The 130,936-nt window shown below is 34.8% G+C and overlaps 6 protein-coding genes across 7 annotated transcripts; 3 read left to right on the top strand and 3 right to left on the bottom strand.

The window, feature by feature from the left end:
* Nucleotides 1-7,877: 7,877 nt before the first annotated feature.
* LOC138325715 (hexosaminidase D-like) lies at nucleotides 7,878-18,258 on the top strand. The gene is made up of 14 exons (XM_069271553.1): nucleotides 7,878-7,992; nucleotides 9,617-9,692; nucleotides 11,334-11,388; nucleotides 11,838-11,947; nucleotides 12,191-12,278; nucleotides 12,625-12,789; nucleotides 13,401-13,584; nucleotides 13,848-13,916; nucleotides 14,356-14,551; nucleotides 15,054-15,136; nucleotides 15,380-15,461; nucleotides 15,741-15,845; nucleotides 16,128-16,214; nucleotides 17,609-18,258. The coding sequence occupies exons 2-14, from the start codon at nucleotides 9,667-9,669 to the stop codon at nucleotides 17,787-17,789; spliced, it is 1,431 nt and encodes a 476-aa protein (XP_069127654.1). The 5' UTR covers nucleotides 7,878-7,992; nucleotides 9,617-9,666; the 3' UTR covers nucleotides 17,790-18,258.
* A 5,473-nt stretch (nucleotides 18,259-23,731) lies between these two features.
* Nucleotides 23,732-45,346, bottom strand: LOC138325714 (eukaryotic translation initiation factor 2D-like). Its single transcript, XM_069271552.1, has 14 exons — nucleotides 45,158-45,346; nucleotides 40,979-41,253; nucleotides 40,700-40,799; nucleotides 40,216-40,323; nucleotides 39,565-39,893; nucleotides 38,885-39,002; nucleotides 38,570-38,615; nucleotides 36,459-36,568; nucleotides 35,868-36,032; nucleotides 33,644-33,733; nucleotides 32,899-32,991; nucleotides 25,305-25,425; nucleotides 24,757-24,931; nucleotides 23,732-24,588 (listed from the first exon to the last, which is right to left on the bottom strand). The coding sequence occupies exons 1-14, from the start codon at nucleotides 45,211-45,213 to the stop codon at nucleotides 24,521-24,523; spliced, it is 1,854 nt and encodes a 617-aa protein (XP_069127653.1). The 5' UTR covers nucleotides 45,214-45,346; the 3' UTR covers nucleotides 23,732-24,520.
* A 19-nt stretch (nucleotides 45,347-45,365) lies between these two features.
* Nucleotides 45,366-67,535, top strand: LOC138325716 (TLC domain-containing protein 4-like). Of its 2 annotated transcripts, none has more exons than XM_069271554.1 (7): nucleotides 45,366-45,494; nucleotides 54,597-54,825; nucleotides 55,097-55,186; nucleotides 55,473-55,531; nucleotides 61,489-61,586; nucleotides 63,236-63,309; nucleotides 64,162-67,535. In XM_069271554.1, exons 2-7 carry the CDS (start codon nucleotides 54,653-54,655, stop codon nucleotides 64,484-64,486), a joined length of 819 nt encoding a protein of 272 aa, XP_069127655.1. In that variant the 5' UTR covers nucleotides 45,366-45,494; nucleotides 54,597-54,652; the 3' UTR covers nucleotides 64,487-67,535. The 2 variants fall into 2 exon arrangements, with proteins under 2 accessions (XP_069127655.1, XP_069127656.1); XM_069271555.1 differs by lacking the exon at nucleotides 45,366-45,494 and adding an exon at nucleotides 54,050-54,101.
* A 10,508-nt stretch (nucleotides 67,536-78,043) lies between these two features.
* Nucleotides 78,044-94,097, top strand: LOC138326348 (TLC domain-containing protein 4-like). The gene is made up of 7 exons (XM_069272467.1): nucleotides 78,044-78,128; nucleotides 81,131-81,359; nucleotides 86,761-86,850; nucleotides 88,425-88,483; nucleotides 89,580-89,677; nucleotides 91,991-92,064; nucleotides 92,687-94,097. The coding sequence occupies exons 2-7, from the start codon at nucleotides 81,187-81,189 to the stop codon at nucleotides 93,018-93,020; spliced, it is 828 nt and encodes a 275-aa protein (XP_069128568.1). The 5' UTR covers nucleotides 78,044-78,128; nucleotides 81,131-81,186; the 3' UTR covers nucleotides 93,021-94,097.
* Nucleotides 94,098-100,753: 6,656 nt separating this feature from the next.
* On the bottom strand, nucleotides 100,754-116,851 carry LOC138325717 (TLC domain-containing protein 4-B-like). The gene is made up of 6 exons (XM_069271556.1): nucleotides 115,703-116,851; nucleotides 114,847-114,936; nucleotides 114,220-114,278; nucleotides 108,210-108,307; nucleotides 105,217-105,290; nucleotides 100,754-104,448 (listed from the first exon to the last, which is right to left on the bottom strand). The coding sequence occupies exons 1-6, from the start codon at nucleotides 115,918-115,920 to the stop codon at nucleotides 104,124-104,126; spliced, it is 864 nt and encodes a 287-aa protein (XP_069127657.1). The 5' UTR covers nucleotides 115,921-116,851; the 3' UTR covers nucleotides 100,754-104,123.
* Nucleotides 116,852-126,509: 9,658 nt separating this feature from the next.
* LOC138325720 (protein rolling stone-like) lies at nucleotides 126,510-128,921 on the bottom strand. The gene is made up of 3 exons (XM_069271558.1): nucleotides 128,701-128,921; nucleotides 127,779-127,889; nucleotides 126,510-127,365 (listed from the first exon to the last, which is right to left on the bottom strand). The coding sequence occupies exons 1-3, from the start codon at nucleotides 128,810-128,812 to the stop codon at nucleotides 127,007-127,009; spliced, it is 582 nt and encodes a 193-aa protein (XP_069127659.1). The 5' UTR covers nucleotides 128,813-128,921; the 3' UTR covers nucleotides 126,510-127,006.
* Nucleotides 128,922-130,936: the final 2,015 nt, after the last annotated feature.

Here is a 130,936-nt window from a genome sequence, read left to right on the forward strand (position 1 = left end):
GTTTCGGGTATGGGCAATCGTTTTTGTAAGACATGGTACAAATGTATCATGGCCTTAAATTTTGCATGTAACTATAGTATTTATGAATATCAATCATAGGACATTTGGATTCAAATGTATTTCATAAGTTAAGTAATCGTTATGTTATTATGTTTTATTCGATTATTCGTTATATTTGTGTTTGAATAGTATAACTTACAAATCATTGAGATACATTGTATGCCGTCTATGATGATTCTATGCATATATCTTTTTATATAATCGTATTCCATATGTGTTCAATATAATATGTCTTTTCCAAATGTTACATTCCTAATCTGGTGGTGTTATCAGATATTTTATATGTTATACAGGGGTAGTAATCAATTAAAAAACTAAACTTTCATCAGTTTCATCAATTTATTATATTATAATGTGTCTTTTATTTAGTTATTGATGCAATCCCTATCTGTAGAGTTTTATTCGTCATATAGCATACTAAGAACATGTAGCCATACATCTCTGCTATATACTAAAGTATTCCAAATGACATACCTTTGTATGTTTTACTGTGAAAGACATCAATGAACACTATCATCATTTGATATACTAATAGTTTTCATGCTACATTGATATTACATTCCATTTGCATTTTGTGGATGTAAGTACATATCTATACCTTTGCACTATTAAATATTTACAATACATGCGACATTTTCTATTTAAGTTATTAATGTGTTCTTCTTATGAATCAATTGAGAATATCAGAAGTGATATCTCGATTGCGAAATCGATAATACTGAGACGTTGCCACGTTTGATCAAAATATAAAATGTCTAAGCCATACTGAATTTTGATAACTGTTATGCTTACTTCGCATATTCAGCAGGAAATTAACAAAAAAACGTTAATAATATATATACATATAAACTGCTGATATTTTCATGTTTTGTTGCAAGTTATCATAATCTTAAAATGTTATACCAGTTAATCGACTTGGATACCTTCCTTGCATATATTTCGTTATAACTACACATAAGTATAAAAAGCAACATTAATGTCTTAAACGTTTGTCATGTGCGACAAAATGATTATAGAAACATAAAAACATAAAACACAATTTTATAGTTATCATGGGACATATACAAAGTATCATTAATGTTATAACGACGAAAATTGTTTTGTCATACAGTGACCCCCACATGCACTCAGACATATTTTTCTTACGTGTTTACAGGTAAAAAACCCGAGCTGTGATAAAACCATTATACAACTGTAAACAAAAACGCAATGTACATTTTGTAACCTTAACTTTTGAAACCGTATAAGGGGAGTAGAACCATGTGATACACAAGAGTGAGTGTTCTGTGGTTAATCGAAGACCATAACGCTTTATGTTGAAATTTATGGCAAATCAAGATAAGGTCACATTGTACACGGGAAAATGTGTTGTAGCACCAATCATGGACTAAATACGAGAAATATCATCAATCAATGCGAATGGTCTATAATAGAGACGTCAAATTACAATAACCGATTCCAAGTAATGATAGTTACAATAAACATCATCTAATGGACCAGGGGAAGCAAATGTAAATATACATTAAGTGGTTCATATTGTCGACGGTAAATTAAATGTGTACATAACTACACTATTAAGCTCTAAAATAATCACGTCATTGATCGAATTTATACATAAACTACTCACGCTGTCTATTTTGAATTAGACACTGTTGATTCATATCACAATACCTCCAAAGTTATTTGTTCATGTTGTCCGAATCAAGTATTTACTTTTCGAATGGCTGCATTGGAGAAGTTTCATTAGTCTTGAAGATATCAAATAAATCATGTCAATGTTGTGTACGACACTAAAACGCTGTAATTATAGGTACTATAGCTAACAAAAGGGAGTTCTATTTGTTTTGTATATATCTAAATAGGATGAGGGTAAAAGAGGAAATCCACTTCACTAATTTGGAATTAAATCAAAATAATTGATGTTCTTCAATATGTTATTCCTGATTTCGATTAAAATGATGCTATTTCGAATTGGGGATTTTATTTAGGTTTTTGAAGCTGTAAAGTCATATGAGAAAGATGCTTATTGATATCAGCAAACAATTAAAAAGACACAGAAATAAGAAACGGTGAGAAGAAAGAAGATCTGAGGCTAACGTATAGAAACTAAAATGTTTGGTGATAAACATTGGACATTATAGGATTCTTTACCATTCCACGTGGAGGAAACGAAAGTTTAGAATCTTTTTACATTTTAATGTGACTTACATTTCAGTTGCAGAAAAGGTCTTTACAATTGGGACGGACCTCTGGTGATTGTAAAGCAAAGTAAACGTCTCTGTCTCTTCTATTTAACATAACTAGTCACCTCTTGTAACACATACAGTCAAACATTCCTAGATGGTTAAAATCAACGCTATTGACAAAGTATTTAGCTATACGTGTCATAATGTTTCGAAGTTGGTCTTTTGTGGGGTAATGAAAGTGATCTTATTCAGCAGGTAGTCTATATACAGACAGTCGCTAATGCATGTTTGTCTATTTCTTTGTTTGATTAAAGTAACGTCCCATTAAGAGCCAGGGTCATGTAGGGACGGCCTACCCTGGCCTGTATGCAGTATGTTGTGGGTATGAAGTGCGGGTGTATGTTTTGGGAGACTGCGATATATTCGTGTTGTGCCTTCTTTAGTGCTATATCACTGAACCATGCCGCCGAAGACACCAAGCAACACACTCCACCCGGTCGTCCCATTCCCTGTATGCTGATCGCTAAGCAGGAGCATAAACTACCACGCATAAAAAATAATAAACATACAATTTGCACGTTAAGGGTAGATATTATAATGATACATCAAGTAAATAATGCCAAAATAACTACTAGGCACATCATTACAGCTAACATAAGTTTTGAATGGGTCACACGCATAAATATCAACATAGCATATCCACAAATATAACTGGAATTTGTTTTCTAAATCAAACCTCCTTCAACCAGCGAGTACGTCCACATTCATGATGATGATGGGCTTATTATTGAATACATTTTCAATATTCTTCGCAGATGTCAAAGTGGAAAGTGACTACCTTCTTTTGACCTATTTTGATAACTTTCAACGTATTGGAACCAAACTTTAGCACATATCTGACTACGTTTTACTTTGATATAACTAACTACGTTTTACCTTGATCTCCAGATCAGATGGTTCTCAGGCCTGATGAATGCTGTTCTCGTCTCTATTATATGAAAGAGACATTGGTTCCTTGATATTTAAAGGGATTTACGTATTCTTTCCCTGAGTCATTCAATTTAATGTTTTGTACAACTTCCGGTACATGATCAAAGTTTGCAGCGTCCTATGATGGATTGTCTTGGATTTGATTTGGCATAAATGTATTAGATTAGGGCGATATCTAATACACGTACCAACAAATTAGTTCTTTTTCGAAATTGCTATATAGCTACTATTAAAAACCCACTTTGGCACAGTCACATATTCTGTTGTCATACAACTGGAACGAATATACGTACCCGGCCTACTATACCTTTCGGCCGAGTATGAATTGGTCCCTATGTGTCGTAGTGGAGCACTGCCTCTGAAAATCACTCGGGCACAGTTTTCTATACTTTTTTGTAGGTTTCCATTTATTCCATGCGTATGCATGCATTTACATATTGTTTTTGTCCAAAACAACCATAACTAGTATACAATTCTTAATACCTACCGTACCGCTCACACGACGTCATATTCACAATTTCTGGACTTGCCGTAAACATGTATGTATTACGTAAACAAATAATGTCTCGGTGAGAATTTGATAATTTATGTGGTTCAGTTTTACTGCCTAGTAGGTAAACGATATCGAAAAAGTACGATAAAATGTTAAGACACGTTTTACAATGGTTTGCATAATCATTACTTTGCTCCATTAGCAGTAATAGGCACCAGTTGTAGCTCTTAAGACGACACCATTTTCTGTCTACAAGTCTAGATATTTCGAGCTACAATATTGCAGCTATCATACAAGAAACACATAGAACAGTTATGTGGCATTTTAGACACAAATTAAATACACCAAAACAGTTCATATTGTCTCAATATTGATATCACAGTTCTGCCTTCTTAAGGAACATGAATTTTGTTATTTTCTTCTGTTCATAGTCCTTCAAAAGCTAATATATACTCTTTGCTGGGTCTTATGTGGCGTTTCCACCGAAGCCTCGGTTTTTTTTTTACAGTAACCGTGTGGAGTTGGACCGGTATTACTAGCACTTATTTATTTGGTACCGAAACACAGTTACTTCTCTCTAAATTTAAGTTACATGAGCGTTTATATTCAGAATCACACGGGCTCATGTTGTGCTATTGGAAAGAATCACGAGAATCATACAAGGAACAACAATTAGACGGACTGTAAAATCTTGTTGAAATAGACGTCTTTCTTCAAAAATTTCAGAAAGAATAGCTATATACATAAAATGAACTACTTAGTAAAGGAAACGTTAGTCGCGATTCAGATGCAAACAGGAAATCGTGGACAGAACATTATAAAAACCTGTCAAAACGAGGTAAAAGACCACAATTTGATGTTGAATTCAGACAGAAAGTAGAACGCAACACCAAGGGAATTTACACGAACAGCCACAATAACCAAAAAAGTATATGCAAAAGATATATCAGTCTTGACGAGGTTACGCAAGCTATCAACGGAATGAAAAATGTAACACAGCAGGTGGGCATAAAAAGTATTGTTGTGGAACATATTCGTTACGGTGGCATCGTGTTGAAGAAAGTGCTGGTCATGCTCTTTAACATCATAATTGACTACGAAGACTATCCTAAACACTTCCAAAAAGGAATCGTCATCACACTGTTCAGAGGTGGGAAGAAAGATCGACTTGATGTGAACAATTATCGTGATATAACATGACAACAGTATTGCAAAAACTGTTCGAAAAAATATTATACCAACAAATATTGAAGCAATGCACATGTATTGGATTGAATATGGCACGATCACGGCTGCTTTTACCGTAAAAGAATCAATTGCTCACTATCTTGAGCGTAATTGAAAAGTCTTCGCAGCGTTTCTTGGTAATACGAAAGCCTTTAATAATGTTTGGATACCGGGACTGTTATCAACTTAGGTATATCAATGGGGTTTCAATGCTAATGGAATGGCGGATTCAAAAACTCGTTTTTTGATGCAACTGCATGCGTTCTCTACGATGAAAACACAAATGGGAAGAACCCCATTGAGCAAGAAGTCGGTCAAGGAAGGGCTCTCTGAGCTCGACTATTTTTGGTCATGGTTGACGACATCGCCGTGGAATTGGATAAAGCAGTCCTCGGATTAGTCATTCCAGACCTCCACATACCTTCTGTGTTTCTCGCAGATGATACTTTACTCTAAACAGCATCGATATAATCTGCAGATACAGTTGCCTGGACATTGTCAACAACTATGCTAAGCTACGGAGACTTAACTATGACTCTGCAAAATCATCGTTATTGCAATTTACTTACCGGCAACAATCGTAGAACGAACTGAAGACCTAGGTTGTTCTCTTGGAAATACACAGATGGCTTGGACAAGGTATGTCACAATCTTAATTGGATATGCACATCATGAGTTCTTGTGGGAAAGGGCGTAAAGCCATAAACAGTTTTAGTGTTGGTATACACCAAAATGGAATGAACCCATTAAAAAGCGTGCGCATAATTAAATCAGCTGTCCTTCCTATTATACTCCCTACGGAAGTGAGTTATGGGCTAATAAAAAAATCATCTCAAACCGAGCTTGAGCGAACGCAAAGATATGCGGTTAGGCAATGTCAGAGTTTTGAAGAAAAAAAATCATCTTCGGCGATAACAGCAAGAGCGCATGGACTTGAAAAGCGAAGTTGAAAAGCGTAAGTTACTTTTTTGGAATAAATTGTGTAATGTTCGTGTAAGCTTCGTGTGGACAGCACTATTTTGAATTGACTCTTTGACTTTATATTTGGAGTCCGAGAGTGCAATGTCTGCTATACCAGCTTCATTCAGGATATAGCAGAGACAATGCTAATTTGAAATACATTCGCTTCTCCTCGAATCATTCCTATCATCAGTGAGATGTAGTGCTAGACAATGGAAGACTTTTAATAAAAACGTTGCAGAACATCTTCATTTCAATAAATGGTGCTGTGAATGTGAGCATAGTGTACTACTGAGGCATTGCAAATGCATTTATCAGAACATTGGTCAAAATCCTCTATGGGAAATACGTTTGAAGTATCCGAAACAGACATTGGCTATTGCGGAATTAGTAAAACTTTCATAGTGTCATATGTAAATTGTGTCGAAAAGAAACGGATAACATTGCTAAGCACTTTATACAATGCCCATCCTTATAAAAATCCAGGGATGCATGTTAGAACGTTAAAGGTTAGTGACTATGTGAAATATGACTTACTCGAAGATGATGATCAATATTTGTTCCTTCTGGGTAGTAGGCTTTCCATAGAAATAGAAGTTGATGAGTAGGAAAACAGCATTATCGGTGTTGATCGATGCGTAGAGCACAATAAATGATACTCTCTGAAGTAAACATTCTTCGTGCAAAGTGATACTTTATCTAAAATGTCAGCTAAACTATATGTACATAGACAGCATATTGTTTATTATTCATGTACTGACATGTATAATCTCAATATTGAGGAAATAAAGAATCTGTCTGTTTGTGGCTTCATTTGTAACCATTTCATACTTGTTTGACAGTTAACCAGGTGATGACAATAGACCTTGCGATTGATCCCCCATACACACTCAGGATACCAGATATGTATGAAGTTCGAACTAATATTCAGTATTAAAGTCGTTTAATATTTATGTAAGTCAATCTTGGATTCGAAAACTTGTGATAACACATCTTTTGTTTTTGCTTTGGTTAACTGTAAAATTTAAGATAAATTTGAAATATTTACATGTATTCCATTTTTTTTTTCATTTTGCATGTTCTATCGGAGGTCGGAACACATGTGAAATAAATGGAACGGTTTTTTTTTTTTTTTTTTTTTTAATATTCTTACAAGAACACTGGTTTATTTCTTTAAAATTAATAACACTGTGTTCATTAAAAAATAATATGGTCATGTCTCGGCCAGAAACATTTATACATATATAATTCAATTTGGCTTGTTACGAGCGTTTTCATTGGCTTGAAAATTTACTTTGTCAGCCCATAAAGGAAAAATGGCGTCGCCGTTTGTAGCGTTGCTTCTGATTGGCTGAGATGACGGCGTAATGATTTCATAGACAAAAGAGTCCCAGAATGAATATTGAATATTGAAGAGATTATATTTAGTAAATTGAATTATAAGGATTAATTTGAATAGATTTTTTTATGTTATGGAGATATAACACAAAAATCTGAGTGTACTCTCTTCATAAACCGCTTCGCGGTTTATTTATAGAGTACACTAAGATTTTTGTGTTATATCTCCATAACATAAAAAATCCATTCAAATTACAAAAATCTGAGTGTGATTTCATCATAATAGAGTACAATAAGATTTTTGTGTTATATCTCCATAACATAAAAAATCAATTTAAGTTAAATACATTGATCATTTTCTGTCTCAACTAACTAATTAACCAAATCTTGGCAATGTATTTATTTTTCTTCGTGAAGGGTGTCAAAATAGTATTTGGTTTATTCAGAAACATACATGTATATATATATATACATACTCTATGAATATGTTTCTGGTCTATTAATTAAATACAATAAATCACAAACAAAACATATGTGTCCTCTCTTGTTCAAATAGAACGCACCTTTCACTTTGAGTCTTAAAAACGTTTGAAGGTGTAGGTGAGTGCAAAGCTTCTGAGTGACCCAGATATCGAGAAAAATGTAAACAAGTTTGATGCTGTGTTGTAATAATTAAGACGAAATATCCATAATACAAAGCTGACAGTGCCGTGTTGTGTGCAAATTGGTTCGCACAAGGTATATAATATTCTCTTTTATCATATGCATGCACACTATAGTGGCGGCGGTTTGTTGAAACTATGCTATCGTCGATGTAATTTGCCTATGCAGCAAACGTACTCGTGCAGTAGCCAGGTAGCTTAATCCCGATTCCTGTTTGATTTTAGTTTCCCCCGCGCATCTCTGACATCTTTCATATTGGAGAGTTATTAAATGTGTGTTCATCCGCTTTTTCATATACATTATTTATGTATACAACATGCTTAACATATACGTGTACATAAGTTTCTCAAGCCCTACTGTATGCATTCTGATTTGATTATTACAATGTAGGTGTATGCACATGTGTGGGGCAGGGTTGGGGTCAATTACATTGCAATGTAATTAATTACAATTACAATTACTTGGTCTAAAGTCAATTACAATTACAATTACAATTACTCAGTTTTGTAAATGTAATTAATTACAATTACAATTACATTCAAAAAGTAATTAATTACAATTACACATTACATTTTCCTAATATGTTTATTTTTGATAACGTCATACAATTTAGCATTGATACAGATATATAAGTCAATATCAGTAAATTCTGACAGAACACATGTTCACTTCACATAAACCGCAAGTTACAATTGAGTACTGGTAGGGTGTATTAGTTTTACATGTACATTTTTATTGGACCTAGCAGTAACATTGGCAAATGTGTCAACTTTAGGTACCAGGTATTCATGTTTTTGAATTGCATTTTATCATCATCAGCTTGAAAATTATCATCAGACAGTCTGATTATGTGTGATCGGAATACTTTGGCAGCAGCACTAAACAATCTCTCTACTGGAGCAGAAGTGGCTGGTATAGCTATAAATGCTTGCTAGCTAAAATAGACGAATTTGGATATCAGCAAGGATTATCTTTCCAGAACTTTAATGGGTCACAACATCTCTCATTAAAGCATTGAATTTAAGACCTGAGTTGTGTCTCTTTCGTGGGGGTGTAATGGGAAGAAAACTGAAAAAGACTTCTGTTTTAATTTTCTTGGCAGGGGGCGGTGAAGACTAATATGAGCTATCATCTATACTTTTGCCTTCATTAGATATGCTAATTAGTGATCAACAGATGTTATATAAGCAAGACCTTTGTGAGTTGTAATCACAGGCTATGTGTTCACACCTCACACCTGTATAGTGCCTGAGGGGTAAACTACAGGTAAAACAGGTACAAGTGTAGTGTATACTATGGTCACTGCCTCACATGTGTTACTTACATGCAATTGTTTAAATTTCTATATAGCCAAATATATGTCATTAATTAATCTTGGTATTAGACATTAGTAAATATGTATTATGTAATTGAAAAGTAATTGAAATGTAATTGTTAATTACACATTTTTAGAATGTAATGAATTACAATTACATGTAATTGAAATATTTCTTAATTACAAATTACTTTCAATTACTTGAAAAAATGTAATTAATTGCAATTAATTACAATTACATTTTTAATTACCCCAACCCTTGTGTGGGGTTATTTCCAACATAAAATTAGATTCAATTGAAAATAAAAGATTATTACAAATGTATTACATAAGTATATTTGTGTGTACTATATATTTGTAAATATTGATCTTATTTTTTTGCAGATTTGTGCTTGATGAGTTCCAGCTTGTGATATTGTATATAAGGGCCAGGGATGGCACACCATCAGGATGAACATAGGTAAATCTTATATATTATACAAAAATGAAAGAAATAAGGTAGTGCTTTATAGAGCCATATCAGGACTATAAAATTAAATGTTTCATTTATATTTTTGGCACAAGTGAGTCATGAACATACATCAATTTGCAAAACAACAAAAAAATAAAGAAACTTTTTCATATATCAGTCTGTCTTTAATCTGAGGTCACTCAGCATATACATAATTGTGGCCACAATTAATGGGAAGGGACAATTATAGGGATGGGGCAGTTATTGTGTTGAATATGGTACAGATATACATGTATATATGTACCAATTAATTAAGTCTTCAACAAAGTATGGAGACCAATCTAGCTACATGCAATACATCTGATTGATCGTCTATTCTTCATCTCAACAAAAATATAATACATTTTCTTTCATACCTACATATGTATATTTATGTTCCTGATGTCAATTCATCTATTGTACATGTACATGTACATCAACACATACAATGACAGTAACTTAGCATGCTTACTTCAACTTCTAACAATACATCATATTATTACCAGCCACCATTTGTAACTTTCTCAACTTTATGTTGACGATATCATTGCGTTGATTATACAATGCAGTACTTACAAAGATATATTATTTAATCTTGTTTTCCAACAAATGTTGGGCTCCACAATATATGGTTCATTCATTTAATATTAATAATCCCCCACTTTCTCTGAAACAGGGGATATGAATTTGGGTTTGTCCTTCTGTCTGTCTGTAACACTTTGTTTCGGTGCAATAACTGTAACAAATATAAACCAATTTTCTTCAAACTTGGTGACAAGGTTAAATGCCTTAAGGGCTCGGCCAAGTTTGATCGCGACTGTTGATGGACTTTATTTGGCGGAGTAGTGGCCCTTTGAATTACTAAAACCGTCATTTTCTGCCATTTCGGTGCAATAAGTGTAACAAATGTAAACCAATTTTTTGTAACAAGGTTAAATGCCTTAAGAACTCGGGCAAGTTCGATCACAACTTTCAATGAACCTTATTTAGCAGAGTTATGGCCCTTTGCTTAAATAAAAAAGTCAGTTTCTATCACTTCCGTACAATAACTTAAATAAATATTAATCGACCTTCTTCAAACTTGGTAACAAGGTTGAATGCCTTAAGTTCCTGGCCAGGTTCAATCAAGTCTTGCAACGGATGTTATCTATGTTATTTATCAAATTATCAGAGTTATGGCCCTTTAATTTACTACAAACGTCATTTTTCTGCAGTTTCTAGTTTTTTGTACGTGTAATAACTAACACATGTTAAAACTAATATTGTTAAAACTTGGTAACAAAGTTAAATGCCTTAAGGGCTTAGCCAAGTTTGATCACCACTTTGGCAGATCTTAATTAGCAGAGTTATGGCCTTTTTCTTTAATAATAAAAAAAAAAATTCTGCCACTTCCGTACAATAATTGTAATTAATATTAACTGATTTTCTTCAAATTCGAAACAATGTTAAATGTCTTAAGGGCTTAGCCAAATCTGATTGCCACATCATGTTTCAACCCAGGTCAAACCTAACCTCAATAATGTTTACCTATACAATATGTCCTGAAAGCAAGGGATGGACATTCCACAAATTTGCTTGTTGGCTTTCATTTATGGTTTGTTCTTTTACCAGATTGGTCCATTTGGATCTCAAAGGTGCTCCCCCAAAAGTTGATTATCTGGAAAAGGTACTGATTGACCTAAGTTTCCTTTGTAATGTATATATGTCAACCCATATTATACACCATATGTTAGTTTATACAAATTAAGTACCACATGCATATGAATTAATATAATAAATAAAATAGGTCTATAACATTATTTTTATGTTCCATATACATTTTATATATTCATCATCAATGTACATGTATATGTTTGCTATGAATTAATTTCGGTTACAGAATATGAAATACATGTTTTATTTAACTAAATTGTCTTGATCAAATCAAAAGATAAACTTAAAAGTACATGTACATATATAATTATGCACTTGTAAAATGCACAATAACCTTAATTCTCTGTATAAAAATATTAATAATGTATCAAAGATACTGTACATGTTTGAAAAAAAATTGTTACTATAGCTGCCTAGTACTTATAACTATTTGACAAAATGAAGTAAATATTTGTGTGACAGGTCTTCCCCATGCTGAAGCAGTTTGGTGCTACAGGATTATTGATTGAGTATGAGGATATGTTCCCCTATTGGGGAGACCTGGAAGAGATAGCTTGTGAATATGCTTACAGGTAAACCTTATAGCTATTCAGCCCCATTGGATCATATCTAAAATTATATAAAGTTATAGATATATATATAATAACCTGCTCCTGTAAAAAGAATAATGATCATCATATGATGGTGTAATCATTTATAGATGGAAAATTTGATTATTTTTTGCTGTCATTGGATAAAAATTTTGAGAATCAGAAATCAAATTAGACTGTTTTACCTTTGATTTTTGTTTAACTTATATAACTTGATGTTTACAGTAAGGAAGCCATAGAGAGGATTTTACAGCTTGCTGCTGATAATGATCTCATAGTCATCCCATTGGTTCAGACATTTGGCCATTTTGAGGTTAGATCTTGATATTATGATGATTTTAAAGCATTTCAAGTTGATGTTAAAACTTTCTCACAATCCACAGATAGAGTTATCCGCATCTGTAGCTAAGGGTTTATGTATATTAATTACTCAACACTTCTTATTTATGAAATTCAATGTACCAAATTAGGTGTACTTATGGCGTTCTTCAATATTTTCAAAAACTTCTTATCTATGGTAAATAGTAAATAAACGTACACCTTACTTACCTGGTACAATTGCTGAATATTTATGTTCAAGATGTTCTAGTTTTTGTCACTTTTTTGAATAATAAATGAAAGAAACTATTTTGATTTCAACCAAATTTGTTTCTTTTCAGTTTGTATTAAAACATGAAAAGTTTGCATCGTTACGAGAAGTTCCAACTTTTCCCATGGCACTCTGTCCCTCCAATGCTGATTCTCTCACAGCTGTCACCATGATGATTGACCAAGTGATTCAACTTCACCCAGGGATACGGTGGTTCCATATAGGGGCTGATGAGGTAACCAAAATATATGTGGTTTTCAACTTTACCAGGAAGTAAGGTCATTGTTGTTTCATATCCATATATTGCATCAGCAAATATTTTCAGAGAATTAAATTTGTATTCAACTTTTTCCTGTGTTTATATATATATACATGTATAAGTAAAAACGAACCATGTGCATGTGATGGTTTCCATATACATAAAAAGAAAACATAACTATAAAACAGTTTTTTCTGCCCTGTATATATGTATAAGCCATCAACTTGGATGTGTTGGTGGCCGGATGGTACAATTGATCACTTTCTGTTTCATCAAGATGATATAGGTTTGATTCCCTGATCAGGTACGACTACATTGGTGTGGAGTCACCCAGATCTGATGTTATGAGTTTTCCTCTGGAACTCTGGTTTAGCACTTAAAATATTTTGACATACCTGCAGTGTGTACTTAAATCTTGGCCAAAAAGCTCAATCAGTATAAGTTTAAACAGTTTGTTTCACAATTGAAATATATTTAACCCGAGACAATGGCTTTCCTGTTTTTTGTCCTGGGAATTACATGACTAATATTGTTTGTCAGTGAGTAGTTTACTTCCAAATAGTAAAATTGATATTTTCTTGTTCTAGGTGTACCACATCGGCGTCTGTGACAAGTGTAAGAAGAGGATGAGTCTGGAGAACTTGTCTACGCAGCAGATTTTCTTTGCCCATACACAGACTGTTTTACTCTACCTCAAGGCCAAATATCCGGACGTCAAGGCAATCATGTGGGACGACATGATGCGCTTTACTGAACTCCCTGTTCTCCAAGGTATAACAAAAGTTTGATGTACTCAGTGAAATTTAATGTAATTCAATGTAAGAAGATCTGAACCAATCTTTTTGGTTTTTGCTGAAGTGACATCTACATGTATTGGTGACTTGAATATAAGATATTTAAATCAGCTCTTCCTAGCTGTAAGAACTCCAGGAAATCCAATAAACAACCTCTGGTTGTGATTTGTTCTGTATTTCTGTATTACATTAGTTTGATATGCATATGTAGGTCAATGAAGGCGATATGATGTTTTGTAGGGTCTGGACTTGGAGGTCTGGTAGATGTGATGGTGTGGCACTACCTCAGTAACTTCCTACTCCCGGCTGGTAAGTCACACAAACACTGTCCACAGCTATATATCATAAATAAAAGTTACTAAATCATCTTAGTTCCCGATTGTATGTACAAGTCTCTGCTGATAACAGTATATTTAACAAATCATGGTCAGATGGTCAAATAGCATAAACAGTACATGCTACCTGGCATAGTGGTAGCATGTGTCATTAACAAAAACTGTCAGGATTAAATACCCTGATCTTATGTGAAAGTGTTTAGTGTTTAATTACCTGCAGTCCAACCACACACGTCTTGCTAAATCATATTCAGTTTCCTTCCATGTTGTAGTACCCCATACATGTTTTACTCCCCACAAGATATTTTGACATGTATTGAAATAAGTCATAGCAGTAAATTAATACTTTGTCATGTTGTAACTTGGTTTTCTAATATTATTGTTACAATCCATTAAATATGTTCTATTTCTAGATATATGGGACAAGTTTTCTAAAGTGTTTCCAAACATCTGGTTCGCCAGTGCGTTTAAAGGTGCTACAGGTTCCAGTGTGTATGTAACAAACATCAAATATCACGTGGAGAACCACATCAGCTGGCTACAGGTACTGGAGAAGGAGAAACCCAAATTCCATAACTTCCGTGGCTTCGCTATCACAGGCTGGCAGAGGTAAGATAGTTTTCTTCAGAAACAGATCATAATGACATACTATCTGTTGTCTGCTTAACACTCATTTAGGCAAACTGAATTTATTTTAACACTCTTTCCATAGTAAACATTTGGAAGTTGTATGAAACAGGAATAAAAATATGCAATGTCAAGGTCCTTAATTGGACCTAATGGTTTCTATAATCTCTCTAGACAGATGTTTTATCAATTTAACCTGCCATAAATGGCAATTGACATTCTACTAACATTAATTGTTACAGTACATTTTTTAGGGTGGATATTTTCAGTTTTGCAGGACATTGCTACATATAGTCGGAAAAATTGTATTCCTGAAATTTGAGAAATGTATTGACCTCTTATAGCCAAATCACAAAACATTGTTTTTTTTTGTAATAGTGTTGGCCCAAATAGCAACAATTTTGACCCCGGCCTGAAAATAACCAGCTTTATAGGCAATGTTGACTACGTCACATATCACAATATATGACATATATTATCGTAGGTATGACCACTATGCTATCCTCTGTGAACTATTACCACAGGCACTGCCATCTCTCGCTATTTGCCTCGCAATTGTCAATAAAGGTAAGTCTAATGATGCTTGTGAAATAAATAATTTAAAATTTATTTGTTAAAGTGAAGTGATAATACCTATAAAAGTTACAAATATATTTTTAGGATCATTAAAATATAACGATTCTCAACCAGTCCTATTATCTATCAAGAAGGCCTAGATATTATATAATGGACATCATAATATCCATGAATTGTTCTTTTAGCAGAATATGTTTTCATTGACAAATATGTTTCTGTTTGATCTTTATGTAGGCACATTTACTTATGATATCCACAACGAGGTTTCTAAGCAACTGAAATCTACAAGTCTCATTCCTATCAACGCACCACACTTGTAAGTATGGAACTATCATTATTTGTTCTGAAAAAGATTAATAAACTACATGATGTTTTTCATCTTCCAATCCAAAGTCTGAGTAATAAGTTATTTGCATTTAGTTGTTTTCATTTTTCTTATCAATCAAGAATTATGTACATTGTATTTACAATTAAGTAAGAATTAGGATATCCTAGTTGATGTTTTTTGTTTAAAAAATAAATTATTATTTCGTTTGTTTTTCTTCCTTTGTAGAAGTGTAGACTTGAATTATTATCTTGGTTGTATGTTTTTAAGGAGCGAGATGCCCCATGTGGAGTTTCCGGGGTCAGACATATACAAGGCAATGCTGGAGTTTATCCGAGTTGACCTGGCTTTTGATGACTTCATGAACAATGAGGCGTAAGCTTATATCTAAAACACACTGCAGACAAATTGTTTAAAAGAGAGTTAATGAATGTATTTATTATCGTTAAAGTTTAATGTAATAATTATCTTGTAAGTTAAAGATAAATTGAATTTAAGTATAGAGATATGGTATATAACTTTCCAGTTTGTCTCCCAAATGTAAATTGACGCCTTCCTTATTTATACCACTACTTAATGAGCTAGCTAAATGAAACTAATTAAATTAAAGATTTCTTTATCTGTTAATTGATATTTTTTTAATTGAAATGGTTTTAGTCGATTGACCTGGATGAATGAATACCACTTAAAGCGGAACTTTGCCAACCCTGTCCATGTGGAACCTCTTCTAGCTCAAGCTGTAGAGTGAGTGTCAAAATGTGGCTAATTATGAAAGGAAAATTGTGTATTAAGGTAGCTCCATACTTTTGGGAAAACCCATGTCATTTTTTTCTAACAGGTCTTATTTTCTTGCATTTTTCATGTAGATTTCAAATCTGTAAAGATAAATGGGTGTTCTCGAATTACTTTTTGAGGTATTTGAGCTTGAAATATACCATCCATGCAAATTTGCTGACCGAAAATAGAAAAATTCGTAAAATTATGTTTTCTGTAATATTAGGGTGAATATAGTCTCGATCCTGTTGATTTTTTGTCCTAAATTTCTTACGGTAGAACAATATACAAGACTATTTTATTTTTACCAATGCGAACTAATTTTTGTTATTTCCCAGGACCGTTTCTATACGTAATTATCATGTTTTGCCATATTTTCGCCGGTAAAAAATCAATGAATAGGCCAAAAAGGAAATGAAAACCCATGTCAATTTCACAATATTTGTATATGATATGCCCAAGGTAATATGTTTTTCAAATATCATATAAAAACACGGGGTCCTCGATCAAAATTTCACAATTTTGTAAGCTTGAAGTTTGTAACTGGCAACCCTACCCCTATTTCATCCAGTGCTAAGATGGGTTATATTTGACTATTTTTTGAAAATCATGCCGCAAAAAAACATTCCACATCAGTTCATACGTTTTTGTGATATGATATCTGGTTTATGTCTGTTTGTTTTTTTTATGATTTTCTCCAAATTGTGTGTTTAAAGGAAATTCGTATGCGATTTTTTTAGAATTCCGGAATTTCGGTCCGGCCGGGTCCCCTCTTATGATTTATAGCGACGAACGGCACTTCCGGTGTTTAAAAATCCATTCCCATTTACGACAGCGACCGCAAAAACCACAGAGATAGCATATAATTTTCACTTCATTGCTTTTATTTGATTTATTTAATGATTTTAAACATTCAATATTATATGTAGACAATTTTCACCCATTGAAAAAAATATCCAAGTGTGATGTCGTGGCGTATCGGAAACCATTCTGGAATTCAAAACAACCTCCGCAACTTCCGGTATATCGTCATGTAAATTGGCGCGATTTTCAAGAAAAATTGTGTATTAATGAATTATTAAATTGAGTCATATTATTCATAGTTTAGTTTATTGACAATGGGCTATAGTTAAAAACCCATATTGTTAATTATCTTTAAATTAATGCAATAAGATTTTTCAAGATACTATGACACATACAGATCACACATAAAATATTAAAGACGACAGTATCTCTTGTCAAATGTGTAGAATTTGAAAGTATGGTATAATAATGTATACATTGTATATTAAATCAGGGTGCCAAATAATACTGTTTCTAAATAAAATGATTGTTTTTAACTTTTATTATTTGTACCTTTATAGGATCCTGGACAGCCTACAGATGTTGTACCGTAGACTCCAAACAGCCCTATCTCAGATATTCTACCCAAACACTGTCGATGAGTGGCTATCAGTCTTTCCAGGATATCGCATAGCTAAGCTTTCTGAGGTAGTGGACACTGTCCGAAATAATCTGGGTCAAAATAAGGACATGCAGACTTGAAGATAAATTTAGTGTTCAAACGAATTCATTGTTAGATAAATATTACACTTGTCCAGAAATATCGTTGATTGTGATAGTCATTGTGATAGAAATATATCTCCCAAGGAGTAGACAAGAGTGTTCATTGTGAATTATTAGAACTAGAATGCATGCATTGTTTCCTGATACAAATGTGCAGAGTGTTTTTTAGGCATTTATTTCATTGCATTTTGTAAATGCAACATTTTATTTTCATTTACCTTAAAGATGAAAATTGACCAATGTACATATATGTTTTCTTTGGACATTCACATCAAGGTTTGGAATAATTAGTTTGGACAATGCATGTTTAAAACTGATCCTAATAATAATCAGATAATTCCCTCATGGTAATTATGACTTCCATTAGATAAAGTAATCAATTCTTGAACATTCTGTACTTAAGCTTGTCAAGGAATGACTGCTTAATTAATAAATTGTTTCCATTATATTCAATACAGTGCATGGTCATTTTCAAAACAGATAGCATTGTATCACGTAACCAAGAACAGCTATTATGCTTGCAATTCAATTCAGTTTGTTTTTCACTAATTTTTAAAGAATGAGTTACATGTCAGTTAGAAGGAGATTTACTTTTTACTTTAAAAAATTATCATACTAATTAAATTTTGAAACTTTTTCGAATCATTCTTAAATATTTACACGTATGAAGTCATGCAACATCTTATTTTCTATAAATATAAATGTCAATCATTTAGTAATCAATTTCCAAATTCCTTATTATAGACAAATGGTATATGCATGTCTGCTTTGGACATTTACATCAAGATTTGAAATAATTATTATGGACATAATATAATGTACCATATAAGTTTTGAACTTGTAAGTATCAGATGAATCCCTTATAGTGGTTTGACTTCCATTACATTATATATTATACGTAATGCGATCAATTTTGAAATTTCTGTATTTATGCTTGTCAAGGAATGACTGTTTATTAATTATGTTTCAATTTATGGTCAATTTCAAAACAGCTAGCTGGTGTAACCAAGAACAATTATGCTGCTAGCTTTGAATTAAAATCAGGCGTTGTTATTCACTACTTTTTAGAATGAGTTACATTTTAGAGATTTCCTGTTTACTTTCAAATATCAGACTCATTTAATCTTGGAAACTTTTTTGAAATGTTGTTTATACATGTAGATATATCAGCATCAAAGTTCATTGATCATCTCCATTTTCTTAAAATCTATCTACCAATATGAAATTATTCTACTTCTATTGTGCAATATTTGCATATGATAATAATTTATTTTTTTTATGTTGCACCCATTTCTATTGGTTAGATCTTTGAGGTTGTTTTTAGCTCACCTGGCCCAAAGGGCCGATGAGCTTATGTCATGGCGCGGCGTCCGATGTCCGTCCGTCTGTCCGTCGTCCGTCTGTCAACATTTCCTTTAAATCGCTCCTAGTCATAGAGTTCTGAATGGATTGTAACCAAATTTGGCCACAAACATCCTTGGGGGAAGGGGAACAGAACTTGTATAAATTTTGGCTCTGACCCCCCGGGGGCAGGAGGGGCGGGGCCCAATAGGGGAAATAGAGGTAAATCCTATAAATCGCTACTTGTCCTAGAGTTCTGCATGGATTGTAACCAAATTTGGCCAGAAACATCCTTTGGGGAAGGGGCACAGAACTTGTATAAATTTTGCCTCTGACCCGCTGGGGGTAGGAGTGGCAGGGCCCAATAGGGGAATTAGAGGTTAATATTAAAATTCCTTCAGAAAAGAAACAATGAACCTGTATTCAGAACATTACTTGGCATTACATACCAGGTGAGCGATACAGGCCCTCTGGGCCTCTTGTTCCATAGACCAAAAGAATTGTATGTTGCATATTATGACGTCATAAATAACAGTGGCACAGTTACTGGCCAAACTGAATTATTGCATAAGATATCAATGCACCACAACTCAATTTGTTTTATTGTAAAAGTAAGAAAAGATTTAAAGAAATTTATGCCTAATTAGTACCTAATTGAGTTATATGAATTAAATTAAATTATAAGCATTATTCTCAATATCTTTTGGGGTTATGAAGTCATTGACAACAAGCAAATTTGTGGAATTTCCATCCCCCGCTTTCAGGACATATTGTAGTTAAACATTATTGAGGTTAGGTTTAACCTTGGTTGAAACATGAAAAAATAAATTGAAGTCTTATTTGGAAGTTAGAGACATTTAACTTTGTTACCAAGTGTGAAGAAAATCAGTTAATGTTTATTACAGTTATTGTACGGAAGTGGAAGAAAATGACTTTTTTTCCCCATTAAATCAAAAGCCATAACTATGCTAATTAAGATCTGCCAAAAGTGGCGATCAAACTTGGCTAAGCCCTTAAGGTATTTAACTTTGTTACCAAGTTTTAACAATATAAGTTTTAACATTTGTTAGTTATTACACAGAAGCTGCAAAAAATGACATTTGTAGTAAACTAAAGGGCCATAACTCTGATAAATAACGTCCACTGAAAGAGTTGATCGAACCTGGCAAGGCACTTAAGGCATTCAACCTTGTTACCAAGTTTGAAGAAAATTAGTTAATATTTATCACAGTTATTGTACGGAAGTGGCAGAAGTTGACTTTTTTTATTTAAGCAAAGGGCCATAAATAAGGTCCGTTGAAAGTCGCAATCGAACTTGGCGGAGTTCTTAAAGTAAACTTGTTACTAAGTTTGAAGAAAATCGGTTTACATTTGTTACATTTATTGTACGGAAATGGCAAAAAATGATGTTTTTAGTAATTCAAAGGGCCATAACTCCAAAAATCAATGGTCCATTGACAGTCGCTATCAAACTTGGCAGAGCCCTTAAGGCATTTAACCTTTTCACCAAGTTTGAAGAAAATCGGTTTACATTTGTTACAGTTATTGCACGGAAACAAAGTGTTATATAGACAGAGACAGACGGACAAACCCAAATTAATATCCACTGTTTTGGAGAAAGCGGATGATAAAAAAAACGGATAGATGCACAATGAAAAAGAATGTCTGTCCGTTTTTGTCTATGACTTCATAACCTCAAAAGATATTGAGAATAATGCTTAAATATTCAGTAGCATTGTGATATGAAAAGTTTATGAAAAGAATCATATGTTGACAATTAATTGCAAATTGCCTGGCGCCATTTCACTTTAACATCAGATCATGAGGACAATTCATGTTAATGCATCACCTTGGTATGTGTTCTCAATAAGGCTAAGCTACTGATGCATGGTGCTATTATATATGAAGTTATCAATTAAGCTATGGTTCAAATATTAATATGAAAATGATTATTTAAATTAGTGAACTAGAAATAAAATAACAGTTGTTTAGCAATATCTCTCAAAAATTGACATTCGACATTCTGTAAAATTATTCATAAATTAACAGGCACATAATTAAGGTCTTAAGTAGGCATAGCACATGAAAGTGGCTGTATTAGTTTGGGAAGACAATCTTTTATAATTGTTGCGAGACTTGGTAGCATTGTAATTCATTTTGTTACTGAAAAAAATAATGTTTCTTGACTAGTTACTGACTGCATAGTCCTCATTATATTTAATTTGATGATCAATCAGATGTTCTCAATGTTCATTGGTATATGGTAGTTTGTGTATATGATTTGTGCTAAAAAGGAGAAATGAATATAACTACTACACTGTAACAAGAGATCCCAGAGGGATCTTGGCGCCCACCAAAGAATGATCTATGTCTGACAATGGAAAGAGGGATCTTTTCTCTGCTTTTCAAACTTTTGCAAACATACTATATATAAAATTTGAGACAGATCGCTTCAGTACTTCCTGAGAAACAGCAGTAACAAACTTCAACTATCAAAATCCAAGATGGCTCCTTGGCGGCCATCTTGATGATTGATCGGTCCCAAATCGAAATATGCACAACTAGGGCCCTAGGGGAACCTATATATGAAATTTGAGACAGATTCATTCAATACTTTCTGAGAAATAGCGATAACAATCTTAACTATCAAAATCCAAGATGGCAGCCTGGCGGCCATTTTGTTGACCGATCGATCCAAAAACGCATTATGTACAACTAGAGCCCTAGGGGCACCTACATATGAAATTTGAGAAAGATCCCTTCAGTACTTTGTGAGATATAGCGATAACAATCTTTAACTATCAAAATCCAAGATGGCTGCCTGGCGGCCATCCTGTTGACCGATCGGTCCCAAAACGCAACATGCACAACTAGGACCCTAGGGGAACCTATATATAAAAATTTGAGACAGATCCCTTCAGTACTTTCTGAGAAATAGCGATAACAAACTTTAACTATCAAAATCCAAGATGGCTGCCTGGCGGCCATCTTGTTGACCGATTGGTCCCAAAATGCAATATGCACAACTAGGGCCCTAGGGGAACCTACATATGAAATTTGAGACAGATCCCTTCAGTACTTTCTGAGAAATAGCGATAACAAACTTTAAGTATCAAAATCCAAGATGGCTGCCTGGCGGCCATCTTGTTGACCGATTGGTCCCAAAATTCAATATGCACAACTAGGGCCCTAGGGGAACCTACATATGAAATACGAGACAGATCCCTTCAGTACTTTCTGAGAAATAGCGATAACAAGAATTGTTAACGGACGGACGGACGGACGGACGGACGGAAGGACGGACGGACGGACGGACGGACGGAAGGACGGACGGAAGGACGGACGACGGACCACGGACAAAAAGCGATTTGAATAGCCCACCATCTGATGATGGTGGGCTAAAAATGGAAGTTCTGATATAACTGATGCAGTTAATATTGGAGTAGAATCATGCTATATTATGGAATCATACTTTCTTGTTAACTTAATTGGATTGTCTCTCTCAAACATATCTCTTGATAGTATTCCTTCCAAGTTGGCTTATTCTGTGGAACCAGAGCCATTTATACTATTTCATAATTATCTACTATTTCACGCAGTAATGATGAAATATTTTTCGGATCCAGTGACTTTTGATTAACTATAAATATATTCAGAAATTCTTTGTTTCCATTGTTTATGAAGTTTTTGTTTTCTTTCATTATTTAAGATTTTTCCTACATACTAGCAATATATGTAGGTACATGTATCATGTATAAAAATCAAGTTTGGAGTTTTTACAGTAGAGAAGGCATAAAAGATAATTATCTTCATTAAAGGGACAATTCAGTCTAAGAGAACTTTAAAATTTGTACATATATTGAAAAAAAAAACAGTTCTAAAGGAAATTTGATCAGTCGGATTTACTTTGATATGCCAGAAAAGCCCATGGTGGTGAAATGCGTGTGAAATGTTCAAACTCGCTCGCTGTCCGCCATTACACATTGTGTGCGAACATCTTGTATGCCGAACCCTGTCCCTTGCTCGTAAAGTAATGCTACTTTTGTCTAGAACTGCTCAAATCACTCTGACAGTAGTGTGTTTACCTTATTAGGTGAATTGTCATGCCTGAAAATCATTTTATCACCTCCACAGTGGTTATGTAGTTCATTTGTTTAACGTGCATGACTTTGGCTCGGATATTGGTACAGCCTACATATTGTACCTGCTTCATCGTATTGATCAACGATTTGTAATTACAACGTTATCAATTAAAATACTTACACAATGATGTGGAATTTGTCAATATTTTATATTATATGTTTCATAGGAAATGTAAAACAATACATTTATGCCATATTTTGCTTCTTGGTTATGTAAAAGAATTAGCCTGAGTGAATTGTCCCTTTAATGATGATATTTTGAAATGTGTCTCGCATTTGCAGTTCTGAACTATTATATAAATTGTACATGTAGATAAATATTTATGTGTGACTTATTTATGCTTGCTGCCTCTTTTGTTAATTTTAATAAGACTTAAGATCAAATTTTCATTAATGAATAATGAACAAATACTAAAAGTAATCAATTTGCAATCGTATAACAATGACATAACATTTAATTTGTGCTGTAATATTTAGTAATATAGCATCAGAAGGATGCTTTTCTGGATGTTGACAATGTAATGTGTATTTATATCAACACAGTGATCCCTCTATGTACATGTCAGTATTGGATGGTGAGTAGATGTTGAAGTATAATGTTAGTACCTTTTAGGTGGTAGTTCTGATGTCAGCCTCTAATGTGTTTTTATAGATCTAGTCTTTATTTGCTGCTTTATAATCATGTGTAGATTTCATCCCAGGAGAGAAAACATTAAATCATTCAGCAACTTGTTTGAGTTTTTATTTATTTATTTATTTTGTTTCTGAAATTATTATTTTCTTATTCAATACAACATATTTTCAAAACATGAAATAATTCAGTCCAATCTTTTTACCTACTGTAGAATATTATGTCCTGGTACATATCATATCAGATGTATTTTTAATTAATAATAGAGTTACTTCCCCTTCTAATATTTCTTTTCTACTGATACCAGATACACCCTTACTATATGGTCATTTTCATGGTTGGACATAGTGAATAATAAATTCACAACCATTTCCTCTATGCAAAGTTCTTTTTAGCAGTTCTGAATGAAGATATCAGATTCTCGATAAATAATATCAAGAGTTATTTCCTCTTGGCATAGCACCTATTGCTTGGCGTTAAATCCATTCCATCCATCTGGGAATATCTGTCTGATACAACCCACAGCAGAATAAAGCTGGCAGTGATGGAGTGTTTGAAGATATGGAAGCGCAGCAATTTCTACAACCAGTCCTTCATCATCTTTTCTTACTTTTGGGCATTTTCTCCAGTCCAGTTACATATTTTCTGGGTACTTTGAATTTTTCTGAAGAAAAAGTAGAAAGGAGATCATGTACATTTTGATTTATACAATACCTTGGTAAATTCTTGGTATATTTTTATGTTTTTCTTTATCAAATACTTTATGATGCTGTTAGGATTGCAAGGGGGGGGGGGGTAAATAAAACTTTGTCCTTTACTTGTGTGAAATTACCTAGGAGAAGGTCGGCCACAAACTTCACTTGGTTGCCCTGTATGAGGACCTGCATGCCCTTGCCTTTCTGAGGACTCGGGTTCACACTTGTACTACACGCCACTCCTACCTGGACTCGGTGAGCTATATCTGCTGCTTCAATACCAAACGTCTCTAAATTATCGATTAAAGTCGCCTACAATTCAAACAATGACAAATAAATAACATGTTTTAAAGGGAAAACAGGTTACTGTGGTAAGTGGTAAGTGTTTTTACAAGTAATGTATGATTTCAACACGTTCTGTATCATCAGATTTATGCATGGATATAAAAACATGCATAATTATGTACTTTATCTATATAAAATCCTGGTATAAATGGTTACTAACATTATTTAATCTTTATCTACATTGAAAAATTACATTATTCAAAATAATTAAATGATATATCTTAATATTGTGGTGAAAATATATATATACTAGTATGTACATTTAGTTGATCTTATTTTAACTCCTCACAAATATATATACTAGTAAGTACATTTAGTTGACCTTATTCTAACTCCTCACCTTTTTGTTGCCAGAGCGCTGTTCCACAGTGATTTTGATTGGTTCTATCTTTCCCTTAGTGATGGCAGCCGGCTTCCCTGGGTAGGCCACACTGAAGGCTGGCTGGGTTTTATTAAACACTCTGGCAGATAAAGATGTTTAAAATCATATTTAATACAATCATATTAAAAAGCAAACAGGCAGTACAAACAAAAACCCACATTTTTCTTTTACTTTTGTCCAATGAGTTAAATATATAGCTAAAGTTAATGTATGTACTTTGCTTGATTTTTGTTTTTACAAATGGCTTACTACTGACACTATCATAAATTAAATACACTTTCATTTTTTTAAATTAAAAAGTGCTAAGAAAACATCATTAAAGTGTTTTAAAACTCTGTACTAACATGGCCAATCACAAATAATAGTCGTTTTAATAAACCCATATCCTTGCATCTTCAATTTCTTTAATAGGGTTTAATAATTCCAATAATGGTCAGGAAGTCCTAATCTATCTGACAGCTAGCCGAAATGTTTCAAGAACCATGAAATATATCATTAAGAACTGATCCATGTAAACTGTATTTATATAACCTTTTTCTGACCTTGACATTTGACATATCATCCTTGACAAAGTCCTGATTTTTGACATTCTTCACAGTACAAAGTTCTTGCAATGTTTGTCTTCTCTATAAAAAGACCTGACAATGACCTTTGAAATCTTCCTTGGACAATATAATAACATTTGATCAAGAACAAAAACCTTACACCCACCATCTTATGCAGGTTATTCAGTCTTGGCTTTGACCTAACTTTGTCACCTTTTCCTGGACAAAGTGTTTTATGTTGACATCTAACCAAACTATACAAGTATCTTGACCAGCGAAACTAGAGGGACTGTTGTCAACGAGTGTTTAAGATGTCCTCCACCTCAGGGTCACAAGTTTGAATCCCATGTGGGACAGCTGCCAGGTACTGACCATAGGTCGTTTCACCAATTACTCCGGCTTTCCTCCACCTCCTTATCCTGGCATGTTGTTATGTATGACACTAAATACATGTAGTTATGAGATAAGGGAGATAACTCCTATAGCTTTTTTTTATCAATACATCCTATGAAGGTCATATCATTGATTTAGGTTATAGAACTTTCTAGAATATAATCATGTATAAACAAATATGTTTGTAAACAAGTTGATTTTAAGTAGATATCTAGAATGATCTATTTCCAGAAAGTTATGTGTGTTTACTTGTTTACTGTTTTTAGTTAGATATTTCTAGAAGTAGGAGGTTCTCCAATATTCTTGAATTACGGTTTAGCTATATATACTCCAGCTGCCCAAGGCTAATGAGAACTGTAATGAGACCTGTAATAAGACATATCAAGAATTGTACAGCGCCATATAAGATTCTATTGGGAGAGCTATTGTGACTTTATCTGTGGATTATTACAACACTTTGTGTGGATTTATTCATATTGCCTGGAACTTTACAAATCATCGGTGGACATTCAATTTCCTTGTGGATTTGTGATTATTGTTAATTTGAAACCTGGAAGGATCAAGGATTATACCAGGACATTCGCATACAGATAAGTAACACTTTAAATCATCGTACTAGTCTTGTACCACCACCAATTACTTTAGATATTGTAAACCATCTCTGTATAATATTGTATATATAATTAAATTGTGTTTTGAATTTAGCTGCTGGTTTCTCCTTTCTGTTATTCGTTAATGTAACAGAATTGGGGGCTCGTCCGGGATCGATATTTAATTTGTGAAATCTAACTTTGAAAAATTAATTTAGAAATTTTCAAAATTTGTGTACAAACTTTGAGTTTACATTTGAAACCAACAGCTAGATAAATATGACTACTATGCAGGTAGAACAGTTTGTTAAAGCGCCATCCCTGGAAGTTCTTTTGCAAGTTAGTAAGAAGGATTTACTGTTATTGGGTAAACATTTAGGCCTTACTATCAAAACTAATTTGAGGAAAGCTGAAATTAGGAATGTAATTATAAGATATTTTGTTGACAATGGCAAATTTGACTCTAGTGCATTAGATAGTATAGAGGAAACAGTCACTTCAGAAATCCAAATTAGACAAATGGAACTTGAACATGAAATGAAAATGAAACAAATTGAGAAAGAAATGAGAGAAAGAGAAATAGAAAAGGAGTTAAGAGAAAAAGAAATTGAAAGAAAATTAAAAGAAAAAGAGATCGAGAGAGATCAGATGTTAGAACTAGAGAAGCAGAAAATTCAAGCTGAAACAGAACTTAGAATTAAAGAATTAGAGCTAGCTTCTCAAGACGGTTCAAGTAATCCAACTTTTAGGGGTTTCCAAGGAAACAGAGGTTTTGATGTCAGTAGAAATATTAGGTTAGTTCCTCCTTTTCAAGAGAAAGAAGTTGACAAGTATTTTCTGCATTTTGAGAAAATAGCTGACAGTATGAAATGGCCTGAAGATAAGCTTACAATGCTTCTTCAAAGTGTCTTGATGGGTAAAGCTAGAGACATTTATTCTTCTTTATCTGTAGATGAGATTTCAAATTACCAAGTAGTCAAGAAAGCTATTTTGAAAGCTTATGAGTTAGTTCCTGAGGCTTACCGCCACAAATTTCGAAACTCAAGAAAGAGAGATGAACAAACTCATGTAGAATTTGCCAGAGAAAAAGAACAATTATTTAATAGGTGGTGTGATTCTAAAGAAATTGATGAGGATTTCGGTAAATTGAGGCAATTATTGTTGATAGAGGAGTTTAAACGTTAAGTCCACACAAACATAAAAACTCATTTAGATGAGAGAAAAGTTGAAACACTTAGTGAAGCAGCTACAATGGCTGATGATTACGCTCTCACCCACAAAGGCTCATTTGTTAAAAACAGTTCTCAAGACAAAAACAGTACCACAGGTACTAGTAAATTTGGTCAGCCTAGGAACCCAACCTTTAGTGGCCCTTCCAACGACAAACCTAAATTAGGTGATAAAACTAAGTCTGCTTCTAAAACAGATGATAGGGTAGGTGTGGGGTCTCCTTCTGGTCCTGTTTGTAATTACTGCAAGAAAGTAGGGCATACTATGTCTGAATGTTATTCTCTCCAGCGTAAGGAGCAAAGGCGTAAACAGTCAGTTCCTTCTGTGTTAGCTATGTCAAAGCCTAGTCAGAAACTTAGTGATATTGTGGAAGATTCTAAAGTGTCTGTTGAGATTAAGAGCTCAGAGTCTGATAGTGTCTTGGAGAAGTACTCTCCCTTCATTTCTGAAGGTTTTGTTTCACTTACTAGTGATATCACCAACTTGAAACCTGTGAAGATTTTGAGAGATACTGGGGCTTCTCATTCTTTAATATTAGATGGCGTAGTGCCTTTGTCTGAGGAGACCTCATGTGGTAGTAGTGTTTTGCTTCAAGGTGTAGAGTTAGGTTTTGTTAATGTGCCTCTCCATTGTGTTTATTTAAAGTCAGACTTAGTAAGTGGGCCTGTCACCATTGGTGTTAGACCGGAACTTCCCATAGAGGGCGTGTCGCTCATTTTAGGCAATGACTTGGCTGGAGAGAAAGTTAGGGTAGATCCCTTAGTGTCCAGTATCCCTGATAAAACAGATGATGCTGAGACTATTCAACAGGAATTTCCTGGTATTTTCCCTTCTTGTGCTGTAACTCGTTCAATGAGTAAGAAGGTTTCTGATGTTGCAGTAGTTGAGGATCATTATAGTCCAGGGTTAGGTGACACTTTCTTGGCTCATGATATAGAGGATATCGGGGGCAAGTGTGATCTTTTGAGAAATCCTGTAGACTTTGATAGTGATGGAGTTGTTCCTAACAAGGGTACTTCTTTGTCTGACATGATGAGCAAATCATCTTTGTCTAGAGAGGAGCTTATAGTAGAACAGGAAAAAGATCCTGAAATCTCCTTACTGTGTAATCGGGCTTTGAGTGAGGAAGAGGCGGAGAAAGTCCCGGTTTGTTACTTCCGTAGGTCAGGTGTGTTGATGCGCAAGTGGCGCCCCCCTGATGTGTCTCCCGAGGAAGACTGGAAAGTTGTCAATCAAATAGTTGTCCCACCGAGGTATAGGCAAGATATTCTGAGTTTGTCTCATGACGTACCTATGGCAGGGCATTTAGGTGTGACCAAGACTTATAACAGGATCTTAGATCACTTCTTTTGGCCCAAGTTGAAACGGGATGTGGCTGATTTTTGTAGGTCTTGTCATACTTGTCAGGTGGTAGGGAAACCTAATCAGAAAATCCCTGTTGCACCTTTGCACCCCATTCCAGCATTTGAGGAACCATTTAGTAGAGTCATTATAGACTGTGTAGGTCCTCTACCCAAAACTAAGTCTGGGAATGAGTATCTTTTAACTATTATGTGTGCTTCCACACGCTTTCCTGAAGCCATTCCACTCAGAAATATTAAGGCCCCTAACATAGTCAAGGCTTTGGTTAAATTCTTTACATTGGTTGGTCTTCCAAAAGCTGTCCAATCGGACCAAGGTTCGAATTTCATGTCTGGTATTTTTCAACAAGTCATGTACCAGCTCCAGATCAAGTAGTATAAGTCTAGTGCTTATCATCCAGAGTCTCAGGGTGCGTTAGAGCGTTTTCATCAGACATTGAAGAATATGATGAGATCTTATTGTTTTGAAAACAAAAGAGATTGGGACGAAGGCATACACATGTTGTTGTTTGGCGTTAGAGAATCTGTACAAGAATCCCTTGGTTTCAGTCCATTTGAACTTGTGTTTGGACATACTGTACGTGGTCCTTTGAAAATTTTGAAAGACAAAATTTTGGACGAAGATTCTAAAGTGAATCTCTTAGAGTATGTGTCTAACTTTAAGCAAAGGTTGACAAGGGCATGTGAACTGGCAAAAGAAAATTTGGCCGTTACTCAAACCAAAATGAAAACATGGTATGATAAAGATGCCCGTGCAAGAAGTTTTGATCCAGGTGACAAAATTTTGGCTCTATTACCAATACCGGGTCAGCCTTTGCAAGCTAGATATTTTGGACCTTATATTGTTGAGAAAAAGGTTGATGATGTTAACTACATTGTACAAACTCCAGGGAGGCGCAAGAAAACTCAATTATGTCATGTTAATATGCTTAAGAAATATGTAGATAGAGAAGAGAGCAAGACCTCTCAACCTATTGCTACTTTGGCCTCTGTACCATCACAAAGTGAAAGTACAGCTGATATTTGTAAATTAGACTTAGATGGTGGTGTACAAGATGTAGGTTTAGACTGTGGTGTTAAGTTACGGAATTCAGATGTGCTCGCGAACTTGGACAAGAAACTGTGTCATCTATCAGAAAAGGAACGCAATGAACTGAAAGATTTGATACTTGAGTTTAAACATTTGTTTCCGGATACACCAGGCAAAACAGATGCTATCTATCATGACGTGGATGTAGGCGATGCGCCACCTGTCAAGCAACATCCTTACCGTGTCAATCCTTTGAAAGAAGAACACTTAAAGAAAGAAATTCAATACATGTTAGACAATGATATTATTGAACCAAGCAAAAGTGAATGGAGCTCTCCATGTGTTCTGGTACCAAAGCCAGACAAGACATACCGGTCCTGTACTGACTTCAGAAAAGTAAACTCTGTCAGTAAAACAGACTCTTATCCAATTCCAAGGATTGACTCTTGCATTGACAAAGTTGGCAAAGCCAAGTATGTTAGCAAGTTTTGACCTGTTGAAAGGATATTGGCAGGTGCCATTAACAGAAAGAGCTAAAGAAGTGTCGGCATTTGTAACCTCACAAGGTTTGTACCAGTACAAAGTTATGCCGTTTGGTATGAAGAATGCCCCGGCAACATTTCAACGTCTTCTTAACAGCGTGATATCAGACCTGGAAGGCTGTGATGGATACATTGATGACGTCATCAACTACCACGACACGTGGGAAGACCATCTACGCGGGATTCGTGAATTCTTCGAAAGACTCACTACCATGAAATTGACTGTAAACTTATTGAAATGCGAATTTTGTCATGCAACTGTTGAATTTTTAGGCCATGTTGTAGGACAGGGGCAGGTTAAACCTGTTCAGGCCAAAGTAGAATCAATTATAGATTTTCCAGCTCCTGGAGGCAAGAGAGAGCTGATGAGGTTTCTTGGTATGGCTGGATACTACAGAAAAATTTGTCAAAATTTCTCTGTTATAGCAGCTCCACTTACTGCTTTGTTAAAGAAAAATGTCAAATTTGTTTGGTCAGACGAATGTAAGTCTGCATTTGAGAAATTGAAAGCCATACTATCAAACTCACCAGTTCTGACTGCTCCAGATTTTAATAAACAGTTTAAAATGTTTGTTGACGCCAGCAATGTAGGTGTTGGTGCTGTTTTGATGCAAGAAGGTACTGAACAAATTGACCATCCAATTTGTTATTTCTCGAAAAAGTTTGACAAACACCAGAGAAATTATTCCACCATTGAGAAAGAATGTTTAGCGTTGATTTTGGCCTTGAACCAATTTGATGTGTATCTCTGCACTACAGTTGTGCCTGTGTTGGTCTTTACCGACCACAACCCTTTGACATTCATTGGGAAAATGAAAAACAAAAACCAAAGAATTCTCAGGTGGAGTTTGACTTTGCAAGAATACAATCTTGACATCAAACATATCAAAGGGAAAGACAATATTCTAGCAGATGCTTTATCAAGGATTTAAATATGACATAATATTTGAAGAAAGTTTCCTTTTCAAGAAAACTTTCTTTTCTTTAAGGAGGGGTGTGTTATATGTATGACACTAAATACATGTAGTTATGAGATAAGGGAGATAACTCCTATAGCTTTTTTTATCAATACATCCTATGAAGGTCATATCATTGATTTAGGTTATAGAACTTTCTAGAATATAATCATGTATAAACAAATATGTTTGTAAACAAGTTGATTTTAAGTAGATATCTAGAATGATCTATTTCCAGAAAGTTATGTGTGTTTTACTTGTTTACTGTTTTTAGTTAGATATTTCTAGAAGTAGGAGGTTCTCCAATATTCTTGAATTACGGTTTAGCTATATATACTCCAGCTGCCCAAGGCTAATGAGAACTGTAATGAGACCTGTAATAAGACATATCAAGAATTGTACAGCGCCATATAAGATTCTATTGGGAGAGCTATTGTGACTTTATCTGTGGATTATTACAACACTTTGTGTGGATTTATTCATATTGCCTGGAACTTTACAAATCATCGGTGGACATTCAATTTCCTTGTGGATTTGTGATTATTGTTAATTTGAAACCTGGAAGGATCAAGGATTATACCAGGACATTCGCATACAGATAAGTAACACTTTAAATCATCGTACTAGTCTTGTACCACCACCAATTACTTTAGATATTGTAAACCATCTCTGTATAATATTGTATATATAATTAAATTGTGTTTTGAATTTAGCTGCTGGTTTCTCCTTTCTCCACCTCCTTATCCTGGCGTGTCCTTAAATGACCCTGGTTGTTAATAAGACTTACAAACAAATTATACCAACCTAATCAAACCTTGACCCTCGACCCAAGACAAAATTCTGACCTTTAAATCTGGGTCATTTGAAATAGTCGTAAATATATTGCAGGACGTAAATTGACTTACTTGGACTTAACATCTTCCCAGGACATAGAGATTGTCTTTCCTTCTCCTTTGTTGAGGACAATGTCTGCTAGATGAGGATCCAGCTGGATTTGTCTAGAACAAATGAATTCACAGCAGTTAATAATTACGGCCTTGTATTTTAACCCTTTATTCATCTGATATTTGGTATAATTTGCTTTTTATAATAACTATATACTGAAGGTAATTGTCTCTCACATAGTCAGTAATTTCATTTTTATAATAACTGTATAGTTACAATACCTTTTATCATCCTAAAGGTTATTGTCCCTGATGTAGTTAGTGAATACATTTTTATAATAACTGTATAGTTACAATACCTTTTACCAGCCTATAAGTTATTGTCCCTGATGTAGTTAGTGAATACATTTTTATAATAACTGTATAGTTACAATACCTTTTATCAGCCTATAGGTTATTGTCCCTGATGTAGTTAGTGAATAATATTTTATAATACGTATAGTTATATAATACAATGTATAGTACAACCTTTTATCACCTAAAGTTATTGTCCCTGATGTAGTTAGTAAATACATTTTTATAATAACTGTATAGTTACAATACCTTTTATCAGCCTATAAGTTATTGTCCCTGATGTAGTTAGTAAATACATATTTTTAATAACTGTATAGTTACAATAATTATACCTTTTATCATCCTATAGGTTATTGTCCCCTGACGTAGTCAATAATTAACTTTTTATGATAACTGTGTATTAATACAATACCTTTTATCATTTTGATCCTGAAGGTTGTTGTCTCTGACATAGTTAGTAATTACTTGTGTCATTTCCTGTCTGGTCAGTGCACTGCCCTTACTGCAACAGAAAGTTTGTCTTCTATAATTACAGCCTCTCATCAAATCAGACAGTGTGAGATGTATGGAGAATTATAATTATAATCAGGAATTGCACAGAAGTGCATGAGTCGTATGCATGCAACGTAAATTAGCATTTCAAACAAATTCTTCTTTTTTCTTGCTACAGTGACTCCAACTTTGGACCATCAAATCTAAAAAGCAATCTTAACTTTATCCCAGCATGCCACAGGCCTAATATCAGGTCTCTAGGCCTCTTAGTTATTCACAAGTATTTGTTTAAATGATTTTAGCCTATTTGACCCCTGTGACCTTGAATGAAGGTCAAGGTCATCTATTTGAACAAACTTGGTAGCCCTTCATCCCAGCATCCTACAGGCCCAATATCAGTACCCTGGGCCTTCTGGTTCTTGAGAAGAAGTCGTTTAAAGATTTTAGCCTATTTGACCCTCGTGACCTTGAATGAAGGTCAAGGTCATTTATTTGAACAAACTTGGTAGCTCTTCATCCCAGCATGCCACAGGCCTAATATCAGGTCTCTAGGCCTCTTAGTTATTCACAAGAAGTTGTTAAAAGGATTTTAGCCTATTCAACCCCTGTGACCTTGAATGAAGGTCAAGGTCATTTATTTGAACAAACTTGGTAGCCCTTCATCCCAGCATCCTACAGGCCCAATATCAGTACCCTGGGCCTTCTGGTTCTTGAGAAGAAGTCGTTTAAAGATTTTAGCATTTTTGACCCCTGTGACCTTGAATGAAGGTCAAGGTCATTCATTTGAACAAACTTGGTAGCCCTCCATCCCAGTAACCTACAGGCCAAATATGAGTACCCTGGGCCTTCCGGTTATTGAGAAGAAGTCGTTTGAATGAAAAGTTTACGCACGGCGCACGGCGCACGGCGCACGACGACGGACGGTGCATGATGACCTAATAAAGCAAGCATTTTTGGAAAAAGGAAACTAATAATTGATAAATCTTTTTTTTTAAATACCAATAATATCACTGATGGATACAGAGATTATAAATTCACTGAGATTCTCATCAGCATCCATTAGAAAGTTCAAATATCCAGTCATAATGTCATTTTGAAATGTGACATTATTTAAAAGCTGACAACATAATTTGTTGCCCTTTTTGTGTTGTTTTTATTGGGAGCAAAATCGCCTTTACCGGTAACAGTAGGGCTGGACTAGATTGGTATTTTTATGTGGTTTTAATTGGACACAAAATAGCCTTTACCTGTAACCGTAGGTTTGGACTAGATTGAGACTTTTGTGTGGTTTTAATTGGACACAAAATAGTCTTTACCGGTAACCGTAGGGCTGGACTAGATTGATGCTTTTGTGTGGTTTTAATTGGACACAAAATAGCCTTTACCGGTAACCGTAGGGCTGGACTAGATTGATACTTTTGTGTGGTTTTAATTGGACACAAAATAGCCTTTACCGGTAACTGTAGGGCTGGACTAGATTGATACTTTTGTGTGGTTTTAATTGGACACAAAATAGTCTTTACCGGTAACCGTAGGGCTGGACTAGATTGATGCTTTTGTGTGGTTTTAATTGGACACAAAATAGTCTTTACCGGTAACCGTAGGGCTGGACTAGATTGATGCTTTTGTGTGGTTTTAATTGGACACAAAATAGTATTTACCGGTAACTGTAGGGCTGGACTAGATTGATACTTTTGTGTGGTTTTAATTGGACACAAAATAGTCTTTACCGGTAACCGTAGGGCTGGACTAGATTGATGCTTTTGTGTGGTTTTAATTGGACACAAAATAGCCTTTACCGGTAACCGTAGGGCTGGACTAGATTGATACTTTTGTGTGGTTTTAATTGGACACAAAATAGCCTTTACCGGTAACTGTAGGGCTGGACTAGATTGATACTTTTGTGTGGTTTTAATTGGACACAAAATCGCCTTTACCGGTAACCGTAGGGCTGGACTAGATTGATACTTTTATGTGGTTTCAATTGGACACAAAACCGCCTTTAACGGTAACCGTAAGGCTGGACTAGATTGATACTTTTGTGTGGTTTTAATTGGACACAAAATCGCCTTTACCGGTAAATGTAGGACTGGACTAGATTGATACTTTTGTGTGGTTTTTATTGGATACAAAATCACCTTTACCTGTATCCATAGGGTTTGACTAGATTGACTAGAGCTGATGGAATAGAGAACATCTCGGTGATCGTCGGGGTTTGGAATGATTCGGCACCAGCCGGACAACTTGCAGCAGCTGTTGCTTCCTCCATTTGAGAACGTTCTTGGTCTGACAGAGTTATGTCTCTTAAGCTGTATAGACAAAGGTTTGAATACTGTTACATGTAGAGCAAATGAAAGCAAAATTTTTGTATTCAAATAAATTTCATCTACTGGTAACTGATAATTACTCTCTTTTCAATTTTTCAGAAATCACAGCTATAATCAATGATTTTATAATTTTTCAGAAATCACAGCTATAATCAATGATTTTATAATTTTTCAGAAATCACAGCTATAATCAATGATTTTATCTTGGTTAACAATCAGACATTCTTTGGGTGACAGAACTGAAGATAAAGAAATTTGATGTCAATGTCATATACTTTTAGGCAATCCTTAGACACAATGACAGTATTTTTGTAGACACATAATCTACACAGTCTTTACTAAAGATACTGACATCTGCAGACACATTCTCTACCTTTTCAGAAGATACAGATATTTGAAGACACCTACTCTAGATTATCCTTGTCAAATGCGACTATGATTTCCACGCCAAAATGACTTCGACTATTTTCCATAGTGATGAATTTCTCCTTCTGTTTTTGTGCTAGAAATTTTGATAGCTGAAAATACATCGTTATAAATTAAATGTCATTGGACACATAATGACTATGTATATACAAATAAACAAGCATTTAGACCTATCACGTAAGCATGTGATTCTTGGCGCCCACCAAAGAATGATCTATGTCTGACAACAGAAAGACGGATCTATTCTCTGCTTTTCAAACTTTGACTTCATTTGAAATTTGAGAAAAATTCTTTCAGTACTTTTTGAGATATATAGCAGGAAACTTCAATTTTCAAAATCCAAGATGGCTATCTGTTGGCCATCTCGTTGACCACGGTCCAAAAATGCAATATGCACATCAAAGATCCTAGGGGAACCTACAAATGAAATTTGAAACAGATCCCTTCAGTACATTCTGAGAAATACTGGTAAAAAAACTTCAATTATCAAAATCAAAGATGGCCGAAAGACTGCCATCTTGTTCACTGATCAGTCTCAAAATGTAATATGCACAACTTGACCTCTAGGGAAACCGGTATACATGTACAATTTGAGACTCATTGCTTCAGTACTTTATGAGAAATTGCGGTAACAAACTTCAAGTATCACAAGAGATCCTAGAGGGATATTAGCGCCCACAAAGAATGATCAGCATGTCTGACATATGAAAGAGGGATCTTTATTCTGCTTTTCAGACTTTAAGTATCAAAAAAATGGCGGCCTATTGGCCATCTTGTTGAGCTATCAGTCCCAAAATGTATTATGCACAACTAGGGGAACCTACATATATAATTTGAGACAGATCCCTTCAGAAATAGTGGTAACATCTTCAACTACCAAAATCCAAGATGGCGGCCAGTCCCCATCTTGTTGACCGATCAGTCATGAAATGCAATATGCACAACTAGGGCCCTAAGAGAACCTATATATTTTTTTGAATTTTGAGAAAGACCCCTTCAAAACTTTCTGAAAAATAGCAGTAGCAAACTTCACTATCAAAATCCAAGATGGCTGTTTGGCGGCCATCTTGTTGATGATCGGTCCTAAACTAGTTAAGTACAATATGCGCAACTGAGGCCCTAGTAGTGGAACCTACATGTGAAATTTAAAAACAATCTGGTATGTACTTTCTGAGAAATAGGGTAACAAACTTTAACTAGCATATCCCAAGATGACAGACTGGTGGCCGTCTTGTAGACCGATCCCTCCCAAAATGCAACATGCACAGCAAGGGCCCTAGGAGAACCTACAAGTGAAATTTGAGAAAGATCCCTTCTGAACTTTCTGAGAAATAGCAATAACAAACTTAAACTATCGAAATCCAAGATGGCTGTCTGGCAGCCATCCTTTGTATGGAATTGGAGACAGATCCCTTCAAGATGGCTGTCTGGCAGCCATCCTTTGTATGGAATTGGAGACAGATCCCTTCAGTACTTTCTGAGAAATAGGGGTAACAAACTTCACCTACCAAAATCTAAGTTGGCAGCCAGTTGGCCATCTTATCGACAGATCAGTCCTGAAATGCAATATGCACAACTAGGGCCCAAGGAGAGCCTACATGTGAAATTTGGGAACAATCCCTTTATCAGTACTTTCTGAGAAATAGCAGTAGCATGAAATGTTAACAGACAAAAGGACAGACCAAGGACCACAGACGAAAAGCGATTTGAATTGCCAACCATCTTATGATGGTGGGCTTAAAAGCAACAAGTCCACTTAAGAGAATCAAGGGGGTAAAATGGGATTTAAAGAGGACCTTTCATTACAGGGATAACATTATTGTACAAAATAAGCAATAAATCAATTTTTCAATGAAACACAATAAAGAAACTAAAATGTATATTCACATTTTCATTTTGCATTTGATATATTTAAGGTAAGTGAACTTGAAGTCTCCAAAAATGGGGGAATTATGTCAATACAGTAATACAATACTTTCTATAAATAATAAAACTGGTTGAAATAATCTATTAATTAACATAATTTTTTTACTGTTATATCAAACAATAGGTAAATCGGTGAATTGTCCAGGAAATGTGAATTGATCACCTACCTTCTTAAAACTGGACTTTTTTACATCTAAACTTTTCCCTGTTGGACTGAGAAAAAAAAAACATAAAAAATAAGGTTACAATATTATTTCATAACCTATCAAATAGAATTTCCACCAAACATTTGCCCCTTTTCTATCAAAACCTTATCTTATCTATCACATTTTATAAAATTGAATATCTTTCTGTTATTGTTATCTGCCAACCATAAGATAGATTCAGATCAACAGTCAGATCATTGATTACAAAAAAACTTTCTTAATTTGATGATCATTAACAAATTTCAATGTTAATAATAATCAGAGGTGAGGATGTACCAGAAGGGAATCATATGGACACGGTAGAAAGCACTTGTGAGGATGGGAAGGTGAGACTTCTTCAGGGAGAACTTAATGGCACACTTAAAACAACGGTCCAGTAAACTGTCCATGTCATCTGTACAAATACACAAAACCTTTAGATAACCAGTAGTCAATTCACAACCATTCCTATTTAACCTATAAGTTTACAACACATCTTGTACCCTTACCCAGTACACCGGAGTAATGAATGAAAACTAAACCAAAATCCTATAAATCTTGAATTTGGGACCAGTAGTAAATATAGAAATCTAAATGAGATGAGCAGATTTCAAGAATTCAGTGACCAATAATGTTTAATTCAATATTAAAACAATAGATCATGAGAAAGAGACATATATGGGGCGAATAACTAAATAATGTTATTTAGATTTTATCTCTTACTGTTGAAATAACCTATCATACACAAAAAAGTTTTCTTTATATTCTGAGTTATCTGCCCTTGCTGGTAGGTATTGATTATTTTGTTACGTCCTTTGTTTGAGAAAAAAAAATCACAGTATTCAGTGAAAACAACTTTTAACAATAATTTCCATTCACAACATAATGGCGTCACAATTTAAATCTACTCACAAGGGCAGATAACTCTTTAACATGAAAAGATGGAATAACTCCCACATTAGCTGGGTGTAACTTACCTACAGATAAAGGAACATCTGAGCCAGTCTCTGCTGACTCCTCAGCATCATAATTTTCAGCAGAAGCACCTTCAGCATCCTTGTCACTAGAGGGCAGAACTTTACCTGTATCACCCTGGCTGGTAGGTAAAGCATTGTCTTCTACACCCAAAGAACACATTCCTTCACTAATCTCTTTGACCTCATTAGAATCTCCCAATCTAGCCTCTCCACCTTCACCACCTCCTCCTTCAGTCCCTTTTGCATTGCCACCTTCTGCCTGGATATCTTCATCTTTTACAGTGTCTGCATCAGGGAGGAGTGGAGGCTGAGACTGGTCTCCATATGCCCTTTTATGTCATAAGTAAAAACATTTTTTTTTCTAAAATTCTATATCTAAACTAAAACATTTCATGTTGAATACTTTTTGTCATTGTTGATCTGACTTTACATCTACGTTGGATCAAAGTTAATTTCCACAAATCTTAATCAATCTAGCTGGCCTATAATTTAACCTGGTTTTGAAAAAACAATCACGAAAATAAGTAGCCACGAAAGAAAATTGATTTACAGCTATTTTGATATGAGCTGAACTATTTTCACAGAAAAAAACTGAATACAAGAAAGAATGATTATTCTTACAACAAATTTTAATCACTAATATACTCTTACCAGAGTTCATCTCCTAGAATATGTATGAACTGAACTCCCTTTCCTCGCATCCCTGAGTCAAACATGTCAGATCCTGACAAAGCCATCTTTCCTACAGCTATTGGTGCCCTAAGAGTAAAGGTGAAATTTTCTGTTACAGTCACTACATATGCTGCTAATTACATGTAATAAAGTGCCACAGATAAATGTACACTTCAACCACTTTTTTTTGCTCTGATCATGCTATAATAATTCACTGATGTCCTTATCATTTATCATTAAAAATGTTATTTTTTTTTCTATCTATAACCTGCCAGTGGATACAATTATTTCAGGTTAATTAACTTCTAACACCAATGCCTTGTATTTCTATCATCATATCAAAGTTATCTCCCCTGTGTTTGTTTTAATCATACAATGCAGTTGATATAAATGTGTAATATAATGTTAAGTATATTATAAATAGATACAAATTTGAAAGAATGATAATCTAGAAATAGCATACATATTTCCATTCAACCTAACCGCACAGATTTCACCCTTCATATGCTTGAAAGTTGATGGAGTTATTTCCCCTCGTACTATAACTCCTGGCAGCATGAGATCTGAAGTGAACATGAAACAAGAATTATACATGTATTGATAAAATAAAATGTTTCCATAGGCACTTTATATTATTAGTTTTCTTTTAATAAAATGTTTTTTTTTATCTTGATTATACAATGGAAATAAATGAATCAATTAAGATTTTGAAAGAAAATTGATCATCCTGTAAAAAACTTACCTGCTCCTCCAAGAAACTTTTTATGAAGCTGTGGCCATGTTGTTAAAGTAAAGAGCATATTTGGGAATTTCCACAGAGTATAAACAGTGGGATAAAGCTGTCGATCCAGTTCCAAGATTATTGGGTTCTTAGCAACACTATAGAAAACTCCTGTTTCACCCGAATGTGTGTATATCTTGGTTACTGTCATCTCTTCCTTAGTTGGGACAATTTGTGTAAGGTCATCTGCTGTTAATGCTGGGAAGTTTGATCCTACAGAAGCTCGCAGCTTTTTCCTGAAAATAATAGATAGGACTTTGAAGTCTCATGGACTATAACACAACGTTAACAGTGACCACCTCTGCATAATGATCACCTGATAACCGTTAAGATCAATTATGTTGTGTTAGCATACTGAGGGTATCAATGAATGGCCCATAGTAAACATTTCTTTAAGTTTTTTATATGTTTGTGAGCATACTTTGGTACATTTTTCTCTAAAAATGATCGCCACATAAATACAGGGATGTTTTTGAGTAAACTTAGGTAAAGATGAAATGTCACAGAGTGCGTGCTGTAATAAAGTTACATAACCACACCTTTTGTTTAGAATAAAAAAATGAAACCATTTTGTTTTTTGTAAAACGTCAAGTGACAAAGTTCATTGGCATGAGGCATGCAGCATTTATCATGTGATTGACCTTGATCTATAAATGGCGGGCTAAACAATCCTAAAACTGACTTATTGTAAAGTTCTGGTAGAAATATCTAATACCAAGTGTTCTATAAATGACTTGAACATAGTACATGTATTTAGGTTATGCATATAAATACCTCTTAAAACTGGAAAAAATCAGATTTGTTGAGGATATTTTGAAGATTTTGTATAGGTGGAGAAAAATACAAACAAGCGGCCCTATAGGGCCTTAAGAGTCATATGACAACCTAGGCAACAGTCAGATAGAAAATGCTTAGATATGGTGTCATGGTGGCCATCTTGGATTTGTGAACAACATCAAAAATAAAAACACTTATTAAGAACAGTCTGTGATGCTAATTTTTTTCCGCTGCTAGTCATTTGGACTAGTAAACCCCAAAGCTTTACTAGTCTGACTATTTAAATACTAGTCCAAATTAAATATACAGCCGTTTTGCTTTAGCAGTTCAAATTCAGTCATGTTCAGTTTACAATTTTTTACCCAAATTGCAGTCTGGATGCTTTCGTAAAAAAATTCTCACAAAATTGTGCATCCGAACTGAAATAATCAAATAAAGAATGCACTCAAAATATGTTGAACAAGAGGCCCATGGGCCTTAACAGGCATCTGACTATTGGCACAATACAACATAGTCGTTTAAAGATTTTAGCCTATTTGACCCCTGTGACCATGAATGAAGGTCAAGGTAATTCATTTGAACAAACTTGGTAGCCCTTCATTGCAGCATGTCACTGGCCAAATATCAGGTCTCTAGGTCTCTTAGTAATTCACAAGAAGTCGATTAAATTTTTATAGCCTATTTGACTCCTGTTACCTTGATTGAAGGTCAAGGTCATTCAATTGAACAAATTGGGTAGCCCTTCGTTCCAGCATGCCGCGTGCCCAATATGAGTACCCTTGGCCTTTTGGTTCTTGAGAAGAAGTCGTTTACAGATTTTTGCCTTTTTGACCCCTGTGACCTTGAATGAAGATCAAAGTCATTCATTTGAACAAACTTGGTAGCTGTTTATCCCAGCATGCCGCAGGCATAATATCAGGTCTCTAGGCCTCTTAGTTATTTACAAGAAGTCATTTAAAGATTTTAGCCTATTTGCCCCCGTGACCTTGATTAAAGGTCAAGGTCATTTATTTGAACAAATTGGGTAGCCCTTCATCACAGCATGCCGCAGGCCCAATATGAGTACCCTGGGCCTTTTGGTTCTTGAGAAGAAGTCGTTTAAAAGATTTTAGCCTTTTTGAGACCTGTGACCTTGAATGAAGGTCAAGGTCATTCATTTGAACAAGCTTGGTAGCCCTTCATCCCAGGATGTTACAGGCCAAACATCAGTGCTCTGGGCCTTTTGGTTATTGAGAAAAAGTCGTTTGAATGAATGGCGCATGACGACAGACAGTGCATGATGAGTTTGAGGGACTCCTAGGTTTGAAGTTTGCGAGTCCCTTATGAAAACATTAGAAAATTTATTTTAAAATTTATTGTAGATCTTATAACACTTTCTATGCTGTACCAGAAAATATGTCTTGTACTGTAATTACTGTTGGCTTTTGAAAAATATTGTTTCTACATCATCTGTTTGACCTGTAATTTTCATTTAAAATTCCTTCCATATATATGGAGTCCCAAGGACTCTCATCATTTTATTTTAGGAATTCCTAGGCATGATTGTGAGTGAAAGACGCCGGAAACCTGTGTCCGGAAAATCCCTGTGTCAGCATTATTTTATGCAAGTTTCAACTAAATCACATTGGTAGAACTGTAGAAGGAGTTTAAAATATATTTTCATGGTAGCAGCTCTTGCGACCATCTTGGATTTCAGGTCGACTCGAAAAATAACAACACTTGATCTAGCCATGTCAGGATCATTTCATCCAAGTTTCAGCTAAATCACATGGGCAAGAACTTCAGAAGAAGTTTAAAACGTGTTTTCAATATGGCGAATGTGGCGGCCATCTTGGATATCTGATCAACACAAAAAATAACTACACTTTGTCAGGACCATGTCAGGATAGTTTTAGACAAGTTTCACCTAAATCGCTCCTGTAAACTTGAGTTCAAAATGTGAAAAGTTTACAAACGGCGGATGGCGGACGAAACATGATGACTAAGTACAGGCATACGCTTATAATAACTGCTACATTTTGTAATTGCTACCATCCCGGGATGGTAGCTATTAGAATCAGTCGCTTTGCCTGCCATGTTGTTGGGATTTCACATGGTTATGAATAGTCTGTTCACTTTGATTGGCTGCCCAAAACGAATTACGTGTGTTGATTGGTTACTTGTTGTTGAAGATTTCATGTGTGTAAGGGGTACCAGTGGGGATATTGCATACAAATTATCATTTGATAAACCCAGAAAAGTCCGAATGTTTTTTTCTGGTTGTTGGACATTTATAATTCTCAGAAATCACACACGGCGGCGCTACACGTACTGAATTGAATATAAGTTCTCAATCGGATCCCCTCGGAGAAATTGACAGAAATTACTCCGAGATGTCGCGATTGTATAAGTTTGGTGATTTGCCGAGTTTTGTTTACATTGTCGGGAACGCGTGCAACATCTATATATAGCCTATCTAGTACTGTTGGCTAGATGATCATGACCTACTTGTAAAAACTGTCCGTACATATGAAAGATGCTGAAACAAAGTTAGGCTTTACTTAGGGGATATTTGTGCAACTGTATGCGCTTAAGTAAAGTACAGTTTTAACCGAAATATTATGCTTGTTTCTATACGTATGTATATGTATTACACCAACTTGTCCAAGTACATGTACATGTTAGATGGAAAACTTATTAGCATTAGGAAAGGGCCCACTGCACCTTCTGAACAACTTTATTAAAATAAACCAAACGTTTATTTTCATAAAGCAGGTCGTATTATGTTTCTCGACGTCGTCATAATTACAACATGTAAGTTGACTATTTCTGCGCCAGACAGCAAAACTTCAACATGTTTGGTGTTGTAACCTCATCTTTGGCCATATTATGTTATAATTGTTTTAAAGAAACTTTTATTTTTTTGTTTCGGAAAGGTAGCCTTGTAGCCCTTTCATGAATATCATGAAATTGTTTATCTTTTACAGTTACATTGAATGCGAAAGCATCTAAATTATCATTCTTCAAAAATGAATTGTCATCAGAACTATGGCAGCTATAACTGTGAACAGAACAATGCGTCAGGCTTTCCTATAATTGCTTCCTAATAAATAATGCTGTATGGTAGCCTTCTTTTTAATTAGCTTTTTGGGAAGCTAATACTTGTTAAATGTTATGTACTGTACATGGAGTTGAACTACAAAAATAAAAAAAAAATGTAAATCAATCATGACAACACAATTCTATACAAATATGCGATTTTTTTAAATAAGCTTTATACAACTTTCTGAAGAACTGTTTCAACAGAAGTAACATAATTCAACACACTATCCGTCAAAACTGGGTACATCCAACTGATTTATTAGTATTACTGTAACAATATACCTGTCTGATCCTTTGATTGCTGTTTGTGTTTTCACTCGGAATGGTTTCTGAAACATTTTCAAACGATGGTTAATTTAAACAGCTCTTGATAAAGCAGTCAATCTGGCAATGTGATGTCACCACTCCAAAATCCCTCACGTTTATATTCCTTCAGCTGTCCGGATCTAAAAACCGCGAGCTGTCAGGAGATTGTGCAACTTCCGGTTGTCTACAGCTGCGTTACAAGCGTTTACGTGAACAACTGTTGGCGCCATGATTGTTTAGTGTTGACGTAAATTTTGCCATTTATGATAGACTTACGGAAGAATATCTCATGGATATTTTACTTGCAAAACTGGTAAGTGTTCTTTATGGTTTGTTAACACATATTGTTCTATTAAAAATCATACACGAACGCTACACATGAGGTAGGCCTATATCAGAGCAGCACTCGCTGAACTGCAGTTTTGAGTTCGATCGATTTTGGACGTGTTAGCACCGAGATCCTTAGTCTTCGGGTCGTCCGGTAATTCGACATGGCGATTTTAAAATGTCCATCATTCAGTTAGGCCTATAGTTTGAACAACGAAGGCATATGAAATCGCCAGGTCAGATGTTGTTATAATTATTGGTCATAGCTGGAATAGTTTTAAATGACAAGAAGCTGACAATGCAAAATGTAAAAAGCTTTTTTGAGTTAGAATAAAAACAAATCCATCAACTTAATAAGAGTCGTCCCTGTCATAACTAGATCTACTTCTTCCGATCATCGATTGTTTCTAAGGAAGTTGTTAACATTTTAGTTATGTTAAATTGAGGCCTGGTTACAATACGTAACAGCGCTAGCGTGACGTTCCATTTAGCTGAACGTTCCAGTTTTTCCGGAACGTTCCTGACGTTCCGCTAAATGGTACGCGACAATCTGCTGGAACGAACCAGTTTGTCTGGCACATCTAGCCGTGTGTTCCATTTAGCGGAACGTTCCGAGTGTGCCAACTTGGAATGGGTTCGTTAAATGGTATACTCACGGTCCTTTCACGTTCATAGAACACGAAATCAAGCAATGGCGGACAACAGCCTGGTAATTTAAGAGTAGTAAATAAATGGTATTAGAAATTAATGCTATGCTTCATATTTAAAATACTAACAACGATCATTACACTTTTCTCTGTCATTTTCGTTGTGTTTGTTGATAATGAAGACATGCACACTTTTCTCGGTTGTAACATGGAAGTTCAGTGGCAGGGCTTTTTCTAGATAAATTGGTTAAAGGCCCCTGTGTGAATTTGGGAAAATTCATCGGCATATTAACATAAATGTTCTTTTGTTAAAAGGCAATGAAATGACCAAATATGCATTTTATCTCATCTCTTTAATCTATTTTGTCTTCCAGGATTTTTGCCAGGCCTTTATAGGGTTCGGTAAACTGACCCAGTCCCAACTGAAAAATAACACTGTATTTTCCCAAATCAGTCACTATTTTCCCAATCATGGCATTAAGTTAAAACCGCAAATGATATCTCAATATACCTCCAGTATCAGTTATTAATATATAATGTCCTGTACGAGTCCGTTCCACATAGGAAACATCATTTTTTAATAGTTTACGTTTGCTGAAGCGTCCCGATTTCAGTGGCAAAGTTCCACAACTTTTTGGACTTTACAATCAAATGCATCCGAAAAATGGCGGCCATTACAGGTGAGTCGGCTGGCCGAGAGCGCAGGAAAACTAACCGGGGTACGGACGCAAAATATCAACCAGACATAAAAATATATAGGATTATAAATGGCAATCACCAATTAATTAACATTTCAAGCACAATATCTTGGGTCCTGTCAGTTGGTTTTTTTGGCACGTGGCCCACTTTCAGTGTGGTAAGTCTGCTATTCAATTTGTTAAGTATCGGTTGTAAATCAAAAATTTTGTTTGAATCCATACATTGTAGTTTGTGTATACATGTAGTATGTTTCATTTTCAAACGTCTTTGACAATTTAAATCTTTAACATGCAATATAAATCACATGTAACAGCAACAAAAATAATTAAAATCATAAATTTATCATTTTTTTATTACTGAACACTGACTCAATAGTTAATGAATATTGAGTCAGACTAAATTGAAATGATGATGATAATTTCCCATTTTTTAGAAAACACCGATATGAATTTGCCTTTAAAAAATCCTACATAAAATGGGATAATTCATGTATCACGTTATTCTCGATAATGTTTGTGCATGACTTTTGTTTCTTTTGGTGATGAAATGACATCAACAGATGATATCCCGTGCGAGCGAACATCATTTTAGAAGGAAGATTACAAATAGTTACATTCCATCTTACACCACCGGAGAATCCAAGATACTAATCCGGCACAAACATAATTACGCATCAGTATCACGTACGTGTAACATGTATCAGTTCCATTACTGGTTATAATACAAATTGTTCTGTCTGATGTCAATGCTAGCGATTTTGAAAGTTCATCAAGAAATTCTGACCATATGACACTTACAGTCTGTGACATTAATTTTGTTTGCTGCAAGTAATTTGAACTAGTAAACCCTGTGATTTCACTAGTGGAAATTAAATACACAATCGGGCGGGGAGCCACTTGTCAAATCGGACTAGTTCATTACAATTAGCACTACTATATACGGCCATGAAATTACTTGTCATGGGCATCAGACTAGTGCTTAAAGTCGCAGACTGCACTTACATAATTAAAATGTGCTGACATTACATGAAAGTCAGTACGTGTCACTCGATCAACAACTGATGTTAACAATAAATGTATCTATAACGATCATTTTTTATCATATCCTTATTAATTGGCATAAAAAATAAAGTCAGATTCAAACTTTCATATTCTTTTACTTCATAAAAATGAATAGTTTAAAAATGTAACTAATTATACTGGCTACCAAGGACACCCATGGCAGGGGTTATTCTGTGGCCCTGTCATTTACAGTTTTTATCCCCACCCAATAGGTCTTGGATCAATGCTACAACTAAATATGAGAAAATAAAACCATTCTCCTGAATGTGTTCTAAAAACACTAATTTCAACATCAATCTGTATGAACCTAAATCATTATGATGTTACAAAGTTGTGTGTATATTTATTGTTCAAACAAAGGTTACTAATTCTGTGATCATGACCGATAGGGCATAAGGATGGATGATGACCGTATAAAAGTCATTGTATGTGCAATCGCTATATGTAAACGTTTCATGAGCCGCAGTGAGCAAGTGGTTAAGAAGTCATAATTGACATATTACCAAAAATTCTCCACCTGTTCTCAGGATTGCAAGTTCGATTCCCATATGGGGCAGTTGCCATACAGGAACTGACTGCTGATCTGTGTTTTTTCCCCGGAGTGGTTTTTCCTACACCTGTCGGCAATGGAGCATCCTGAAATAACCATGGTGGTTGATCGGACATTCAATTGTTAAAACCAATAAATGTCAGTGATTTTTGCATATGATCATTTCAGAGGCCTGCACCTTTTAAGTTGGGAAAATTCTACATTTTTCCTTCCTTGAAATGCATATACAAAAATGTATTTAGCATAGGTTTTTTTTTTATTTGGGAAAATATTAACATGAAATTGGGAAAATACAGCTAAATTTCTGTAGGGGAAGGGGCCGAATTTTCGGCCCCAAAAAATTCGTCCCCAAATGCACCCAAAAATATCACTGTTGATAGTACTGAATTCGAACATCATCATTTGTTCAAGTCTTTTTAATGGGATCAAAATGAACATGTTTCTAACTTTGAAATTTGTCTTTAATTTATTGATAACATTCCGATCCATCATCTTCTATATTTCTTATAATTATTTTAATTTATATGAGCTAGAAATTGCAATTGGGACAGTTAACGATGTAGACTGAAAAATGTTATTAAGGCTTTTGGTCTATATATATCTTGACTATAGCACTCTTAAATAAATAGTGAAAACTAGTCCCACAGGAAAATCATAAGTCCAAAACTTGTCTAGACAATTTTAAGTTTTGTAAATTACTGTTGCTGTTATTTGGGATTTTCTAATTATTGCTGCTGTCTCATTCTGACATGTACATTAAACTTATATGATATACCACTAACAGATAAACCATGTTATAATAATGTGTCAATGTACATAAGATAACAAGTACAACATCAAAATAAATCAGAGGTCCATCTCAATATATCACTATCAAGTATTTATATCTAATTATTACAAATAGAGTAATCAACCAAGTAATATTTTACCGACATATATATATTAGCTAGGTATATAGTCGACGTCTTACTCAAGAATTTTTTTTCTGATTACGAACACGCCCACATGTCTATCTATCTATAAAGGCTTATCTGAAATATTGATGTCCATCGGCCTAATTATCAACATTTTAAAATATTGAGGCAGGCAATTCATTTTACTGAGGACAATATTAATATCACAGGTAACTTATGTACAATTATATGAACAAATAACTATAAATCGGATTCAGATCTCTGAAGGCCTTTTCACATCTTTCACCATTAGATGATCAATTAGTTGAAATGTTTAACAACAAAATCTGGACAAGCTGCTGGCCATGGTGGGCAGCTTAAGCTAGATTACGTCATATTTGTCAAATTTGAATTCCATCAAATCTTCTTCTAAATTATTGCTGAATTGTTTGAAGTTTTACAAAGATTTTGTTTGACAACATCTTTTTTATACAATACACAGTAAGTTTCAGGCCAAAAATATAACTTCAATGTATGTGTACTTAACTTTGATAATCGACTAAACAAGACATTCCAGAGACAATGATGGTATTATACAAATGTGTAGACCCTATATATACAAGTCCTGTTCCATTTGACTTGTCAAAACGTCATTTATAAGCAAATCCAGCAAACTTTTATTTTTATCTCACACCATTGTACCTGTGTATTTTATTTTTAAGCACCTTTATAGCTGATATTACAAGTTGTTAACTATGTTCAGTGTTGTGTGTACTTATCAGTAGTGGTTATCATAGCTGAGACAGTGTATTAGTCAATTATAATCATTCTCACATAATATGACCATGTATCTACTGGTGTATTTGCATCTATCTACATTAAGATTCAGGAAGTCATTAAAACAGTTAATAGAATATATACATATGTACATGACAATATCATCTGAGAATAAACACACACACACACACACACACACACACACACACATATATATGATAAAATTAAAACACACATAAACACACACACACACACACACACACACACACACACATATATATGATAAAATTAAAAGAAAAATCCTTACGGACGAAATCTATAAGAAATGAAAACAATAACGACTGACTAGTGAGCACTTTCGCCCCATTCAAGGGAGTTTTTTAAGAACTCCCTTGAATGGGGCGAAAGCGCTCACTATTCAGTCATTACTGTTTTTATTTCTTATAGATATATATATATATAGTAGCACTATATCTGCATGACCTTAAGTAAAGTTGCAGGTGATCGTGTTAATCTGATAACAAGTATATAGACTTGACTTAAAATTGAATTAAAGGTCACTATCTTACAGGATAATAAGTATTATATGTGCTACATATAGTGTGAGAAATTCTCTCATGATCATTCTGCATCTAATTGTTGCACATTACATGACACTACATATACTTAATTACTGCACCCTGGTAAGTATGTTTTATATTCTAGTACCTATATCTGATGGAAATTAAGTTATATGATTATGGAATTTATTGTTATATAGCTAACTGGCAGGCTACTAGCAAATATGATTGAATGTATATGAAGTCTAATAAATAAGAAGTTCTCTAATATTTTTTGTAAAAAAAAGAAGACAAGCCATAGCCACAAGCTTGGATTGTGATGATAGGGATTTTGCATGCCTCATACATGGAGATACTTTTCACTTTTTAACATAATATTACTATACAGAATTAATCAAAGGAATCTTTCTGAAATGTTTTGCTATACCTGATATACTTGATTCCTACTTTGGGTACTTATATTTATATACTTTGTCTTTTCTTGGGACCACTTAATACATGGCAAATTTGACCATGCATGCCAATACTTCTACAAAAGTTACACCACAGGCAGTCATAATAATATTCTAAAATTATTTATAGAATATAGTTTCAGTTTTGGGGTCCGTCTCATGATCATATAAAATGGAATCCCCTTATGTAATTACAGTAGACTTTGAAAAAAAGTGGGGTCCTTTAATTTTCATTTTCCATACATGGACATGTTTTTAAAACAAAAATAGTATGGGGATGGACGGCATTACATTGTAACGGCTACGCAAACCCTGAGTGTATCAGTATTTTCTAAATATGCCTTAAAATATATTCCCTACGTTGCAACTTTAAAGATGCTCCACCGCGGACAGAGCATAAATGATATTCATTATTTTATTGTTTTATCGTGTATATATTTGTCTAATAAGCACAAAAAATAATATAAAATAATTTATTTTGCCTTTGGTGCATGCACAATCAGTACTTCATTCCATATACGATATAGTGCCACAGATTTTTTTCGGGATGCAATTAATTATTTTTCATATTTTTAACTTGAAGTAAAATTAGAAGCTCAAACTTTTCAATGTTGGTAATGGTGTAAAGTACCTAACTTTTGTAACTGAAGAAAAATACTAAATCGTCTGCTCCTGTTTTTAATAGTGAAAAAATATCATATGTCGGCGGTGGAGCATCTTTAAATAATAATATTTAATTGAAGGGTATTTCTTCTTACTGGGATCTATAAGCTTTATATCATAGCATTAGATAGCAATATATCTAATGACCTTCATACAATGTGCATATGTTTAACCCGATTTTAGAAATCCACATGGCCAGCATATCACAACTATAGCTAAACTGTATATGTACGTGCCATGCATTAATGTCAAGGTATAGATTATACAGCTAACAAAGTTGGGTTACTTTCCCTTTAATATTTTATTGGCATTATTGTTTAATTCCCTACCTGACATTCACCCACAGAACCAGAGCCAATTGCTGGGGATGCTGTACATATGTAATAATGTTGTCTATTGATTTCATTAGTGGTCTGACAATACAATTATATAATTAAGCAAGTCTGTAGAGCTTCACATTATCACATGTGCTTCAAAATGAATTAAAGACTTAAGCTTTTGCCCAATAACATTGATAACATCCTTGTATTATAATGCCATTTTAGGGTCATTGGTTAGTATATATGCATGACCATTAAGACAAGGAAGTACCAGGTTTTTGGTGATTATAAACCCACCCCAGAAAACAGGTGTGTGGCTCATTTTTAAGAGTGAGATCAACAGATGGTGGGCTATTCAAATCGCTTTTTGTCCGTGGTCCGTCGTCCGTCCTTCCGTCCGTCCGTCCTTCCGTCCGTTAACAATTCTTGTTACCGCTATTTTTCAGAAAGTACTGAAGGGATGTTTCTCAAATTTCATATGCAGGTTCCCCTAGGGCTCTAGTTGTGCATATTGTATTTTGGGACCAATCGGTCAACAAAATGGCCGCCAGGCAGCCATCTTGGATTTTGATAGTTAAAGTTTGTTACCGCTATTTCTCAGAATGTACTGAAGGGATCTTTCTCAAATTTCACATGTAAGTTCCCCTAGGGGCCTAGTTGTGCATATTGCATTTTGGGACCAATCGGTTAACAAGATGGCCGACAGGCCGCCATCTTGGATTTTGACAATTGAAGTTTGTTACCGCTATTTCTCAGAAAGTACTGAAGGGATCTGTCTCAAATTGCATGTGCAGGTTCCCCTAGGGGTCTAGTTGTGCATATTGCATTTTGGGACCGATCGATGAACAAGATGGCCGACAGGCCGCCATCTTGGATTTTGACAATTGAACTTTGTTACAGCTATTTCTCAGAAAGTACTGAAGGGATCTGTCTCAAATTGCATGTGCAGATATCCCTAGGGGTCTAGTTGTGCATATTGCATTTTGGGACCGATTGATTAACAAGATGGCCGACAGGCCGCCATCTTGGATTTTGATAGTTAAAGCTTGTTACCACTATTTGTCAGAAAGTACTCAAGGGATCTGTATCAAATTGCATGTGCAGGTTCCCCTAGGGGTCTAGTTGTGCATATTGCATTTTCAGACCCATCGATGAACAAGATGGCCGACAGGACGCCATCTTGGATTTTGATAATTGAAGCTTGTTACCACTATTTCTTAGAAAGTACTGAAGGGATCTGTCTCAAATTTCATGTGCAGGTTCCCCTAGGTCCCTGGTTATGCAAATTGCATTTTGGTACCGATCAGTGAACAAGATGGCCGACAGAGCGCCATCTTGGATTTTGACAATTGAAGTTTTTTTCCGCTATGTCTAAGAATATACTGAAGGGATCTGTCTCAAATTGTATGTGCAGGTTCTTCTAGGGGTGTAGTTGTGCATATTGCATTTTAGGACCGATCGGTGAACAAGATGGCCGACAGGTAGCTATCAAGGATTTTGATAATTAAAGTTTGTTACCGTTATATATCTCAGAAAGCAGTCAAAGGATCTTTCTGAAATTTCATGTGTAGTAATATGTAGTAAAAGCTTGAAAAGCAGAGAAAAGATCCCTCTTTCCTTTGTCAGACAAAGATCGTTCTTAGGTGGGCGCCAAGATCCCTCTGGGATCTCTTGTTAAGAGTGAGATGTTGTAGTTCATAGTTTTAAAGACAAGCCAGGCACCTTTGATCCCTATAGACATCTGTCTCACTAGTAAGTAAAGAGATTTTGATGGGTGTGATCACTCATGATCATCACTGTATGATGTACGTATGATGTAAATTCTCAGTATATGTGTATCCTAGTCCTCGGACACGATTTAGCATATATATCTCCATGCAGATAAAAGTATATAGGTGCATTTTACCTCAAGGTTTGATATACCTAGGGTTCGTAAAATCAAGATTCATATGGTTTCAATATCTTACACAGGTAAAGATTTAGATTAAGAAAATGATGCAGCTTGTTAATATTATTTTTTATGTTCATAGAGAGATTTACAAGGAAAATATCATTCTCATTATCTTAAAGTTTGTATTGACAATGCATGCGCACATCTTTGCTTAATGAATTGAAACTTGGAGAAGGATTTCTTCCTGTTACCTTGATATTTCCCAATATCTGTAATCAAAAGGCCTAAAAAGTCTCTCTGACTGGTATCACTTCATTCTTATAAGGAAGTATAAATAGAAATATAACTGTAGTTCAGTAGTTAGTAGAATAAAAAAAAAGCTCATTACTTCATAGCATAATGCATGTATATATATATTCTTCCTGTATTTTTGTCCACAGGCCCAGGGCAGTCAGATGATTTAAATATGATTAACCATATACTCTGTCACATCTGTTACAGCTACCGCTACATTACGTTGGTTAATGCTGATTTAACAAATGTATATCTGAATCCAATGTTTGACTATTTTTCAGACTGTGACGAGGTAAACTGCTGTTTTATATCAAGCGTCCAAACATAGAACACAGCCATGAGTCGAATGCACAATGGATTGGTGTTTGAGTTGACCTACTACCCAGTGGTCATCTTGACGTTTTGTTTGACTATGTATCTGTACAAAAAACTTTTTCCTTGGATTTCTCCAAAGCTGTCAAAGTCCTACACAACTCTTTCTATAGTGGACCAGAATGAATGGAATGCTAGGTAATATTTTTGGGGTTTTTTTGTGAAAATACTAGTTGCAGTAAATAAGTATTTAGTCATGATCTAATAGAATTTTATTGCTTGCAAAAACAATTTTGGTTTACTATATATTACACTGTATATATATACTATAATAAACCACCTGCTTTTCGTGTACGATAAAATTTCACATATTTCATTGACAATGAGAAATTGTTTTAATACTGTATGTCATTGTTTATTATGTACAGTGCGATATGCGTTTATATATATACTGTACTGTCTATTCCAGGTTGTCATCATGTCTACACTCTACTGTGGTCAGTGCAATATGTGTTTATACTCTACTATATGATGAAGAAGTTGTCAAGGATCCTGCCTGGTAAATATACTACCACAGCATTACATATTGTATCAATAATATTAAAATGGTTAAATACTGTATAAGTCAAGGGATACTTAATCAAAATTTAGAAAATCAATGCATGATGTTTTCTGTAACTTTGTATATGATTTTGCTGTCATGTTTCCTTTCAACGCATGTTTATTTAAGTTCCATAATAATGTGTACCTGGTACTTAAGGTGCTTGATGTGCTACTGCGACATCTTCATTGATTAGTATAACCTCATCAGTTTGGTTTAAAATAACTTCTATATTCTATCACAGGAGTGACAGGCCTGTGATAAGAGTAAATTGTGCCATTCTGAGTGGATTTGTTATGGCAGGTAAGTAAAGCTACATTAGTAAGGCAATAATTTGATTCCAAAACTTATTCAAATAAGAAATAGAATATTATATGTGAAAAAAAACTTTAATGTAGACCATCCCTTCTGTGACGTCATACGTTTGTAACGTCGCTATCCGGATCCCGGCAAACATATTTTATTTCTCCGTACTCATCTATCAACTCGCTTCTGAAATCGGCATTCGAGCAAGTATTTTGTCTAAGAACCTTTTCGAGTGCTTGCTTGAAGTGTATCAATTTAAAGGTATGACAATCGATAAATTTAGCATAATTTTGAAGATTCATGCATGAAGTAAAATCCAAGAATCATAATAGTTGCTAAACCATCAGATGGAATACACATGGATTTATGGGGACCCAAAATGAAAAACTTCACGTCAGTAGTATCAAATGAATGACCGTTATCATTATAATTGTATACCTATCTTTTTGCAGAATACAAATAATTTTACACAGTATGTGTATACCGAAGTTAGTAGTGTTTTGAATGGAAACATTTGAGTTTCCAGCTTCAATAGACACTCAACATAGGTTACAAGTATACTAATTTTTGTCTGGAAAAGGGCAAACAAAATACGGATATAAAATTGATGGAAAATATTTTCATTTCACTTTTTGTTAAAATTTTTACTTATAATTTGAAAGATGCTATAACGGAAAATAATCCATGTTAATATAGTATATCACACAGAGCAAATTATTTGTCCCAGAAAAAGCTGATATATTTCCTGCTGAATTAGAATCTTTGAAAGTTTGAGGTCAGGCCTACATATAAATTTAACTTTGAAACTGGTTCGTTATATTTTATATAATAAATAAATGAAATCATCAAGATATGTTATTATTGTGTTATATGGTATGCTCCAATAATATAAAAGATATAGAAACTAACAAGGGTAAATGAATAACATAAAACGTTGAAAAGTGCTACGGATTCGCCTATATTTTTTTTAACATTTTCAGGCCAAAATTTAAAGGGTAAATCGGTCATATTTTGAAAATAATGTGGTGAGGTATACTTTTTATTGGCTTTTCTTATTGCAAATAAGCCTATCTTCATGGAAATTCTAAAAAATTCATTTTTCTTGAGATCATTTTTTCAGAAAAAAGAAAACATGACTATTTTGATGCAATTTTTCACTAATATTGGGTCCGGATTTAATTTTAAAATAATGATATTTCATTTTATTTTGGAAAACCCAGCTTATTGGATATAGTTATGAATTCTATATCACATAGCTACTGAAGGTATGAACATGTTACAGGCATATTATTTATATGTTAAGGGTTGTTACACGGAGGAAATATTCATTTTAAAATCCTTAAAGATGCTCCACCTCCGACAGAGCATAAATGATATTCATTGTTCGAACAATAATTGGTGTTTAATCGTGTATATATAAGTCTAATTAACACAAAAAAATAATATATTATATTATAATATATAATTTATTTCGCCATTGGTGCATGCGCAATTAGTACTTCATTCCATATAGGATATAGTGACACAGAATTTTTTCGGGATGCAATTAATCAATTTTCATATTTTTATGTCATCTGACCCAAAGGGTCAGGATGACCTATAGTCATCATGCACCGTCCGTCGTCGTCCGCCGTGCGCCGTGCGTAAACTTTTCATTCAAACAACTTCTTCTCAATAACCATAAGGCCCAAAGTACTCATATTTGGCCTGTAGCATACTGGGATGAAGGGCTATCAAAGTTGTGAAAATAAATGACCTTGACCTACTTTCAAGGTCACAGGGGTCAAATAGGCTAAAATCTTTGAACGACTTCTTCTAACTAACCAAAAGGTCCAGGGTACTCATATTTGGCCTGTAGCATGCTGGGATGAAGGGCTACAAAAGTTGTGAAATTTAATGACCTTGACCTACTGTCAAGGTCACCGTGGGTCAAATAGGCTAAAATCTTTGAACGACTTCTTCTAACTAACCAAAAGGTTCAGGGTACTCATATTTGGCCGGTAACATGCTGGGATGAAGGACTACAAAAATTGTGAAAATTAATGACCTTGACCTACTTTGAAGGTCACAGGGGTCAAATAGGCTAAAATCTTTGAACAACTTCTTGTAACTAACCAAAAGGTCCAGGGTACTCATATTTGGCCTGCAGCATGCTGGGATGAAGGGCTATCAAAGTTGTGAAAATAAATGACCTTGACCTACTTTCAAGGTCACAGGGGTCAAATTGGCTAAAATCTTTGAACAACATCTTCTTACTAACCAAGAAGGTCCAGGGTACTCATATTTGGCCTGTAGCATGCTGGGATAAAGGGCTACAAAAAGTTGTGAAAATAAATGACCTTGACCTGTCAAGGTAACTAGGGGTCAAATTGGCTAAAATCTTTGAACGGGTTCTTCTAACTAACCGAAAGATCCAGGGTACTCATATTTGGCCTGTTACATGCTGGGATGAAGGGCTACAAAAGTTGTGAAAGTTAATGACCTTGACCTACTTTGAAGGTCACAGGGGTCAAATAGGCTAAAATCTTTGAACAACTTCTTGTAACTAACCAAAAGGTCTAGGGTACTCATATTTGGCCTGTAGCATGCTGGGATGAAGGGCTACCAAAGTTGTGAAAATAAATGACCTTGACGTACTTTGAAGGTCACAGGGGTCAAAAAGGCTAAAATCTTTGAACGACTTCTTCTAACTAACCAAAAGGTCCAGGGTACTCATATTTGGCCTGCAGCATGCTGGGATGAAGGGCTATCAAAGTTGTGAAAATAAATTACCTTGATCTTCTTTCAAGGTCACAGGGGTCAATTAAGCTGAAATCTTTTAACTACACTTAATTTATACTCCATCTTTCTTTAGCGCAACTTCCTTTTCCTGTTTTTTTTTCATACACACCTACTTTCTCATGAATCAAACTTACTTCTTGCTCTGAATATCTCCATTGGCGGGGGATCTGAATGACTATGTCCTTGTTTACATAATAAATAAATGAAATCATCAAGATGATATGTTATTATTGTGTTATATGGTATGCTCCAATAATATAAAAGATATAGAAACTAACAAGGGTAAATGAATAACATAAAACGTTGAAAAGTGCTACGGATTCGCCTATATTTTTTTTAACATTTTCAGGCCAAAATTTAAAGGGTAAATCGGTCATATTTTGAAAATAATGTGGTGAGGTATACTTTTTATTGGCTTTTCTTATTGCAAATAAGCCTATCTTCATGGAAATTCTAAAAAATTCATTTTTCTTGAGATCATTTTTTCAGAAAAAAGAAAACATGACTATTTTGATGCAATTTTTCACTAATATTGGGTCCGGATTTAATTTTAAAATAATGATATTTCATTTTATTTTGGAAAACCCAGCTTATTGGATATAGTTATGAATTCTATATCACATATTAGCTACTGAAGGTATGAACATGTTACAGGCATATTATTTATATGTTAAGGGTTGTTACACGGAGGAAATATTCATTTTAAAATCCTTAAAGATGCTCCACCTCCAACAGTGCATAAATGATATTCATTGTTTGAACAATAGTTGGTGTTTAATTGTGTATATATAATTCTAATTAACACAAAAAAATAATATAAACTAATTTGTTTCGCCATTGGTGCATGCGCAATTAGTACTTCATTCCATATAGGATATAGTGACACAGAATTTTTTCGGGATGCAATGAATCATTTTTCATATTTTTTGATGTTGTGAAACAGCATTCTTAGGTACGCTCGGAGAGCCTGTGCACATCTAAGCAATAAAACCACTCCGTGATGAAAATTTAATGTTGTTTAGTTCATTTTACATATTACTTGATAGATAAATAAATCGAACATTGGTATTAAAAATCACAAACATTGAATTTGTACATACATATGCACCATAGACGGTATGTTTTAAGTGTTCAGTAGTGACTCTATGATTTATGTATACCTACGCGTCATGTATGGTCCCAAAAATCACGAACAGCGCATTCTTCGATGTCTTCCTCCGCGGCAGACTTTCGGTGGATTTTGGATTGTGTATGTTTTTTTCAATTTTACGTAATTCATGCTACTGAACGATTAATGTAATGAAATGTTAGGAAGATAATTGCAAAAGAAAGTTCTTATAACGATTATAGATGTTTTTGTTTCGGTTGCATTGACGAACTATATTTGATGATATTATTGCGCAGTAATAGTTAATAGTAATGAGGTTCCTCCCTTGTTCTGTCACTGGGAGCTAGTTGTGCCTTTTGTTTATCGACAACTGCGTTATATATTGAAAGGGAAAAAGAACAAAGTTTACCAACATAAACTAACAAAATATAATGATAATATAGATCTATATATATATATATATATATATATACGAGCTACTAAGAATGACAAAAGGACTTATATTGGCGTGTAATGTACGGTAGCCTTACGAAGACTTGCTAAAGTCCGATGCATTGCATGAAGTTTTCTTGACATTATCGTTCTTATAAATTCAAAAGAAATTTTAGTGTTTTAAGTAACCAAATAATGTACCTTTTATTTGGCAAAAATATCTGGCCATGATTTATTATTATTCAAAAGTCGGCAAAGCAAAAATCACGATAATGTGTTCTTCACGATAATATGTCGCCAACCAGTACTGGGTCGCGACCAGTTATCGTGATTTCTTCGTTGTGTTTTTGGATTTATTAAAAAAGTAGCGACCTTTGAAGACTTAAAATTCGCATAAACTATCTGTAGTCTGTGTTACCACACATCACAAACATCACACATGATCAGGGGCCGCTGGATATAGTACAGTTCAGTTCTTACGAAGACTTGCTAAAGTCCGATGCATTACATGAAGCTTTTTTGATGTTACCGACTAGTGTTCTTGTGAATTTAAAATAAACCTGAGTTTTATATGTAACGAAATAATGTAACTTTTATTTGGCAAAAGTATTTGGCCATGATTTATTAGTCAAAAGTCGTCAAAGTAACCTATGTTATTTTCTAAAAAGGAAACAAAAATATATCCAGAAATCGTAATATTTCTAATGTTATGTTTTTCCGATAAATATTCTTAAATGTTAAGTGGATATGAAGATACGGCTATGTTAACTTATGATTTTTTTGTCTTTGAAGAGATGATGAAAATTCAACACTGCACACTTAATTAGTATACTAAATTCAATGTTTAAATGAAAAACCAATTTCTTTATTCCTTTGTTTGAGTCCTTCATTCAAAGCGTCTATGAGTGGCCTTAGCACTTTGATTAACTTAAAGTAAAATTAGAAGCTCAAACTTTTCAATGGTGGTAATGGTGTTAAGTAAGTAACTTTTGCAACTGAAGGAAAACACAAAATCGTCTGCTCCTGTTTTTGATAGCGAAAAAATACCATTTGTCAGCGGTGGAGCATCTTAAAATCCGGAATATTAAGTCATTAGTACATATCTTTAAGCAACCCTGTAAGAAAAATTAACCTGGTGAGATATGATTATAAGGTGGTTTTTGTGATCAGGGTATTCCTAATATCAAAATATAAAAAAATGAACAAAATCCTTGAGAGGAAACCAGAAGGCCTTAAAGCAAAGGATCTCATACAGAGTTATCTTCCCTTGCCAGAAGGCATTGATTGTTGCGTTATAAGTTTGTGTGCGCAAATTACACCTGTTTCTTTGAAAATGTATACGTTACACTCACACCTGACCTCATGATCTTCCTGCAACAGGGTAATTAACTGTGTAATATGTAACTTCAGAGTGTATGCAAAGAATTTTTAAGAAATAAGAATGTAGTTTAATACCTTGTGTTGTAATCAATTGCTGATAGTTATAAGAATGTTTTTGACTACAATTGTATAGATATCTATTTGTTACACAGTAACAAATACCTATTTTTTATACTGTATTTGCTATTTGTTATACAGTAAATCACAAATATATTACTGTATAGTATTATATTATATGCTTTAATTTGTACAGATTCCATTTTAATGATGATGGATGCACCCCAGAACATGGAGGCCATTATGTATTATATTCATCATGGGTCTGCAGCTTATGCCTACTATTTCGTGTTTGTAAGTGTATAATATATTCCCTTTGATATTGCCATAATATCCTTTAAGATTTTTCATGGACATTTTCTAATTATAAAGTTATGGCTTTGTAAAAGTGATTATGATATGGAATTTTAGTAAAATTGTATTTTTAAACTCAAGGAAACTTAACTGAGGATATTATTTATTTTTCCAATAAGATACTTTTTGGATCGCAAATGCTTATTTTTGTGATGCCTTAACACAAATGCAACACATAGGTATCCCTATGTCGGTATGGTCAGCGCGTCTGATGATTTTGATACTAGTTAAAATCTGTCAATATACGTGAGAGTTACAGACCTTCAAAATCATCAAGATAGATTAATCCAAGATTTCCGCTCGATAACATTAGTATTTATTGTTCAATTTCAACCAAATTTGATATATTGCTTAAAATTTACAAGAGTTAGGGACTTTAAAATCGTTAAATAGGCAATTTCTTGCTTTCCATGCAATAACATTTTAATACTTATTATCCGATTTAACCTAATGTTGTATATTACTTGATATCAATGAGATCTAGGATGGGTTTTATACTGGTCAAAATCCGTCAATAATATCCTTTAAATTTATCAAAACAGTCAATTTCTTGGCTAGTGCTCAATAAATTTTGTATTCATTATGTGATTTTAACCGAATTATTTGTATATTGCTAAATATCAATGAGATCTCAGATGGGTTTGATACTCATGGTCAAAATCCGTCAATATTTGAAAGTGTTATGGGACTTGATAACTTCACTTATATTAGTTATTAGCAATATTTTCAACTATAAATAACTTTTTTGTGATGTTTAAACTGCTATGCAGGTGACACATCCACTTCCGTGGAATTCTTGTTAGAACAATATGCTTGATGGATCGCCCACATACAGCAAATTACTTTGCGTTATGTATTGTATATGGTATAGTGTTTGCTCCAACATTGAATGGAAATGTGTGTTTGCCAGCAAGAAGGGTTAGATAGAGACTAGGAAGTTGAGCAACTTTACCTGTTCGTGTATGGGAATGTGTAGACTAGTCTACACGTAGACATACACGTTGACGTTATCTGCTAACATCAGGAAAACAACGTTTTGTGACATGTATGTGTATAGAGTTATGATTGCTAACTATGTTCAGCTATCAATTTCTGTTTTGAGCCTTATTCAAACGCAATTACACACTGTAATACAGCAGAAATCCTAAAAAAGAGAAATAATATCAAATACATTGAAATACAAAGGCATTCAAACCGAATTGTCTACACGTTTGTACATACGTTTAATCGCCGCGCTACAAGTTATGGCTATGTGTAAAAGATAGAGACAACATAAAATGATGATGTCATACACGCTAAATTAATGGAAATCCCCACCTACACATACCTGTACACATACGTAAGGCTGCTTAACCTCTCTACTGTCAGGCATTCAGTCAATATAGAGTACCTGATCAGAGATTAAAAATTATTTGACACTTTTGACAGCCATAGCATAACAATTAGCATTAATGTCTATTAACAAATAAGTTGGCTTGCACATTTTCTTTTTGAGAATTTGAAGTATAGGACCAATAAAAATATTAATTAACATGAGTTTAATATGTTAATAAGTATGTTCATTAACAAATTACTAATTTTTATTACAGAGCTATGGGGTCCTCACCTATTTTGCCAACTACAGAATTATGGCGGAGTTCTCCACTGTATTTGTAAATTTAAGGTAATGCTACAAAAGGATGACATTCTTCTTGTGTTTTATATATCTGGAGAATGAAATTTAAATACTGAAATAATTTATCAGTGTCTAAATCTAGTGTCTAGATTGGATTAGAAAAAATGCTAGTTATTAAATAGTTAATATCTTCAATATACTATCAATCATTTTGATATTTCTTTATAAGAATTACGGTGGTCAGGCCAGGTAATTATAAAAAAAATTATATTAAGTCATTGATTTATTAGGTTTCAAAATTAAAATCAATGTATTTTAATGTCCTGACTTTTTTTTCATCAGACTGAGAGTTCTCTTAACCCTTTGAATCAATACATGATCCTGAAATCAGAACTTTTTACCAGTAGATTAAATCAATCAATGAAATCTTTGCTATATTAAAACAGGTTTGATCCCAGTCTCATGATAATTCTAATTGGATACCTCATAATGTTTGTCAGTACTAGTATCTCCAGTGGTAATTGAATATAACTCTTTGTAATCTTCTGGCTAAAAATACTTTAGGGCTGCATGGATATTCTCTTTTAATGTCATTCAATCCCATGAACAAAATCAACCTTGTTTCTTCTCTTGGTGATCAGGGCCTTTGGGTGTCATCCTCGATATTCCCAGGGGTCATGGTCACATACGATCCCTACATGAATCTTATGTGACTGTAACATCTATTTTGATCTTTCAGAGTTACTTCCCTTCATTTCACTCTGTCAGTACTGATAGAGTTAAATGAAGGGAAGTAACTCAGACAGATCAGAATGATAACCTATATGTCAAAAATGTTTTGGTGTTTGTGTTATAGATGCCAGTGGGTAAATTAATGTTTGAACATTTATTATGTTTCAGATGGTATTTGGATAAAATTAACTGTGACAGGACTAGTACAATTTTCATTGTAAACGGCGTTGTCATGACATGTACTTTTGTTTCGGCCAGAGTACTTACTATGCCCAAGTTCTGGTACACTGTTTATACTTACCTTGGGTCAGAAGAATTCGCTCTTTTAGGAAAAGTTCCAACAGTGATGATAATCACCTGTTTGTTGTTGGACATTTTAAATATAAAGTGGAGTATACGCATGATAAAAGGTGCTCACAAAGTCGTACGGGCGAAGCTGGATAACAATAAAAATGAAGTAAGCCATGAGGAGAAGAGCGGAAAACTTGAATGAAGAGGATGCAGCATTTTGTCTTTCTTATAGTTTAAGATTAGTTAATTTTATTGCATTTTTCTCCATGTATGTGATGATGTTTTGTTTTCAGCAAAGGTGCTTGTTAATTGTTGTCACCTTTTAATGCTTACTTGATACACTTTGAAGTTTCATAATTGTGTCAGATTTGCTATAAATTACTGCATGGTATATGTGCACAAAATACATCATAGTCTTGGCTATATAAAATATACACAGGTCATGTATTATATGTGCTGTTATTAGGAATTCTCTTTCTGATCAATCAGAGTGTCTTCCCTTTGTTTAACTCAGTCAGTACTGACCAATCAAAACAAAGGGAAGGAACTCTGATAAATATGAATTGGAAATCTTAACTTATTTATCCCTAAAAATACATTTGAACTCTCCCAATTCAGAGGCTTACTCAGTCCATTATAAATTTTCAGTGCTGAATGGGTTATACTGGAAAATGACCTGTTCCTGTGATGAAATAAATAACCACATGAGCTGATCATTCAAATACTGCATGGGGAGTTAGATTGTCCTTAAATTATGCCAGCTGTTACACAGTAATAGGACGTTAAGCCTAATTAGCCATTAAAGATTATATGAGTATAAATTGTCTTTATATCTGAAAGATCACTGGTAAATGGCACAATGTCAGATACGATAATAGATAAATATTACCTGGTAAACTGTATTATGAGAGGTGCATGGGCAATTGACTTTGTGCTATGAAAAACAAAGGTAAAACTATTTAGGTATATCGGTTTCAGAAAAGAAAAAAAATGGGATTTATTTAATTTTGTTTTGTTTTCATAAATGTTTTACAAAATATTAAAAAAAAACTCAGTATGGTGTATTGATGTGTTTTAATGTCAAATTCCCTCAAGATTAGATTTTCAGTACACACTACATTGATTCAGTAATCACTATGAAACCCTGGTCCCTTTTATTCAAATTAATGATATAATACTAGTCTTGTCTACATTTAAATTAATATTGTCACAGCTGTCAATGTTGATTTTCGTCTTCTTCTTTTTTCAGACTAACATCACTGTAAAATAATATTACCACTACGTTTTGACATTTTTTTATATAGTTGTACATAGAGGTCAGCTAGTGTACTCCCAATATTCCCGTATTATTTGATAATGTCAGCCCAATTAACCTTTAACATAAATACAATCCCTGGATTGCAGCTCCACAGACGTCGTCAGCCTCTCCCTGAAAGTTTCGACTCCTAACCTGGACCGTCCTCAAGATGGCGAGTCGACAGTGATTGGCCAAATCACTGCCCGTCTGTGGATAGCTCACATCTTGTCATCTCCACCACAGCCAGCTGGGCGACTTCTCTACTGTTCTTGACAGTCGGTTCACTGCTGTTTTCCTGTCTCTGCCCTTCACACCCGATGCTGCAAACATTCTCCATGTTGAATGTGCAGGAAATCCTCTGCATCCGATCTCCACTAGGAAGACCCAAACACTCCATCCTAGGGCCCTGATGTCACCTGCCAATTCTTCATACTTCCCCTTCTTTCCCTCAAATGCCTCCTCACATCTTTCTTCCCATGGAACTGTCAATTCTACCATGACCATCTTTTTTCCCTGCGTTGACCATATGAGGAAATCTGGACTCAGATTGGTCGTGATGATATCAGGGAATACCAGTCTCCTGTCTAGAACGACCCTCATCTCCCAGTTCTGTGTGCCGTCAAGGATACCCCCCTGGTGAACAGTTGAAGAAGTGTGTCCTCCCTCTCCGCCTCATACAAAGTTGATGAATGTACAACTCTTAGCAGGCTTCCGCTTCTTAATTCTCTCCCTCTCCATGATGTCAGCCAGTTCCCTTAGCACCTTGTCATGGCCCCCATCTGTAGCGTCCTTGCGTAAGGGCGACATTGCATCCTGATAGTACATTTGCAAGGTTCCCTGGTCTGTTGCACAATGGACAGTATGGAGTCTCAGTCAAGCCCTATCTATGGAGGTTAGTAGGCGAGGGAAGTAGATCGTAAACTGACCTCAACAGGAACTGGATTCGGCAAGGTTCCATACGCCAGATGTCCAACCAAGACAGTCTTCTGTCTGTAGTTCCCCACCTCATCCATACTCCCTGGGCTCCCATCTCCACCACTTTGGCCTTCCTGATTTCCTCCTCTATTTTCGTGATGTGCAATGTGAGCGGCCAAGTCAGACGAGGTAGAAGTTCGTACTGGAAGAGCCACACCTTTAATTTCCCTGGAAGTCCTGTCTTGTCGATCGCTCTTAGTCCTTCTTTCACCTGTCCTTGCACCCTCCTGATATTGTTAGATTCATTAAGGCGAGCATCACACCACTTTACCAGACACTTGATTGGGTTGTTGACGATTGAGGGAATCTCTTCACCCTGAATAAGCATCGAGAACTTCTCCGTTACCTTGCTTCTCTTGATGATTAAGCTCTGGGACTTCCTGGGTTTGAACTTCATTCTTGCCCATTCCAGAGTGTCCTCCAGTGCAGTTAGTATCCACCGGGCCTGGACATGTGTTGTATTAGTCACTGTCAGATCATCCATGAAGCCTCTGTTGGGTGGTAGTCAAATCCCAGATGATGTGTTCGGGCCTCTACTTTCTCTGTCTGCTGCCTTGATAAATAGGTTCATCCCCATCACGAACATGGTACCAACGAAATGTATATAACTCCACTATTGATATACCCTCAACATGTCTTAATTTAATTGAACCCTGCTTGCCTCCACCATTTCTCAACTCGCATTTTAATTCCCCAGCACCCTGCCCCTCCCTCCTCTTGTCCCCATCCCCTCAAACAGTGGTACCAGCAAAGCTGCAATTTTTGTCATAAATAAATAAATAAATGTTACTTCAATCTTGTTCCTACCCTCATCCCCCCTCTCTTTACACATATACAATTACAATTCTGACATCCCCGTCCACCCACCACAGTAATAAAATTATTCTAATATAGAATTAACCATATATTGTTAAACCAGCTTAATTGTATAACCCCCCCCCCCCTCCTAATCCATTACAACTACCTCATAGATATATCCCTAGTCGCTAAACCTGCCTATATTATTAGGCTTTTTTAATTTTTTTTTTTTTTTTTTTGCCTAATATATAGACTATATATTAGGCAAAAAAAAAAAAAAAAATTAAAAAAGCCTAATAATATAGGCAGGTTTAGCGGACTAATATATCCCCACCCTACAATTCATACAATTGTAGTTTGTACTACTGATTCCTGTATATGTGTGTTACACTGTGTTAATCCTTCCTCATTATTATACACACACTCGGAGTACTGTCATTCTCTGACATTATAACTTGTATCTACAAATTACATACACGTTCCATTTCTAGTCTAATTTACCTTTTCACAATCCCATCTCCAACACACACTCTATAAAGTCATTTTAGAAGTTTTATTCTGGTGATCTAAATTTACCATAAAGAAATGAATTCTAACTGGTATTTTTTTCAATGCTCTCTCTTTCTTGTCTTTTTGACTTTCTTCATTTTATCAATAGGATAATATAGATATATCTAGTAGTATCTCCATTTGGTACATTATTTATGTGTATGTGTATATAATGTAAATGTCAAATCTACCAAAACTTGATGTATGTATAATTTTTATGTCAGACTCTGTAGCGTGTTTTAAATAAATTTGTTCTGCTGATTCCGCTAACACTGTTGAGGCATTCGATTAGTCTTAGAGTTACTTCCCTTCGTTTGAAATGTTTCATAGATCTGTTGGTACTGACAGAGTGAAATAAGAAGGACAGTAACTCTGATAGATCAAAATGCTGTTGAGGGAATTCTTAACCTTTTAACAAAATGCATGGTTTTTTTCATCATTTTGTTTAAAAATTTAAACTGGCATGAAAAGATCTGACTAAGTCTTGTTTTAGTTCTGGTACAGTATTTGGCTGAAACCTAAGTGTACAGACTGTCAACATTTCTTTGATATTTGAAACCACATATAATGCCATTAAATATATTAAGATTATTCTTTTTAATATCATTGTATTTGCTATGAAGTACCCTTTGCAGTTTTATCATTTTGACGTGCATTGTACATGTCTCTGTATGAAAAACCTTCCAATTTCCTAGATTTAGTTTGGTTTAGTTGAGCTGTCCTTAGGTAAAAATCCATTGTTTCCTGAAATATAAATCCTGTACTAATTTTCCTGAGTAAATGATATTAACCTGATCTTCTCAAAAGAGGGATGTTTCCTGAATTGTAAAACCTAATTTTCCTATGTAAATGATATTAACCTCTTCTCAAATGAGGGATGTTTCCTGAATTGTAAAACTTGTACTAATTTTCCTAAGTTAATGACATGAACTGATCTTCTCAGAAGGAGGGAATGATTAATTATCTCATGTCTAAAACCTGCTTCTGTTAAAACAACCATTACATGTAGAAATACTCTGTTGCTTCACAAATCTTCGGTTTAAGTATGTGTTTTTGTAAATCATACTTTTTTTTCTCTCACTGATTTTTAAAACTATGACCGGTGTTATGATTTAATTTGTAAGGATAGCCAGGTTTTAACTGTTTTTGTTTTGTTAAATGCATTTTAAAAGTACTTAATGATTTATGTTATTTTGATTTTTTTAAAATTATTTATCAACTCAGGATAATTGCATAAGGAGATTTTAACATTAGCTGAGTTTATGATGTTTTATTTGGAGTACAGTCAAATGTTGATTTATCCAACTTTGAAATTTCATCAATTTTGAAAAGTTCTATCCAACTATTTAACATTTGTAGGCATGATGAAGTTACAACATCATGAAGTTCTAGATAGAATATTTTAGATTGTCGCAGTGGAAGCTGTATAATACATCTTGTTGATAAATGATTAAATAAACATATAGGGATAATTGATTGGTTCGTGACTTGAAGAATTTAGATAATCCATGTAAAGACTAGTTCTCACTGTACACATGTACATTATTTGCAATGGATGTGCATATATGAGGCTAAAATGATGTAAATTAGGAAAGTTTTAATTGACATTTAAATGTTCCTATTAGTGGCTTACCTATATGTATACACCAGAATGATATTTTGTATATGTTTTGGTATATATTCCAGTAATCAAAAAGATCAATAGCAATTCAGTATTTCTTCTGGTAAAGAAAGTTATTCCCCTTTACGATTCAACTTGCCTGGAGTTAATTTACATTTTATTGTTATATATGATATATATCTAGATTGTGAAAATTTACCCGATTTGATATGATGGTTGTGCGAGTTCCTTTAATAATTTACATCATATTGTTGATAGATATATACAATGTACTCAAATTTTGTTCAGATGAAAATGCTAGTCCTCAATATTTCAATGATTTTGCAATCATTCGTAAAACACCATGAATTAAAGTAAAAACGTTTTTGATTTGTAGTGAGATTCCGGTTCATGACCTTTATTTCATTGTTAAAGTGTAGGTGTACTGGATGGCTTATTAACTTTATGGAGGTATCACAACGTTAAACACATGCTATACCGGTAAAAACTTCACCATAATATATATTCTATTGTTTTATTAAAACGATACAAAACAATATAATACAATACAATTTTAGATTTTGTTACTTAGAAGTCACAACTATACGTACATATCTTTTTTATCGACTGATGATGACTAGGTCTCATATAGGTTATTTATACATATTAAAGTGTTTGATATTATCCATGTGTTTCATATTATACATAATGTAGTTTATTGATACAATATTCCCCGAGTCTCATATTAGGTTATTGGTACAATTTTCCCCAAGTCTCATATTAGGTTATTGGTACAATCTTCCCCAAGTCTCATATTAGGTTATTGGTACAATATTCCCTGGGTCTCGTATTAGGTTATATGTTATTGATACAATATTCCCGAGTCTCATATTAGGTTATTGATACAATATTTCCTGGTCTCATATTAGGTTATTGATACAATATTCCCTGGGTCAATCATATTAGGTTATTGGTACAATATTCCCTGGGTCTCATATTAGGTTATTGGTACAATATTCCCTGGGTCTCATATTAGGTTATTGGTACAATATTCCCTGGGTCTCATATTAGGTTATTGGTACAATATTCCCTGGGTCTCATATTAGGTTATTGGTACAATATTCCCTGGGTCTCATATTAGGTTATTGGTACAATATTCCCTGGGTCTCATATTAGGTTATTGGTACAATATTCCCTGGGTCTCATATTAGGTTATTGGTACAATATTCCCTGGGTCTCATATTAGTTTATTGGTACAATATTCCCCGGGTCTCATATTAGGTTATTGGTACAATATTCCCTGGGTCTCATATTAGGTTATTGGTACAATATTCCCTGGGTCTCATATTAGTTTATTGGTACAATATTCCCCGGGTCTCATATTAGGTTATTGGTACAATATTCCCTGGGTCTCATATTAGGTTATTGGTACAATATTCCCCGGGTCTCATATTAGGTTATTGGTAATATATTCCGAGTCTCATATTAGTTATTGGTACAATATTCCCGGTCTCATATTAGGTTATTGGTACAATATTCCCTGTGTCTCCTATTAGGTTATTGGTACAATATTCCCGGGTCTCATATTAAGTTATTGATACAATATTTCCCAGGTCTCAATATTAAGTTATAGGTTATTATTACAATATTCCCCGGGTCTCATATTAGGTTATATGTTATTGATACAATATTCCCTGGGTCTCATATTAGGTTAATATATGTACAATATTTCTTGGGTCTCAAATTAAGTTGTTTGGATATGAAGTTGGTTTACTCTTCCTCGTGAGGAATATGTCTTTCTTTCATTAGGATTATTGTTTGGTTCTAGTCTGCGAATACATTCAGAATATCCGTTAACTTTTATTTATTACAAGAAAATTGTGGTTGCAGTCTTTCTATATCTGACTTTAACATTTTAAATTATTCTTTTTTTCTTGACAAAGTTTTTATTCCTGCCAGAAATGGACTTTGGTTACAAAATCATGATTCTTTTGAGTTGAAGTCTTTGTACGACAATTAAATTGTTGAGCATCTGAAATAGGTTAATTAATAATGCATGATTGTCATGACTGAACTTTCTATTAGTAAAAGTAAAGAACCCTGTATCTACAGAATCCACGTGACCTTTTAATAGTGTGTCATACATACCTGTGTTAAAAGATGACTCATTCATACTGTACATAGTACCTTTTCTAAATGTTGCTTAATTTTTTAGACAAGTTGTCAATTTTATACAAGTATCACAAAAAAGTTGAATGGTGTAACAAGACCGTGTTATAATATTTCTTTCGTCATTGTAAAGGAGGATATATGATTTAGGCCATTTTTGTGCACAAATGAAGCTGGTATGGTAAATATCACCAATATACATACATTGTTGTACACTTTTAACTAGATTTTGAATATTTCTCTTACCAGGTAGTTTGTAAGTTTTAGAATAACATTAGCTGCCAGATATGTTTCAAATTTTTACCTAAATTTTGAAGATTATTATCTTGTGAGATTTCTTTAGACCTGTATATTGTTTGATATGTTCACTTCTTAGTGAGATTATTTCAATTACCAATTAATTGATAAAGATGTTAATATGATGGAAATCAGGCATGGCCTATCTTTTCCCTTTCCTTATCAAACTTTTTTCTGGCTTTCTGGCATTTCTTACCCTTTTAATTAGCACTACTCATGTTTGAGATTCTTCATTATTGCTTCATATGTTCACCTATCATTGTTTTCTGTCACAATTTGTAATTCATTAAAACATTGACTAAGCTGTTGATTTGAATTAGCTGTTCAGGTGACTAATATTCTAAAACATTAGCTTGTTTTCCTTTACCACAAAAACTATCATTGCCATAACTGTTAATTAGATCAGTCAGCAGATAGACTTTTAATGCCCTCCTTAACAGATGGTAATACTAGCTAAATCATATCCTATTTGATTTCATGGCTATCACGGAAAAACTGTTCATATTCATTTATTTTACATATATTATTATGTAAGACCTTCATGGCCTGTGATAATTATTAACTTTCTTTAATTGATTCCTTAAAAGAATTATATACATAGTATGTACATGTATATTTGAAACAATCACTTGACCTTTTGTCGATGGCATTATGATCTAAAATGCTTAAAGAATAAGCAATTTGAAAATTTTGCCTTGCACTTGTATTAACATCAATAAAAGTGTTTTTTGTTGATAGTGTATTCATGCATACCGTAGATATGAGGATGTTATATGTACCATGATACCGTAGATGTGAGGATGTTACATGTACCATGATTGGTGATACCGTAGATGTGAGGATGTTACATGTACCATGATTGGTTATACCGTAGATGTGAGGATGTTACATGTACCATGATTGGTTATACAGTAGATGTGAGGATGTTACATGTACCATGATTGGTTATACCATAGATGTGAGGATGTTACATGTACCATGATTGGTTATACCATAGATGTGAGGATGTTACATGTACCATGATTGGTTATACCATAGGATGTTACATGTACCATGATTGGTTATACCGTAGATATGAGGATGTTACATGTACCATGATTGGTGATACCGTAGATGTGAGGATGTTACATGTACCATGATTGGTTATACCGTAGATATGAGGATGTTACATGTACCATGATTGGTTATACCGTAGATGTGAGGATGTTACATGTACCATGATTGGTTATACAGTAGATGTGAGGATGTTACATGTACCATGATTGGTTATACCGTAGATATGAGGATGTTACATGTACCATGATTGGTTATACAGTAGATGTGAGGATGTTACATGTACCATGATTGGTTATACGTAGATATGAGGATGTTACATGTACCATGATACCTAGATGTGAGGATGTTACATGTACCATGATTGGTTATACCATAGATGTGAGGATGTTACATGTACCATGATTGGTTATACAGTAGATGTGAGGATGTTACATGTACCATGATTGGTTATACCGTAGATGTGAGGATGTTACGTGTACCATGATTGGTTATACCGTAGATGTGAGGATGTTACATGTACCATGATTGGTTATACAGTAGATGTGAGGATGTTACATGTACCATGATTGGTTATACCGTAGATATGAGGATGTTACATGTACCATGATACCCTAGATGTGAGGATGTTACATGTATCATGATTGGTTATACCATAGATGTGAGGATGTTACATGTGAGGATGTTACATGTATCATGATTGGTTATACCATAGATGTGAGGATGTTACATGTACCATGATTGGTTATACAGTAGATGTGAGGATGTTACATGTACCATGATTGGTTATACCGTAGATGTGAGGATGTTACATGTACCATGATTGGTTATACAGTAGATGTGAGGATGTTACGTGTACCATGATTGGTTATGCCATAGATGTGAGGATGTTACATGTACCATGATTGGGTGATACCGTAGATGTGAGGATGTTACATGTACCATGATTGGTTATACTGCAGATGTGAGGATGTTACATGTACCATGATTGGTGATACCGGAGATGTGAGGATGTTACATGTACCATGATTGGTGATACCGTAGATGTGAGGATGTTACGTTTACCATGATTGGTTATACTGCAGATGTGAGGATGTTACATGTACCATGATTGGTTATACCGTAGATGTGAGGATGTTACATGTACCATGATTGGTTATACAGTTAATGTGAGGATGTTACATGTACCATGATTGGTTATACCGGAGATGTGAGGATGTTACGTGTACCATGATTGGTAATACTGCAGATGTGAGGATGTTACATGTACCATGATTGGTTGTACCGTAGATGTGAGGATGTTACATATACCATGATTGGTTATACCGGAGATGTGAGGATGTTACATGTACCATGATTGGTTATACAGTTAATGTGAGGATGTTACATGTACCATGATTGGTTATACAGTTAATGTGAGGATGTTACATGTACCATGATTGGTTATGCAGTAGATATGAGGATGTTACATGTACCATGATTGGTGATACCAGAGATGTGAGGATGTTACGTGTACCATGATTGGTTATACTGCAGATGTGAGGATGTTACATGTACCATGATTGGTTATACAGTTAATGTGAGGATGTTACATGTACCATGATTGGTTATGCAGTAGATGTGAGGATGTTACATGTACCATGATTGGTGATACCGGAGGTGTTAGGATGTTACGTGTACCATGATTGGTTATACTGCAGATGTGAGGATGTTACGTGTACCATGATTGGTTATACTGCAGATGTGAGGATGTTACATGTACCATGATTGGTTATGACGTAGATGTGAGAATGTTACATGTACCATGATTGGTGATACCGGAGGTGTGAGGATGTTACGTGTACCATGATTGGTTATACTGCAGATGTGAGGATGTTACGTGTACCATGATTGGTTATACTATAGATGTGAGGATGTTACGTGTACCATGATTGGTTATACCATAGATGTGAGGATGTTACATGTACCATGATTGGTTGTACCGTAGATGTGAGGATGTTACATGTACCATGATTGGTTATACCATAGATGTGAGGATGTTACGTGTACCATGATTGGTTGTACCGTAGATGTGAGGATGTTACATGTACCATGATTGGTTATACTGCAGATGTGAGGATGTTACGTGTACCATGATTGGTTATACTGCAGATGTGAGGATGTTACATGTACCCTGATTGGTTATACCGTAGATGTGAGGATGTTACATGTACCATGATTGGTTAAATCGTAGATGTATAATGTCTGGCTATCATAGATGTTTTCTTTGTGTTTAACCGTTTGTCTGAGTTATTTTGGTTTAACCATATTCGTTTTGCTGACTCAATCATTCTAATCTGTCTCCATTTTGTGATTTTATTTATGAAGTTGTGTCATTGTTTAACAAGTCAATTACATTCATTAATTGAAATATTTATTGATTGTTGAATTGTGAAACCATGTTAACCTACACTGGATAAATGTTAAACTTCAAGTTATACAGGTTATCGGTGGTGTTGCTTAATAAATGTACATGAATGTGTATGATTCAGAAAGTTTGACCAGGACCAACGGATGGTATTATTAATTGTGTAGGATCTTTATATGTTTTTTAATTGTTTAATTAACAATGTTCAATTACCTGTATACGAAGTATATATATGTGTATATGTCATTATCAAAATCACCTTTTTTTAATCACGCAACTTTGTAGTTAAACGAAACATATAAGCTATTTCTTCAAAATGAGTGTCAAGCTGGATATTATCTCAAATAAACTAATCTAAGGATCGTTTGCCAATTCCTCGAATTTATCTTACCATCCGAATGTCTACATTTTCAAGAAATATTTCCCTTATGTCGAAAAAAATGCATAAAATCTTTTACTTTCCATGGTCTATGACGTTTTATCCAAACCATTACTAATGTTTGAATATGCTGCAACCTAAATAATGAGACAAAAATAATCAGATTAACACAAAATGATCTTTCTGAATCCATGCTATGGTTAAAATTAACAGAAATATAATGTTGGGCTTGTTTCTTTCAATAAATCTTTTTTTTTCATTTTATCATCTTGGCTTTTATTTACCACTCTGGAGGAGATAGGCTTTACTAATAACTTTGTAAAGTAATTGCAAGCTAGAAGTTGATGAATACTTGATTAGATCTTGTTCACTATCTTAGACTTTATTCTTGGTGTCTGAACTCCATGGACCGATAAATGTGCTAAAAATTACCATTATGTCTGAAAAATATTTCGGAACGCCTATGGTTTGATGAAGAAAATAACAAGAGTATCAGTTGTTATGCTTTGGTGTTTGAGAGAGTGATTGATAATTTTATTTCAAACCAATTTTGACCAATCGGATTGCTTTCTGATCTTAGATAGATTCATCCATATCCATTTCTCTATGCAACATAATTTCATATTTAAATGTGTTGTTATTGTACCATATATCTTTTATCGTTTTACTTACCTTAGAAAAAGTCTTCACGATAAGAATAAAAGATATCTTCCAACCTGAGTGAAACACAATTTATTGGACTCTGTGTTATTGCTTCAGGTACAAAATTAATTACATATGCCATAACTCTTTTCAAAACAAAAGTAACTTGCTCTCACAAAAAGGGGAGGAGAAAGAAAAACTTACTTTGAATTATATCGTATCCTTGTACATCAGGCATATATCCCCACCTAGTGTTGAACATAGTAGAAGATTTTGTTCCGTTTCCACTATGCTGTAAAATGTATACATAGTCCACTTTCCAATGTTTCTGGAAAAGAGTCATTGTTAAGATAATATTTAATTTTTATTATATCTATAATAGCAATCATTTAAATCGACATATCAATACAAAATATATTGACAAAAATATCAATGATTTGAGTTTTACAAAAATGTAAACATGCTGTTACTTTGGAAAAGTAGTGCATGACTATGATTTGACGCGCTAAGAATTAATTTGAATGACATGATTTCCATATACTAGTTTCCAACATCTATTACATCTGCTAATTGAAAACATATCACGAATGTGAAAGATAGATATGTAACCAGGTATACTACATCATTTCATTGGTTTATGAAGCTCTACCAGACTCATTTATCTAAATCATGTCTAGTTGTATTAATGTATTGTTTTCTTTGGGTTTATAATCGGTGTTATCATTTTACATAATCTAGATAGGTCCTGGACCTTTTACCAAGTGTTTATTGTTTTATGTGTTGGTTACTGTTACTCAAAAGATTTTCAATAAAACACGATGAAATATCATTTTCAACACAATTGTTTTCTTGTTTTGATATTGCCATAAACAAAACAAAAACAAAAGAAAGGAACTGCAACGGCTTCCTTTCAATTCAAACAAATTGCTACGGAAATTGTTTTGATATCAATAATTCGTATTGGACAAAGACAAAGCTACAACAGCTATAGCTACCACAAGAAAGCAAATTGAATAATATTTACCTGTATGAGAAACTAATGTCAGATATGTTCTGAAACATTATAAAAAAGGCTGCTAGCATCGGTAACAGTTTTCGCCTTATTTGAAAGTAATTGTTAGACTAGTAAATTTCAAAACAAAAAAGTATGGTGAGACCACAGTTTGAGTGAATGGAAACTCCATCTTGCTTGGTTTCATATGTTATAGTCCTAATGAATGACGCTTTCAAATGCTGCAACGATAAATCGCGTACTTACACTCCCACCAAACAGTACATTTTGTAAATCTCGCAATTTTACACCCATGGAACTGTTGCTTAAAAATAAACAGTTCTTAAATAGACTAATGTACAAAGTAGTAGGACGTGATAAATTACCATACATTAACCCAAGAGCTTCCACTTCTCTTGTCAACAATAAGTGTAGGCACTATTGCAGACGATATTAATGTGTGTGTTATGTTAGGAAATGGAACAATTACGATCAAATATCAGATAGTGTATTTTAATCATATATCTAAATGACACACAATGACCATTTCTATCTCGTCTGAGGTCAAGTTCCGACATGTGGATAAGTGGATATGTGTAGATTCCATATTCCGTACTAATACATTTTTGTATATATCCATGACGGTCTGAACGACAGACGTTCTACTTGACAAGTCGTCTAAATCACGTAAGTATTATTTGGCCATTGTTAAAGTTATATGTGCCGTAACTGGCCGAAAATTTGGACATGTTATTTTTTCTTCAATTATCTATTTAAAACTATAAGTTTTAATGAATAAAGCTGTGAAAATCATTCAAATGGACAGACAAACATATATAATGCCTTATAAACGTTAGTTGGAACACATAAGTTATGCACTGTGAAATTCTTGTTTTTTACCCCTTATACACATTTAGATGGAGACATACGAGGGGTATTCCAAAATTATTGTTACTATGGTGATTTTTCTTAGATAGAAGTAATTCTGATCCTTTTACTTTGCCCTGTCCCTCGAAGTACTCCCCATCTGCATTTATGCATCGTTTCAACCGATCGATCCACTTTTGGAAACATTTTTCGTACTCTTGAATTGGTATACTCATTAGATACTTAAATGGTAGAGCCAAGGGCATTTCTTGATTGATATTTTGTTCCAGACAGGTGGAATTTTAGTTTGGGGAACAAGAAAAAGTCACAGGGGGCAAAGTCTGGTGAATATGCAGGGTGGGGGAGGACAGTGACCTTTTCTGCCTTCAAAAACTCCGTTACAATGCGCGCCTTGTGTGCTGGCGCATTATCATGTAAGAGCCTGAGGTACTTCAAACCTGTCTGTGGGCGGCGGCGTTTGTAGACTTTCTTAAGTTTTCGAAGTACAACGTCTCTATAATAATTCGCTGTGACAGTTTTGCCTTTTGGAACAGGGATTTGAATGATTGGACCCTTGTTACCAAAGAACATGACATACAAAACCTTCCTCACGGTGCGTATTCTTTTAGCAATGCTAGGGCGCCTGACGTTTTTGTTTGCCCAGATTCCATTAGAGCATTTTCTTTTAGGTTCGAAAAAATACACCCATGTTTCATCACCTGTGACCAAATTATCAAAAGCCTTTTTGCTGTATTTTGGGTATTTCTTCAATAAGGATTTGGCCTTGTCAACCTGGGACCTTTTTTGGTTGTCAGTTAGTAAATGGGGTATGCTTTGTTGTTGTTGCAGGGCGACCTGTGTGGGCAGCATCTTTAAGCTGCTGGTGTCCCGACTTAAATCGAGCAACCCACCTAAAAATAGTCATATATGACATTGACCCTTCCCATATATATCACACACCTCACGATGAATATCCACCGGCTTTAAGCCAATTAAGTAGAGACTTGCCTTTGATATAGGCCCTAATTTCAATTACGTTTTCAACTCTCTTGCCAACCATATTTGTATAGAGTGTAACGAGTGCGCTACAAAACAATGTACACAGCACCAAGGTCAGTGTAATTGTGAGCGAGATATTTACCTATATCACGCTTCAGATATCACGCTATCGCCACGAGGTAGTTTTAAGCCCATTTAGCACGATTTCCACGAGATATTGCGCAAGTCACATTAATTTCGGAACATCCCTCGTACCTTCAGAAATCACTTTACAATTACTAATAATACTGTAAAAATGTGCAATGAAATTGTGGACCACAATATGGCTTCATGGTCTGACCGTATGAACTCATTTCACTACACTGAAAATGTTGATATAATGATTTTTTGGCAGTACTATATAATGATTTTTTGGCAGTACTGCCAAAAATCATTTTCAGCTCTCTTTTGCACTTGTAAAACTAAAACCTATACATTGAAAGTATTGTAATTTTCAAAATGTTGGTAACTTTTGGAGTTGAATAACATATTAAAAGCTCTTCTTGATTCGTGACTATGAAAAATACTGCACATATAACTTTAAAGATGCTCCACCGCCTACAGAGCATAAATGATATTCATCACCAGAACAATAATTTGTGTTTAATTGTGTATATATATGCCTAATTAACACAAAAAAAAAATCGGAATGCAATTAATTATTTTTCATATTATTAACTTTAAGTAAAATTAGAAGCTCAAACGTTTCAATGGTGGTAATGGTGTAAAGTAAGTAAATTATGCAACGGAAGAAAAATGCTAATTGTCGTCGTGTTTCATCCGTCGTCGTGCGCCGTCCGCCTTGGGTCGTGCGTAAGACTTGGATACAAAAACCTACTCGTTAACCCTTGAGTGGATTACAACCATATTAGGTGTGAAACATCATTGGGGAAGGACAATAGTATTTTATATAAACGAGTTATTTGGTCCGTACCCTTGGGACAGAGGGGAGGAGTTCAGAAGGGGTAATCTTCCTTACCCTTGCGTGTGTATTACAACCATATTTGATGTACAACATCTTAAAAGAGATCCTTGTCCCATCCCAGGCAACAAAGGAGCAGGGCTCATTAGTGGGAACTTAGCAGAAATTCGGCTTTACAATCTGGCGCCTCCTTAATCATTGAACGGGTTATTACCATATTTGCCGTGGAACATCTGCAGAAATGAATTATTCAAATGAACGACATTGACCTTCATTCGAGGTCACAGGGGCTAAAAAAATTAAACAATTTTTTGTGAATATAACCATAGAGACCTGATATTAGGTCTGCAGCATACTCTGATAAAGGGCTACCAATTGCAAGTTTGTTCAAGTAAATGACCTTTACCTACTTATAAGGTCAAAGTCATCTAACATTTCTGAAACTTACAGCTTCAACTCAGGAGCTCCTTGTGTCGCCTTAATTGTCGTATATAACCACTACTATTGTTTTGTACTAATAGTCAGATGACCGTTAATGTCCATGTGCCTCATGATCGTTATTATCAATTCAATTCATATAGACTTTATAACAAAAGTGGGTCTAGAGATTTGCATTTAATTATTGATTTAATAGCATTATATTTTACAATCACTCGAGGAAATATATCAGACTTATAAAGCCTACTATGTATTTTTCAACTTTAATCCACATAACTTTTACATTGTATATGATAGTAAATAATTTAAATTTCATCTATCTAATATTTCATTAATTGCTACCAAGTACTGTCATTGAATCTGATTTGCAATCTAGATATTGTATGTCAGAGATTCAGCTAAAGTATTATTTTAATCGTTTTAGACTGAAAAGATTCGTGCGACTGTTATACATATTGCGTGTCACCAAAGTGCCAAACCATGGGAGAAGTCGACTCCAGAATGGTCTACCAATCCACCTACCACCCCGTGGCTATATTGTCGTTCTGCATTGCGATTTTCCTGTCCAAAAAAGTTTTCCCGAGAATATCTCCACATATATCAGGGTCCTACCAATCTCTCTCCGTATTTCAACAAAATGATTGGAATATGAGGTAAGTTATAGAAGACGTCTTTACTACAGTGTTGAGATTACAAAATTCAATCTGTTTGCAGATGACGCCTGGATATCGGCTATCGATTCTAAGTAAATTGACAATATATATAGTTACGGCATATGATATAGCTGGATATAAATAAGAGAGTCTTAATAAACCTCTAAATTTAGTTAATCCAATGTATCTGCTATTCGATTGCTCTTTAAAGTTTGTTAATTATCTGAAACACACTAATTAATTGTTGTCACAATTTTAAGTTATTAGATTATAATCTTTTCAAATATTTCTGATAACTATTCATGTGCACGGAGATGGAGTACGACGGACCGCCGATGATTAAATTTGGACATCTACAAGATGTTTTAACAGACAGTTTCAGGTTTCGATGGCCAGTAAAAGAAAACAAACACAATGCAATTTTAGTATGTTATTTCTTCTAAATACAACACTTGATTGTGCAAGTTGTCAATCATGTAATGGGAATGTTTTGCATTGAAATTGACACTTTTATACATTGATTTTGTGGCTTGCTGGACATCGTTTTTCCTGAAATTTTTTGGTGCGCAAAATAAACCGATAGTAGAGTTTTATTCAGCATTTTCAGCACCAAAAAGTACCTACGCAAAGTACACTGGTGTGCAAGTTACATTAGTTTTTACGGTTATATTATACGACCATATCTGATTAAATACAGCAATGTTTTATCAAATATCTACACTTATAGTAATATTCATCCTATTGTAAATCGACATCATCACTGTACCTAACCGGATGTGGGTAACTGTAGTTACGCTCTACAAAAATGGTGCCGGTGATTTAGGTCAGGTTTCGCATGTTTCAGTTTACGTTATTTGCGATAGTTTAAAGGTTTTTATTCGTGTCTCAGGAATCATTTTTGTATAAAAAATAAAATTTGAAGCGTAACGCATACGTAAATGACTATGAATAAGCGAAACTAGCTGCCACAAAATTGACATTTAGTGGGTAACTGAAATTTAAAAGTGCGCAACTGAGTTATGATTTTAGGTGAATGGTGGGTAACTGACAAACATGGAGCGTAACTGACGAATTAGGCGTGGATCTACCAACCTATCATACTTATTTTTTTCATTATTCATGCATATTTAAGGAATTGACAGATAAAATAGCAAATTTCATAGCCCTTCGGTCATCATTTCATAAGTCATTTCGAGATGTCAGATCCGTTCATAGTATACATTAACCTTTTGATAAATTAATGGTGATTATGAATATACATTATTTAAAATCGCTGTAACTTGAGAGTGTCATTTATTATCAGCACATATCTATTGAGGTCTGTGCATGTAAAACAAAAATATGTCAGCGAGATTAACACCCGGCCAGTCTGATGTGAATTAATTGAAATTAAGAAATCGTTATTATACATTCAAAAATGGTTATACCCGGTACCTATGATATTTGACAGAGAGGGTATCGTACTGAATACCCTAGCAAAGTTGAGTATAGCTGTACCAAGTAATTCAGAGAAAAGTTTTCTACGATTCGCGTATTTAAAGTGAATAGTTGGGCAAAGGAAGGCTAAAATCGGCAAAAATCGTCAAAATCGCTCTGCATGCGAAAAATTTAATTTATATTTTTTAAGAATCCTAAAACGTCCTCCCGGCTCGCTATATTTTTATATGTCCTGTTGATACGTAACATTGCTTTCAAAGATTTATGCGAATTTTCCATACTTTCTATAGTCAAAACTGGACAACGTAAGCAGAACTTGGATATCGTTTTGATATGTAAGGGCTTTTGGAAAGAAAATGAACGCATTTAGACTGGTTTTCTCTACCCAACTATTTACTGAATCATTTATATAATCTTAATTTGTTAGAGCAAACGATGTGGATTATTTTGTATTTTTTTTCCACCAGAGTTTCATTCATATTCGCTATCTCAGTGATATAATCTTACTATAAAATCAACTTGTAAAAAGGTCTGTCTATCTGCACTTAAATAGCCATGTCAGTAATGCTTGTGTGGTATTTACAAGACAGTTTACTATGCCTAATCAGTGATACATTCGGACAGAAAAATCGCAAGAAAAACACCTGTCAAATGGATGCAACTTCAGTATTGTAGGGGAGGTAACAAAATAAAGTCCAAATTGGTTAAAGTTGAAAAAATAGTTAAAAAATTAAAATATTCTACTTTGCTATAATAAATAACAAACTAATGTCAAACAGAATAGATATTATTATTTTGGAAAATAATAAAATTTTAAAATAAAGCAAGATTTTCATCATATTTTCTTTTTTAAATGTTAAATAATTCCTGACATTACTTTTACTAAATGTAATACAATGATTTTAAGACTTGCTATAAATGATAGTGAATAAAAGGTAAAACTGGTAAATAATGGTTTCTTAAAATGAAACGAAATGGGTGATTTGTTTAATTAAATTTCATATATATAAATCTCTCTCTTTTTCATTATGATTCATAAGAATTGATATTTCAAGTTATTTTTTTTCGTACCTGGTATTTTTCATATATTATCTGAGAAGTGCATATAATTGTTTTAACAGTCATTTTTAACATTTTTCATGAAAAAGAGAACGATATATAGATCTTAATTGAAGTTAAGAAATACAGTGATTATTTATTTCTATTGCATATATTTTTTTACCAATTATGCAATTCTGTGCTTACTTTAATTGGTTGTCGCATATAATCTCCATTTTGAAAATGAAGAAAACGGTTCATCGCTAATTTGCTAGAATTCAGACCTTGATAGTCATAGTTATACATTTCTGTAAATTGTAATCATTGTTTGAGTATACGTAACAATTAACATTATAGATAGACACTAAAAGGTATTACAAATAAATACAAGTTAATAACTTGATACATATTATATGGATCCCGGAGAATACAAGAATTTCTAAAACAATATAGCTGCCTTATATTGAATAGTTACAAGATAACCAGAAGGATGTTTTCCTAAAACAATTATATATTACGCAAAATCTATATGATTTGTTATCAATATATTGACAGCATGTAAGTAATGTTTCTTGATGTCTCTTCATTTCGAAGATGAAAACTGTTCAAAATGTGGACATTAATATTTTGGATTTTTTGTGGTACGGTATGTGTATTTCTAAAAAATTATCGAAAGTATAAAAAGGTCTCATCCTACCTGGTACTACCTGTCTTTTTATTGTGATCTGTATATGTCCATCCATAAACATTAATTATTTTACTTTTATAATTTTAGAAGTATATCATCAACTACTTTGAAGTTATATATATATATATGATAAATTTAAAGAAAAATCCTTACGGACGAAATCCATAAGAAATAAAAACAAAAATGAATGGGGCGAAAGCGCTCACTAGTCAGTCGTTATTGTTTTTATTTCTTATATATATATATATATATATATACACACACTGTATGTAAGCAGAGATTTAGATAGTACTACATGTAAATCTCTGATGTAGGTCAACTGTTTTGGCCATTTGGCTAAAATGTCTTTGTCATTGAAGAATTTCGATGATGAATCATAGATGAATATGTTTTAGGACATATTGAAGCAAAAGCAATCAAAATAAAACACAAAAACAAACAATAAACACAGGCCATAATTCAAGGCAACTTCAGATACATAGATACATAAACATGTCCCTTTACACATCTTCTCTAAATCTGAGTGGTCTAACTTTTGATTTAAACATATTTTATTGTGATGTTTTATATGCAACGGGATTGGGCACAGGTTTTCAAACTTATACATGTTTATATGATATTTGGCCTGTGGTATGTTAGGATGAAGGGCTACCATGTTTTTTCAAATGAAAATAGCTTGTCATTAATTTATTCAAGGACGTATAAGTCATATAGTCTAAGATATTTCAAGAAATTCTTGTTAATTAATAAGAGTTATAGAGACTTGTCTTTAGGGTTATCATGTTCGGATAAATGGCTACAAAAAGTGTTTAAATGAATAAACTTAATTAAAAATCCCAGGGATCAAATAGGCAAACATGTCTAACTGACTTCTTGTCATTAGCTAAGATGCCTACCGACTTTATAAAGCATTGGAACTGTAGAAAATTTAATATAAAGTACAGGGCTTATAACTATGTCCAAATAACCCCTTCATATCAATATTATAACTAACAAGCCAAAAGACCCGATATTTAACATGTGTTATATTTGTTTTTATTAAGTAAATCCATATTCGTTCTTATGAATAATGACCTTGTCTTAATTATAGAAAACTCTAGTCTAGTGACCAATGCGTTCCACTGCACCCATGTATTTTCTTTCAATCACAATGAATTTTCATGCATAAAAATAACCAAGGTAGCAAAAACACAAGGAATCACTTCAACTAACGACTTAAATGGTTATGAGGTTATTTGGTGGAGGACAGATAGCAGAAAAATATCAGTCTATGTTAAAGTTTAAGTTTTTTGAAGTATTTTTAGTATAAACCACCGGGAAAACATTAAAGGTCCTGTGTTCCTGATGAATATATTGTCATAATATTTATTTCAAATCGTAAATTCTAGAAAATATACAGCACGGCAGTAAAATTAAGAAACCTTATGTAATTATTACTATGATTGATATGCATTAAAACTTCCTTTGGGATAAGATATTTGAAGAATATATGAATGAATTTTGCAGAAGCTGTCGATGTTTTGTTTTGATTAACAAAAAATATCATTCAGGTTTGAAATTTAGACCATTAAATGTCTTTATCATGAATTTGAACAACGAACTACTTCAGTACTTACATTACTTTGATTTTTAATTCGAGACAGGTTTCCCACACCTATTGCTATTGACCTATCATCATAAATGACCGATTCATGAGTAATTATAGTATGGAAAACAATCTCTTCTTTTATTTTTGCACATTTTATAATGTTATTAGTCGACTAATGACTCGTGAGGACTTCATTCACCAAGACCTTATCTGGAGTATGTTACTTGAGAATTGGGTGTTAGGATGTAGCCACGCCCGTATAACCTTAAGTCAAAGGGAAAATATATTATACAATGGAACTCAGTGTACCAGGAATAAACAACCAAAATAAATCGTACTATCAACTTTATGTAATATTGCTCAGCAAATAAAAATTACAGTCAAGAATAATCATGAAAACATGTCTTTTCCTTATGTCTTAAATCATCTGTATTAACCTTAAAAGCAACTCGGACACCTTCAGATACACCATATGTAGCCCTAATGTCTGACAACAAATAGGTTTAAATTGTAAAAATGGCGACATGATATCGAATTCCATACAAGCTTATTAATTATATTCATTAATACTGAAAACAGTATGTAAAAATACCGAAAGATGCATGCTGACTTACACGAGATAATTATGCTTATTTCTGTTATGTTTTCAGAATGACGTCATTTGTTCACAGTGTCGTTATCGGTACCTTATATCTGTACACGTTCTTATTTGATGACGTCATCATTCAAGATCTCGTATGGTAATTAGAGTACAACAAAACGTATGATACTAACTCTTACTTCGGCACAATCATTTAGCGCAAAGCCGAGTACGAACTAGTATGCGCAATAGTACTTAAGGATCTGCTCTGGTGAAAAGTCAAAAGTTTCTGATGACTAACCTTTTTCCTTATATAAAATATTTTATATTATTTTGGAAATAGGAAATCATACCAAAAATAAAAATGGAATAAAAACAATATGGTGGTATGCTTGATTTTGAGCTATTATGAATCAATGATAGCTATAGAATTTAAATTGTAATTTTACTAGAATTTCACTGTTTTGAGCATACACAGGACAAACTAAAGCAATATTGTGTTATCAAATAATTATATTCGCAAAATTGACAAAACCAGTGTTTTCTTTAAGAAAATAATAATATCACACAGCCAACCCATTATTTTTAATTAGAACACCTGTATATTTTACTTCCTCTCCCTGAATATTGAAGAAAGAAAATATCCCGTTTTTTTTACAATTCTTGGCAGATTAAACGCTTTACAGAAAAAGTTTTTCTAAAACCATCATAATAATAGGGGGTCAGTATGCTTGAATTTTTATCCAAATACAAATTGGTTATTTTTTCAGCATTTCTTTCTAAAAAAATGTAAAAAAAATCATAAAAATAGGGGGTTAGTGTGCTTGAATATTATCACAATACAGATTGGTTATTTTCAGCATTTCTTTCTAAAAAATGTAAAAATTAAAAACCAAGGTTAGAATTCCAACCATTTACATCACTGTCAGTGACCCTAAAAGATTTATAACAAACCTTGACTTGATATAGCTAAACATGGTGTTGCACGGGTGAGTTAAGTAAAGATATTGAAGTAAAAAAGGGTGAAATTTCACCTCTGTTCAAAGTATAAGAAATCCACCATTCAAAATTGCCGCCAAATTCTTCATTTCTAAAAAAAAAAAAATGTGTATAAAAAATTCTACAAGCATTAGAAGTCTAATTTTTGACATATTTGCGATATGGCATCTTGCAACAAATTGCGACTTTTGAAAATCACACAAACTACTCTTGATTATGTCAGTACACGTTGTTGTCTGTACACGATACTTCAATGAGACTGAAACATCACCAGAGCAGAATTCTTATTTTAGCACAAATCGTTTAGTGAAAATCATCTGTAAAGCAATTATTTCTTTCTTTTGTTTTCATAGATATTAATTTCATGATTTGAACTTGTAGGCTTGTATATTGATTATGTTTCAAACATCTAGTTTTTATGAGTTATTTGACCCTGCGCAAAAATAACCCCACGCGAAAATACGTTGGTTGAAAATCTTCTAATTAAATGTTTGAAAAACCAAGATTTAACGTTTATTTCTTATTATGATATACAATTTGTGAAATTAGCAATACCGCTTCTTTCTTTTTCAAAATTAGATTAATGCATATGATACAAAATGAATATTCATATCATTTGTATTACACATTTCCATACTACATAGTATTAATTTGTTTGTAGCATTATTACATAGCATATAACATTATTATTACATATAAAAAATGTGCTTGATCAATTTCTTGTTTTTTCTTTAGGAGTGAACGTCCGTTGGTGAGAATATGTTGCGCGATTGCTACAGGGTTTTTTACAGCAGGTAAATCTATTTTTAGCCCACAATCATAAGATGTTGGGCTATTCAAATCGCCTTTCATCCGTGGTCCGTCCTCCCGTCCGCCCGTTAACAATTCTTGTTATCGCTATTTCTCATAAAGTACTGAAGGGATATGTCTCAAATTTCATATATAGGTTCCCCTAGGGCCCTTGTTGTGCATATTGTCTTTTGGGACTGATAGGTTAACAAGATGGCCGCCAGGCAACCATCTTGGATTTTGATAGTTAAAGTTTGTTATTGCTTTTTTCAGAAAGTATCTCAGAAAATACCGAATGGATCATTCTCAAATTTTATATATTGTCCCCTAGGGCCCTTGTTGTGTATATAGTCTTTTGGGACCGATCGGTTAACAAGATGGCCGCCAGGCAGCCATCATGGATTTTGATAGTTAAAGTTGATTATTGCTATTTCTCAGAAAGTACTGAAGGGATCTGTCTCAAATTTAATATGTAGGTTCCCCTAGGGCCCCAGTTTTGCATAATTCGTTTTGGGACCGATCGGTCAACAAGATGGCCGCCTTGCAGCCATCTTGGATTTTGATAATTTTATATGTAGTATACTGGAAAAAAAAGTTTGAAAAGCAGAGAAAAGATCCCTCTTTCTATTGTCAGACATAGATCATTTTTGGTGGGCGCCTCGGGGATCTCTTGTATGATAGAAATAATTGATTTCAGGACTACACACGAAATACAATATTCTGTTTTGTTTGACCAAACAGTCTGCTCAATCTTCATAAAGAGCAAAAATCAAAGTTCATCTATGAAAAATTTCCAATAACGCCTAATCAACTGTGCTCATGCCATATTGATATTACAATATGACAGACAAATCAACTCTAAGTGCCTTAAAACGAACTTAAAACGAGCATTCATTGCAAAGCGCTGTCATAGGTCTTTGGCCTGAAATGTGAATGAATATAACAAAACTTTGAATTTTATTACGCAGTTTCCTGGTAAACACGTCCGATTTACTTCGATTTGGAAATAATCGAAAACACATTTTCTTTTGATTATGCTGTCATAGGAAATTATATTGTAATCATAAATATATACACGTACATATATCTATGTTTTTACAGACACAGTTTTAATGTTGCTGTTCTATCAACAAAGCACAGAGACAGTATTGTATTACTTTCACCACGCTGCCACTATTTATGCTAACTATCATGGATATGTAAGTATTGCATTTCCTACAGGAACAAAAAAGTGAATTCATAAACACAGCCAAATGTCAAGTACGTATACATATACTGTTATCGTGTATATCAACAACCCCCTCCACAACTAACCCCCCTCCCCCCCCCCTTTTTTTGAACTCTTATGATCCACTGACAACGACATCAAACAGGCATCATTAGATAAAATTGGAATACATGTAACTAGTTCAAAGTTAGTTATAGAAGCTAACTTATATTGTGATTACATTCAGGTTGATCCTTTAATTCCATTCTAATTTAGTAAAAAACATTTCCAGAGCGACTCGTTTCTCTATGATGGTGCTACTCCAATGTATTAGCTAATTAGATATGACGTTTCAGACGCACATGTACGGTGATGTGATTTTAATACTTAAAGCTGACGATGCAAGTTAAAATATATACATTTGAGATTAAAAAAAAAGAATTATTGGGTTTTTTTTTCAAAATTCGTTTCTGAGACATTCCTTTGCGTTTCTAAGGACTGGCAGACGCCATTTTGTTTGAACTCTGCTTGGATACAATACGCCTACCGACCCCCATATAAAGCGCGTGAATCGACACATGTGCGTTCAGTCATGTACATATACACCTAGCAGTTGTCAACTGTGTATCACCTACTAATACATAAGCAAACCCCTTACCTGTAAATATGTGCAGAGCTTGTTTTAGAAAGCAAACATGTCAACTCCTCTAAGCTGTCATTTAGATGTTTCACAAATTACTCGATTGGCCACATGCACGTGACCATCTGTCCCGAACAAGAGACGATTTCTTAAATAAACTACCGAAGGCACACACGTTTACATGTGCGTGTAATATCTAATGTATATTGAAGTGTTTTAGCTCGTATTTGACAATTTTTGGGATCTAGCTGACAATATTACTTCATTGGAACCTTGTCAGGTGAGTGCAGTGTTTATTTGTAGTTTGACAATGTTATCTGCTCTTAGAATTCCCTAGTTTGTTACGTTATAATAAAAAGGTATCTCGCACGTAGAAAGAATGTATGGATTCATTCTATTCTTTTTATTCAACTGCATAGATCTTATTTTGTTCTTAGAAACTTTATTTGATAATTAATCAAATTAATTAATCATGGTATGGTCTCGGGTTACACGTTAATACGTCTTGGATATATAGTAAAGTAGATCTAGAGCCGGTCAGGTGTTACACCTTAAACAGCGAGCATTCGACTGAATGCACGTGTTTGTGGTTCACGCGCTTTATATAGGGGTCGGTACCCGGTGTTGTATCCAAGCAGAGTTAAAATAAAAATGGCGACTGCCTGTCCTTAGCAACCCAAGGGGTTGTCTCAGAAACGAATTGGAAAAAAAATATTTAAAAAAAAAATCTTTAGTATTTTTTTTTTAATATCAAATGTATACTTTTTAACTTGCATTGTTAGCTTTAATATGATATTTTACCACAATATCTATGTAAAGTTTTACTTAGCGGCTTTGTCACGCAGGTAGGGCGTTAGATTTATACCTGCTTCCCCTATTGAATCATTGAAAAAGGCGCCTAAATTTAGGATACGTATATTGTCTTTTGTCTTCTTCCTTACTTTTTTCTTCCTAACTTCTCCATTGACGTTGCCACACCTTTGGTCTGCTGATGAGCGCCCGCCTTTGTGAGTTAGGCTCTAGGTTCTGTCCCCTGGCAGATATCTACCAAAGTCTATAAAGTGGTAGTTTATGCTCCTGCATAGCGCTCAGCATCAAGGGAGTGATTCGCCCGTTGTACCGATTAGGGTGTGTTGCTTACGGCAGTATGATATAACATTATAAAAGAGCAAGAGTTCCACTATACACGGAGACACAACATGAACATACTGCAGTCTCCCAAAACACACAGCGTACACTTCATACACGCAACACACAACATACATGGGAGGCCGTCTCACATGCCCCTTGCTGTTAATATTACGTTTGATAAATGTGAGACAGGTTGATGGCCACGTACACTTAGAGATGTTTCACCGCCGACAGAGTATAACGATACTCATAATTTGAACATTAAGTGGTGTTTTCTCTTGTAATATCTTTATTACATAGCTTGTTTTGCTTTTGGTGGATGCGTAATTAGTACTTCATTTCATATAAATTAGAGTGCCATGGAAATTTTTCGAGAGGGACGCAATTAATTATTTTTAACTTGAAATCAAAATAAAAAAGCTCAATCTTATCAATGGTGGTAATGGAGTAAAGTAAGTATTTTTTGTAACTGATTGTTTGTTATTTAACAATGACAGAACTGTTGTATCGTTTGTTTTCTACTCTTTATTTCAGACTTACGGTCTTTTACTCTACTTTGCACACTATAAGATGGCAATGGAATTATCAACTATATTTGTGAATATCAGGTAATTAATCTCATCGTAGGTTTTTTTTTTTTCTAATCGTATTAAATGGTAAAACTTGCAAGCTGACTGTAAACCTGTATTGTTGTTACTTGTAATCCGTTCATTCGGTACTTTTAATTTTTTTAACATGCTTGTACATACATTTTTAGTTATAAATTAGTATTAAACCAATATAATATTATATACTATATACAGCTCGAAACATAAAAAAACATGCTTAAAATGTCAATGATTTTGATGGTTACAATACGAGAGATAATTTCGCATGGCTCTCTTTTTGATCAACTGTTATTTTAACGTTTGATACACTTTAATTCTAATACATGTAACAGGGATTAACACCAAAAGGATTTTTACTTAATGATCGCATGGACTTTGAAAGAGTTTTCGAATATTCAAATTTATCAATTTTACTATGACTCTTGAAATTCCAAATGTCTTAGTTGCGCAATTTTTATTTCATTCGATAATAGTTTGCAGTTAGCCGATGTAAATGATTTGTACATATTTTTTTAACTTATTTTAAAATATGTAACACAGGTATTTGATTATCAGTTGTATTGGCATATATTCATTGTATACTGTATGTAACTACTATTTTTCAGCATTTTATATTTTGTAGATGGTTTCTCATTAAAGAAAAAGTCAAAACATCCAGTAACGTTTTCTTAGTGAACGGATGCTTACTTACCTTCACCTTTGTCACTACCAGGGTGCTGTCGCTGCCAAAGTTCTGGTATAGAATCTATAATTACATTGGAGCCGACGATTTTGCCCTCTTGGGGAAACTACCATATGTACTGATCGTCACTAGCCTCGTTTTCGATAGTTTGAACATATACTGGAGTATACGCATACTCAAAACATTTTACAAGACAATGCTGAGTATAGTCACTGATTACACAAACGAAGACAACATGTCAGAGAAAAATGGAAATATCGATAAAAATGATTAACATTGAAGTTTCAATCTGCATGAATTTTATTTCATTACTGGTCAATTCAAAATATATTTTGTCCAAGTATCTTTTTAAAACACCTGAAATATATTTTGTTCAAGTATCTTTGTATAATAGCGAAAATATATTTTGTCCAAGTTCCTTTGTATGATAGCTAAAATATATTTTGTCCAAGTATCTTTACATAACGGTCAATTCTATTTCCAAATAAAAATGCTAATGATAATTTTATATACATTTAATGTTAAGAAGTCTATCACTTTTGTTTTCAGTCATTGATATTGTTTTGTAATAATTAACAAAAGAGTTAAAAATCATATAAAAAGTACCATATAGTCGATTATTGTAATTTGCGAGTCGACAATTTCGTGCCTTTCTCGTTAAACTGAAAAATAAAATTTTAGTTATTGTGAATCAGTATATTAATTTCGCGGACCTAATAACACAAAAGATATATTGTTTTTGTAGTTGAAACATCTTCATGGGGATTTATTTCTGCGAATTCGCAACCAGAAGTTGGTTTACAGTGATCAAATTTTCAGTATGTAGCTTCAAAATAATTAATATGATCCTCCTATAATTTTTTATCACATATAATCTTTCAACAACTTATTTATCGCAGATTAAATTTACGCAAACACAAATTTTCTGAGAAATCGCAAAAAAAATTCTTTTTAATAAAAAAAACCCCGCTGGTTGTACGGTATGTTCCACTCTCCACGATCTACAGAGATAGCTTAAGGTGAATTGCAAAAGCTAGTGGACATATTCACACTCTCCCACATTTAAGATTCATAGGTCACCGAATTGAAGTCTTTTGACTAGCTCGGCTGGTATCTTTCATTAATCATGTTACAAATAAATCACAACGGATATTTATCTTTGCTTATTTGTAATAATTTCAAACGTATAGTTTGACAATGACAAATAATAACATGACATCTTCGAGTTCTAATAAAAAGGCCAAGGTAACAAAAAAGCGATGGTATCCTAGATTTGTTATTGATGAATTAATAAGATCATACTAAATTTCTTATATTTTAAAATTCATTTCCCATGGCCATTAAAACTGTTTCCCTTTTCTGCCATCGATTAAATGTACGTTTTAGTACTTGTATCTTACTGTTAGACCAAAGTGGTAAATGAAAACAGACTCTTTGTTGGAGAGAAGAATTGCAAAGGAATGTAGATTGGTTAAAACTCTCTTGAAAATAATATCTTCGGTGTCTGGATTTTGTCATGTTAAAACATAAAAATAAAATGTTGCCTCTTTTATAATTTTGTTTCAAAAAGTAAGTCTTCCCACCGGAAATTTTTTAACCCAAAATATTTTGACTGCCTAAACAAAACTATCGATATGTATCATTTTGAGGCCATCATCAATAACACCTTTGAGCAATTGGTTTTCAGAACTTTATCTTTTATCATTCCATGAAAAAAGTTAACAAGGAAACAGTTTTGTTTGTTGGTTTGTTTGTTTGATTACTTTAACGTCATAGTCACAGCCAGGGTCATGAAAGGACGGCCTCCCATGCATGCTGTGTGTAGCGTGTGTGGGAGATGCGTGTTTTGGAAGACTACGGTTGGTTCGTGTTGTGTCTGCTTGTACAGTGGAACTCTTGCCCTTTTTATAGTGTTATATCACTGAAGCATGCAGCCGAAAACACCGGGCAACAAACACCACCCGGTCACATTATATCTAGCTCTTGTACACCAAACATATTTAGCAACTTTTTAGCACATAATGGTAGAAAACTGTATTCAAAATTTTAGACCAATACAGTTGTCATCTAACTACTGTGGGGAGAGCTTTTTTAAAAAAAAATCATATAATCTTATATGGCCGGTATAATGATAAATCAAAGGGTGCAAGCTATTATATTTATATGAAGATGATATGTTTTTATTAAATGGAATGATTTTCTGATAATATGAGGCACTGAAAAGTCAATATTTATTTTATTAAAAAAATTTAATCTTGAAACATAAAACCCTAACGATAGGATACTTCTATAGAAGATTTGAAGCTGAACAGAGTTTGAACGGAAGTAGTTTACCTACTTCCGGTTCTTGTACACCAAAAATATAACTTACTCTTTAGAGCATTATGTAAGAAACTTATGTTCAAAATTTCAAAAAAAAAAAAAAAATCCATGACCGGCAGGGTTGTAAACTGAATGGTAAATTACCGTGGGATAGTTTTTTCATGAAAATTCATATATTCTTAAATTGCTCATATTATGATAAATCAATTGATGCAAAGTATTATATTTCTATTGATATAATATATTTTCGTTAATAGAATGAATTCTTGAAAATTTTGGGCACTGAATTTTCCGGTTCTTTTTTTACACCAGAAAAGCAATAATAATATTTTAGAACAATTAACAAATAAACTTTGGCCAAAATTATAGTAAAAGTCTGACATAGGTAAAATGTATGCATTACTTAGTTGAAGATGTAGACATCATTGTCAAATGGTGACAATGAATTGGCCAAGCGTGTTGCAAACGATCTCGTAGGGCAAAGAGCGAATGGCTGAAGCTTGAAGTTTCAGAGATTTCTTTTTCAAAGCTAGATTTGGATTACCTAGAATCTCTGGCTTTTGGAACCTATCAGTTGAAACTTGCACCAGGTTACATTACAAAACCCAAGACAAACAACGGTTATTATGGATGTACCAGCATGCGAACATCATCTGAGGTCAAATTCACTCTCGACATAAGTCTCTAACTAAGTATAATTCTGGATCCAGTTTAACTATGATGCAATTGATGACTACGTGACGACCTACTATTGCATATGTTCTGCTGGCACAGGACAACAGGAATGTCTGCCATTCATACTGTATTACCTGGGCTAGAATGCTCATCTGACAAATGCTAAACTAGAATAGAGCAACTGCCTATTGTGATTTAAAATCATCGAAAACATGCGACAACATTTAAGTGAATAGTCGGGCAAAGAAAACCAGTCTAAATGCGTTCATTGGCCTTCCAAAAGTTCTCACATATCAATGCGACGGTCAAGTTCTGCTTAGTTTCCCAGTTCTGACCATTAAAGTAAAGAAAAGTTGAAAGCATTGAAAGCGAGGCTGCGTGGAAATGTAACCACGGACATAGTGAGCCGGGAGGACGTTTTAGAATTTCCATACTTTAAATTAATTTCTTCGTACGCATACAGATTTTGACGAAAGATTTTATTTTTCCATTTCATAAGAAATTATACTGGATACATTCACACCATTTTTACCGATTTTAGCCATCCTTACCCGACTGTTCACTTTAAAATTCATAAATAGATTTAATATACATGTACATTTGGTTCTAGACAGAACAACTGAATACAACAACTTTGAGAAAGTTCTTTTGTGGTCATTATGATATGATATGATGAAATATTCTTATCATGTCATGTAATTTATGCTTATATATTTACATTTTCACTGCATTATGTAACCTTACCAAGCGCAGTTTGCATTCATATAGTCTATGAACTTCCTTATTATGATGTAATTATCATTGTAACGTCACAATGGCGTACCAGCAATCACGGAAAACGGCTGTTCAAATAGCTGTTCCATCCATAACGGTAACAAATTATTAATTCATTACAGATGCAAAATCCCTTGTGATTCCATCATAAAATTGTAACCAAATGTAAATTTAAGCATTGAACGTCTTTCAATTGACAATCATAGCCAATGATATGAATGTCAAATGGACAGAGGTAAATTCAACACGCTTGCGCGTTTATGGAATTTGTCTCTGTTCAGTTGGCATTCATATTGGCTATTAATTCAAACTGGAAGACGTTCTATACTTAATAACATGTGACATCTAACGGTTAACTGCTTTTTTTAGGTCATGGATTTATTATTTCCTATACATTTATTGTGGATCGGTATTCCAAGGAAACTGTATTTCTACGTTCAAAAATATTATACAAATATAGCATTTTGATGAGGTCGATGCATGGTTATATCGACCAAAGAAAAAACATTGACCGGGGACGTAGTCCGAGGTCGATATTTTTTCTGTGGTCGATATAACCATGTTTTGACACCAAAATCAAAATGCTATAATTGTTTTATTATTTTTCTGGATTTTTACATGTTGAAATGAGTGTGAAACTAAATAAGCATCGCAGCATTGTAAATTCTGCTTCGTGATGACAGTTACAATCTTATGGTTTTGTAACAAGTACAATTCAAAAACAACATATTAAAACAGTATCAATTAATGCACTTCACGCTTTCATTATATGCATCCGGTGCATGCGTGTTTGTAAATTGCATACATGTTCATGTACTCCATTATACATGTAGCGCCATGTTATAAGGGCACAATGTGACAGTCAATTAAATGTATAGTTTGTTCTCCGTTGAAATCATCCACTTCGACGTCAAACATATATTAACAGATTCAGATTGACATTAAGATACATTCTCTTATGCTTATATTTAGTACTCCATTCCGTAACATAAAAATCGTATGTACATACAGTAGGATTAGCCTAGGGCTAGGCCTAATGTTGTAACTAGGCTAACCTAAGTGGAATATAAAAAAAAATAAACATCGATCGTATTCACTATTCAATGGCTCCAGGCTCCTCCTCTCTTACCGTGTTTACGTTGAAAATTTAAAAGCTTAACCTGTAGTCATCAGCTGGAAGTCATCATCATTTTTGTAAGAAACCGAAACAATCAACGTCGTCTGTCACATTTGGTGGTCAGCGGTTATGCTTCAAACTCAGGTCATCAACGCGTTTGTTTTAAAGCGCCAGGAACACGAAGCGGGTTGGTAACGTAGACGATAACGTTATCTAAAAATAACCGTGCAATATACTTTTTCTATAAACTGCTTCTGGAAAAATCGTGCAATATAGTTTTTTATCGGTGATCACGTGGCGTGTTTTTGACCAATGAGAAGTGACAGAAAATCCAGAAAAATAATAAACTAAATTATTATTTTGTAATGTGGAGAATATTCGTAGAAGCTTTAAAAAATATACATATTTTCCTTTGCTGATTTTTCTATTATTTTGACCATACAAGAACTGGAAGTTTGTGAACTGCTTCCGTTAAAACTCTGTTTGGCTTAAAATCTTCTATAGTATAAAACAACCGTTTTGGGTTTTAGATAACATATTGTTTTTTTAATGCACTAAAAACATGTAATAACATTTCAGTGCCAAAAATTATCAAGGGTTCATTCTGTTAATGAGAACATATCATGTCAATAGAAATGTAATACTTTGCAACGTTTGCATTTATCATTATATGAGCAATATAAGGATATATGATTTTTCTTGACAAAAACTATCCCAAGGTAATTTACCATTCCGTTGACAACTTTGCCGGTCATGCATTTTTTAAATTTTGAATAGTTTTCTTGTGACCTATGTGCTAAAAAATTACTGAATATTTTTTGGTGTACAAGAACTGGAAGTAGGTGTACCAGTTTGGTGAAAATTTGATGTTGCTAAAAATAGGCATCTAAGTTTGGCCAGTTTTTTGTTTCAAGAACCTGAAAATAATATATCAGATTTTAAAGCTACATATATATATTTAAAATTTGTGGAATTGTTTACTTTTGAGAACATGGTATCGGTTTTCGAAATTGAACATTAAATTGATATGGTTTTGGACCTAAAAGGGAACCCTGGTGTACACCCTGGGATGGCAACATTAAATCATCCCTAGCACAGGCCAATGGGGCATTTAGAATTTTTGAAAAGTATCTTACAGGTTCTCTTGCATAGTACTACAAAATGCACATGGGTTTTATTAAATTGGTTCGTAGGCAAAATTCAATTGAAGGTGTAACAGGTCCTTTACAATGTAGTCGCCTTTTACGATCATGCAATACGGGCAGCAGGTACAATTCTTACGCCTTAATAAACAAAACCTCCAGCGTTTTAACTGTACCATTGTTAGGGTTTGGAATATTTATAAACAAAACGAACTTGAAACCTTATAATTTGTTATCCATTCGTATAATCAATCAATATTTCCACAAAACGATAAGGCAATATAGGATCACCCTGCCCGCAACCTTTCCGTATATTAAGAAGGCTATAAGACCTGGTCTCACTAAAACCGTAGCTAACCTTAAACCTTGGACCGTAGTTGTGAACCGTACTATCCCGCACTTGACATTAGCGGGCCGTAGTAGATCGTACTTCTGACCTTGGTTGACCAAGTATAGTATGCCATAATAAGCCGAAGTACCTCGGTACCACGGTATGTTTAAACTACGGTCTACTACGTATACGTCAAGACTGCAACTGTGATCAGGCCTTTAGGATTGTTCTGCACAGTATAAATGCCGAGTACAAACGAACAAAATGTTGGTACAGGTACAGAAAGTATGTCGAAAAGGCGGATTATCTAAAAAAAATGTTCAAGTTAGTGCAGTGCAAAATTGCAACAGAGTCAACAATGGTCAAATATTGCTGTACACAATGTATTGCAAGTTATCAGTTTAAATTTCCATTCACACCACACAAATTACAGGGGGAACCGGATAAGGGTAACTACAGTTACCCATAGCCTCCTCTTAAATTTTAAAAAATCAATCATAGCTCCTCTATTGCGCCTGTATACTAAGGATGGCAACTTAAGACATCTCAATCTTTCTTCGCACGAATAATTCTCAATCCAGGCAGTAATTTGGTAACCCGTCTTCGAACGCTTTCTAAAAGTCCAATGTCTTGTTGAGTTTTTATCCGAGTGTATGTATGATCTACTGATGCCGCAAAGTATTCGGTTCGCCTTGTTCAAAGCGGCTTGCATATGAGTTTTAAAGCTTAATTTATTATTGATAATTATTCCAAGGTCTTTCTCTTCTCTTTCTTCGGTCAAATGTACTGGTGTTCTGCCATCAATATCTTTACATAAATGAAGGCCACCAGGCCTTTAACTTTTTCCCTCAGGCAGAAGAAAAAGCACAAGGTTTAAACTGTATTCCAAGATCTGATACTTTCACAAAGTTTTTTTTTTTTTCAAATGTTTAATGGTGTGTAAAAATAATCTTGACCATCAATATCCAAATGATCTTAGGTTTGAAAATTTTTGTTTACAATGTATCTAGACTTTTCGTCCCGGAAATGTTATTTCCAATGCATGAAGACGTTTCGTCACGAAAATGCTTCGCTTCGCCCTCACGTTTAGTCCTTACTAGAGACAGTTATCCCGCAACGGAAAAAATGAAAGCAATATTTCATCTAAAACATCAAAATTGTTACAATAATGATTTTTGTAATTTGAATCATATTAATTCGGAAGCAAATAAATTTCATGACGAAATGGAGATTTGTTATCATGACTACACAATGGAAGAAAGACAACTTTAAAAAAAAATTAGGATAAACTTTGTCTACTGATCAAATAACGCGTGACAGACGATGGACATTTTCTAAATATCCAAGGTGGCGTAATCTTCCAACTTACGGCAGTTAATAAGGTATGGATATTTACCACATCCTTATTAATTATCGATAATTTTATAAGCACATGTATACATTATCAGATTATATCTACATAATGTATTAAAGCACGTTTAGAGGTTGCCACTAAACCATTCAAACACATTAATTTAGCCGCTTTCATCACATGTAGGCCTACAGGAGCTTGACGTTCTGATAATAGATATAGTATATTCATCAAACTACGTAATAGGAAGTAAATTTTTGGTCCGAATGACAAAAATCATACATAAAATGTTCGTATAACTCGAAGTGAGATTTTTTTATTTTCAAGAATTTATTTTTAACACTCGGACATATAAGATATGTGTAACATGAGGAGGCATATAAATATAATTGACAGATCTAGAATGGACAGATAAATATGGTAATTAACAGTTATATATACATACATATGTGTATTATAACACCAGCCACACACATACATACAATGTATACGTTCAACCATACATATCCTCATGCATTTACGTGTGTACGTATATAACCTGCCACACATACACAATTCATACGATCAAAAATCTAATGTTCTCACACATGTACATGAGCATGTAGTTATACAATTTAGTCACGCGCTCGCACACGCACCTTGTAAATCCACATTATATGTATAAATGTGTACATATAAATTACTTAAAATTTCAATCAGAACAAACAGATAAACAACTGCACAGGAATTAATTACAAAAGAGGGGACATTTTGGTTAGGAAAATAGATCAACCTGTCAGAACTTGTTGGTTGCATATTGATAAAAAAAACAACTTTAAACTTATCAATATTTGGGTTTGTATAATAATAGCGAGGTATATATTTATTTCTTAGAGTCGATAAAGTAATATTGTTGCATATAAACAAATAATGAAATTCATCACCAATGCTTTCGGCGCATAAATTACATAAACGATTCACTTTTGGGATATTATACCATCTACCCGTTTCTATAGGAAATTTAATATTCGAAGTACGCAGTTTTGTTATTTGTATTCTGGCATGTTCTGACAAATTTAATAAATATTTTTCCATACAAAATTCTGTTTTAAATACAGAATATAATTGTCCACGAGATGAGTTAGCACAGTCGGAAAACCATCTTTGTATAAACTGATCAATCAGACGTTGTTTCAAAACATCTTTGTAGAAATTATCAGGCATCAGTATTTTATTATCGAATATAAAGGAAAATCCAGTTTCGTTAAAAATACTTTGTAAACATTTAATCCATTTAAAAGAAAAATTAGCATCATTTTGCAAATGTAAGGCCAATTGTAATAAAATGCTACTTAGTTTGTTATCATTACTTAGAAGTCTATTCCAAAAACCTACTAATCTTAATTTAACATTTATTTCTAATGGCACACGACCTAGCTCACCATAAATCATAAAATTTGGAGTAGTAGACCTCACTTTCAGGCATCCTCTATACTCCAGGGCTTCCGATCACTAACGATCTCTACACCCCTGGACTATCTCATAGTGAAATTGAAGGCAGTTAAGCGGAAAGCATTTGACCAATCACAGGCCAGCAAAGATTTCCTTTGAAGACTACAGAGAGAGCGATGACTAACATCAAAGCCAGAGTCAACCACAGTGTACAGTTATACGGCTCTTTTGATGTCCATCAAAGGACTGAATTACCTGTTCTATTGTGTTGCCTCCAGTTTTACTATGAGATCGTCCAGGGGTGTAGAGATCGTAAGTGATCGGAAGCCCTGGAATATCGAGGATGACTTTCAGGATTCTTTTGCAAAGTTTAAGATGAATCTGTTCAATTATTTTCAAATTTTCGAATCCCCATACCTCTGATCCATACAATAGGATAGGCTCTACTAAAGAATCAAAGAGTTTTAGTTGTATATCTATCGGAAGAGAAAGATTCCTGATTTTTTTTATATATAGGAAATATTGACTTTTGTGCCTGATCGATTAGTCTACGTCTCGCGTTGACAAAGTTGCCACTGTAATTAAAAGTAATTCCTAAATAAGTAAAATTATCTGCATTTTCTAAAGTTTCGTTTTGCATAATACATGATTCTGTTTCCTTTTTTTCTTACAAAATACCATAATTTTTGTTTTATTTACATTAATTTTAAGCTTCCAAGTTTCACAATAAAGCTGTATTACATTTAAAGCACTTTGAAGACCTTCTGGACTTTCTGAGAATAACACAGTATCATCGGCGTATAAAAGAACAAAGATTTCAACAAAAATGTGAAGTTCGTTAAAAAGTTTATCTCTTACAGTTTCAAGTGGATGAATACCTAGAGAGGCAAAATAACTTTCTATGTCATTAAGGAACACGGAAAAGAGAAAGGGAGATAGGTTTTCTCCTTGTCTGACTCCAATTAACCCCGGAAGAAATCAGACTTTCTGGAATTGAATTGAACACATGATTTAATATTATTATACATGTTAAAAAATAACTTTGAAACATTTACCATTTACATTACTGTTATGTAATTTTTGGCAAAGGCCTGCTCTCCATACGGTATCAAATGCCTTTTTGGCACAGTCTCACAAATGCAATCACACAAAAGCCTATACTTCTTGATCACTGTTTTTAGTGCGATTACATCTTTGGGTATGAACAATATTAGTTCTTTGAACATTTTACTCGGCAAAATAGACTTTACGCCTATGCACATTATCAGAGACATTATATAACAACTGCTATATTACAATCAATTTGTGAAGGACAAAACTCTAAAGAACAGGAGGACTAAAGAACAACATAATATTTACACTAAACTGGTATTGCTATTTATAAAAAAATGATTAATTATATGATATTAGCATTTTCAGTAATTACTCTAGATCGGTTAATACATTTATTGTTTCCTTATGTTTTACAGAATGTCTACATGCAAATATCATTTCAATTGGAACCAGTCCAGGAGAAAAATTGTGTGAACAAAATGAAAGAAATAATTTTCAACTGTGGTAGCTTAACATCGTAACAGTTTTGATCTGAAAATAATTACAGTGTACTATCATCATCTTCAAATTCCATTTATATAATACATTTAAAAATGCTCCACCGCCGACAGAGCATGAATTTATGTATTTGTATTTATTATAGATAGCAGAAGCTATATCTATTAGTGTAAAGTCTAATTTATAATAGTTGTTTTAGAGTTTATAAATAGATTAACTCTAATGTTATTTATATATATTGTGAATCTGATGTTGATATACTGTAGGCTACATAGGGATCTTGTATGTTTGTATGATTAATATGAATGTTATGTTATTATGTATTATTGAAATATGAACTTGTACTTAATGAGTCTTGTTTATATCTTGTTACAGACTCTGCGCTTATACGCTTCTTCGATTACGCAGGTACACTTGTACATATATAGAGGCAATACAACATCATGACGTAGAAGATGGATTGTGTTATTATTTTCTAACAATATACCCATATGTATCATCTGGGACCTAACCCAACCCAGCAACAAATAAATCATTGTTCTATGAAAAAAAAAATCGCAAAATTGTCGACCCTCAAACATGGCACAATTGTATTGGCTATTATACAAAGAGACTAAGGCAAAATACATTTTAAACGAGCATGTAATGCAATAAAATAGTTAGATTGAAATGTTAACATATCTTTATTGATGTTTTCCATTTTTCTCTGACATGTTGTCTTCGTTTGTGTATTCAGTGACTATACTCAGCATTGTCTTGTAAAATGTTTTCAGTATGCGTATACTCCAGTATATGTTCAAACTATCGAGAACAAAACTAGTGACAATCATAACAAATGGTATTTTTCCCAAGAGAGCAAAATCGTCAGATCCAATGTAACTATAGATTTTATACCAGAACTTTGGCAGCGACAGCACCCTGGTAGTGACAAAGGTGAAGGTAAGTAAGCATCCGTTCACTAAGAAAACTTTACTGGATGTTTTGACTTTTTCCTTAATGAGAAGCCATCTACAACAAAATATTAGTGGTTATTTAATTCATTGTAACGTACCGATAATTCATTGTTTTGTAAAAAACTATGCGTCAATGCATTTAAGTGACTTGATTGACGATATGGAATATAAGTATAATATTTTTTTTTTTTTCTGTGCCTTTTATCTTTTTTCATACCCCGATGAAAAAAAAAAATAGTGACTTCAATTATACAAATATCGGAGTGTTCCCATATTGGAAACCGGTTTGTTGTTTCCCAAAGTAAAAAAAAAATAAGGATAATATTAGGCCTATGTGAATTTTTAAAGTATTAGTAAAAATAAAAGACAGAAAAAACTTATATTCCACGCTGTATACAGTTTTAATCTTAACTTATATCTAAAAGTGTAAAGTCTACTCATTATTGTGTTTTCTGGAAAAAGGACAGAATTGTCGGCTAAAAGTATTGATAATGTCTAATATACTATTTGTTTATTGATGTTTAGTTTGTCAGTTTTATAATTAAATGTGCATACCTGAACCAAAATATTTTCAAAAAATGTAACGGAATATAAGTTTGAACAATTTTGGAAAGATAAAATAACAATTAGCTTCCATAAATGAGTCTTGTTGTGTATACTGGTATCATCCTGTTTACATTATATATATGATATTATGCGTTAAAGGAGACATACAGAGCACAATGAATCTGCATTGTTCACATAGATTATATAGTGGGCCTTTAAAGAAGATAATACAAAAACTAAAATGTTACAAAAAACAAGCTGTAGTATGTTACATTACCTCAGATTTACAAATAGAGTTGAGAATTCCATCATCATTTTATAGTTTGCAAAGTAGGGTAATATTCCATAAGTCTGTAATAAAGACAGTAGATGACAATACATTAGATCCAGTCATACTACATACATCTGTGTGTAGGCGTCAAATTGTCTTCCTGTTCAGCCACATGCACATGGTCGCTTAGTAAACCTATAAGTTTAACCTGGTAAAACATCCCCATTGAATTTTCTGTTTATTTTTTATTCATATATTCACACTCTATCCTTGTCCTCAAAACCCCATTTGAGAAGGAAACCTGCATTAGAGAAGGAAGAAATTTTATTTCTTTCATACCTACAGGTGTAATACTGGCTGGTCCAGGGCAATACACTCATGTCGCCTGCGGCTGTATTGCATGTCTACCCATGCAATAAAGCCTCGTGACGTCACGGCGTCAACAAAATCTCTATTTCCTCGGTAAAATTTAAACGTTTTTTTCACAAATATGACTGGTTTTACTATAAAAGATGCACACGATGAAATTTGTGTTGAAAATATCACATAAAATTTCATGTATGGAAAATTGATTTCCAGTCGTGGATTTCTTCGAATTTATTTCAAAATGGCTGGATATTATAGTTGTAAAATTTCAATAAAACATCGAGGTATGAAAGAAAAATACTCTTTCATAAGTGGATATGAAGGATAGGGATATTCTACCCTCGGGATCACAAAATGTTGCAAAACCCTCGGCAAGCCTCGGGTTTTACTACATTTTGTGACCCTCGGGTAGAATATCCCTATCCTTCATATCCACATATGAACGAGTCTTATATTACGCAACAGTTTTGTATACATAGATGAAATATCATTTAAACAACTTTTCAAAGCATTAGTAAGACCACATTTAGAATACGCTGCAAGCGTCTGGAATCCATACAGAACAAAGGACATCGAATCTATAGAAAAAGTACAGCGGAGGGCAACCAAACTAATTCCAGGGCTTAGAGATCTACCCTACAGCGAGAGATTAAAGTGTCTAGGTTTACCTTCACTATCCTACCGGAGACTGAGGGGAGACATCATAAATGTATACAAGATAATGAACAATTTCCATGACGAAAGGGTTACCATTGCAATATTTGAGCATGATACCGCATCCCGGACGAGAGGCCATTCGCAAAAATTAAAGAAAAAACATTGCAAGTTAGATATACGGAAATATTCCTTTGAATTTAGAACTATCGATATATGGAACAGTTTGCCAGAAAATATCATAAACTCAACAACAATAAGAGATTTCGAGACAAGTCTAGACAAGCACTGGGCTAATTTGGAACTTAAATACAACCACTTGTGGAGCTATAAAATGGAACACGGACGTGCCAATTAACTAACTTCATTTAATAATTGATATCACTTAATTACTAATTGTACATCATGGATATTATTTCATTGTATTTCATTGTATGAGATATGGACATAGAGGCATGTTACTTGCCTGCGTCTATAAAATATCTTATCTTATCTTATCTTAACAGATATTCCGTTTTTGGTCAGCTGATTATTTTGTAAGGTGTTTTAAATCACTTAAACGCTTACAAATAAAGAGCAATAGCACTGAGCTTCTGCCTGAAGAAGATTACGTTTGTCAGATCATTAGAGCATTTTAACCGCTCGATTATATAATGAGCTTACTTCAAAGGATCATATCCATGGTGATTACCCATAATTCACTTCCCATATGTATGAAATAATGGCGGCCCCAAACTGAAGCTGTCAGTGTGTAGGATTGAATTTTGAAGATTGTCTTTTTTCTTATATTTTCATGTACGTGATACCTTAGAAGTGCTTTGCACTTCGTGCCAGAAAGGGCACGGAGGGCTGCGACTTTATAATAGGGATACCACAACTGAAAAGTGACATGCTTATAAATGTATGGAATCTCATGCCTACACGTGTAATATAGGTTGGTCTAGGGAAATAAACCCATGTCGCCTGAAGCTGTATTTCATGGCTACTCATGCAATAAAGCCTCGTGACGTCACAGCGTCAACAAAATTACTATTTTCTGGGTACAAATTCGGTACAACATTTTTTCAGATACTAGTCTGGGTTTACTCAAAAGGATGCAAACAACAGGATTTTCGTTGAAAATATCACGCAACTTCCTTGTATTTATGAAGAATTGATTTGCAGTTGCAGTTTTTTCCCAAATTTATTTCAAACTGGCGGAAAATCATAGTAGTAAAATTGCCTTCAAACGTTGAGGTATTAGAGAAAAGTACTCTTTCATACGTTGATATGAAATATAGGGATATTCTACAATCGGGACCATAAAACGTTAATCTAGCGGCTTCGGTTAGAATATTCACTATCCTTCATATCCACATATGAAGGAGTCTTATAGTCTAACACTGCCAACAATGCCATCATCCTCATTGTATTGTTAAAAAATGATTCAATCTTGTAACGAACTTTTTTATTCGTTTAAAAATTATATATGAGATATGCTCCGATTTTCCTCTATTCTAATTGGTTAGTACATGGTCACGTGGAGTCGCATACATTTGTATGTAGCATAACAACTCTTTGTTTCTATTTTTAGAAGCATCGAGTCAATATACCTTCAATGACGTCATAACCAAAACGTTACGTTCTTCAGGATGACGTTATATGACCATCAGTCATCTTGTTATTAATATAAACATCATATAGTTATTTTGACATTAGTGAAAGGAACTACATATCTGTTATACCGCCTTGGTAAAATGTAAAATAATGACCATTAGCGATGACGTACCAAGGCGGTATATAACACCATATGGACCTCAAAAAGGGTCAATAATTGATAATTATAGATCCATACAGCCTATGCTACAGGTATTGCAAACTACACATATGTATCAATCTGTATCTGTTTGAATCTATGTATTTATCATTTAATTGTTTTTATTTTATTTTCTTCTTACTGTTATCACAAAAACCTTTAGATAGGAAAATGGTATACTTACAAATACATAATAGCTTGCGCAAATAGTGGCAGCGTGGTGAAAATAATACAGGACTGTTTCCATGTTTTGTTCATAGTCCATCAACATAGCAGCTGCGTCTGTATAAAACATAGACACGCACAGTCCATTTCGTAAGTGACAGTCTAAACTCTAATAATATTATAGCCTGGTTGATAGGGCACTTTTTACTATCAAGGCCTGGTTGATAGTGCATAATTGCCTCATATTATTGTCATGGGATGGAAAAGTGCACGAGCAGAAGGCACATTGAGGCATAATTACATGTACCCGCATAGTGTCCGATCTAAAGATCCACGGAGGCAAAATTACCCCCATAGTGCATGAGCTAAAATTCCATGGGGGCATCATTACCCCATAGTGCCCGAGCTAAAGGTCTACGGAGGCATCATTACTCCCATATTGCCCGAGCTAAAGGTACATGGAGGCATCATTGCCCCATAGTGCCCGAGCAAGGTCCAAGGCTGCATCACTGCTTCCATAGTGCTCGAGCTAAAGGTCCACGGAGGCATCATTACCCCCATAGTGCCCGAGCAGAAGGCCCCGAGCTAAAGATCCACGGAGGCACAATTACTCAATCTAATTAAAATTAGACTTGTAATTCCGGTCCACGACGATACTCTACGTTACGCTCCAATACAAGGGTTAGGGTTAGGGTTAGGGTTAGCGTAATGTAGAGTATCGTAGTGTAGTGGAATTACAAGTCTAATTTTAATTCGATTGCACAATTACCCCCATAGTGCCGAGCTAAAGGTCCAAAGGAGGCATCATTACCCCTAAAGTGCCCGAGCTAAAGGTCCACTGAGGAATCATTGCCCCCATAGTGCCAGAGCTAAAGTTCAAGGGAGGCACAATTATCCCATAGTGCCCGAGCTAAAGGTCCAGGGAGGCATCTTTACCCCATAGTGCCCGAGCTAAAGGTCCAAGGAGGCATCATTGCCCCCATAGTGCCCGAGCTAAAGGTCCAAGGAGGCATAATTGCCCCCATAGTGCAAGTTAAAGGCCCACGGAGGCATAATTACCTCCATAGTGCCCGAGTTGAAGGCCCACGGAGGCATAGTTTCCCACATAGTGCCTGAACTGAAGGCCTAAGGAGGAATAATTATCCCGATAGTGCATGAGCAGAAGGCCAACGGAGGCATCATTACCCCATAGTGCCCGAGCAGTAGGCCCACGGAGTTATAATTAACCCGATAGTGCCGGAGCAGAAGGTGCAAGGAGGAAAGCCCACGGAGGCATCATTACCCCCATAGTGCCCGAGCTGAAGTCTCACGGGGCATCATTACCCTTATAATGGCCGAGCAGAAGACCCACGCAGGCACAATTACCCCATAATGCAAGAGCAAAAGGTCCATTGAGGCATTATTACCCCCATTGTGCCCGAGCTAAAGATACATAGAGGCAGATTTACCCCATCGTGCCCGAGCTTAAGGTCCACGGGGGCATCATTACCCCAAAGTGCCCGAGCAAAAGGTCCACAGAGACATCATTACCCCCAAAGTGCCCGAGCTAAAGGTCCACAGTGGCATCATTACCCCCATAGTGCCCGAGCTTAAGATTCACATAGGCGCAATTACCCCCATAGTGCCCGAGTTTAAGGTCCACGGTGGCATCATTGCCCCATAGTGCCCGAGCTTAAGATCCATAGAGGCACAATTACCCCCATAGTGCCCGAGTTTAAGGTCCATGGAGGCACAATAACCCCCATAGTGCTCGAGCTAAAGGTCCACGGAGGCATCATTGCCCCCATAGTGCCCGAGCAAAAGATCCACAGAGGCACAATTACATCCATAGTGCCCTAGTTTAAGGTCCACGGAGGCACAATTACCCCCAGGAGGCACAATTACCCCCATAGTGCCCGAGCTAAAGAACCATAGAGGCACAATTACCCCCACAGTGCCCGAGTTTAAGGTCCATGGAGGCACAATTACCCCCATAGTGCTCGAGCTAAAGGTCCACGGTGGCATCATTGCTCCATAGTGCCCAAGCTAAAGTTCAAGGGAGGCACAATTATCCCATTGTGCCCGAGCTAAAGGTCCACGGAGGCATCTTTACCCCATAGTGCCCGAGCTAAAGGTCCAAGGAGGCATCATTGCCCCCATAATGCAAGTTAAAGGCCCATGGAGGCATAATTACCTCCATAGTGCCCGAGTTGAAGGCCCACGGAGGCATAATTTCCCACATAGTACCTGAACTGAAGGCCAACGGAGGCACCATTACCCCATAGTGCCCGAGCAGTAGGCCCACGGAGTCTTAATTAACCCGATAGTGCCGGAGCAGAAGGTGCAAGGAGGAAAGCCCACGGAGGCATCATTACCCCCATAGTGCCCGAGCTGAAGTCTCACGGGGCATCATTACCCCTATAATGGCCGAGCAGAAGACCCACGCAGGCACAATTACCCCATAATGCAAGAGCAAAATGTCCATTGAGGCATTGTTACCCCCATTGTGCCCGAGCTAAAGATATATATAGGCAGATTTACCCCATCGTGCCCGAGTTTAAGGTCCACGGGGGCTTCATTACCCCAAAGTGCCCGAGCAAAAGGTCCACAGAGACATCATTACCCCCAAAGTGCCCGAGCTAAAGGTCCACAGTGGCATCATTACCCCCATAGTGCCCGAGCTAAAGATCCACATAGGCACAATTACCCCCATAGTGCCCGAGTTTAAGGTCCACGGTGGCATCATTGCCCCATAGTGCTCGAGCTAAAGATCCATAGAGGCACAATTACCCCCATAGTGCCCGAGTTTAAGGTCCATGGAGGCACAATAACCCCCATAGTGCTCGAGCTAAAGGTCCACGGAGGCATCATTGCCCCCATAGTGCCCGAGCAAAAGATCCACAGAGGCACAATTACATCCATAGTGCCCTAGTTTAAGGTCCACGGAGGCACAATTACCCCCATAGTGCCCGAGCTAAAGATCCATAGAGGCACAATTACCCCCACAGTGCCCGAGTTTAAGGTCCATGGAGGCACAATTACCCCCATAGTGCTCGAGCTAAAGGTCCACGGTGGCATCATTGCCCCCATAGTGCCCGAGCTAAAGATCCATAGAGGCACAATCACCCCCATAGTGCCCGAGTTTAAGGTCCATGGAGGGACAATTACCCCCATAGTGCTCGAGCTAAAGGTCCACGGAGGCATCATTGCCCCCATAGTGCCCGAGCAAAAGATCCACAGAGGCACAATTACATCCATAGTGCCCGAATTAAGGTCCACGGAGAAACAATTACCCCATAGTGCCTGAGTTTAAGGTTCACGGTGGCATCATTGCCCCCATAGTGCCCGAGCTAAAGATCCATAGAGGCACAATTACCCCCAAAGTGCCCGAGTTAAAGGTCCAAGGTGGCATCATTACCCCCATAGTGCCAGAGCTAAAGATCCACAGAGGCACAACTACTCCCATAGTGCCCGAGTTTAAGGTCCACGGTGGCATCATTGCCCCATAGTGCCCGAACCAAATGATCCATAGAGGCACAATTACCCCCATAGTGCCTGAGTTTAAGGTCTACGGAGGCACAATTTCCCCAATAGTGCCCGACTTAAAGATCCATTGAGGCACAATTATCCCCAGAGTGCCCGAATTTAAGATCCACGGAGGCACAATTACCCCCATAGTGACCGAGCTCAAGGTCCACGGTGGCATCATTGCCCCCATAGTGCCCGAGCTGAAGATCCATAAAGGCACAATTACCCCCATAGTGTCCGAGTTTAAGGTCCACGGAGGCATCATAACCCCATAGTGCCTGAGCTAAAGGTCCAAGAAGTCATCATTGCATCAATAGTGCCCGAGCTAAAGATCCACGGAGAAATATTATCCCGATATTGCCGGAGCAGAAGGTCCATGGAGGCCTAATTACTCCGATAGTTTCGAAGCAGAAGGCCCACGGAGGAATAATAACCCCCATAGTGCCCGAGCTTTAGGCCCGCGGAGACATCATTACCCTCATAGTGCCTGAGCAAAAGGCCTACGGAGGCATCATTACCCCAATTGTGCCCGAGCAGAAGGCCCACAGAGGCATAATTATCCCGTAAGTGCCGGAGCAGAATTCCCACGGAGGCATTATTACTCCAATAGTGCCTGAGCAGAAGGCCCACGGAGGCATCATCACCCTTTAAGTGCTCGACCTGAAGACCCAAGGAGGCATCATTATTCCCATAGTGCCCGGACTTAAGGCCCACGGAGGCATCACTACCCCCAAAGTAGCCGAGCAGAAGGCCCACAGAGGCATAATTATCCCGTTAGTGCCGGAGCAGAATTCCCACGGATGCATTATTACTCCTATAGTGCCTGAGCAGAAGGCCCACGGAGGCATCATCACCCTTTAAGTGCTCGACCTGAAGGCCCAAGGAGGCATCATTATTCCCATAGTGCCAGGGCTTAAGGCCCAAGGAGGCATTACTACCCCCCAAAGTGGCCGAGCAAAAGGCCCTTGGATGCAACACTACTCCCGTAGTGTCCGAGTAGAAGGCCCACGAAGACATAATTACTCCGATAATGCCTGAGTAGAAGGCCTAAGGAGGCATCATTACAACCCTGAGTGCTCAAGCAGAAGGCCCACGGAGTCATCACTACCCCTATAGTGGCCGAGCAGAAGGCCCAAGGAGGCATCATTACCCCAAAGTGGCCGAGCGGAAGGCCCACGGAGGCATCATTACCCAATAGTGGCCGAGCAGAAGACCCACGGAGGCATCATTACCCCATAGTGGCCGAGCAGAAGACCCACGGTGGCATCAATTACCCAATAGTGGCCGAGCAGAAGACCCACGGTGGCATCATTATCCAACAGTGGCCGAGTAGAAGGCCCACGGAGGCATCATTACCGTATAGTGGCCGAATAGAAGGCCCACGGAGTCATCATTACCCAATAGTGGCCGAGTAGAAGGCCCACGGAGTCATCATTACCCAATAGTGGCCGAGCAGAAGGCCCACGGAGTCATCATTATCCCATAGTGGCCGAGCAGAAGGCCCACGGAGGCATCATTACCCAATGGCTGAGCAGAAGGCCCACGGAGGCATCACTACACCTGAAGTGGCCGAGCAGAAGGCCCATGGAGGCATCATTACCCCATAGTGGCCGAGCAGAAGGCCCACGGAGTCATCATTACCCAATAGTGGCGGAGCAGAAGGCCCACGGAGGCATCACTACACCTAATAAAGTGGCCGAGCAGAAGGCCCACGGAGGCCTTATTACCCAATAGTGGCCGAGAAGAAGACCCACAGAGGCATCTATACCCCTAAAGTGGCCGAGCAGAAGGCCCACGGAGGCATCATTACCCAATAGTGGCCGAGCAAAAGACCCACGGAGGCATCTATACGCCTTAAGTGCCCGAGCAGAAGGCCCATGGAGGCATCATTACCCCATAGTGGCCGAGCAGAAGGCCCACGGAGTCATCATTACTTCTATAGTAGCCGAGCAGAAGGCCCATGGAGGCATCATTACCCAATAGTGGCCGAGCAGAAGGCCCACGGAGGCACCATTACCCCATAGTGTCCGAGCAGAAGGCCCACGGAGGCATCATTACCCCATAGTGGCCGAGCAGAAAGCCCACGGAGGCATCATTACCCAATAGTGGCCGAGCAGAAGACCCACGGAGGCATCACTACTCCTAAAGTGCCCGAGCAGAAGGCCCACGGAGGCATCATTACCCAATAGTGGCCGGGCAGAAGGCCCAAGGAGGCATCATTACCGTATAGTGGCCGAGTAGAAGGCCCACTGAGTCATCATTACCCAATAGTGGCCGAGTAGAAGGCCCACGGAGTCATCATTACCCAAAAGTGGCCGAGTAGAAGGCCCACAGAGGCCTTATTACCCAATAGTGGCAGAGCAGAAGGCCCACGGAGGCCTTATTATCCAATAGTGGCCGAGTTGAAGGCCTGCGGAGTCATCATTACCCAATAGTGGCCGAGCAGAAGGCCCATGGAGCCATCATTACCCCCTTGCATGTCTGTTATGAAAATCATTAATGTTATTATTGTATAATCTCACCTGCTAAAAAATACCCTGTTGCAATCGCGCCACAGATTCTTATCGCTGAACGGTCACTCCTAGATAGACAAAACATTACGGGAAATTGTGAACGCAGATTGTTAAAAATCATTTACAAAGTTATGTCCTTGTATATCAACGGCTCATAGACAATTAAATATTTTAGAAAACGTAATCATCTGTTCAGTAGCGGAAGAAAACTGGTTTAACAAGATAATACTGTGTACCACTACAATTTAAATGCCTAGTTGTCGATTTGTTAAAATGATCTAATTGCTCATTTGGTATATTTACTTATACATTATTTTATCTTGTAGAGGAAAGACGCAGTATTACTTAATTTACTGTGACTAATAAGAAATAGACTTGATCAAATTGGTGTTAATTAGTTAAATAAAAAAAGACCGAGATGGTAATATTTTATCGCTGATACCAATCAGCTGTATTTTAGACTTTTTGCTAAAATAAGAATATCATATATTTATTTCTGATTTCTGTTGTCCCTGATTTTCATATTATTAAAATGATACTAGTATCGTTGTGCTTACTCAAACACGACTTGCACTAAACTATGATTGTAACAAAGTTAGAGAGTTTACATCATACGATTTGTTGTACAGTAATTACCAAACGGGATCTTGGATGATGACGTCATCAAACAACAAGGTGTACAGACATAAGGTACTGATAACGACACAATGAACACATGACGTCATTCTGAAAGTAAACAAAACATGCATATATATTGTCTTGTGTGAAATGACATACACGTTCCTTATTTTTCCATTCTGTTTTTATCGAACTAATTATGTATTTAATCAGCTCATACAAAATCCGAAATTATATCGAACTCTGTATATTGGAGGTTCATTCATAGTACACGGAGTTACATTGTGTATCATATTCCCCCCTCTACATAGATACATTTCCATGGTCAGTATTGACTTTAAAACGCTACATGCTTACATCAATTCTCAAATTATATACTCAAGCCAACCCAAGTTCAAGGTGAATTAACACCTTACGATTCATCAATTGACTCATAGTATCATAAAATGTGAAAAAAGAACATAGTTACTTAGGTACATTTACGATGAATCGATTAATCATCGAAGTTGGAAAAAAATGGCATAATTTCATGCATTAAACCAAAATGAGTTTTCGACTGTAGTTTTTCATTTCATCACTTTGTGTAAAAAAATTACCGATATATTTTATGTACACATAATTGTAATTTAATGACTTTTAATTTTTACCAAATTCCATTAACTTACATTGATATACCATGAAATCGGTTTGTGTCTTATTTATACTGAACTATACCAACAGTGGTAACCAGGTGTCCTGGAACACTTCCTTAATACTGATGACCGTTATACAGACAACACCTACAAACCATTGGAAGGTTTTATCTGAACACAAATATTGTTAACTTGCAATGTCAGCTTTGATAATGATTGTAATATAAGTCTAGGAAACTTACCTTAAATTCCAATCATTTTGTTGAACTCCAGAGAGAGATGTATAGGACTCCGAAATATGTGGAGATATTCTGGGAAATACTTTTTTGTACAGGAACATCACAACACCAAACGACAGTATAGTCACGGGGTGATATATGTAGGTGAATTGGTTAACCATTCTGTAGTCGACATCTTCCATGGCTTTACTCTTTGTGGATATGTGTTTAATGTAAAACATGTATAACAAACGATCGAATCTTTCCAGTCTAAAATTATTAATAATGATTAATGATTATATACAAATTTTATCATTTAGATCACAAGCGATAATGTTATTTATAAATCCTTTCATTCTTATAATTATGCAAAATCCATATCCATATCCCCACATCGTTACATAATACCTAACCAGATTGAAACAATCGGTATGTGCAATTTTATCTTTCAAAATGAAGCAAAAGTTATTTATAAACCAAAGTGATAAACTTGGTATGGTAAATTATTTACCTGATTTAGGCGACTTGATCTTTTGTCGTTAGGTATAGTTGTCATAGATACATTTGTATGTTATAACAGAATACGAATTGGGATGTTCATCATTCACTTAATTGTCGAGGACGCAATCTGTGTCCTTTAGATAGGATTAAATTACACTATCTCAGGTTTGATCTTTATTGTCACAATCACCTAATGCATCCACCCGTGGACATAAACATATGATAATGTTTACAATAGTAAATATACATCAATTATTACACAATTGGACATAAACGTATGATAATGTTTACAATAGTAAATATACATCAATTGTTACACATATATTATTAGGCATTGAAGTAATCCTAACCGTGTAGATCAATTAGATTGTCGGTATTTCAACTACTTTGCTAAACCGCTCGCCGACGGCACTTAATAACTGTCTGATGGTTATATAAATAAACATTCAATATTCTTTACATTAATTAGACAAATTTCGTGAGTCTATATCTACATATTCTAAATTTAACTACTGGCTATTTTTTAAATTTTGTTTCAATGTTTCAAAATGATATTTTTTTTTAATAAAACTCATATTTTTAGATTGTATCTGTGTGCAATCATGGTTGAGCTTCCGTTTTATCAAATTATGGTTCTTTGTTCTTGCAATTGCATGATCATAGAAGGTGACGACAGGACGCAGGGTATACCTCACAGGGTCGAGATCTCAGGGCCAAAAAAGAAGCGGTGTCAAAGGAGACTTTGGAAGAAGAAAGTTATTAGGAAAGAAGAGAAAAAATAAGATCCTAATAACTATTAGGCACAATAAGAGATACGAATTTACGATTCAAACGCCAAATGGCACGTTGTCGGAAAACTCTAAGGAATGATGATCTGGCTAAGGTCGCAATGGTGAACATCGCTATAGGTTGATAGCATACTAGGTCATGTTATATTTGTAGTACATGTTATATTTGAAATCAAATGGACCTCCAACCGGCAGTCTCTCGATGAATTTATTGAACATGCCAACACATTCCACAATACCATCAAATTCACTGCCGATATATCATCAGATACCAATATACTTTCAGACACTAGATCCACCTTAGTTGAAGGGGCCATTAGTACTGACTTGTATTCCAAACCTACTGATTCTCATCTATACCTCCGTCCGACCAGTTGTCATCCCTCGCATACCACCAGAAGCATCCCCTATTCACAAGCTTTACGAATCCGTCGTATAGTGTCCGACAATACCACCTTCGAAACCTGCGAAGAGATGAAATGCCACCTTCTCTCTCTCTAGAGGATACAAATCACATCTGATCGACCAAGAAATCGACAAGGTCCGCGCCCTAGATAGAGCCCATCTCCTCATAAACCAAACCAGAATTGCCACTCAACGTGTTCCCTGTGTGGTTACATTCCATTCTAACTTAACACATCTGCCTTCAATCCTTAGGAACAACTGGAAAATCATTGAGTCATCAACAAAACTTATGCAGACCAAAAAATGTAAAAGACCTTGTAGTGAGCAGCAAACTTCCTCCTCTTTCTCCTGATGCACAAACGGGTTCATTCTAGATTCCAGACATGCAACAATAAACGGTACATGATGTGTCCATACACAGCATCCACAGATATATTTGAATGTGCTATCAACAACAGAGCATACAACATCCGACAGAACCTGACGTGCAAATCCAGCAATGTCATCTACCTCCTCTAGTGTAGGAAATGCACAATGCAACATACCTTGGGGAAACCGGTGGTCCACTCGACGTCAGAATCAACAATCACCGCTGGTCTATCAAACAGAACAAACTTGATTATCCGGTTGCCAGACATTTCAACTTGCCCATCCATAGTTGAAAAGATATGCAGGTGATTGCAATTGAGCACTGTTCCTACTGGACACAAACCAAACGTCGATCGAGAGAGAGATTCTGGATTACCTATCTACAGACCCGCTATCCCAAAGGCATTAACGAACGTTAAATATACAAATTGATATCAATTGGTCACTTGCTTTTCAATTAATTATCCCTACTTCCAGCATTTCCCGTTCTGTTCTACGCGTTTTTGATCCTCTACATATGCTGCCCAGCAAAAGGCGACTAAATTTGGAACGTTGCTTCTTTGCCAACACATCGATGAGATAGGCGACTAAATTTGCATCCTATATCAATGAGCACTATAAATCAATTTCGCCACACATTTGACGTCACACGTGGCACGCTTTCCAGTAATCGCTCATACTTTTAGCGTTCTGCCGAACAGCATGGATACATTTTTGTAGATTCGGCCTTCGGCTGCTACTTGCCGAAGGGTAAATTGTGCTCCATTGTGCTATATAGTTTAATATTTGTCTACTTTTTCCCGCATTACTGTTCGTATCATATTATGTAATCGTGTTCGTTTTATATGTCTTGATAAAGGGGCAGATCGCCTCTAAAATTTGACAATTTTGTTTTGTCCACACGGTTGGAATTACTTCCTTGTCCCATGTTATATTTGTACAAACCCAACCAGTTAAGTCGCCCATTAACCATTCTCCTCACGTTCTCTCTTTCGTCAAAGTCATATATTCAAAATGCACACTGTACTCAGTCACATTATTCCTGCTGTCGGGAAAATAACTTCGAGAAGCTGAAGGATTATTTCGACAGAATCAAACGTCGTTAATATAGTATATTGTAGCTACTTTATTTAATAACACAGTTTGCGATTCTTCTTTTTTATTATTCTTTGAACCTCATTTAGTTATTATTACACATGTATTGATAACCATTAGTATATATGATACAATGCAAGTTAAAAGGCACTCGACTGAGGTTTCCATATGTATTCATTGTTCACATGATAGTAAAGATCCTACCAAATATTGACACTGAAGAACTATGAATATAATTTATGTAAATCCTAATTTTACAAGATAAAATGAGTATATATTCGCAGTCCGTAGTTAACATTTTATGGTCTCTACGTTTTGCAAAAAATACCATTTGTTCGTGGAAAACGAATATTCATTGTTGGCATGGTTCATGGTAACATATATATCGGAGTCCAAAGATTTCATGAAAATAAGAATTGTCTCCCTTAATATAATTTATAAACAATTCTTGAAACTGTCTAAAAAACATTTTTACGAAAAAATGTAAAGTTATCGCTTATACTACCAGGCTGTTCGAACCCTTAATTAGCACAACCAAATTTGTTATTAAAAATATCTGCCGCCATTAACAGAAAAGACGACACCGTTATTGTGGATCGAAAACACGGGTAATAAATTGAGATCACAGAGAATACATAAAAAGGACAGGATCACGGAACATTATATTTCGTTAATTAAGCCACGTCACTTTAGGAGCCACCTCGCTTAGCTTAGAGTCTGTTGTCTCCTTTTACGGTTTGATTCTGGGCGAGACACTAATTTGCCAGGGAGCTGCGAAAATATCTCATTTTCCTTGTGATTGTCCGGTCTATAGCAATATCAGACTTGATCTGTTCGAAATAGCAGCGAACTGTTCTAGTATTTTTTATGACCTCACTTCAATTTTTATAATCTAAAACAATTTATCAAATATTAAAACAAAGAAGACTTATTTTACGAATTTACTTGTACATATATATTATCAATGGCGTTATATTTTTACGATGCGTGAAACTAAAATAATAGATTTCCAATTTCAAAATATTTTATTGACAAAAAGATGTTAGTATCAATTGGATTAGACATCAGGCGTAGCCTATCTTAGTCTTCTCCCGATATTGGTGGTACAAACAAATAATTATATAAAACATATATACATAGTGAGGTTTATGAAAATAAGGGGAGGTAACTCCTAGATGAGGAATGACACAATTTTTGATCACATTTATTGTAACTTTATAAATTAACAGTTGATTTTCATTTTTAACCCAATATAATCACATAAAGTCCATATGTGTATAACACAATTAGCCATCAACTGATGGGCATCAAGAACCAATCTCACAAAATACACATTTACTTGATATGTGGAGTTACAACTATATTTGTAATTACTAGTTTTTATCCATAATTAGTTTCTTAGGAGTTACCTTACCTAAATATTTGATGATTTTAAAATAACACAAGTAAAGTAGAAGAATGATAATCATATTAACATATTAACAGAGAGACAATTCAAAAAATAAGTTTGGATAAGTCTCATCAGGCTGCCCATAGTACAAATATTTTGTTAGTTGCTAACTGTACCAAGGTGGATCTCCAGGGATGAAGGATTATAGGTACATGTACATATGAACAATAACGTATAATGTATGAGACCTACCATTACTATGATCTACATGTACAAGGCTACATATACCAGAATAATAAATGTTTTATTTATACAAATAAATCAAACTTTAAATCTCTTTGATTGAGCTATATAATTAGACATATGAGTTAATTTTATTTCTATTTTCAGTATCATTACAATCTGCACATCCCTGTACCAGGACATTTATACTCATATGGTTAGGATGATGATGATTCAGATGTTGTTCCAGCGTCAAACGCTGGTTTTGATATAGATTACCTTCAAGGAAATAGTGATATGCAGTTTCAAAAGATTGATAACATTCACACATTGGGGATTCTATAAGGTGATCCATGAATCGGTCACATTTTAAATTACTTGCACTATTTCGTAAGTGGCATAAAAATGATATTTACATTCCGATTACCGAAGTATTTAAACACATCAGTTATGTCAGTTTAAATTTGGTTATTTTTATTTAGAATTTTCTTTAGTTGTGTGGATGATTCAATATTATGGATTTCATCAGCTATCTTATTCATTTCATTTAACATTGTTGGAAAAAAAACTTTCACAATAACTTACTGTGCGACATAAGGGAGGATCAAATAATCTGTTTTTGCGAAGAGAATACCCATAGAGAGTCTCATCATGTATAAAAGGTTCAATAATATCTCTTAGATAATCCGGTGTTTCATTATTCGGTACATTAAAATGACTTTATGTTAATATCTTCTGTATTCTAATGTTTCCCACCCTAATTCTTTGTATACTTTATCATGTGATGTGCCTTTACGTAGGCCTGTTATTAATCTTGCAACCTCTAGTTGTATTGATTCTAACATATTTTTTGAGCTCGTGTACAATTATCCCAGGCAATATATGCATATTCAATTACTTCTTATATAAAATAAGATATATATATATAAATTATATATATATAAGTTTGTTTGTTTTATTAATTAACGTCCTATTAACAGCTATGGTCATGTGAGGACGGCCTCCCATGTATGCGGTGTGTTGCGTGTATGTTGTGCGAGGTGCGTGTTTTGGGAGACTGCGGTGAATTCATGTTATGTTTTCTTGTATAGTGGAACTGTTGCCCTTTTTATAGTGCTATATCACTGAAGCATGCCGCCGAAGACCCCAAGCAACACCCCACCCGGCCACATTATACTGACAACGGGCGAACCAGTCGTCCCACTCCCCGTTTGCTGAGCGCTAAGCAGGAGCAGAAACTGCCACTTTTATAGACTGGGTGTGTCTCGGCCAGGGGACAGAACCTAGAGCCTTCCTCACAGGGGCGAACGCTCAACGCAAGGCCAAAAGTGAGGCGGTGCCAAGGAAGGCATTAGGAAAGAAAAAGTCAGTTAGGAAGAAAAGAAAAGATAAGATCCTAAATTTAGTCGCCTTTTACGATCATGCAATGGGGGCAGCTGGTACAATTCTGTCCATGTGATGGTTTCCATATACATAAAAAGAAAACACAACTATAAAACAGTTTTTTCATCCCTAGCGCTTTCTCGGCTCATGCCGGTCTTCAGGGATTTGAATTCTTTTATTTGTAAAACATGACGTCATAGTACAATGACGTCATAGTAAGATTACGTTATGACATGCTACATAAAGATATTGTGAATGGTTTTGGAAGAAACTAACAAAAACATGAGGACAAAATAAAAACTAATATGAAGTTCCTTTGTCCCGTTCTGAATTTAGCACAGGTTTCATAAGTTGAATGAAATACATTTCTTTATTTTCTCTTTTTAAAAGATCTGAATTAGACATTTGATATATTGGTAAGATAAAAAGTTATCATTAGCACACATATGAAAATGTTCGTTTACTGTTAAATATCTGAGATGGTCTGTTTTGGTTTGTTGTCGGTGTAATGTAACTCTCTTTCTCAATTCCATTCCTGTCTGACCAATACAAAAATCTGAGCAATTGCTACAAATAAGTGCGTATATGACATTTTTGGATGTACAATTCATATTAGTTTTAATTTTGAAATTAAAACCATTTTTGAATGTATAATTTTTACACTCTATAATAATATCACATGTTTTGCAACGCTTTTGCATACATTTAGTGACAGAAGTATCTTGAATTTTCGAATCAAATTTTGACGCACATAAAATACGTTTAAGGTTCCTAGGTTGATGCTTGCAATTCAGTATTTTCTTGTTAGATAAAATCAATTTCATTCTGTCGCTATTTTTCATGTAATCTTCACAACCTTTTACAATTGGAAAAACATTGTAGTTGTTTGGATTAAAAGTACTGACAAAAGGTATTATATTGCTTTTGGATTCCACTTTATTCGGTTTCCTTACATGAATAGGTCCTTCTTTTTTTGCTCTTTCAACTCCATAATCTATAACTTCTTGTGGATAATGCTGTTTGCGCAGATAAAAAAACTAAGTTATATAAGCGTTTAGCTAAAATAGTTTTATCACTTACGATTGTGATTAGACGGGACGCTAAATTAAAGGGGATGATTAGCTTTACATGCCTTGCATGATTTGAATAAAAATCAAGATAGTTATGCGAATCCGTCGGCTTACAATACAATTCAGTAGTGATTTCACCATTTTTAATATGTACAGATATATCCAAAAACGGTAGTTTTACTGTACTAGAATCAATTGTGTACTGTATATCAGGATGTAGCTTATTAAGTTCTTGAAATAATGTATTTACATCTTTATCTGATTGCCAGATTATAAAACAATCGTCTAAAATCTTATGAAAATTCCTTCTTAAATAATCAGCTTGTTCATTGTCTATTTTCCCGATGTTTCTGTAAAGCATTTCCTCTAGGTAACCAAGAACCAAAGTAGCATACGTAGGGGCAACCTTTGTCCCCATCGCTGTACCTTTACATTGCCGATAATATGAATTATCAAAATAAAACACATTTCTATTCAAAACTATTTTCAAAGCTTCCAAAATAAAGTTTTTACTTACTCGATTGTGAATTAAAGCAGGGTGTTTTTCTAGCCAAAAATTGACTGCTTTTAAACCAAGTTCGGTAGGAATGTTTGTATATAAACAAACCACATCAAACGAAATCAATTTGCTACCTGGTACAACCTTTTTTGGTAACCTTGTTAAAAAGTCAAAATCGTCTTTAACAAAACTCGGTACTGTAGGACAAAGTGGTTTTAAAATGATATCTAAAATATGACTTAGACGTTGTGTAACGCTATTAGATTTACCGACTATAGGTCTGAATTTTAAGTCAGTTGGACAATGTATAGTAATATACTCAGAGTTTTGTTCTTTTATAGCATTAGCAATTTGACTGCTTTTATTTGACAAGTTTACAATTTGTTTAAAAGTCATCTCATCCTGATTAGGGAAAAGTTATCCAACGAAGAATTTTATAACGAATGTAATTGTGAACAGGATGATATGACTTTTAAACATATTCAGGACTTTTAAACAAATTGTATTAAGTAAACTTAGTTAACAGAGAAGGCGGTGAACTTCTTAAAGAGGAAATAGATTACTTCACAAATTTTTCATTTAAAACTAGTTACTTTTATGGTTTACCGAAGATTCATAAAAGCAGTCAAATTGCTAATGCTATAAAAGAACAAAACTCTGAGTATATTACTATACATTGTCCAACTGACTTAAAATTCAGACCTATAGTCGGTGGATCTAATAGCGTTACACAACGTCTAAGTCATTTTTTAGATATCATTTTAAAACCACTTTGTCCTACAGTACCGAATTTTGTTAAAACGATTTTGACTTTTTAACAAGGTTACCAAAAAAGGTTGTACCAGGTAGCAAATTGATTTCGTTTGATGTGGTTAGTTTATATCAAACATTCCTACCGAACTTGGTTTAAAAGCAGTCAATTTTTGGCTAGAAAAACACCCTGCTTTAATTTACAATCGAGTAAGTAAAAACTTTATTTTGGAAGCTTTGAAAATAGTTTTGAATAGAAATGTGTTTCATTTTGATAATTCATATTATCGGCAATGTAAAGGTACAGCGATGGGGACAAAGGTTGCCCCTTCGTATGCTACTTTGGTTCTTGGTTACCTAGAGGAAATGCTTTACAGAAACATCGGGAAAATAGACAATGAACAAGCTGATTATTTAAGAAGGAATTTCATCAGATTTTTAGACGATTGTTTTATAATCTAGCAATCAGATAAAGATATAAATACATTATTTCAAGAACTTAATAAGCTACATCCTGATATACAGTACACAATGGATTCTAGTACAGTAAAACTACCGTTTTTGGATATATCTGTACATATTAAAAATGGTGAAATCACTACTGACTTGTATTGTAAGCCGACGGATTCGCATAACTATCTTGATTTTTATTCAAATCATGCAAGGCATGTAAAGCTAAATATCCCCTTTAATTTAGCGTCCCGTCTAATCACAATCGTAAGTGATAAAACTATTTTAGCTAAACGCTCAGATAACTTAGTTTTTTTATCTGCGCAAACAGCATTATCCACAAGAAGTTGTAGATTATGGAGTTGAAAGAGCAAAAAAAAGAAGGAACTATTCATGTAAGGAAACCGAATAAAGTGGAATCCAAAAGCAATATAATACCTTTTGTCAGTACTTTTAATCCAAACAACTACAATATTTTTCCAATTGTAAAAGGTTGTGAAGATTACATGAAAAATAGCGACAGAATGAAATTGATTTTATCTAACAAGAAAATAATAAATTGCAAGCGTCAACCTAAGAACCTTAAACGTATTTTATGTGCGTCAAAATTTGATTCGAAAATTCAAGATACTTCTGTCACTAAATGTATGCAAAAGCGTTGCAAAACATGTGATATTATTATAGAGTGTAAAAATTATACATTCAAAAATGGTTTTAATTTCAAAATTAAAACTAATATGAATTGTACATCCAAAAATGTCATATACGCACTTATTTGTAGCAAATGCTCAGATTTTTATATTTGTCAGACAGGAATGGAATTGAGAAAGAGAGTTACATTACACCGACAACAGACCATCTCAGATATTTAACAGTAAACGAACATTGTCATATGTGTGCTAATGATAACTTTTTTATTTTACCAATATATCAAATGTCTAATTCAGATCTTTTAAAAAGAGAAAATAAAGAAATGTATTTTATTCAACTTATGAAACCTGTGTTAAATTCAGAACGGGACAAAGGAACTTCAGATTAGTTTTTATTTTGTCCTCATGTTTTTGTTACTTTCTTCCAGAACCATTCACAATATCTTTATGTAGCATGTCATGACGTAATCTTACTATGACGTCATGTTTTACAAATAAAAGAATTCAAACCCCTGAAGACCGGCATGAGCCGAGAAAGCGCTAGGGATGAAAAAACTGTTTTATAGTTGTGTTTTCTTTTTATGTATTATATATATATATATAGTATTTAGTGATTTCCTATCAATTTTGTTCGTAAGCAGTCTTGATATATTTAGTCTTTTAAAAGCTTTATCATATACGTTTGAAATAGGTATATTCCATTTAGCATTATCACTAAGTGAAAGACCAAGGTGTGTATGTGTTTTGTTTTCAGTAATAGGATTATTATAAAAGTGTATATCAGGATGATTGTTAACAGTTTTCCTGGAAAATATAAAAGACTCTGTTTTAGCAGGGATAGACTCTGTTTTAGCAGGGATAAATTAGAAATCAAAATATAGGAACAATTGTGTCATAAACTGATGATACCGTGGTCATTATCGTAAGTTATGTATAATACAACACTTATACATTACAATGTGTATTATGCAGTAAATATAACGTTTAACGTTATAGCATATCCTATCATATCAGGCCGATTGACGCATAAAATGTTTAAGTAAATTAACATTTGGAAAAAATATTTCGGAGTCATATCACCAATACTACTCGACACCTGATAGAAACTTAACTATAGGACAATTAAATGTCAATTATCACATAGAGCTCTAATTCTTATTGCGGAGAAAATACTTTTGATATCTCGCGATCATTGCTATGTTCTTGCTAATTTGAACTATGAAAATTGTGAGAATGTGTGAATTATTTAATATCCTTGAACCTAATTTCGCATTTCGCAAAACCGCTATCATTAGATATATTGTTTTTTGTCAAAAACGCGAAAATGTCAACACGCGAAAACAATCGGCTATATCTTCCATTTTATTCTATTCATTTTTGGCTTTTCTTCCTCCTTGTGAACCGAATAATACTATAGCATAACAATAACTATTGTGTCATCTACATTCTGGGTTTGAAGTTTATTACAAATCTCTAAGTTACGACCTTCAAACATTCACAGATTTTCTTCAATGATGCCATTACTAATTCAGAACATTTACATTCTGGTACATGTATGACATGAAATATTCGTATGTATTCCGGTGGTTAAAAGGTTCGAAATATTTAGTGTGTAGAAATATTCGTGGTTGAATAGTGATGAAAATAAAAAAAAGCTGTTGTTGTTTTTATCACAGCATCCATGAAAAACAAGCAATGTCTATACCCAACGAATATTTCATGTTACACATTATATATGACATGACATGAGTGGCCATCACGCATTGTTCTTGTCCGGTACATCGTCGTCAGATATGATACCTGAACAACGCCTACTGTAAACCAATGTCCGTAAGTGATAAAGCCCATAGAAACAAAGATGGGCCAAAGGCACTCCGACTAAGCCCAACCCCAGAGCCCAGAGCACTGTTGGCCATGGCACGCTCCAATCCAGGATAGGGTAGATTATATAGCCGGTGGTAAACTGGTAGATCAGTGTAAATCCGCCATAAAGGGCAACAAAAACGATTGGCTGGTAGAAATGTAACAGCCGAACGGGTTTGGCACAGAGAAAGAAGTTGATGAAGATAAAAACACTATTCATGGCATGTTTGTTGATGCTGGATGGGGTCGCATCTGAAAAAAAGGATAACAAATAGGATGCAAATAATGTATGTGGAATTTTATTTATCAGTTAAGCGTGTTTTGAAATGAATGTGTACTTTAAGAATGAATTTTCTATGCGCACCAAAAGTACGTATACAATTTATAGGACAATGTAATAAAACCATGACGCCAAATGAAAATAAGACTTCTGAAATATATTGATTCTTTTTGGACAACTATCTTTCTTTACTATAAATTTTTTTATCAATAACTTTTTGTAATTTAACTTTACAGAATTTTTAATGCAATGGACCCAATCTTCCCAGAAAACTTCTTAATAAATAGCGATAGAAGTTTTATTGCGTTCTCATCTTTGTGTTTTTGTTCATGTTGTTATAACTAGTAGTATGTTAAAATATGTATGATTCAGTCAGTATATTTACCTGCATCGAGAACAATGTAGTACACGAGAGTAACCAGTAGACCGATGGAGTTTTGTACGTTGAACAACAGCCAATTCACCATCAGGTACCATGGCATATTATCCCGTTCTCCTGCAAGAGTAGAAATACATTTAAACATTTATGGATATAAACAGCAAATTCGTGGTATCTATATCCCCCGCTTTCGTTAATCAAAGGCTCATGAAGTCCGCTAAAATAGGGTTCAATGAAAGTGCCAATCGTATTTGGCGAAGGCCCCGAGACATAAATCCAGTAATATTTCCGAATGTTATTGAACGAAAACAGACGAAAATATCTTTTTCGTTAATCAAAGGACCATACCTCAGCCAAAAAGGGTCCAATCAAAGTCCCGATCGCACTTGGCCAAGGCCCTTAGACATTTAACCATGGTTCCAATTATTTAACAGTTATTGAACAGAAACATCCAAAAATAGCGTTTTTCGTTAATCAAAGGGCCAATCAAATAGGGTTCAATTAAAGTTCCTATCGAAGTTATTTAAGTTATCCAAGTTATTGAACTTCATTGTCCATATTTTCTGATAATAAACATGCACATCAGATAGCTATTGACATATGTCATAGAATCGAAAAATAAGGACGTTTGATTACTTCTACCAGGACGGTATAACACTATGTGAACCTCAACAAAGATACATAAGTGATGAATTTACATTAATGCGTGATAATCAAGGGTTAATCAGTATATTTACAGTTTGTAATTAAGTTGTTTGAAACAATAATTCGCTAATCATTTCAATTAGCCTTTGGTATGTATCTCACGAATATAAAGTGATTACCAGAAATTCTTTCTATCCTATTATTCTGATATTATTTTATGGATGATTTTAAATTTTTCATTCATTTGATAATTTGGAGATAATTCACAAGCACGTGATACAACCTTTCTTAATGTTTGACTGACAGATTTGCACAACATTGGTGACGACGAAATCCCAGGTGGAGGCGATATGGAGCGTCAGGTATGCCCAGTTGGTAAGGAACACGAACCACATCGAGTTAGGTAGGTTGCCATCCTCCGCACTAAAGTATATTTCTAGTGCGATCCAGACAATCCGGTAAATCAACCAGATTGTGATCCATATCGGGTAAGTAATGGACGGTCCACACTGGAAATATTAACAAAGTGTACATAATATAAGGTATTGAGGAAGTAAAGAAAAGGTAAAACAAAAGTGTGTTGAATCAGCTTCAAGTCCGTTTTACAGTTTTGGTTTGCTAAAGTTTTAATAACCAGTATAAAAATTGTACATTTTCTAGGGTTGTTCTATTTCTAATGTGTTTGTGTCTGGTTTGGAGAACTGGTTTATTTTGCACTGCTTATCCTAAATAATGCAGGATATTTGTCTTTTTATTGCTATAATCCCTTTATTGTTGAGTCTGTTACCAGATCATGACGTGCCAACATAGAATTTTGTCGAACCAAGAGAGATTTTTTAATTAATTTATTTTTTCTTAATATTGGGGAAACGATGATGAAATCATACTTTAGTCGCCTTCAATGAGCACTGGATTGTGCTGCGGAAATATTTCTGGTGCAAAACGTATGGAGATAACCATACAGAACACCTTGTGAAAGATGGTTCATGATAACTACCGGTTGTTCTAATTGACAACACGTTCCAATAAATGTGTCTTATGTCCCATCAGACATTTTTCTATTTGTATCACTTCAGGCTCCTCGAGGATTAATTCGAACATCTAGTAAGTAATTGCTAGAACGAATAATAAAGGGACACACTATTGATTAATGAAGGCACTATAGATATCAATGCCAATGTAAATATATGTATATATAAATCAATGTGTTCATTAAAGTGTAACGGTTGACCTGCTTTTCTCTTCACACATATTTCTATTTCCTCTAATAAACACCATAATGTGTATTGTAAATAAATATGGACAAACGTATACAAAGTCATACATAATTAACAAACGTAGATCTAGTTGGAGTTGGTAAAAGGATATGATATGGCAGTTCATATGTACTTAAAGTACTCTATCCCACTCTTCCAGTATTTTGACCGAATTTCCTAGAGCTTTGTAAGGTTTATTTGAGGTTATATTTCGCTTTCGACCGAATTTAACATCATTAATATGTGCAAGCCAGTATCAAGACCTGCATATACTACAACCCAAGTAAAACGTCGACTAAATCGGAATGTGAAAACACTACTCGACCCCCTCAATTTTTAACTTTAATTTTGTCCCTATAAAGTATACTCCAGATAATATGTCATCGAGGCGTGTAAAACACGTCATACACAACGTCTGGTTCTGGATGGATTGCACATTTATTAAGTGGAAGAAAATCCTACAAAAGACAAGACAAATATTACATTCAAGCCAAACCGAACTCACAGACCGCGAGAGCGAAAGAACTTTACTCACGATAACATCATATAGCTAGTCTTCAAATAAAATGACGATATCTTATGATTCTCGTTAGGATAAGATGCCATGTAGTATATATATGTCAAGGTAGTCTGTTGGCGCAAACGTCAAGCAACTGAATGGTTTTAGAAGGGGAGGTCGGTAAGAAAAGTGATGTAAATGAGTGTAGGAACCCAAAAAGCATTCACAATGAATGTATTGTTGACAATACCGTAAACAATTTCCGTATCATGAAATTGTCATGTTTGAAGAATTGACTCGTAGTTTTTTCGAACGTATTTCAAAATGGTGAGATATACTTCAAATGTGTAATCGCAAAATTGCAATAAAACGTGGAAGTGTGAAAGAAAAATAATCATTTATAAAATGTAAATATGAGGGATAGGGATATTTCACAACCGGGATCACATTTGTAAAACACTTGGCAAACATCGGGTTTGTAAAACATTTGTGCCATGTTCGAAAACTGATCATGCTTACCGTGTAAGGTCTCAAAATTCAAAATTAAGAAAAAAAATCTTATCAACCGTATTTAAGTCAACCCCATACACAATGAGAGGCTTCAATAACAACGCTCACACCTTGACCTTTTATTGACACCTCGTTTTCTTAATAACAATATGTATGAATATGATATTCATAAAGGTACACATATTGATATGTACATTGTATGTTTCAGTAACGACATTAGATAAGAGCTTCCTAAATGTTTATGAACTGTAGAT

This window comes from Argopecten irradians, chromosome 6 (genome assembly GCF_041381155.1).
Source record: "Argopecten irradians isolate NY chromosome 6, Ai_NY, whole genome shotgun sequence".
In the NCBI taxonomy this organism is placed as follows: domain Eukaryota; kingdom Metazoa; phylum Mollusca; class Bivalvia; order Pectinida; family Pectinidae; genus Argopecten; species Argopecten irradians.

Coding starts and splice junctions, on each gene's coding strand:
- LOC138325715 (XM_069271553.1), top strand. CDS start 9,667: ATGGCACACCATCAGGATGAACATAG. Junction 13,917..14,355: donor TAACTTCCTACTCCCGGCTG/GTAAGTCACACA, acceptor TTCTATTTCTAG/ATATATGGGACAAGTTTTCT. Junction 15,137..15,379: donor CCTCGCAATTGTCAATAAAG/GTAAGTCTAATG, acceptor ATCTTTATGTAG/GCACATTTACTTATGATATC.
- LOC138325714 (XM_069271552.1), bottom strand. CDS start 45,213: ATGTTTCAGAAACCATTCCGAGTGAAAACACAAACAGCAATCAAAGGA. Junction 41,254..45,157: donor GCAATCAAAGGATCAGACAG/GTATATTGTTAC, acceptor TATTATTTTCAG/GAAAAAGCTGCGAGCTTCTG. Junction 38,616..38,884: donor GTCCATATGATTCCCTTCTG/GTACATCCTCAC, acceptor TTTTTTTCTCAG/TCCAACAGGGAAAAGTTTAG.
- LOC138325716 (XM_069271554.1), top strand. CDS start 54,653: ATGAGTCGAATGCACAATGGATTGGTGTTTGAGTTGACCTACTACCCA. Junction 54,826..55,096: donor CAGAATGAATGGAATGCTAG/GTAATATTTTTG, acceptor TGTCTATTCCAG/GTTGTCATCATGTCTACACT. Junction 55,532..61,488: donor GAGTGGATTTGTTATGGCAG/GTAAGTAAAGCT, acceptor TAATTTGTACAG/ATTCCATTTTAATGATGATG.
- LOC138326348 (XM_069272467.1), top strand. CDS start 81,187: ATGGGAGAAGTCGACTCCAGAATGGTCTACCAATCCACCTACCACCCC. Junction 88,484..89,579: donor TACAGGGTTTTTTACAGCAG/GTAAATCTATTT, acceptor ATGTTTTTACAG/ACACAGTTTTAATGTTGCTG. Junction 92,065..92,686: donor ACTATATTTGTGAATATCAG/GTAATTAATCTC, acceptor TATATTTTGTAG/ATGGTTTCTCATTAAAGAAA.
- LOC138325717 (XM_069271556.1), bottom strand. CDS start 115,920: ATGTTTTACATTAAACACATATCCACAAAGAGTAAAGCCATGGAAGAT. Junction 114,937..115,702: donor CAAAATGATTGGAATTTAAG/GTAAGTTTCCTA, acceptor GTTTACTTTCAG/AATGACGTCATGTGTTCATT. Junction 105,291..108,209: donor GCGCAAGCTATTATGTATTT/GTAAGTATACCA, acceptor TCTTTATTACAG/ACTTATGGAATATTACCCTA.
- LOC138325720 (XM_069271558.1), bottom strand. CDS start 128,812: ATGTGGTTCGTGTTCCTTACCAACTGGGCATACCTGACGCTCCATATC. Junction 127,890..128,700: donor TCAGTCAAACATTAAGAAAG/GTTGTATCACGT, acceptor CTACTCTTGCAG/GAGAACGGGATAATATGCCA. Junction 127,366..127,778: donor CTACATTGTTCTCGATGCAG/GTAAATATACTG, acceptor CCTTTTTTTCAG/ATGCGACCCCATCCAGCATC.